The sequence below is a fragment of the Myotis myotis genome, unplaced genomic scaffold (assembly GCF_014108235.1).
Source record: "Myotis myotis isolate mMyoMyo1 unplaced genomic scaffold, mMyoMyo1.p scaffold_m19_p_16, whole genome shotgun sequence".
Classification (NCBI taxonomy): Eukaryota; Metazoa; Chordata; class Mammalia; order Chiroptera; family Vespertilionidae; genus Myotis; species Myotis myotis.
The window spans coordinates 46,510,771-46,632,666 of record NW_023416320.1 but is presented as its reverse complement, the minus strand read 5'-3'; the positions used below and the strand labels follow the sequence as shown (position 1 = coordinate 46,632,666).

General features: G+C 42.2%; 2 protein-coding genes and 1 pseudogene across 12 annotated transcripts in view; 2 read left to right on the top strand and 1 right to left on the bottom strand.

Annotated features, from left to right (window-relative positions):
* Positions 1-837: 837 nt before the first annotated feature.
* Positions 838-79,064, bottom strand: PKIA (cAMP-dependent protein kinase inhibitor alpha). The gene is made up of 4 exons (XM_036338745.1): positions 78,918-79,064; positions 26,872-26,999; positions 6,003-6,180; positions 838-4,297 (listed from the first exon to the last, which is right to left on the bottom strand). The coding sequence occupies exons 3-4, from the start codon at positions 6,151-6,153 to the stop codon at positions 4,218-4,220; spliced, it is 231 nt and encodes a 76-aa protein (XP_036194638.1). The 5' UTR covers positions 6,154-6,180; positions 26,872-26,999; positions 78,918-79,064; the 3' UTR covers positions 838-4,217.
* Positions 79,065-86,903: 7,839 nt separating this feature from the next.
* Positions 86,904-88,138, top strand: LOC118670841 (annotated as a pseudogene).
* A 26,104-nt stretch (positions 88,139-114,242) lies between these two features.
* SPIDR (scaffold protein involved in DNA repair) overlaps positions 114,243-121,896 on the top strand; it is a 285,103-nt gene continuing 277,449 nt past the window's right edge. For 10 of the 11 annotated variants that reach the window (XR_004972557.1, XR_004972556.1, XM_036338725.1 and 7 more), the window contains exons 1-2: positions 114,243-114,296; positions 120,756-120,914. Coding sequence is in view for 9 of the 11 variants with exons in the window: in XM_036338725.1 (XP_036194618.1) it covers positions 114,264-114,296; positions 120,756-120,914 (192 nt within the window). In the remaining 2 variants the exon portion in view is untranslated. Of the gene's footprint in view, positions 114,297-120,755; positions 120,915-121,896 lie in introns of those variants that run through there. The other variant, XM_036338728.1, reaches the window with a different exon arrangement.

Genomic DNA, 121,896 nt, shown 5'->3' with positions numbered 1-121,896 from the left:
CTGTTGCAGTTTGCCCCACGGCCCTATGTAGTGTTTTTTCCTGTGCCCTCAGTAAGATGAACTGAAAGACCTACAGTTATACCTGCCTTGTTTGGCTCAAGACTTCCCCTGGACTCAGGCTGGGTGCTGTGCGATGCTGGCTTTCTCCAGAGTCCGTCCCACTTTAGTCTCTGCTCAGCCTTTGCTGGCCGCGTGTGGGGAAAATGATGAAAAGAGAGCAACAGCAAGATAAAAGGAGTTAAATTCTCTTTGCTCCTCTATGCCAAGACTTTACTTCTAATATAGTAAGGCTCTGGGTGTCTGCGAGCACTGTATTTTAAAGCTTTTCGGTGGAGTGAACAGGGCAGGTGCATCTGGGAAACTTGAACTTCTTCTAGATCTCTGGTTCTCAAGTTGCTGGGAGTGAGGGTGGGAGGAGAGATAGCAAAGTTGCATAGGACTGCGTTCAAGGGAAGAGAGTGTTGTGAGTGAATGAATCCACAGGTGAGCTGGTGGAGGAGGGAGTGTTGTAAAAACTTCCAGGAGATTCTGGTAAACACCCGTCTTTCTTCTGATATTAAATTACTGCCTGCAGATGAGCAAGTAAGAATCACAGGAGAGATGTTGGGGCTGAGGATGTAAGAGTTGGCTCTGGTAGATGATAAATCCAGGAAGCAGGCTCCCTTGGTGGAGTGGAGTCAAAACTAATTGCAGTAAAGGCCGGGAAAGAGTGACGCTGGAATGGGGGTGTGCCCACCACAGGATGGCTGAGGCTTGTATTTCTCCTTTATCACCCTCGGCACTTTCTCAAGCACCTGGCGTGTGTGCGTTCAATAAATACTCTTTGCAGGCTGTACGTTTCAGAAAAATGTATTACTTTTAATAGCAATTATGTGAGCATGCAACATTGCTAAATACAAAAGTCATACAAGCTCACAAATGACTTCAGAGGCTGCCACTTGTAATTAAAGTACAATTGAGGGCCTATGGAGACACCATAAATCATAGATCCTTTCCTGTTTTCACTCAATGACTATACATTTTCTCCCTATTACTACAGGTGTCACAAAGCATTGCTATCCGCAGGCAGTTACATTTCTTGACCTTTTATTGCTTCTCTGAGGAGAAACAGCAGTGTCATTCCTGCTCTAAAACGATGCATTTCCACTGGGTCTGAGGAAGACTCGAGGGTAGGGCACTGCCATGTGCAGCTCTTGGGGTATTGCCCCCAAATCGAAGGATACCTGTTATCTATTGGTAAAATATGTCAATGAATTATGATAACTACATGCTGGCATAGGAGGCTCACAATCGATAAAAGTTGAATTTAGTAAGTTCACACTTGTTGCAAATGAATCAAAAAACTGAAATTGTCATATTTCTAGGTAAACCAAATGGGTAGCATGGGACATAAAAAATATGTGACCCATGCTAAATTTATAGACTACATGCCAGAAAAATAACTTTCGGGAAGTATAACACACACAAAAATAAATGCTGATTGAATTTCTTTCTTTAAAAAGTACACTTTCCATGATTTAGACACATCTCTGTCATTACATAGGTCACCTGGAGGAAAACAATTCCCCTTCCTGGAACTCGGTTTTCTTTTCTAACATGTGGAGGTCAACTCGCCCATCTCTAAACGTTCCTGCCTGGCTTTGTTTTATGACTGTGCCGGAGAAAGCTCCTTCTAGATAGACAAAGATAGGTGCAGATCTTAATCTCATCATTTATAGCCTCTTAAGCTTTGAAAAGTTATATCTCATTCCCCCTTATTTTGCTAATCTGTGAAATGGGATAACACTACCTCTTAAACTGAATTGTTTGAGGACTAAATGGGAGAATATGTGCTCGGAAGCATGTTGGTTAGTTAATGGGCATTCACTGTGTATTATCAACCAGTGCCCTTGTTTTCTACCCTTTCCTTCTCTCCTTAAAAATGCAGTTCCTTGTGTATTATTGACTTGCACATCAAAGATATTATAATAAATCTGGAAGACACTGTGAACTTTTGCTGAGTAACATGTGTAAAGGAGATGTATTGGAAAGTGGATTTTTATCTTTCATCTTGGGAATGCCTCTGGGTTTGAATACAGCAGACAAAGTGGCAGTAAGAGGTCAAAATAATTCAAAAGCTCCATATGACTTCACGGTTTAGCACTATTATATATTCAAAGACAGGCAGGACACCACATGCATTAATCATAGTGTATCACATAGGAATATCAACCCTCCATAAATACTCAGCACTAGTCCTACACTTTACAAAATCACACAAAATCAGTGTGGAATCCCACAACTTGAGGGGTGAAGAGAACCTAACCTAGAGTCACAAGAAAACTAGGAGGATAGTAAATGAGGATATTGAAAAGGGGGTTTTATGGGTTGGGTGTTTTAAATGGACTACCAATGACTGTCTAAAATAGCCTCTTTCCCACTTAAGTCCATTCACAGGTAGGTTTGTTTGAATTTTAAGAGGACATTTTGGACCCTAATGGTTTAGATAGAAGAAAGTCCTCTGGAAGCTCATTGTTCTATTTTCTGAGTGATTCACACTATTAACATTTTTTCTAGGAATCTATGATTGAGGACCAAACAATACCGATGCCTTTATCCCCCTCCTTTGAAAAGTACTGTTAGGGGGTGGGGCGGGGGGTAAGGACAGGCTTAACCTTTCATCCTGCTTGCAAATACAAAGGAAGGCCGAGTTCCTGGTATATCCATAGAGTTACCTGTTGAAATGCTGTTTAGCCCTCTTCATAGGGGACTGTACTGAGACCTCGAGGACAGTTAAGTGGGTTCTTTATCATAAAAGGTCTCCCTGTTGTCCAGTAACTCATGAGCCAATGGCATATTACTGGGTCCTTATTTATTACCACTGACAAATGACTTCCTAATACTGACCAGAGGGATTACACTGCTCACAGAAACTTTCTAAGTAAGAACCATGATGTCAAAACATAGCTGAGGCCATCAACAGTATTAATGAGGATTTTGTTAGCTTCTAATGATGATAATGATGATTATATCAGAATGCAATTCACACTAGTTATTAGTAAAAGTTTAGAAACATTAAAAAGTGCATAATAACATCTGGATCTGACAGGGCTGAGAAAAGACAAGAAAAACACAACACGAGGGCTTTACTTTTGTGATTGGTGTCCATGTAATTGCAAGGAGATCATTTTCTCCATCTTTCTCATCTCCCTGGAGATGAGCTGTCTTCAATATTTGAACAGTAGCATACAGCACTGTGAGAAATTTGATTCCATAAGAATAAAACATTTCCAGTTGTTAGTATTATCCTGGCTTCTCTTTCCCACCTTCCTCATTCTCCAAAATCCTCATAATTATAAATAAAAGTATTAGTTGGGGAAAGTTCTGCACTTGGGAATAAAACAAAATTTGCAGATTGAATTCTGGTCTGTGCAGACACCAAACAAATTGAATTCAGGTAATATTCACATTAATGGATATTTCCAAATTCTGGCCTCATAAAAGCAAAGGCGTCCTGATAAAACTGTTAGTCTTTGTCGATTCCTCAGCCGTGAATCAAGGGGAAAGACTAATTTTAAAAAGGAAGTGTGCTCTATCCTGTATACACCACCACACTATGGAGAAGAAAAGAAGGCAGCCCTTATAAAAATGAGTGGTATAAAAATTCACAGTAACATACATTGTTTTTGTTTTTCATGAGCAATCAAAGAAGGGGGCAGTGCCGAGCATCTATATTATACAATACAAAACAGTGTAAGTCACACAGCAGGAACACACGGACACAAGATGCTAAAAACAGTGCTTTCTGGGTAGTTCTCTTACTGGGTGAATACTTGGGCCAGAGACACTTAAACTCTGGGATCAACCAACCCTTTGCAATTAGACACAATTAAATCCTCTGACACTGTGAGGGGCCAGATGCTACGGGGAGAATCATCACGTAGGTTGCTGCTACCGTCTACAAGCATTTCGTCATGTGGTCAAGTGCACGGATCCATACAAGGTGACATCCAGACACAAGCCACGTGACTTCAGCCATTGCTAAGGACAGAGGTGGAGAAAGGTCTGTCTGCGGCCAGAGCCTCTGCCCCCATGTCTAACGGGACAGCGAGCAGATTCCTGCTGGGCGGCACAGCCATTTCCTTTCTCCCCTTGTCCCTCGTGGACACAAATGCATTCCAGCCAGGCCCGGAGACCTGAGACATCGTCAGGCGGAGGAAGATCAACGTGGGGTGTTGTTAGCTTTGGGGTTTGGCTGCTTCCCCCTCAGCTTCCCCACTCTGTTCTGTCGAACTCCGCTGTGCATCCTTTTCACCTTCTGTAAGAGACAACGGAACACAGGATGAGGGCAAAATAAAAGCCACCGCTGATATTTACCCGCTCTCGGCCTCGGCATATCACACTGGGAATTTAAGAAATATTCCCGAAGTCTGAACTCCTCATAGGAAAAGTGTGTTTTCTTGGTAATTAATTATCCATCAAGAAAATAGCTTAAGTGGGCTGGCTAATTCTGGATCTCTGACCTTAGTACAGCCTGGCTCAAAAATAAAACAATAACTGCATTTTCACAGTGGTTAGTGATCTCGTGGGCCTTTGGTAAATAACTAGGAAATCTCACACCCAGGTCCTGGAGCTCATTTTTAGAAGGCTTATGGGGGCCAGAAATCACAAGTTCTTTAGGCCAAAATCAGAAGTGGGGAGCAAGCTTCCCTTTTTATTCCTAACTTTCTTAATTTAAGACTTTTTTATGCATTTTACATCATTTATAGCACTTGATGATAACCCCAGCTGAATTCTCAGAGGTTTCATTACTTTACATTAAAAGCAACCGTGGCAGATGAGAGGACATTATGCCGGCTGGCCAGTCTTTTGTCACACAGCAGTGATGGCTCGACCTGCCCTTGGAGAACACGCACAGAACTCCACTAAAACCACCCTCCTCACTGCACCCTCTGCAGCAACTCCAGCTAGAGATGCTGCAGACTCTGAAATTAAACTATGCTTTCTCTCCATATAGGTCACTTCACCTGAGGGCAAGCTGTAGGCAATCTTTTATTCAAAGATACGTATATTTGCTTGTGGTAGTTCATTACTAAGCAACCAATATGACTTCATGGACAAAATATTTGGGGATGTTGCAATCATGCAAATTATAACAATGTTTGCTAAGAGTTTGCTATCATAATTCAAATGGTTAGAGGTAAGCAGGCTGGTCCATTCTTTAGGTGGAAATGTTGAAAAGTGAATTATCCTGTAGTCTTAATATGTACACACAAAACATCTCACCATATACCATACTTCAGGGAAATTAAAAGTAGTTATTTTACATTAAAAAGTATTTTCATTGTAAAGAGGTCCCAAGAACATTATACATCATTCTCATACATTACTTTCATCATGAAGCAATGACTAAATGCCCAAGATGTGCAGATGTCCTAGAACTAAGACGTGTAGATTAGCGTGCAACAAGAACTTGATAAAAAGGAGAAGTTCTTGGTAACCAAAGGAATGAAGTCAGATTAGGGCAAGTGCAAGGGAGTAAAATATTTAAAGATAAAACTTGTTGCATAAATACAAGATGAAGAATTTGACCCCCCTGGTGTTTGGGACTTCCTAGGTGACTTTTCTAGAGTTTCTGGGGACAATTCTCTGGGTTTAACACAATGCTATAAATGGCTAAATAGGTGATTGTTAACAAGTTAAGGTAAACATGGGATAGCAATATTGTTGAGTATAAACTAAAAGAAGCTGAAATACTCAAGAATTACAATTCTTAGCTAGTATTGTAATTTGTTTGCCAGTATATAGTTGTTATTATTGTAGAGCATTTGAGTGAGAACCCCTGTAAAGAGAAGTCATTGAAAATGGAGTGGGAATAAGAGATCAGTCCCTGACTTTTATCCTGCGTTAGACTGTTTATAACTCTATAGACTACTTTTGAAGATGGACTGTCATGCCTTAATCCGACTTGGTGAAATGCTGACAGTCTATGTTCATAGAGAGATGCGTATCAAACAACTCACCTGCCTTGTTAATATCAAGTCCTGCTAATTTCAAGGCTAATTCATTGCTGTTACCACTTGCAGAGGAAACCAGGATATCATGTATTGCATTTCTTCTACCTGTTCTTCCCGAAGCAATAAAATCTGCATATGTAGTTTCCACATCAGTCATTGCTAACAAATATCCACATAGCAGGAACTAAAAGACAAAAACAAAATCACACACACATAAATTAGCAGGTAATATAATGTTGCAAGACACTTGGTAAATTATGGCCCTATAATATGAATGTGAAATAACTGCTTTGCTTACATGGCCACAAAGCAAGCAATGCTTTGCTTCTGGATCAAGGGTCAGGGAATGTTTTTGCAAAGGGCCTGATAGTAAATACATTAGGCTTTCAGGGACAAATGGTCTCTGTCCCAGCTACTCAACTCTGTGGTTGTGCAAAAGCAGTCGAAGATAAAATGTCAAACAAATATAATAAACAAACTGTATTTACAAAAATAAGCATAGGGCCAGAATTGGTTTGCAAGCCATAGACAGTGGCCACTTGGTTTAGATCATAAAATTCTTCTCTAATGCCATTTTAGTCAGCCTTCAACTCCAGAGAAGAGAACTTGAGGTCAGTTGTATACCAAGGCGAGGGGGCTGGGAAGAGGTGGAAGTATTCCATCCTAGAGGTAGTAAGTAAGCTAGTGCCTCGTCTGCAGAAAGTCTAAGAACAATAATAAAACTGAGCAAAATTCAGTTTTCTTTTTATCATCAGCATGAACCAGCAATTCTAAACAATGTCAGGAATCAAATACTGCTCCCAGTGAGGGAGGACAGTTCCCATGTGGCCCCTTGGGAAGCCATTGCTTGAGAGAAATAATAATCTTCCTTGACTGAATCTTTGAAATAAAATTTCAGCTTTACAAAGATGTCAAAGCGAATTTTCCAGAACAAACTTGGTGATACACATCCTTAATGAAAGACATAATGAAAAGAATGGCAACAAATAAGTATCTATCAATAATAACCTTAAATGTAAGTGGCTTAAATGCGCCAATCAAAAGACATACTGTAGCTGAATGGTCAAGAAAACATGACCCATATATGTACTGTCTACAAGAGACCCACCTCAGAAAAAGGACTCACAGAGAATGAAAGTGAAGAGATGAAAAAAAATTTCCAGGCAAATGAAAATGAAAAAAAAAGTTGGAAAGGCAATACTCATATCTGACAAAATAGACTTCAAAGTCAAAGCCATAATAAGAGATCATGAAGGATACTTCACAATAGTAAAAGGATTGACACAACAAGATAATATAACCCTGGTAAACATATATGTGCCCAATACAGGAGTATCCAAATATATTTAAAAATTTCTGGAGGATTTGAAGGGAGAGGTTGACAGCAATACAATAATAGTAGGGGACTTTAATACTCCACTGAAATCACTGGATACATCTAGACAAAAAATAAACAAGGAACCAGTGATCTTAAATGAAACACTAGATCAGATGGAATTAATCAACATTTTCAGAGCATTTCACCCTAAAGCTACAGAATATACATTCTTCTCAAGTGCACATGGGATATTTTCAAAGATATTCTACATGTTAGGACATAAAACAAGTTTCTACAAGTTCAAGAAAATTGAAATCATATCAAGCATCTTCTCAGATCATAATGGCATGAAATTAGAAACACTCAGGAGCATTCACACATGGAGGATAAAGCATGTTATTAAACAACGAGTGGGTCACCACAGAGATCAAGAAAGAAATAAAAAACATCCTGGAAACAAACAAAAATTAACACACAACAACCCCAAATCTACCAGACACAGTGAAAGCAGTTCTAAGAGGGAAGTTCATAGCATCACAGGCCTACCTCCAAAAAACAAGAAAATCTTTTAATAAGCTACCTAACCCTACAACTTAATGAACTACAAAAAGAACAAAACCCAGGGCTGGTTCATCAAACAAGATTGATGAACCTCTAGGCAGACTCATCAACAAACAAAGACAGAGCACCCAAATAAACAAAATCAGAAATAACACAGGTGAAGTAACAACTGACCTCACAGAAATGCAAAGGATTATAAAAAAATATTATGAACGACTATACTCCAATAAACTGGACAACCTGGATGAAACGGACATATTCCTAGAAAAATACAATCTTCCAAAATTCAATCAGGAAGAAACAGAAACTGAACAGGCCAATAACTACTGATAAAATTGAAGCAGTAATTAAAAATCTCCCAGCAAACAAAAGCCCTGGTCTGGATGGCTTCACAGGGGAGTTTTACAAAACATTCAAAGAAGAACTAACACCTATCCTCCTCAAACTATTACAAAAAAAAAAAAAATTCAAGAAGAAGGAACACTTCCAAATTATTTTTATGAGGCCAGCATTATCCTAATCCAAACCAGATAAAGACATTACTAAGAAAGAGAATTGTAGGCCAATATCCCTGATGAACATAGATGCTAAAATCCTCAACAAAATATTAGCAAATTGGACCCAGCAATACATTAAAAAATCATACACCATGACCAAGTGGGATTTAGCCCAGGGATGCAAGGCTGATACAATATTTGCAAACAAATAAATGCGATACATCACATAAATAGATTAGAAGACAAAAATCATGTGATTATATCAACTGATGCAGAAAAAGCATTAGACAAAATCCAACACCTATTTTTGATAAAAACTCTCAGCGAAGTGGGAATAAAGCAATCATACCTCAACAAAATTAAAGCCATATATGACAAACCTACAGCCAACATCATACAATGGGCAAAAACTAAAAACATTTCCCCTAAGAACAGGAACAAGACAGGGATGTCCGATTTCACCACCCTTACTCCACATAGTTCTGGAAGTCTTAGCCACAATGAAGAATACATAAAAGGCATCCAACTCGGAAAGGAGGAATTAAAACTATCATTATTCACAGATCACATGATACTGTACATAGAAAACCCTAAAGGCTCCATTAAAAAACCACTAGATTTAATAAATGAATTCAGCAACATAGCAGGATACAGAATTAACACCCAGAAATCAGTGGTATCTTTATATACCAATAATGAACTCTCAGAATGAGAAACTAAACAAAAATAATAATACCATTTACCATTGCAACAAAAAATAAGATACTTAGAAATAAACTTAACCAAAGAGGTAAAAAGATTTGTTCTCAGAAAACTACAGGATGTTGAGAAAAGAGATAGAAGAAGATATAAACAAGTGGAAGAATATACCATGTTCATGGATTGGTAGAATCAACATCATTAAAATGTCTGTAATAACCAAAGCACTCTAGAGTCAATGCAATTCCTATTAAAATATCAATGGCGCCCTAGCCAATTTGGCTCAGTGGATAGAGCATTGGCCTGCAGACTGAAGGGTCCCAGGTTCGATCCCGGTTTAGGGCACATGCTCAGGTTGTGGGCTTGCTCCCCAGTGGGGGGCATGCAGGAGGCAGCCAATCAGTGATTCTCTCTCATCATTGATATTTCTATCTATCTCTCTTCCTCTCCCTTCCTCTCTGAAAGCAATAAAAATATTTTTTAAATAATAAATAAACAAATTACCTTTAATAAAAATAAAATGAATAAAATGAAATTTCAACAGCACATTTTACATACCTAGAACAAACTCTCCAAAAATGTATATGGAGATAGTCTCAGCAATCTTTAGAAAGAAGAACAAAGTTGGAGGGATCACAATACCAGATATCAAGTAATACTGCAAAGCCACTGTTCTCAAAACTACCTGGTACTGACACAAGAACAGAACAGAGACCCCAGAAATTGACCCACGCCATTATGCTCAATTAATATTTGACAAAGGAGGCAAGAGCATACAATGGAGTCAAGACAGTCTCTTTAATAAATGGTGTTGGGAAAACTGAACAGATAGATGCAAAAATAAAAATGAAACTAGACCACCAACTTACACCATACACAAGAATAAACTCAACATGATAAAAGATCTAAAAGTGAAACCATAAAAATCTTAGAAGAAACCATAGGCAGCAACCTATCAGACATCTCTTGTAGCAGTCTGCTGGTGGGAGTGCAGACTGGTGCAGCTACTGTGGAAAAAAGGATGGAGTTTCCTCAAAATATTAAAAATGGAACTGCCATTTGGCCCAGCAATCCCACTTCTAGGACTATATCGTAAGAAACCCAAAACACCGATTAGAAAGAACGTATGCACCCCTATGTTCATAGCAGCACAAGTGCTCATCAGTAAATGAGTGGGGGGGAAAGCTTTGGTACATTTACAGAATGGAATACTATGCAGCTATATAAAAGAAGGATCTCTTACCCTTTGAGATAACATGGATGGACCTGGAGAATATTGTGCTAAGCAAAAAAAGCCAGTCAGAGAAAGATAAGTATCACATGATCTCACTCATATGTGGAATGCAATGAACAAAATAAACTGATGAACAAAATAGATCCAGAGACATAGAAGCATGGAACAGACTGGCAAATCTCAGAGGGAAGGGAAAGGAAGGGTGGAGGGTTGGGGGCAGCAAATAACCAGGGAACTTACATGGATATATGCATAGCCCATGAACACAGACAATAAATTGGTGAAGGCTGGGAGAGGAGTATGTGGGGAGAAGGTGGTCAATAGAAAAACAAAAACAAAAAACAAAGGGGCTATCAGTAATACTTTCAACAATAAAGAAAATGAAAGACATAATGAAGAAAAATATTTTCAAGGTAAAATGAGACATGTGTGTTAACAAAAACACCAACTGCAAATCTTTAATTTCTTTTTCTATGTTTAAATTTATACCCTTCCCTGGAGGTCAAAAGAGGCATAGATACTAAGGTGAAATAATGAATTTCTGTTAGGTTAACTTGTTTAAACAGAACTTTAAAATAGCACAATTTTCTTCACTCCTATAGTACCAGTTACATTGTACTATAGTTTAAGATTAAATACTCATAGCACTAATCAAGAGAAAGGAATATTTTCAAAAGATAATAAGTGGGGAGGACACAAACATAGTGAACCCCATGCGTCATGGACATACACCCTGTCGCTCTGAAATGACTTGATGCCATTCAAGTGCAACTGAGGTTGGCAGCCCATTCCTGCAGGCTGAGTTCTTCTCCCAATGCACATGGAGGGAGCTGCTAATTCAACCTGCAGAAAACTTCATATTCTCTCTTCTTTAAGGGGAAGCTGGAACAGGAGAGCAGGAGGAATAGTATAATACAATTTTGAAATAAGAACTATGTGTTTACTACATGCTTTACTGAGACTGTGTTATGGATAACACTGGTTTCCATTCCCTTGACTATATTCACCATTCTTTTTTGTGGGAATATGCTTTAATAGTTGTTATAATTTTATTTAAAATTAGTCCTGGTTCTTCCCCTGGGTCATGGAGTGACTTTTGGAAACTCACTCCACCTCATGGCCTTCCATTTTCTCCTAAGGAGAGGGAGACAGCTGGATGGCATGCTCATTATGGCACCGCACATGAAGTTGTAAAAACAACGATCATTCAATACCTAGTTTTTAAAATCTTGAATTTGGAAGTCCCCTTCTGTGGCCATAACCACCTATTCATTTTCTTTTCCTCTTACGCTTAGTGAATTAGGTCATATCTTTAATTATTTTAACTCTTTTTATTTTAGTTTCCTCTAGCTCCAGGCTGGATCAATTGCCCAACATCTCATGTAGCTTCTAATTAGCACCAAGAAGTCCCTCTGGCCCTGGCCGGGTGGCTCAGTTGGTTGGAACATCATCCCATACACCAAGTTTGCAGGTTCAATTCCTGCTCAGGGCACATACTAGGTTGCGGGTTTGTTCCCTGGTTGTGGCGTGTACGGGAGGCAACCTATTGATATTTTTCTCTCGAATTGTTGCTTTCCTTTCTCCTCCCTTCCCCTCTCTCTAAAAATCAATAAAAATATATCCTTGGGTGAGGATTTAAAAAAAGAAGTCCCTCTGTGACCTCAACCTTCCTAAGTCTCACCTGGGAAAACAGCAAGGTGCCTTTCCTCTGATCTTATTACTGGGTAGCTGGTGTTACCAGAAAAAGTCACAAAATTGTGCCAATTGGCTCAACTAGAAACTTGTGACACTATTATTAGTAAACACTCTGAGTTGTTGGGAAATTCTTTTGTTCACCTCTAGTTGACTCTTCCTTATGCCTGTCTTCGTGGGAAGAATTCCAAACCCTTTCTGTCCACACAACCAGACTATACCTGCCTTAAGAGATGACTTAGATCTTCCTTTTCTGAGAAGATTCAGGACATCTGTTGCAAATTCTCTTAAATCTCTTCCTCTCTCCAACACATTTCTCGATGGTCACTAGTCTCTCTTTCCTAGACAAACTACCTCTTTCTTTCGGAAGCTTGCTGCCAATTCTATTTCCTATCACCTCCATAGTACCTTGCTTCGGCCATTTTTCCCCTCAGAATTTGAGTCTCCCTTCTCTGGATTTCTCCCCAAGTTTATATGCATGTTCAGGTCTTCTTTAACTAAAAAACTTGGACGAACCATTCAAACAAATACCCTTTCCTCAACCTTCACTCGTCTTTGCACTGACTAATCTTTTTCCTTCATTAAAATTCTCTGAAGGATTCAACTATTTTTATTTTCAGTTTCTTTGAATGAACCTTTATGCCCTTTGTATTTTATTGGCCTTTATGTAATATATTTTATGTAGACTACTTTCTTATAGATCACTGCAGTGATCTTTATTAATATTAAGTAACAGCTTAATGTTAACGATTCTTGTGAGGGTTGGTCCTGTTTGAGTTCTCTGCAGTGCATGAGGCTGCCAGCTACATTCTGTTTGGAACTCTCCCCTTGAATATACAGTAAGTAATGAGGCCCATTTACTATTCTAGGAATCAGACCTATCTGTATTTGAACCTTGACTTTCCATTAACTTGCTATGCTATGTCTAATCCCTCTGTATTCAGTTCTTCATCTATAAATAGTGATAACTATACTTAGTCAAGGTGGCTATGAGAATTTATTTGGATTATGTATCTAAAGAGGCTAACACAATGTTTGGCACAAGGTAGGAGGTGCTGTTAAAAATACCAGCTGTCACTTTCTTAGCTTCCACGATATCTTACTATTTTCGCTCCATCCTATTTGTATTCTTCACATTTCTCTAGGGTCACCTGTTGAAATAAGGGCACATTTTATAGGAATTAAGGACCAACCCTGACCTTTGTCATTTCCTGACTTGAATAAGTCATCTAATCCCAAGGCATCTAATTCTTCACTATGGCTAATGCAGAAATGTGCATCTTCTACTGAGACTGTTCTCATAAGCTCTCATACACCAGGGAAATTGCTGAATAGGTATTTCCACTTGGTTTTGCACAAGCATTTCAAATTCAATAAAGCAAAACAAGACAACAACAAAACACACAAATAGAGAAAACTGGCCTCATGGATACATTATGTTGGAGCATCTTTTACTCATTTCTCTCACTTGATATCCATATTTAATCACTTCCCCAGGTTGTGTTGGTTTTTATTTGATGACTCTCATATTTACCTTGTGAAAAATAGGAAAAGCTCATACCAGAATTATTGCTATCTGAAAAGAACCCACTTTTGCTGTTTACCTTCAACCACTCAGTTGAATAGAATGAAAGATAATAATGGCAATTGTGAAAAGAGCTAATTCCTATAGAATTCCTATAGTATTTATGAAATATATTTGCTAAACTGATGTGCACCCAACTTAAACCTTTAAGGGAACATAGAAATTAAGTCCTGGGTATTCAATTATAGTAGTGATTATAATTATTTTAGTTATTATTGTAGGAGTATTTAATTTTTATTACATTTTCTTTCTCCAGGCAATAGACTTAATTTTCAGTAAAAAAAAATAAATAAAATAACTGACAAATAGCACATGTAGAAATATGAGAGTGAAGGAATACAATTATGTTTTATACAAAATATGTAGATGCTGTGAACTCAATATATTTTTTCTTTCTCCATCTTATAATTCTTTTAGTGAATTCTGATTATGTGCTCAAAAGCAGTTATTTTTACGTGCATGGCAGCGATGTTATTTTTTCTTTCAGTTAATAAATATGTAGGCATAGCTCTTCAGTTACACCAAAAGTTTTGCTTAGAAATTCTGGGGAAACTGTTGCCAAGTGATGTTTTCTGACAGATATTCACCAAAAAAATTATAAAAGTCACCAAAATTCTAATAAATGTCAGCAGCTGGCAGAGGCTTAAAGAGAAGTAATTAGCAAACAGTCTGGCTTTATAAAAATAAGCAAGTCGGAATAAAGCCTGGACAATTTACCAAAAGTGGGCTTTGAATCTTCACTAGCGTTTCCCTGTTTATGTTGCTATAATTAGAATTTTCTAGACATGACAAAACGGTAGTATTAGATATAAACAAGATAACATGCTGCTATTTTTTTGTATCCAGTTTTACAAAAGACCCAATTGTACTAATATTTAACGTCTGATTAGAGAGGAGAAAAGACACTTTATTATTTAAGTACTGTATTATTTAAACGTAGATTAAAATTTAAAGCATAAATCTGTAATATTTATATCTGAAAGTTCAGTCAAAATCCACGCCTAAGAAATAAGCTTGCTCTTTCTTCTCCCCCTTAAAAAGGTCCCCCTACCTCACTCTTTAACGAAAGGAGGTACGCTGGTAGTCTAAAGATTCTTCCCTTGTATAAAGGCTTTCTAAACTGAGATTCATGATCCGTGCTGGTCTTTTCCTTGCTTGTAACTTTTCCCTTTTGAAATATCATATACACAAAGTACGTAAGAAAATAAACCAGAAGATTTTACTCTAGAAGAATTTACAGATGTAGATAGAGTGCAAGAGGCTAGGAAAGGTATGTACTTACATGTCCTGTATTACACAAATTGAAGAGTTCCACATAGATGTACCCTAGAAGAAGTTGGGCCTGTGAAGCTGCTAAAATGATTTTTATAGTGACATTGAGTCATGAGCCAAATGGTGACTGGATGTCATGCTAATTTTACTCCTGCAAATGGGGACACATGAAATGAGACTCACTGACTTGGAAGAAAGAATGGAGAGAATGCCATCAGCATGCGCTGGAGACGTCTTTCTTTCTAATGTGAACGACATGACTTAAGTTTAAAAGAGAAGGAAAAATCTTCCGGTCCCATTATTACAAAAGCAATTCTTTAACGTCCCAACTGTTACTTTATGAAATCACGGGGAATATTAAAAGCCCTTGAGTATATTACTATGTTCTTAGGGCGTGGTCTACATTAGTGTTTCGGAAGTATTTTGACTCAGATTTTCATAACTTTCTAAAAAATTATTGAGAATTCCAGTGAGCTTTTGTTTCTGTGGTTATATCTGCCGATATTTACCACATGACAAATTGAATTAAATATCTATTAATTACTTAAAATATAGATAATAAACCATTAAATGTTTCCATAAATATTTCTAATAAAATAAAATATATTTTCCAAAGCAAAAAAAAAAAAGTGACAAGAATGGCATTGCTTTAAATTTTGTAATTCTCTGGCTTAAATTTGCAAATGTCTGGCTTAATGAAAGACATCTGGTCTCTCAGATCTGCTTCTGCAATCAATCTGTCTCAATCTGTTGTTTTAGTTGAAGTATGTGAAGAAAATCTGGCCTCACACAGATTTTTTCTTTTTTTGGGAGGGGGGGGGTAGTTGGAAAAGTGCGGCAACTTGCAATAGCCTTTTGGGATAATTGCAGATTTTTAAAATTTTTGCAATGTGTAATCTAAAGCCATATTAATATGCTTTCCAGATCCTGTTTTATTAAAACCTGTTGTATACCTAGTGCTTTAAATGGCTCTTTTGCCTACGCATATTTTTAAAAATATCAGGCATTCGTCATTTGGTAAATACTGGTTTCTTGGGTTATATAAAATTTCCAAATTCTATCATATTTCACTATATAGTATTAAATTTATTATTATAGCCAGCTCTCTCATCAAAAAAGTCTTTTAGAAGTGAAAAACTGACAAGTCCCCAGGAACAGATAAGTTCTCCAAAATGGTAATTTTTGTCTCAACGCTCAGATTTTTTCACTGGCAACAGATTCAGTTGGATTTTGGATCCCTTAAAGTGACAGGCTCACTTTGTTCATTTTCGAGAAAACTCTGCCAAATACCCAAATTTGAGAAACCACAGTTTGCCTGTCAGTTGTTCTTTCGTATAAAAATGGTGATTCATGGGAAAAGGTGCTCGTTCTGCCGCAGTCAAGCAGTTACTTAGACGGCCATGCCCTTGGTACACGGCAGCAGTGCCTGGGGAGCCCCCAACATCACACAGAATATTAAGAAGACCCACACTTAAAGGGTGAGACTTGACAAAATATTTTTTTACTGTCTCACCAAGTACATTCTTAGGTAAATTTGCATGTAAAATAATATTAACTGTGAGTGTGGGTGGTGAGGGATCCCAGGGCTGCTAGGAGTGTTTGGTGCCACGGACTTGACCAGTGCTGAGATGCAGCATTTCCCCACCACCTCTGCGCCAGTGGTGCAAATGGCAGACAAGCAAACAAGGCAGACAGCATTAGGGTTACTATGGGAATTCTTCTGAACTTGAGAACCTATTGAAGGTGTCTCTGGGAATGACTGAAAGGGCTGGGAGGACGTGCAGGAATTCAGGGGCCAAACTTTGAGAACCATTGATGTACATAGTAAGAGGAAGCTATTGATGAACACTATGGATTAGAGGAGGAAACCCTTTTGTAAAGAATTTAAGTAAATAATTAATTCCTAGAATGCTCTAGTGGTCGGCAAACTGCGGCTCAGCAAACCGCGGCTCGCGAGCCACATGCAGCTCTTTGGCCCTTGGGTGTGGCTCTTTCACAAAATATCGACTTCTGCGCGCGGGCCACAAAGTTTCAATTGCACTGTACGTGCGCGCCCGCACATGGTATTTTGTGGAAGAGCCACACTCAAGGGGCCAGAGAGCCGCAAGTGGCTCGCGAGCCGTGGTTTGCCAACCACGACGAAGTAGCAGCTGATCTATTACCATGCTAAGTATTATCCATCTTTTTCTCTTTTATTTTGCTGTCTTAGGATATTACTTGTCTAATTCCATCTTAAAAACAATCAAGTAGCTTATTTCCAAAACAGCCACTTAATCTCACAAGCCACAGGGTGTCAAACTAAGTCTCAGGAACTCTGGACAGGGTTCCGGGACTTGATGCTACTTCAATTCTCTTTTCCCTTGAATTGGTCTATCATCTAGTTACACTTTGGAGTGAATGACATCAAGGGAAAAAAATCAAGAACCACAACCCTATTAATAGCAACAAGTTGATTTGAAAATGTCCACACAAGCTCCTCTGTGAAGGCATAATTACAATCCCCGCACCAGACCGTGACTTACATGCTCTCGGATTGCCCTTCACAGGAGTTGGATCATGTTCTATCAAAACCACACTTAAAAAAGCGACCTCACATACTGAGTTGTATCACAGATACAGGCCAACATCTATTAACTAGGTCAAGCCCAATCATGTGTGTGTGTTTATTCTAAACCCACAGCACTGACCTTTTATCACAAAACATTGCTAGAATAAAATATGAGAAAAATAGAATGTCTTTTAATGATTTTCACAGTACATTTTGACTAATACTATTAGAGATAGTATTCCAACTCCTTAGTTGGAAGAAGGTCTCCACCTCTTCCCTGATTGCCACCATGTAATAAAAATTCTCATTTAAAAGTTCCAGTATTTGATACTATTGATCATTCCTCTCAATTGTTTTCCTATTCATCAATTTATTTCTGATGTGATCATTGTGACCCTTATGCCTTTAAATCTATCTCTCATCTATCAATACATGAGCACATTTTCATATTTTTTGTAATTTATAACATACCTAGTCAATTATATCATTAATTTCTTCTTCAGAAACTTTCTTTAGCCAAGATTCAAATCCCGTTTTTTCTTTACACAATGCTTAACAAATCAAAACTTTACAATGAGAAATCTAAGCCTGTAAATTTTATGAAGCCAGAGGCACAGCTGTCTTCCTTAAGGAAATAAACAACAGGTGACCTTACAGCTACTCATAAATCCCTTTGCTCATTTCTAGCTATCTCTTTCACCACATAACAAGAGCAATTTTTTATTTTTCTGTGCTTCCTCAGTCTTTTTTCAATTACAATTCACTTTCACTATTATTCTGTGTAAGTTCAGATGTACAGCATAGTGGTGAGACAATCATGTACTTTTCAGAATGGTCTCCCAATATTTCCAGTACCCACCTGGCCCCATACATAGCTACCACGATATTATTGACTATACTCCCAATGCTGCACTTTGCATCCACACGATTATTCTGTAACAACCAACCTGTACTTCTCAATCCCTTCACCTTTTTCGGTTTTATTTATATTTCATTTTCCTACTCTTCACAGAACATCTTGCCTATTGACTTTATGGCAAGACTTGGCTTACATGAATTTCATCAATTCCCCTCTATTATCACATCAAAAGGTGTCCTTCTCTCCTCATTCAAGAATCCTTTTGCCCAATATTAACACCTGACTGGCGCTGATTCCATCTTCCCTTCCATTACAGGTCTTCAAGTCTGTCTTGTACTTTTGCAGTCTCATTTTTCCTACTTCCCCAATGCCTATAAAATTGCTTGCATTTTCCTTGTTGTAAAATAATTCCTTCTTTTAACATGGTATGTGTGGCATGTTCTTTAATATACTCACCTGTTTTATTTTCATTTACTGTCAGACTTACAGGAATAGAGGTGGGTGCTGATTGTTCCTATTGCCTCTATATGATTTTACTTTTTAAAAATATATTTTATTGATTTTTTTAAAGAGAGGAAGGGAGAGGCATAGAGAGTTAGAAACATCGATGAGAGAGAAACATCAGATCAGCTGCCTCCTGCACACTCCCTACTGGGTATATGCCCACAACCAAGGTACATGCCCTTGATCAGAATCGAACCTGGGATCCTTGAGTCCGCAGGCCAACACCCTATCCACTGAGCCAAACTGGTCAGGGTTATTTTACTTTTAATTCCTTTGCCATTTGACTTTCACAGCTATCAATTTACCATTGTTTTCTCAAAGAAAGACTGTTACAGATTAATCACAAAATTCAATAGGTTTTTCACAATAATCATCTATAACAACTGTACACAGCAGTTCATATTGTTACTCCTCTCTTTTTTTAAAAAAAATATATTTTATTGATTTTTTACAGAGAGGAAGGGAGAGAGATAGAGAGTTAGAAACATCGATGAGAGAGAAACATCGATCAGCTGCCTCCTGCACATCTCCTACTGGGGATGTGCCCGCAACCCAGGTACATGCCCTTGACCGGAATCGAACCTGGGACCCCTCAGTCCGCAAGCCGACGCTCTATCCACTGAGCCAAACCGGTTTCGGCACTCCTCTCTTTTTTTAATTTAAATTCTTTATTGTTTAAAGTATTACATATGTCTCCCTTTTCCCCCATTGACCTCTCCCTGCCCACTCCCACCCCCCAGCACAGGCCCTCACCCTCCTACTGTCTGTGTCCATTGGTTATGCCTAGATGCATGCATACAAGTCCTTTTTTTCTCCCTAATCTACCACAGATACTATACTTTCAGTTCCCCTATAATCTTCTCATATTTCTTCTTCCTCTTTCTTCCGCTTACCTCTTAAAGAATCTTTATTCTCCTCTTTGTTCTTTAAGTTCTGTTTGGTAATTCTTTTTTTTTTATTTTGTTTTGTTTTTTTGTTTTTTTTAAAATATATTTTATTGATTTTTTACAGAGAGGAAGGGAGAGAGATAGAGAGTTAGAAACATCGATGAGAGAGAAACATCGATCAGCTGCCTCCTGCACATTCCCCACTGGGGATATGCCCGCAACCCAGGTACATGCCCTTGACCGGAATCGAACCCGGGACCCTTCAGTCCGCAGGCTGACGCTCTATCCACTGAGCCAAACCGGTTTCGGCCTGTTTGGTAATTCTTAAGTGCCAGCTGTATGTATGTGACTATCAAATCTATAAATTTGTGGCCTGGTAGTTTGAGAGCTTTTACTGCCTAGTGGGTATTCCACCATTAATGTCCTTGAAAACTCACATTTAGTAAGTTCAAAATGGAATTTTTTGCTTTATCTTCACCTTCACCCTCAAAACTATTCATTCCCCTCATACAATATGGTATAGTAACACTATTTTCTCAGGTGTCTATGATAGATAAATTAGAATTGTCTTCAATTACTCCATCTCACTAATTCCTCACATCCAATCATTTCATAAAACTCATGTTTTAACTCTACCCATTCAATGTGACTTTAGTATTCTTCATTTCCATTCTTTTTCTGGTCATTACCTTCGTCATCTCTTTCTTGACTATTGCAACTGTGGGCCAACTACTTACTTACCTAAACCTATTCTTCTTCAATTTACCATCGTAATAATAATAATGTTTATTATGGTGTTTATTTAATTCACCACTATGCAATAATTATTTTCCTGTTACTTTAATAGGGATGTATTATGTTTTCTTTGAGATCTGGCTCTTTGATTTTGGAGTCCCCTACAATGCTTGGCACAGGATTTTATATGTTGATGTTACATCTACAAAAATTGTTTCATAGATCTGTTTTTAATTATCTTACTCAATATCCTTCTTTTATATATATATATATATATTATTGATTTTTTACAGAGAGGAAGGGCGAGGGATAGAGAGTTAGAAACATCGATGAGAGAGAAACATCGATCAGCTGCCTCCTGCACATCTCCTACTGGGGATGTGCCCGCAACCAAGGCACATGCCCTTGACCGGAATCGAACCTGGGACCCTTCAGTCCGCAGGCCGACTCTCTATCCATTGAGCCAAACCGGTTTCGGCTCAATATCCTTCTTAGTTAAGTACATTTGTCAAGGTTATACCATTGTCAATAGTGAAAGTAAGCCTTCCTTACTTCTACTTAGTTCTTTTTCCTGTCTCGTATGACTTGTTGTTGTTAATCCTTGCCCAAGGATATTTTTTTCATTGATTTTAAGGAGAGTAGTAGAGAGGGGGAAAGACAGAGAGAAACATCAATGTGAGAGAAACACATGGATTGGTTGCCTCTTGCACAAGCCCAGACTAGGGCCCAGGCCAGGGAGGAGCCTGCAACTAAGGTACTTGCCCTTGCCCAGATGAACCGGGACCCTTTGGTCTGCAGGTCGATGCTCTATCCACTGAGCCAAACTGACTAGGGCTCATAAGAGTTTTAATACAAGGAGATAAAGTGTAATTATTCCCAATAATACACATTTTCGTCTGTATATTCTTAATTGTAAAAACAGATTTTAAAAGAAAACAGCAATCAAAAGCAGTCTAGAATTCCTAGTAATCTATCCTATTTTCACTTTATTGAGGGCTACCTCTTTATAAGTTTTGTTTTTTTACAAAATATATACGACTAAAGTAGCAAATCACTGCATGGAATGATTTGTTCTGTCCTTTGTTAGGGCTTTTGACATCATTTATTTAATATTGCAGATGATTTATAAATCATTTATAAACCCTTTGTAGCATCCCTGCTGAGACAGTCAATTAGCTGGAGAAGCACCCAGGGTTGTCAAGTGACAAGTAATATTATTTGTACATTACAGATGAAGCACTAAAGCAGAGAGGGGTTAATCAACTGGACTGTGTCTCACTCAGTCAGTGGTAGTACTGATGTCAGACTGAGAACCTGGGGTTATTCACATCAAAATCACAGAAGCATGAAGAGCCTGGGGCTGGTGCTGTTCTTGGTTATATAACGCAGTACTTTCTAAATCGCTGTCTTATATTCTCCTTTTCTGGCTCTGGAGGAGTCCAAGGAGGAAAGATACTGTTAAAATATATACCTTTTCATTAAACTAAGACTGTTTTTTTTCTACCTCAAATAAATATTTAGCTTTTAAAAGGATGTTTGAACAATGACACATTTCTTCTCAAAATCACTCATTATTAACATTTCCATCTTTAAAATTATAATGAAAAGTCACATCAAGCTGAGTAGTATTTTTTTCTTCTCTTCCAAGTTGTAACAATGACCACAAGAATCCTGAAACGGCTTTTGTTTACTAGTGCATTATCCTATGCTAGTGACCCAGCGCACGAAATTGCACAAGACCCGGGATCCTGCCCGCACCGCGGGGCTGCCCAAGTCCCAGAGTCCCGCCCTGCAGGGCCGGTGTGCTGCACAATGGCCCCGAGTCCCGGAGTCCCACCCTGCGGCCAGCACCGCAGGACTCCCATGATGCACCTCCTAGTCAAGTCCCCACTGGTGCTCGCGGGGACACAGCGTCAAGACCCTGCCTACCCTCGTGCACCTGCCGCGCACACAGCCTCCTGCTGATCGGTTGTTACGGTGTAAGGGAATCATGACAACAGGCTTTTTATATAGAGAGATAATAAAAGGCTAAATCAACTGAATGGCAGAACGAACTGTCACTATGAGATGCACTGACCACTCAGCCAAAGATGGGCTCACTGCTGGTGAGCGCAGAGGCGGTAGCATGGTGGCAGGAGCCTCTCCTGCCTCCATAGCAGTTCTTTGGATGTCTGACTGCCAGCTTAGGTGGGAAGGAGGCCTAAGTCATCAGTTGGACGTGCCCTGAGAGCTCCAGGACTGTGAGAGGGTACAGGCAAGGCTGAGGGATGTGCTCCACCACCCCCAAGTGCAGGAATTTCGGTGCACCGGGCCTCTAGTCAATAATAATAACAAAAATACCACATATTTGCCAGATATAACATTAAGAAGTTTATGTGAGTTATATAAGTTCAGTATCGCAGCAATTCTATCAAATAGGTACTCTCATTATCTCCATTTTAAAGATGAAATAACAAAGGTTTAGAAGCATTAAGTCTTGAAACCGAGAGATGATTTGACCACTTACTAAACCAGTTGCCATTTTCAATATTTGTTTTTACAGTATACTAAACTTTATTTTATGTTTTTGAGGCATTACTCTATAAGGTGATATTTTATTGACATCCCTACAAATTCTGCTTTTTAAAACCACCATCTGATACACATAATATTAACTGACACTACAGGCTCTTCCTTGATTTTTATACTTGTTCTATAAACACTTTACATTCCAACTCCCGGGTATCTGGTCTTCTTGTCCATGTGACGGCCCTCATCTCAGACACCTCACTGATAGGAAAAGCACACTTCCACGGACCTTGAATTTGAGAGGGAGTTACAAAATTATTTAACACCAGAAAAAATAATTCTATAGTATGAAAAACCTGCAAAACTGAGATAGAGAACTACTTAATTAATATTTTATCACTATATTAGTACATCTCATCAACCGCAGGGTCACTCAGCTCTCCTATAGTTAGTTATCTATAAATTATATTGAATCTTTAATTTGGGCACATTTTAATACATTTAATATGTTGTGTGTGGAGCTTCCAAAAGTGCCATCGCCTAGGACAGTGGTCGGCAAACCGCGGCTCGCGAGCCACATGCGGCTCTTTGGCCCCTTGAGTGTGGCTCTTCCACAAAATACCACGTGCGGGTGCGCACATACAGTGCGAAGTTGACTTAAAACTTTAAGTAAAGTTTATTAAGTTAATTTTAGGGAACGTTGTGGAGTGAAAGAAGATGTACTGTCGAGGATTGAGAAAGGTATGTGGAGATGGTTTGGACATACAGAGAGGATGAACGAAAGGAGATAGACAAAACAAGTATACAAGACAAGTGTGGATGGGAGAGTTGGAAGAGGTCGACCTCAGTGAACGTACCTCAATCAGATTGAGGACGTTTTTAGCAAAGGCCAGCTTAGGAGTACCCTAATTAAGTTAATAACAATGTACCTACCTATATAGTTTAAGTTTAAAAAATTTGGCTCTCAAAAGAAATTGCAATCGTTGTACTGTTGATATTTGGCTCTGTTGACTAATGAGTTTGCCGACCACTGGCCTAGGATGAGGGACATTGGAAGGTGGCCTGTTCACAAGGAGTAGAAGTGGGTCAGTGGGAAGCTGTGGCCTGGAGAGTGACTGAACAACATACACAAGTGAGAGCTATCTGCTATCGGAGAGCCGGGAATCCGTGGCTTACTGGATGGAAAGCAGGAAGGTAGGGGACCTACAATGAGGATCCTGGGATTGCTTCCAAGTTTCTGGCTTGGGTGAATGAAGGATGGTACCCTTTGGGGAATGCCAGAGGAACAGTAACAGAGGCAAAACTCTAAGAATGGCACTTTAACATATCCCAATGCCACGTTTAAAGTAAAAATGGCCTTCTTTTCCTTCCTGAATGAGTAAAAATGTATTCATTAAGCACACACATTCCCACATATGCTAACATCTGCTCTTCTGCAATCAAGTATTTTCTGTGTAGTGTCTAACTAGCTATTCCAATTGCAATAGTGCTTAAACACTCCAATATGCCTCTTTGCAGCCAGAAAGAAAAACAGTTGCTATGACTATGTTTGAACACATTTTAAATAATGTATAATCTTTGTCACTTTATCTGCTTTGCAATACTAGTTTCCTAAATAGTATTTCATATCTCCCTTTACTAAAAATGTCATTGTTCAGTATTATCATTAACGGTTTTCATCCTTATTATATGTCTGAGTGTTAGAATTATTATTAATCTCTTTATTAAAGTGATGATCTTCAGCACAAAGTTTAATAGCCTTCTTTGAAACTATCACTATATGTTATTTAAAGCATTGTCCATCCATTCACTTTAAATGGGGCTTTCTGACTTTGCAAGCTTTTGAAGTCAGTAGGATAGACTCCAGAGAGAAAGCGAATGCTAAAGAACAGCAGTAGGAATTAAACAAATCTGAGTAATTAAGTATTAATCTAGTCATTAAGAACTATATGTTAATATTTACCTAATATATAATATATAGTAATCTCATTTTAAAATGAGATAATGCACTGAACAAAGTATCTTAAAGTATGAATTACAAGATGTGGTAAAATCATTATATTAGTGAAATTTAAAAATTTTTGTAAAGTGAGGGATTAATAATAAGTACATTTTGATCCAGGAGACAGATCATCTGGAAACATTATGACATTTTTTACATCATAACAATCACTTTACTATCAATATAGATCGTCTCTATTACCAACTCTATTGTCAGTACTGGAAATTACCATTATGACTATATTTTATTATCAGAAACATTCAACAAACTAAGTACTGAATACTGGTTTTAACAAACAAAAAACTACTTATCTGATGAAGAATTACAATGGATTCAGAAATTAAATATCTCCAAGTGGAAACTTTTCACTGACTGCAGGAAAAACTACTTGAGTATGAAGATTTTCTATTTTTCTAGTTTGTGCTCAAAATTTCAGGGAAAAGGGTTCTATGCACATTGCAGGGAGTGAGGTAAATATTTAACACATAAGAACCCTTGAATTCATCTTTTCCAAACAGACAGGTCATGTTCACCCATCAACAGTAAAAGGTCATAAACTCAGGCGGAGATATTTCGAGAAGGAAAAAGCATGCTACTACATATTTTTAACAGAAACAGCATTTCACAATTAGTTACAAAAAGCAAATATTTAAACATTTAATTATGGCTAAAGTTTGCAAATAATGTTATCATCCTTCATGAAGAAGCACAAGGGATGAGGCATAGTGGGAATGTGGTGTTGTGGACAATGAAAATAAGCAGCTACTGCGATGTAGTATATGCCATGCTAAAGGGATTTAGAAGCCAGATTTGAGTGCCACCATTGCTACTTTCCATTCGATGTTTGCCATTCGATGCTGGGCAAAATATTGAACTTCCTTGAGTTTCAGTTTTCATGCCTCCAAAATGTGGATTCCCAGACTAAGGAAAATATTTCAAATCTTTTCAAGGTCTAAGAATCACTGGCCTGCGTGTTTTTATGCCCTTTATAAAGGCCAAGTTTTCACATAAGACAGCATTTCTCTACAAGCCTTTAGAGAGAGGAAAAGCTATACATAGGAAGTCCATTCAGGTCCGGGGGTTCCCAAGTCTGACAGCTATTTATAGCCAGGGGTAGGTCCATCGGGCAGCACATTTGCTGTAACTAATAACTGCCCAGGTTTCTCGCAGTTAAAGGCAAGGTTTTCCTTTCTCTAAGTGCTGATTTAAGAAACTGTTGAAGACAATAATTATTTTAATTTACTTATTGGATTGCAAGGAACGTGATTTTAAAGGTTGCTCAATGAGCACTAACTAGGAGTCAGGAGCTAACGCCTGAGGATATAATAATGAATGAGATGAATAGGCCCTGATTTTGATGTCACTAGAATCTTTCTTCTTGGGATATCTTCGTTATTCCCTTTATCTCAAATTGCTAATGAAGATAAAATTGTTGGTGTGGTTTTGACATACATAGGTACGTTAAAACAGACCTCCCCCTTCCCCAGTCCCCTTCTGCTCCCTTCCATGCTGAGAGTAAGACTAGATGTACCCCACACGAAACAAGCCAGTTTCCTCACACCGTTAACTGGGCTGCTCCCCACTCAGGAGACTTGAGGCCATCATGGCACTTAATTTTGATAAGCAGCTAGATCACGGAGATACTTATGAAAATGACTTGTCTCAGGAAAAAAATACCAAAAGAGTTAATCTGTTCTCCACATACCTAAACTCTAGGGATTAGACCACAGGCACTGAGATCACTAAGTGTACTGGCAACAATGAGCTAAAAATGGAAAAAAAACATCACACTGTTATTGTAGCCCTTTTCCTCCAAGGTATTCTCTGGTAAACACCGCAGTCTCCAAGGGACTTGCACACCGTTTCCTCGTAGGGCAGGTTGCATACCCATCTTCTCCCAAGCAGACGCATCAGGCCCGGCCATCAGCACACTTTATTTAAGGTGGTTGAATGTGTGATATGAAGTGTTCCTACCTGAATGGAAACCTTCTTGTCCTTAATTCATTGGCTACGCTGGATTTTTTTTTTCTTGGATCAGACCTTCCGTCTTCTACCAGAAATCACTCCTTTGGGAAACCAGGCCTTCCCAGAAATTCAGGAAACTGAAATGGAGACAGCAGGAGAAAGGGAAGTTAATTATACGCATAGATCTCAATTTTTGAAGTTTTAAGTTAATGTTCAAGCACACATCTTCTAAATAGCTTACTAATAACTTAAGGGCAAATCACGGTTTGTAAGTCTGAATACTCACAAAGTGAACACATGACCAGAGTCCAGGAGGCCTTGAGGTCTTCCAGCCAAGCAAAGACGTCCCAGCATCCTTTGTTCATTAAGCACAAAGCCAGGACAAAAAGGCAAGTTTTCCAAGTCTTTTTTTTATTATTTACTTCCTTTCTCTAGTTTTCACCCAGATTTTTCAGGAAATTATTAATTTGACTAAACTTAATTATTCATTAAAATAAACAAGGCGAACTTGCAAAGAATATTTCACAGAGATCTTTAATGAACAATATCCATCGCATACATGCACTGTGAGCTTGTCTGTTCAAGCGCTGTCACACACAAAAGTGTGCGTGTGCATGTGTGTGCGTGTGCACAGGAGCGCCTGTGGGTCTCTTTTTGTGATGGTGTGGCGGAGAGAGAATAAATCTGTTAACTGCCAATCAGTGATTTAGAAAGCCAGGTATTAAGGTAAAGGAAAAGGCTACAACAGGTGAAGCAATGAAGTCCTATGGTTGTGCTTCCAAAGTAATAATCACAGTTTTCTGAGCAACTAAGGGAGCAAGCAGCCTCCTCAAATGTAGTCACACCTGTTCCAGACCATCTGCCCATCATTCACGGAAAACAAGTGGCAGTGTCTCTCCTTCCCGTTACCCACTGGCCAGTCTCAAATACATGATTTTTCTCTCCAAGGTCATGCTCTTTCCTACCCATTTAGACACATTAGGATCTAGGAGAGACACATCCGTGCTCTGTCTTGGTGCTTGTCTCAGTGATGACCCTGACAGGAACACTGGACTGGGAAGGGGCCATAAATTGTTTGGGATTATGTGCCTGCATTTCTTACTGAATATGTGACTGTTCTTTACCTTCATTGATATTGATGTTGGGGGAAAAACTCAATAACTCTGAAAGGATTTGTAACTTCAATTCAAAAAGCAATAATTCCTGGTACCACCTTTTTGGAAGAACCCACTGAATAAATCAGAGCAAATCGTCTTTAGATGCTGAATTTCCTTTCAGTGATTAATTCCTTATAGGACTAATGTGTACTACAGGCACGGTTCCACTTCCGAGGGAGGAGATGATCATAAACATTGATTGTTGGCAATGTCTGAAGTACAAGGAAATACTAATGCAAGATGCCAAGACAACTTTAGTTAATGCTTTTATGTTATCAAAGTGATGTATTGTTATTCCGGCCTATAGAGGCATCACTTTGACACATTTCCTACCCACCTCTTCCCAAAACCTCACAATTAAATAATAGCATCATTTCATTATGTTCATCAATTTAAATTGGAGTTTGTTGACACTTGTGATTGCCAATGATACCAGATGCACTTCTACAAATACCTCCCATGGCAAAATCTGATCTTCCCAGGGGAAACCTGACACAGCAGGGCCTGACAGCCATTACGACAGACAGCTGGGTAGCCAGATTACCACACATTTCACTTCGAGGCACGACAGAAAGCTGAAAAGGCCGTGCTCTCCCTGTCTCTGCTATTCAGAAGTCACTCATTACTTTTCATCAGCCAACTCAGAAGTGTTCCATAGATTTAGACTACATAGTATTATTATTTAATGTCTGTAATACGGCTCTGATCCTATCTTATTTTTTATTGGTGCCAAACAAGGAAGTCATCAGGGGATGTTTGTGCTTAACTCTTAAAAAATAATTAAAATAAGTTATTCAACACGTTTTCCTTTGTGTTTTTATAAACAGAGCAGTTCTTCCTAGGCTGACTCTGGGCACACACAGTTGGCTATTTTTTTTTTGGATTCTTTACTCATCTGTTCCACCAACTCATGTTTGTTCTACCTTCTCAAAAAGTAGCATTAAGTCATTCATCCATGCACTTATTTATTCATTGTTTATTAAATGATTCTTTATTGAGCAACTACATAAGGCAAAGGGAAAAGGCAGAAAACTAATCTGGGTTGCCTCAGAAGTCATGAACTCAGTTAAAATCTTTCCTGATAACAGGTGTTACTCAATTTATTGGAAATTGCATTTCATGATGGAGACTCACCAATTCAGGGAAAACGAAGGCCTAAATCATAATAAACTAGTAAAAATACTAGCCATATATTGAGTGTCTGCTTTATACCTCACTCTTTAAAAAAGTCTCTAAAATCATTAGTAATGCTTTGAGGATTGTCTGACGTCATTGGAATCTCCCCTTTGCAGATGAAAATAAGAAGGCTGAGTTATTACGTGACTTGCCTAAAGTGAAATGGCCCAGAAATGGCAGGACCAGAATCAGCACCTGGGACTTCATAATGCCAGACTCTGTGCTCTTACAGTGTGTGTGTGTGTGTGTGTGTGTGTGTGTGTGTGTGTGTGTGAGAGAGAGAGAGAGAGAGAGAGAGAATGAGAATTAGTTTGATAGAGAACTTCTGAGAAATCCCATCAACCAATAACTTAGGAGCTCCAAACTATGCAAATAACTGTTAACCACATGGCAGAACGAAAGATCTCTCACTTCGGAACTGAGAAAGCAAAAGGCTTCCAGAAGTTGAATCCAAATTTTACTTTTACATAAGATATTTATTAGAGAAGACCAAAGATGAACTCAATAACGGGAGTGCTCTGAAGAGACAGGAAGCATTCATACCAACACGGTTCATGCTGCGGGTAACAGGGGACATAGAAATTGGCAGTGCACCTGCAGATTCATTTGTTCTCATTTCTGTGAGGGAACATTAAATCATAATAAACATGAGAAAAGTGGAAGAGAATGGCTAGCAATTTGGGTAGTTTGCTTAATCTCTATACTAAGAAAGATTAAGCAAAAGAAAAAAATCTTTAAATGATATTTTTAAAGCACCTACAAATGCATGTGGTCTCTTTATACCAAATAACTTGGAAGTATGAACTTTCAAATCTTCTAATCTTCTTGATGATGGAATCATTGACTTTATTTTAAAGTATGAAGTATAACAATGTAATAATAACAAAATCTTAAGAAAAGGGTTAGAAAAGAACTCCTTCACTAATCCTCCTAAAAACAAAATTATAAAATGAAATACTGCATGTTAAAGAGTATTTTGAAACAAATAAAAAATTCCCATTACTGTTACAGAGCTTTTTAATTTTTGTTTTGGTTTAATTTTAATAAATATTCACATGTTTGCATAATTGTCAAAAGGTAAACAGTATTTTAAAATCAGCTTTCTTCATTCTTCATTAAGAATAATTCCATTTTGCTGTACAGTCTTGTAATTATAATAGGATAATGAATTTTCTAGTAAGTGGATATACTTTACTAAAACATTTTTGTATTGTTGACTATTAAAGGTGATTCCAATTTTTTGTTATTAGAATTGACATGCCAATGAACACCTTTATTTATATAACAATTTTATAAATAAAAATTATTTATTGGAGTAAGTTTCTAGAGTTAGAATTAATGTGTAATAACCTATGAACATTTTTTTAAAAGGGAGAATGATGATTTTTATTTTTTAAAATATATTTTATTGATTTTTTACAGAGAGGAAGGGAGAGGGACAGAGAGTTAGAAACATCGATGAGAGAGAAACATTGATCAGCTGCCTCCTGCACATTCCCTACTGGGGATGTGCCTGCAACTAAGGTACATGCCCTTGACCGGAATCGAACCTTGGACCCTTGAGTCTGCAGGCTGATGCTCTCTCCACTGAGCCAAACTGGTTAGGGCAACCTATGAACATTTTTATCTTGCTGGAGATTTCCAAATTACTTTTCAAAAGATCAAACCAAATTATATTGCAAAAAATTTTTCCAACATAAAATATATATAATTGTTTATTTTGCTAAGTTAAACTGAAACCTCATGTTCCATTTCTTTGAGTTTTTGTAACTATTGAAGTTGAACTGCACACATATTATATGTATAGTACTAATTGTATTTTTTCTCGTTCATCATCTATCACTCTTTTCTGCTTTTTTGTAACTTATATCCAGATAGCTGGAGAAAAATCATGAGTCAGGGCAAATTGAAATTCTAATAAATTAATAATTACCAACTTCAAATGAGTTTTCTAGGCTGGAAATATTGTTCTGACTTACCAGTAAGTACCTTCTAATTCTCCTTAATGACTATTTTTTTAAAAGCCTTCCCCACTCTCCTCAAATTTCCCTCTACCCTCTCTACTTCCCTTGCTCTCAGCTGATGAGTTGCCTCATATCTTATTAAGAATATAGAAGCCTGTAAATAGCCCACTGTCCGGTTCATTAATTCATTCGCATTCACACTAATCTTTGTATTCCCTTTTATTGTAAGAGTTCGAGTTAAAAGACCATTTGCACTACATATGGTAGGTATTCCATTTTCTCTCATCTCCTCAAGTCAGTGGTTCTCAACTTTCTGGCCCTTTAAATATAGTTCCTCATGTTGTGACCCAACCATGAAATTATTTGCGTTGCTACTTCATAACTGTCATGTTGCTCCTGTTATGAATCGTCATGTAAATATCTGATATGCAGGATGGTCTTAGGCGACCCCTGTGAAAGGGTCGTTCGACCGCCAAAGGGGTCGCGACCCACAGGTTGAGAACCGCTGCCTCAAGTACTTCACAGCACTGCATTTTCTACAATCCATCTATTCCATATGAATTATTCCCCTCAAAATTCAAACTTATTCTAGACTAGCAACTCCTATTTTAAAAGTATACATATAACATGAAACCCTCCCTTGATTCCTGCCTATCTTCTTTATCCACTTCATAACTGAGCTTTTCAAAATGGTCTTCATCCATCCTTTCCATTTCAAGTCCCATTCACTGTAAGCTGCTCCCATTGGGCTTCTTTTATCTCAACTCCTTTCCCACTGCCCTGAACTATTCCTGGTGAAGGTTGCTGGCGATCTCCTCGTCAGCACAGCCTATCAATAGTTTTTGTCTCCATATTTCTAGGCCCTTTCCTTCTTTAAAAAAGCAAACAAAAAAACTATTTGATTTTATGCATCTATGCTGCTACAGTCTCATAATCTTCTACCAGAGTCTATTTAACTGGCTCCCCTTCTTTATTCTGATTTCTAAATATTCTATTAGTTTCATGGATCATTGGTGGTGTATGCAACATGAAGGATTAGTCTCAAATTTTTGGTCTCATAATAGCAATATTAGTCGCAGCAGTCAGTACCTCTGTGAGGCTTACCGTGTGCCAGACACTATTATAGGACACTGTTTTACATATATGAGTTCATGCTCCTCATGAATCTGTGAGATAAGCCTTATTATTATTCCCAGAGTGCGAGAGAGGAAACTGAGGCACTGGGAGGTTAGGTATCATTTCCCCAAAGTCACTTGATCAGTAATTTGTGATGCCCCCGGCTGAGTTAATGTTGGAACTTTAGAGTAGGCAAGTTAAATAATGTCTTACCAACTGACCTTAAGTGAGCAAAATTTAATTAACACCTTGTAAAGTAGCAGGAAGCAATGGAGCATTTTGTAAGTCAAGCATCAATGACTAGGTATAATTGATTCTGATTGAATGAAATTTCTTATTACTCTGTCCTTTTGAAAGAGAAATAGTCTTGCTTTAGTGTTTTACATTTTTTCCCTCATTCACATATTTACTCGTTTATTCCATACACATTTCCTGAGCACCTTCTATTACCTGTCTCTGTTGAAAGTCAGTGATGAACAAGAAAACACAAAGTCCTCATTCTTAGGCAAATACCCCAGAGAAGGGGGGAGATGAGTAAACGTGTAAACAGATTTCACAGAGTGACTGAAATGCAACTAGATAATGGGGGAGAGAGGCACTGAGGAGGCAGGTGTCTGTGGTCAGGATAGTAGTGACGGCATTTTAATGGAGACCCGACTGATCAGAGGGAAATTGGATGAGGTAGAAGAATCAGCAGATGCAAAGCTGTGAGACAACAACAATCCAAGCCTGTTGCATTTGAAGGCTGGAGAAAGGCTCATGTACCCAGAACCAGATGAAGGTCAGGGAAAGACATAGGAAGTGGCCAGTGCACTTGGTGCCTGTAAGCCTTGTTAGCTGGTGTATAGTTGAGTATCTTCATGCTAGATTGATTGCCTTTAAAGGTTAGAAGCAGGCCAACGATATGATCTGATTTTTAAAGATTATCTTGACTGTTGAATCTCCCATAAAAACAAAATAGCTGTGCCTCTATGAAGTGTGGATAATAAATTTTAAGAAGCCCAGCGAGCTCTTAAATAGCTGGTTCACTAATTATTATCATTAGTCTCAACTAGACTGAATTAATATATGCTTGGTGACCCTGAGGTCCTGGGGCATATTAGATTAGGGAAACCCAACTGTTTTCAAATTATTGCTTTGAAAATTTCTCAAACCTGTTAGGTGCAGGAATATTATTTTATTCCTGGGGGCTAAACGAAAGGGTTACAGTAAGAAAAGAGGATATGATAGGTGGCTTCCTCTCTCTAGTCTGCCTTTCTGTGGGAGAAGTAATGGGTGACACATTGCTTACATTTCAGAATTAGTTCAATCCTGTAAGTATTTGCTACAAAACTGTGTTAGGAACTGAGCTGAAACTGGGAATGCACAGTGAATAATTAATACTGAGCAGCTATCTATAATAAAAGCCGTAATATGCTTATTAGACCAGACAGCCGAATGATCTTCCAGTCAACCTTCCGGACACAGCTGGGGCTGCAAGGCCCAAGCCCCTTGCACAAATTTCGTGCATCGGGCCTCTAGTTACTAATAAGAGACAAGCATGGAGCTCCAGTGGCGCAATCGGTTAGCGCGCGGTACTTATAAGAGACAAGCACTATGACATTATTTACCCACTAACCCTATGGGCTGGGTACATTTATTATCCCATTTTCCAGATGAGAAATCTGATGCTTTTCACAGGCTCAAGTGATTTCTCCAAGGTTGCACAGCTAGTCAGGGGCGTAGACAGTATTTGGACTCAGGAGAGCTGATATCAGTGCCAACTCTCTTAAATACCATTCTCCACTGTCTGCCAGGACCCCTGAAGTTCAAGTGTGGAGATATAGGTATGTAAAACTGACCCTGAGACTGCCTGGCACCAACGATCTGCTTGAGAAGGCCTGAGTGTGTGTAAGATGCACCTGGGGTAGAGAAGACTGTGAGTGAGGTCAAAAAAACATGCTGTCTGTACAAGGGGCAGCAGGAGTGGGGAGGAACTAGCCCAGGGCAGAGGGGAGGCTGCCAGCATGATGGGGAGGGCCAAGAGCGATCTCTCTCTATTTCTTCATAACTATTAAGTTACGTCTACTCCACAATATCCAAAAGAGGTCGTGGTGCAATGGACAGTCTGTGGACACATCTTAGCTTGAACCATGGCAGATGTCAAAGAGGACAACAGTGGCATCCAAGCATTCCATTTTTCTTTAGACTTAAAGCAAAGCAGCTTTATGAGCTGTATAATTTAGGGAAGTCTTCAGAGAACATATTGAAAGCACACTATCTCAGGGGAAAGCAGTTTCACAAAGATCTCCCAGCAGAAGCTAGTCCAATCACAGCAATCGGTTAGGGAGATTTGCACTGAAATAGCATCACTCATGCTGTGTGTGTTTTTAAAGCATTCTTCTAGATCTAGAAGAAGGCTCGTAGAGTCCATCAATTCGCAAAGCGATGAGGACCCGCACTGATGTGGCAGAAAGAGCTTTGCTCTAGAATTGGATCCGTTTAGGTTTTGCTGCTTACTCTCTTTCTGAGCATGTTTCCTATCTGCAAACAGGGATAACACTGTTACAGAGGATGTGGTTAAACTGAATGACACATGTAAGTGCTATAGCCTTCCAGACCGTAAGAACACGCCCAGTAAATGTCACGTGACCTGCAAACAATTCTGCTTCCTTGAATTGGTGAAACCTGTTCTCACGTCCTTCTTGCTATTTCTTAGCCAATGGTCTAAATATCAAGGCAATATTTAGTTAAAAAGTATTCTTGTCCTTTCACTGTCCACTTGTATTTGCAACACATTCTCCTTGATGAACCAGGTGTCGATGTTATATTTATCACTTAAGCCATTACTGTTTGGATGTTTAAGATAGTTCAATGTGAGCCCTGGCCGGTGTGGCTCAGGTGGTTGGTCACTGTCCTGTGCACTGAGAGGTTGCTGGTTTGATTTCCAGTCAGGGCACATGCCCGGTTGTAGGCTCGATCCCCAGTAGGGCGTATGCAGGGGCAGCCGATCGATGGTTCTCTTCTCTCGTTGATATTTCTCTCTCCCTCTCCCTTCTTTCCTCTCCCTCAAATCAATAAAAACATATTTTTTAAAAGGGTATTTCAATGTGAGGTCAATCATTACACACAGGGACAACTCTGCTGGCTCTGTAAGATTTCAATGAGATATAAAATACATCCTAACAGAATTAACTTTCAAATAAGAGGGCAGCAATGGCTTAAGATGTTGATAGGAACACCTTTCCTTTTTGTACAAAATGTTATTTTACTTTGCTGGGGGGCGAGGCTCTGAGGAGGAGATAAGTGTGTCTTCTTTAATTAGTAATGCACATTTCCAAATACCCTCTTCTGAAAGTGCCAAAGGGAAGCACTGTTTTGCCCGCAGGCCCCCAGACTCTAATGATCTAAAAGGCAGATAAAGTCAACACTGCCCTGGTGGCCATCAGGAAGTGAGCTGTGTACCAGCTATTTATTTAAACAATGGGTTTGCAAGCACCGCAGGTAAGTGGTGCAAGTCAAAATGATTCCAAACGTGAATGAACACGGCATTATTGGACATAATAGATATTACAGGGACATTGTAAGGGTGAGAAATAATTATAATAGTGTTTGGATGCAGAAGAGGCATTCACTTCCTCATTTAATGCAAACTATTAGATAATATAATTGAGTTTTGGGGATTTGATGACAGACGACTAAAAAGCAAATACAATGGGGGCTTGACTTACGAGTTTAATTCGATCCGAGACCGAGCTCGTTAACTCAAATTACTCTGTCAACTCAATGCAAAAAATCGGCTGAGAGACAGCTGGTATCTCAAAAAACTCGTTAGTCGGGACACTCTAAGTCAAGGCCCCACTGTAAATGGTTCACAGCATTTGCATGTAATTCCAGACTTTGTTAATATAAAGTCCAATAAAAAAGTTATTAGTTGGCACTCAGAAAAATTGTTACAGAGGAAAGAATTATAGTTCTTCTTGAAACTAGCCCCCTAAAGAGGAGAAAGAACATTTCAATGCGGTCAAAATTTGGATCAAAACTGTGTTTCTATGATGGTGTCTCCACCAAGTCTTGATTTGACTGGGATTGAAATTCCAGACACTACTGTCCCCCTCACAGGCTTGAAACCCTGGCAGGCAATGAAGTATAACCTATAGTTGAAGAGCCTCAGATACCATCTGACAAGAACATTGTGAAGCTTGTGTAAGAGCACAAATTAAACTCTTGGCACCAACAGCCAAGTACTCATCTTTCCCCTTTCATTTCTCTTTTCCCTTTTTCTTCCCACATTTCCTTCCCTGCCCCGAGTTCTCATTGTTTCATGTTCCACAATGCAGAAGTCACTGAAATGCTACCACTCAGTCTCATATAAATTCTAGCAAAATACACAGAGAAGGCCTAAGAAATTATTGGGGTAAACAGTGCATTATTAGTTCATTCCAATAACCTGGTTAGTCCAGAAATGTAACTATTTATTCTTCTTTACTGCTAGCTGCTTGTCACCCATGGGCACACACTGGGTGTGTATCAAACATATTAAATCCTGGAAAATTATCTCTGGTGCTCATCTGGGTTCTATTTATATACTACAGCCATTCTAAAACTATATGATTATTATGTCTATCCCTCTTCTGTTTTAATACCCTCAAAACCTCTAATTAATTGCCACTGCATTCTTCTTTGCTTCCTCTCTGATCGTAACAAGTATCATCTGACTCCTAAGTTAAGGAAATGGGCTTTCTGAGTATGAGGAAGGTCGAGGTGGTGGTGGTGGGGGGGGGCCGGGGCGTAATAGGATCCATATGGTAAGACAGAAGTAGTGGAAGCTTTACCAATAATAAAACGAGTGACATTTGAGTTCATTAGTTAGTAGTTAGGAAAACTTTGTCATGTGTTGCCATTAATTGGCCAACTAGAGTAATTAGGCTCACACACCATAAAAAAGCAAAGGGTAGAAAATCTATTGTTCCTATAAGCTTCTTCTGCTTGTCATCAGAGCAATTTGCTCCCAGTTTATGCAACAATAACAATTTTAATGGTCGAATTTAAATATCACCAGTGTAAGTTATGTGAACCTACTATACTTTCTTCACAAATTTGGTATTACAGCAATATAAGTTCCACAGGAAAAATATGAATTAGATGAAGGCAAATTTATGCAAAGTACAATACGGTTTTAAGCTCCAGAAAATTAAAAGAGCTTGCTCACTAGGTCTTGGCACACCCCTCTTTATGTTCAGTCAGCTTTCCTTATCAAGGGCTACTGTGCTATAGAGAAAGCCTCTATCAACGTCAGAATCATCAGGCAAAGCAAGAAGCTCACTTGCTTAGAATTAGTGGGGTTTTTTTTCCCTTCTTAGCAAAGAACAGAACATCTGATAAGAAAGAATAAAATCCAACTTTTGTTTTTTTAAAGGAAATAGTAAATTAGCCCAGCCAGTGTGGCTCAATGGTTGAGTATCAAACTATGGACCAGGAGGTCACAGTTGGATTCCTGGTCAGGGCAAATGCCTGGGCTCAATCCCCAGTGGGGGTTGTGCAGGAGGCAGCTGATCAGTGATTCTCTCTCATCATTGATGTTTCTATTTCTCCCTGTCCTTTCTTCTCTGAAATCAATAAAAAATAATGTTTTTAAAACAGTAAATTAAAGGTTGTGGGTTCAAATCCTGGTCAGAGCATGTGCTTGGATTGCAAGTTGGATCCCTGGTCTGGTCATGATAGATGTTTTCTCTCTCACACTGAAGTTTCTCTCTCCCTTCCTCTCTCTGTAAAATCAGTAAATATATCCACGGGTGTGGACAAAAAAAAAATAGTAACTAAAGGAATGTTAGAAAATTAATTGTTTACTAGCTGTGGATAATGGTCAATAGCTACTGAATACTGGCCCATGTAAACAAAATGGAGTTTCTAATGGGAAATGCATTCATGCTCAGGAATCGTTTCAAAGCAAATTTGAAATAACTTTAAGGAGTAGCAATATCAGTTTGTTTTAGTTTACATAACTGCTAAATATAAAATAATACAATTCAGACTTTTTTACTTTCTCATATTAACTTTATATGAGACCAAGAAAATAGTGCTTTCTGTCATATTTTAGCTTTTGCTCAACTACTACTGTCCAAATCCTTGACAGCCAGTATTTCCTGTTTGTGTCTCTTTGGAACAAATCCCTTGCCTATCATGCCACACAAAGAATCAACAGCCGTAGGAGGCTTTTCAAGGAAGTCGTTGCTATTAATTCATTCCTCAAATGTGACCCAATTTAGCAATGAAATGATGTTGAAGTTCATAGTTTCTTCTTAGTGCATTAATAACTTGGGTAGGTTTGTCTTTTTTTGAGATGACACGGTGGCATCTACACAAACACACACAAACACACGCATTCTCTTGACATCCACTCTGCATCTGCAGCGCCCACTGAAGTTCCCCTGCCACTCGCCAACACCAACACCACGGCTGCTTTATCCACCTCCTTTTCTCTGTTAGCTGGTTTTGGTTCAGGAAACAGGGGGCAACTTTCGTGTCCTCTTTAGTAAACCTACATCCAATTGATGAACTAAGAAGGAAGGATTTTTTATTTCTGCTTCCTGGAATCTTGAGCCATTCATACAATTGCTTCTCTCCAACTCTATGGCTCGCAGGACTAGTCGTATGGGTGGAGATGCAGAACAGTTCTGATGTCTAAAGATGTCTCCCCATCCTACTCACTGATGCTTGACAGCCAACGCTAATCCCTTTATCTCTGAACCTCATCCCCCGTAGCTTCCTTAAATCTTTTTTCCCACTGAAATCCAAATACCATCACACTTTAAGATCTTAGTCATTTTTCCTCAGCCTGAATGATCCCAAAGCAAGTGCTGATGACGTATAGGAAGGAAGAGAACTGGGGCCTAAGCTTTCTGGAGAGGGCGGTAGGCCACACAGAGGACAGAGGGATAACTAGGCTCACAGGGAAAGAAGCTCAGAAAGTGGAGCTCGATGAAGCAAGCAAACAGCACCGTTTTGCCCAAGGTCTATTCTAATTAGTTAGAAAGCAAGGTTCTGAGGATGACTGCTATCCTTGTGTAAAAGTTTGCCTGAGAAGCGTAACATGAATGCCCTGTGCCTCCTGCATATTACAGAATGTGTAATGGGATTCGAGGGGAAGGCCCACACAGATTCCCACGTGGCCTCAGCCATGCACCATTTTAAAGCCTGCCCGCTTTGAGCTTCAGAAACTGGAGTGTAGAAATCTGGTTCATCTGATTTTAAACTTCTTGTTCCCCAAATCTGAAACAATCTTTATTTTAAAGCTGGATCTTTGAAAAGACCACACAAAGGCTGTAAAATTGCACGGCCAGTGTTGCTCAATGGTTGAGCATGGACCCATGAACCAGGAGGATGTGGTTCAATTCCCAGTCAGGGCACATGCCCCAGTAGGGGGCGTGCAGGAGGCAGCCCATCAGTGATTCTCTCTCATCATTGATATTTCTCTCTCTCTCTCTCTCTCCCTCTCCTTTCCTCTCTCTGAAATCAATAAAACCATATTTTTTAAAAAAACTGTAAAATTATTCATTGCAAAGAACCTAACACTTACTACTGTGCAATTTATTGACTGTTTCTCATAAGTATTTATCTATTCCATAATCTAAAATTTATATATGATTTTGGTGTCAACTATAAAATCCTCTTATACAAATTCAGTGAAATTCTTTGCTACAAAAATAGGTTTCTGCTTTAAGTCATTATTTCCATATTGGTGGCATCCACATTCCCCAACAGGTTAATTTTAACTCTGGGGAGCTTCCAGTAAGCTACTTCCTTAAGCCCTGGATAAAATACACAAACTGCAGAGAATTCTCCACTTCTATTCATAATTTTAAAATGTTTGACTAAAAGTGCAAAGTCTCCATCAGTGATTTCTGTAGCTCGCTCTCTTCCTAAACCAACTTCCTTCTTCTGTCAATATTACGCTTCTGGATTTAAATATCCGTGATTCTCCTCCAAGGTGTTTTCTGGTAAAGAATTCTTCCATTAGCATTCTTAGTAGGAGAAGTGCTATTTCTGTGGGAAGAGGAGCGTTTTCCCTGCTACTTAGCTGCCAGTACTTGAGTATGCATCCTCGGATGCATAATCAAAACCCTGGCCTGATATCAATAGTGGGATTAAAACCCACTTTTCACTTCACTGCGATTAAAATATTTACATCACTTTCTCTTGGTTTTAGAGATGGCATATACTAGTAGAACCCAGTGCAGATGAGGCCCACAATTCTGCCTCTGACTCATGATCTTAGACTCCTTGCTTCCGGCTTCTTTGTAAATGCACCCTCGCCAGTTACTAACACCAGGTTTGTTTACTGCCATTAGTTCCCAACAACTCAATATTATGAAGCATGAAGTTATTTCTTTGCTAAGTCTATAAGCTATTTCTCTCCCCTCCCCTCAACCCACTCAGGTTCTGCACCTATTTAATTAATATCTGTAACTGGCCCATTGGGTTTGTTTTGTCGGTGGACTGGCTGTTGCCCAAGATTTTGTTGTTGATCTTGTGTGTTTGAGGATGACCTTTTGGTGATGTTATAAAACTTCTCAAGAAAAGGAAAACTGATGTGCTCACATAACCCTCTTCTAAGGACTGTACAGACAGGCAAGCTGTTTTAAAACAGAACGGCTTGATAGAAAGCACATTACATCTGCACCTGCCTGTTTCCCGCTTCCAGAACTAACCATCAGCTCTGCAGCACATCAAACAAAATCAAAAAGAAACCAGGAATGAAATTTTTCTGCTGGATACTTGAGCAGTATTAGTATACAGACCTGCCACTTCTAATATTCTCCTAAAGATAGTGGCCAAGTAACCAACTCAATAAAACAACCAACTCTTCTGTGTGAGAAAAAAAGAATGATGCCAGTGCGAGTGCTGACATGGACATGGAGTATCAGGCCTGGGGAGAAAGTTGGAAGTCTGCATTTAAAAGGAGGAATACGTGGTCTACAATGGGTATTGACTTGTTAAGCCAGAAACAGGACTAGGACCAGAGCAGGGGCTGCCTGCCTCCCATCCAGTTCCTGAACTTAGTCTTTGAATTTGTTGAGTGTTTATGTATTACACCAAGAGACCACATGGACTGGAATTGTTTCCATTGTCACTAATAGAAGCAAGCCAGTGCTCTTACAGGTATTGTAGTGTAAAATCAGCCCATGTAGTCAAACTCATCAAAAATCAGTTAATCTAGTATTCCCAAAGACAAAGAGCTTTGAAGGCTTTTTAAAAAAACAAAAACAAAACAAAACACTGGAAATAGCAATTAGATAGATAATGCATATATATTTCAAATTCAAAAGATAAGAATACAGTTAAGTTTTGAGTTTTTATTTCCCAATTACATATGATGACATAAAAGTAGAACATTTGTAGTTAATCATATATCCTATATAATAAAGAGGTAATATGCAAATTAACCCTCACACCCTCACAAAATGGCTGTCTACAACCAGGCTGGCAGGGGGGTTAGTGAGGGATGACCAAATGACTGAACAAGCAGGCTGCATGGAGCAACCAGGCCGGCATGGGGGTTAGTGAGGGATGACAATGACTGAACAGCAGGCTTGTGGGGTGACCAGGCCAGCAAAGGGGCCGTGAGGGGCAACCAGGCTGGGGGGGGGGGCAGTTGGGGGCAACCAGGACAGAGACAGAGGGGGGGGGCAGTTGGGGGCAACCAGGCCCACAGAAGGGGCAGTTAGAGGTGACCAGGCCAGCAGAAGGGGGCAGTTGGGGGCAACCAGGCCAGCAAGGGGGCAGTTAGGGGTGATCAGGCCAGCACGCAGAGGCAGTGAGGGGCGATCAGGCCAGCGGGGAGGGGGGGCAGTTAGGAGCAACCAGGCAGGCAGGGGGGCAGTTAGGGGCGACCAGGCAGGCAGGCAGGTGAGTATTAGGAGCCAGCAGTCCAGGATTGTGAGAGAAATGTCTGAGGGGTCCTGGATTGGAGAGGGTGCAGGCTGGGCTAAGGGGACCCCCACCTCCATGCATGAATTTCATGCATTGGGCCTCTAGTATTTGTAATATTTACTTATTTTTGTAAGTATCTTCCTGTATATGTCTCTAGAGTTTTAAAGATAATAAATGGGCAAGAACTATTATGCATTTTCAAGCCAACCCTGATAAATACTCCTCTTTAAGTGCCCTAAATTATGTAAAAACGAAAAGCCCCATTATTCTATCTATTCTATGGAAAGTGGTTCAGGTTCAGCCATGAAGTAAGGGTCCACCCTTCTCAGACACTATTCTTAGTGAAAAACTCATTTTCCCAGGATGTGTTGTCTTTTCACAAAGATTTATCTCAAAGAATTGGCTTTTTTAAGGTTTTGATTACTTTTCACCATTGTTCCCATGCATGTTCGTGTTAAGGGTGCCGGCTTCCGTTGCCAAGCAACCCTGTAGTCTCCATGGGGCACGATGATGAACTAATAATTATTGTAAATATGCCTGTTTGTATGTGGTTCCTTTAAGAATATTCTTGTGCTTTTGTCTAAGAGGCTTTTGTGTAAGAGGCTGAGTGAGCGGGTTCTCCCTTTCAATTCACAGCTCTCTAGGATGTAAGTGGTAGAATGGGTTTTCCAGGAGAGCTGGAGGAATGCCAGCAGTGCCCTGGGAAGCACAGGCCTCACTTCCTCCCAGTAGGTGTTTTGTTCTGGAAAAGGGTAAAGTCAATCAGATGACGAATCAAAGAATTCACCAAAGGATTTCATAGGAATGTAAGGAACAAAAATACTCCTTTAGTTGGCTAGATTCAATTTTATTTCTTCTCACCACAAATTCTTAAGAAAAATTGTCATCCTGTTATTTTGAAAAATAAGTTTCATATAAGCCTAATAGGGGTCTTTGAATTTTATCAGGCTTTCAAATAAACTAAATTGTTCATTCAATTCTTCCCACCCTGCTTGCTCTTGTCCCAGACATGCCTCCCCCATTCAGAAATATCCTCCTCCTTTAAACAGTTTCTTTAACCAGAAGGGCTGGCACCAGGGACTTAAGGGGATTACCGGCACATCTCTAGCACGTAGAATTAATAAATAACATTCCCAAACTGTATCTGAAAAAAACAAAAAGATTGATCTTTGAAGCAATCCTTTTCAGTGATGCTGGGATCAAACATATAATGATAATTCATTACAAGACTCGCAGAGAATGTCCTAAGTTCTGGAGAAGAGCCCTACTAGTGTCACTCAGAGTCCATCCGATGCACAGCTGATGGTGCCGGCAAGAGACAGTGTCTTTGTGGTGATACCACAGTCAAAAGTTTTGGAAGGCACCCCAAAACATCACCCGCCTGCTTATAACATCCTTGTTTCTAGCATTGTATCGAGTTATATATCTTTTGAGAATGATCTCTTCTAAGGGGTATCATCTAATATGCAAAGTTAATATTTTTCCCTTTTTCTAAAACTATTACAATTTAAGTTTAAGGCAGCCCATTTAATGGCTTCATAACTTGTGACCAGAAAGGTGAGGGCTGAAATCTTGGCTCGCAGTTTATAGCTAGATGGCCACAGTAGGGGTCAGCTTCCTTACTTACAAAGTGTGGTTTGCCATGCTTTCGTCCCAGATAAAGGACTAAATCTCACATGTTAACATGGTGTCTACCGTCCAGCATACATTAAATGTGAGCCCCTTCCCTATCTTCACTGGTGCATGCCACTTCTCATGTTCTAGGATTTACTAGAAAAGTGAGTGCCTTCTAGGAATACCTGGCCTCAGATCAATTCCTTGGCAACCTTCATTTTACCAAACTAGAGGCTCAAAATTCTTTTGTGTTTCTCACATTCTTATTTCCCATGTCAGCTACCCATCTCTGAGTTTTTTAGAATTCAGTTGACCTTAGCCTCATTGATTGAGGTACTATGAGGGGAGGGGCATTGCAGTAGGTGCTGAGGTTAAAATGTAAGCAGGATGGCTGTCCTTGTGAAGCTTGTAGACTAGTGTCCAAAAATTGCAATTTGGCCTAATAAGTTCTGTGATGTTGGCAAGCCTGGGCCACCCTGAGGATACATAAGTGAAACATCTAAATCAGATTCAGGAGGAGGGGAGATTCAGGGGCTTCCTGTTCTCCTGGGCTGTTCTCTAGCGCTGGCAAGCAGATCTGCACCTGTGTTCCAGGGTGGGTTGACCAGGATGGCCTTAAACTTCATTCTCCCTGCCAATAAGCCCTGGAACTCCCCTCACTTACAGCATTTACTTTAGAAACCTTGCAGTTGTAAATTCTTTCTCTGCCCCTTTGACATGTCAATCCTCTTCCAGCCTTTAGCCAGTAAGGGATGTCTTTCTAAGAGCCTGGGAGCCATCTTTTTGAAATGCAATCATCAGGGAAGATAGAACTCCCATTCTCTGTGGGAAGGGAAGAGGCCAACTTCAATAAGTGCCAGTAATTATCAAACTCGGAGAGCAGCATCACACTGACCGTTCCCCACCCCAAGACTTATTTCACTAGCTCACCCCAGGGCTGAAACACTCCTCCAGCTTTTGTTTCAGCAGAATTGAGTCCAGTCTCTCTCCCCTCTTGTAATCGTCTTACATAAATCTTCCCTGGCCTGCTCAATCCTCCTTTTGAACAGGATGCACCCAGGTTTCCTACAAAGGGGAAACTGACTTTTGCCCAGTATTGCTGCCTAGCACTTGGCCAACCTTTGGCATTGCTGGTTAAAATAGACCTATCAAGTCAATGTCTAGAGGGAAATGTTTTCAATGACTCTGAACTCTTTCACCAGCAATAAATGAAACCTCAGACTTCATTCAGTATCTTGTAACTAGAATTATTCTTTCAAAAATATTTCTCTACACTTACACACTCAATGTGCCTTTCCCTCAAAGAGACTGTGAGCAGGCCAAAGTAGTCACTCTTCCTGGTAAGTGCAGGCTCATTTTTTTTGTTGTTTTTGGCATTTCAATGATGTCAAGGGTTCAGAATCCTGAACAAACTTGGAGCTGCTCCTCATATTCACCATCTTTAAGTTACTCAACCAGAACTCTCCCCGCTGTGCTCCCCATGAAGTTCCGTACAGGATGAGCTCAGGCCCCCTGGGTGGTAACAATTAAGAGAAGATTTTGCCTAATTGATGGTTTTAGCCAAAATTTTGAATTCTAAAAATGGATGGAAATTTCTAAAACATTATAATGAATTATAAATTATCTTCAAGAAAGGCCCGACCGGCCCTACCTGGTGTGGCTCCGTGGATAGAGCGTCAGCCTGCAAACTGAAGGGTCCGGGGTCCCATTCTGGCCAAGGGCACATGCCCGGGGGTGTGGGCTCAATCCCCAGTATGGAGGCATGCAGGAGGCAGCCAATCAATGATTCTCTCTCATCATTGATGTTTTCTATCTCTCTCTCCTTCTTCCTTCCTCTCTGAAATCAATGAAAATATTTTCTAAAGCCCTAAAGGTAACATTTAGTTTTTTAAAAAAATTATCTTTAAGAAAGATGGCATAATAAAACTTTCTAAAGATTGCTGTAGGAATTAAGCTTACATTCAAATTTAATTCTAAGCTAAATAAAAATACTTATTTCATTTTGATACCTTATTTTCATTATAAAATTTATAAACCATAATTTTTCTTCTAACATGCACATCTGCGGTACCAGCTTTTTTCCATTCCAAAAAAAGTTTTAATAACATACGGACATATCGTACAACATATGGCACCTTATTTTAAAGAAACATGGGAGAGTGATTTTAATTACCTCCTCATGCAACATGGAAATTCATTACTTCAAACTTTCTTGGACAGTTTTTTAAATGGTTCCAGTCATCTAACTCACACAAACAGCCATATACATGCATCTTTCTTTCTGGAGAACAGATTTATATTGATGAAAATAAGTGGTAATCAAGGTTAGTGTGTTAATTTTATGTAGTTGTAATTTAAGATATAGTAGAAATGTGGTTTTAATATAAAATATGTACTTTTTTCAAACATACTGGACACTCAGACAACCACCTCACAGTGCCTACATTTGTCCATTATATGAGGCTTAGAATATACTTTACTACTTCAATGAGTTGAATATGATATTTTATAATTACACCTTTGCTTTTATCATATGTTGTGGATGCAGAGTCTTTGATCAGAAACATATCCCCTGCATTATAATAGTATCATTATTGGAAAATGCAGCCCGGCCAGTGTAGCTCAGTGGTTGAGCATCAACCCATGAATCAAGAGGTCACCAATTTGATTCCCGGTCAGGGCACATGCCAGGGTTGTGAGCTCGACCCCAGTAGGGGCATGCAGAAGGCAGCCAATTGATGTTTCTATCTCTCTCTCCCTCTCCCTTCCTCTCTCTGATATCAATAAAAACATTTTTTAAAAGAAGAAGATGCAATATTCTTTTAATATAAAATTTAACATGACTCTAGGACAGGTTTTTGGCAAAAGAAGGGAATCGCATGTATTTGGCTTCTGCTGGCCGGAGTGTTTCTCTTTGTTAATTATACCGTCTTTACATGCACATAACAATTTACTGCTCTTAAGGAAATCCAGCTTCCTTTGCTCTTAATGTTTTTCCCCACAAAATACTTGGCAAACACATAGCTATTAGTTCCATATGAACTGCATGTCTGTATCAAAATATCTTCACAAGCCCACTTAACCCAGGTACTGAGTCATTTGCCCAGGCTCCAAACTAATCAGTTGAAGAGCTAAGTGTGCAAAAAACCCCTAAACACACTAGATTCCAATGAGCTGCATTTTTCATTAACTTCATATCACCTAGAAAGTCCAGACTGGGTCTTTATGTTCAGTTTCTTTAAATAACAATGGTGAAGAGTGTACTTTAAATGCAGTTATATTATGAAAGTGTAATAAGAAATGCAATAGGAATATTGGCAAAGAAAGGACAGTCGCCGAAACCGGTTTGGCTCAGTGGATAGAGCGTCGGCCTGCGGACTGAGAGGTCCCAGGTTCGATTCCGGTCAAGGGCATGTACCTGGGTTGCAGGCATATCCCCAGTAGGAGATGTGCAGGAGGCGGCTGATCGATGATTCTCTCTCATCGATGTTTCTAACTCTCTATCTCTCTCCCTTCCTCTCTGTAAAAAATCAATAAAAAAAATATATTAAAAAAAAAAAAAAAAAAGAAAGGACAGTTAGTCACATGTGCCCCGATTGTTTTCTGATGAAGAGAGCATCTCAACTCTATAATGAGGTTATTAATATATTACATGTTTCTAATAGTAAGTTCTTACCTTTTGCGAGAGAGCATTAAACATTATGTCTGTGCTGTTTAATCCTTTTTAACTTGAGATATACCTTTAGAAGTAATACTTTTTTTTGCTATAATAGTTTGAGAAATTTCAGCTTTTTCATAGCTATTTATCTCAGTATTCTTGTGAGATAATTATGAAGGCATTTATGAATAATTTTATGAAAACACTTTAATAACAATTTAGTCTTCAAATTTTAGAAAAGAAATAGACCAATTAAGGTACTTCTCCTGGTTCAAATTATACAAATGAAAATTCTGAAGTTAAATACTAGTAAATTGAACAAAATATGTTGTTGTTTAGTAAGTTAAAAAAAAATTATTTCTGCCCTAGCCAGCGTGGCTCAGTGGCTAGAGCGTCGGCCTGCAGACTTAAGGGTCCCAGGTTCAATTCCAGTCAAGGGCATGTACCTTGGTTGCGGGCACATCCCCAGTGGGGGGTGTGCAGGAGGCAGCTGATCGATGTTTCTCTCTCATCGATGTTTCTAACTCTCTATTCCTCTCCCTTCCTCTCTGAAGTCAATAAAAATATATTGGGGGGAAAAATTCTTTCCTTACATTTTAAATCTATTCAGATTAATCTGGAAAATTTCATCAGGAGATTTACTAATATTTAAAGGTAGAGAATGTTTTAAATTCTCACCTAAGAATATGTTTTACTTATCTAACAGAGAGAGAGAGAGAGAGAGAGAGAGAGAGAGAGAGAGAGAGAGAGAGAGAAGGGCTATATAAATATGTAAATCAAGTTAGTGTCAACAACATCCTGGCTAGTTCACCTTAGTCACTTTCCTAAATTTCAAGGTTATTAATTACTCACCTTATCTTTCATCTTCAATTTAGAAAGCCTCAAATTAACAAGAGCTTTCAAAGCAGTAGGGGTTTTACAAAATGATTTTGCTAGGTTAATTTTTTCCTCAACTGAAACATAGATGATTAAGATAGATATTAATTTATCATAGAGAAGTCATATACAGGGTGGTTCAAAAGTAGGTTTACACTTGTGGGTACATGAAACATTGTTTACTTTTTATTATTATTTATTAATTTTGTATTATTTTCAATACAAACAACTGTAATCCTACTTTTGCCCCACCTGTATTTTTCAATGTAAGTCTACTCTTCTGTGCTCCCTTGGCTATTTGAGTGAAAAATGTAACAAATACTAGTTCAACTATTTTTTTTTCTGATTCTAATATTTCAGTAGGAGTGATGATTAGATGATGACTAAGTAGACAGAAGTTCCTCAAACATTTTTTAACCCACGAGCACAGTCTTGTATATGAAGCACCAGCTCAGTAAGTGTTGAATGAATGGACAGATCCAAGTCCCACATTATCATGATGACTGCATTCTTCTTTAAGAATCTGAGGATGAATGTTGTAGTTAAATGTAACTACTGGGTCAAGCTCACAACCCTGGCATGTGCCCTGACCGGGAATCAACTACATTGGAAATAGTTGATTTCCAATGGAATTCCAATGGAATTCAATACTTCCATTTTATTGATAACATGACCACTGTCTGCAGAAGAGGGCTTCAGAAAACATACAGGTTAGAAAACTACACAGGTTAGAAATACCAAGATGTTTAGGGTAAATATATTTCATTGGTTTGAGAGCTGAGTGAAATAGGTATTATTTGTAAGGACAATCAGGTTCCAGTCCCAGTGATATAGCCTGAACTGCACAGGCTTCCAACATGGTCCATGCCTTGTTAAGTCTGGCTTTTTGCATAATGCTTCTCGATGCTGCCACACCACTCCTTATTGTGAGGTAATAGATGATGTGACTGCGCGCGCGCGCGCGCGCGTGTGTGTGTGTGTGTGTGTGTGTGTGTGTGTGTGTGTGTGTGTGTATTGATGTTGAATAGGAGACTAGACACACCAAGGGACCAGAGTCAAAGGTTAGTATGAGGTATGAGAAATGTGATACTTTGGGTATATTGCTATTTATGATAAACTCAGATTTACATAAATTAACCTCAACTAAAAAATTATGCTACTTAGAATTTTCTCCTTAAATGGAATTACTGACAATCTCTTCCTCCTTAGCCACATGGTCCTCTATCTAAGCTGCTTATTGGTGCAAGATAACGAAGTTGTGACCACCAGACTACGCCATCGTCTTGGCGGATTTTCCAAGTGAAGTCATGAAACCACTCATGTTTTAGCATGGCCATAAAATTAGCAGTTTTAGTGTATTAGTTGCTAATTAGACAACATGGATTTTAGTCGCTATTCAGGAAAACTTCATTGTATAAAGAGAATCACAGCATGGCCAGTGGGGTGGAGCAGCTTTTGCAAACTATAGTAAGCCTGGCTCATAAAATAATACCAGAGGCATTCTTAATCTAAACTAGAACAGAATGGGGTTAGACACATAAATCCTTGCAGTAAGGTCAGACACTGAACTGATTTGTCACTTAGGCTGGAAATTCAGCTTAACAAATGAGGCACTGAAACTGCTGGAATATGTCCTTTCTGAGGAAGAAGTTATAATGATTTCTATTGACACTACTGGTATTTCCACAGGCCTACAGTTGCAAAGGCTATATATTGTACCACAGAAGAACACTGAAAACACATAATTGAATCTTTATGAAGAATCAGAAAAAATATATTAAATCTCTCTTGACAAGGCAAACTGAGCTCTTTTATTAAGAATAATCATTATCATTATAGAATTATACTACTATTAACATTTTATTAAGTAATCATCAAACACAGTGAAGACGGGTTGGCATCACATCAGTGTTATGTCATTAAAAGCTAATCAGTGCACAGAGTGTGCTGAGCCTAGACGAGGGATTCTCAACCCTGATCTCAAGATTATGCTAGTTTGTCCCAATTTAACAGTTTATCAAACATATTGTATCTTATCCCTCACTATATCAGAACTATTTCAAAAGGGGTGTTGTTAGTCATCTCCATGAAAAAATCCAAGCCATGCCTTTTCTATGAAATCTTTGGAGGTTGCTATGACAATGGTATTTCTAGCTCGGCCCACAAGTCATATTCTTCAGCTCTTACCCAAAGTAACCTGGGTCTGCTTGCTAGATTTCATCTTCTAAAATTACGAAAGATATTCCCAAAGTTTTCTCCAGAGACTGGGATTGGAAACAGTAGCATTATTAAATGCTGAATTTTAAAAATCAGATTTCTCCTATTTAAAAGTCCTCATGGATTGCTCAGCGAGGCAAAAGTCCATCCCGGACTGCTTAGTGAGGCAAAAGCCAGTGGGACCCCAAGCGCCTGCAGCTGACACCTGCAGGACCAGCTCCCTGGGGAAGGGAGTACAGCTCAGAATAGGGACAATCAAGATGTGGGACTCAAGGCAGACCCAGCCTCTGTGCTAAGGAGTCCCAAACCACTGGAATACTAGGGAATTCAACCTCTGGGACTGCAATCAGGTTGCCCAGGGCCAGAAAGGGAAAGTGACTCACATTCACCTAACTAGAGAAGCTCCTAGGAGGCCCAGGATAGACTCACCAATGCACCAGATTCAACAACACCAGAGAAAAATCCAGTAAGCCCCACAAATAGCAGACCCAAAGCACCTGTACAACAGCTGACATGGCAACATTGGGATTGAATCTCACTGGCAGCAAGTCGGAGGGGAGATTCCTCCCATGAACAGGACATCAACAATCAAGTCACAGTTATAATAGGAGAACCCCAAAAACACACATAAGGAGCATTCCTAGAGCATCCAGCTCAAGTGAACAAAGACTACAACAATGGACCCCTCAAGAAACTTTCTAAATAAGGCCAGCCCACAAAGACTGGGAGGCACAGCAGTTCCATCTAATACATAGGAGCAAATCCAAAGAGACAGCTAAAATGGGGAGACAAAGAAACAACCCCCAAATGAGAGAAAAGAGGGAATCTCTAGAAAAAGAACTAAATGAGATAGAGGCAAGCAACCTATCAGACATAGAGTTCAAAGCAATGGTTATGAAAATGCTTAAGGAATTTAGTGCAAATTACAACAGCATGAAAAGAGAAATAGAGGCCAAGAACCAGACAGAAACGAAAAATGATATATCTGACATCAAGAACACACTGGAAGGTATTAAAAGTAAATTGGATGAAGTAGAGGATCGAATCAGCGATTTGGAAAACAAGCTAGAAATAAATACCCAATTAGAGCAACCAATAGAAAAAATAATTAAAAAGCAGGAAGATAGCTTAAGGGAGCTCTGGGACAACATGAAATGTACCAACATCTGCATTATAGGAATACCAGAAGGGAAAGAGAGTGGGCAAGTAACAGAGAACCTGTTTAAAGAAATAATCACAGCCCTGACCGGTTTGGCTCAGTGGATAGAGCATTGATCCGCGGACTGAAAGGTCCTGGGTTCGATTCCAGTCAAGGGCATGTACCTTGGTTGCAGGAACATCCCCAGTAGGGGGTATGCAGGTGGAAGCTGATCGATGTTTCTAACTCTCTATTTCTCTCTCTTCCTCTCTGTAAAAAATCAATAAAATACATTAAAAAAAAAAAAGAAAGAAAGAATGACAGAAAATGTCCCCAACCTGGTGAAGAAAAATGTCACATGAGTTCAAGAAGCACAGAAAGTCCCAATCAAGATGAACCCAAAGAGACCCACACCAACACACATCATAATTAAAATGGCAAATGTTAAAGACAAAGAAAGAATCTTAAAGGCAGCAAGAGAGAGATAGAAAATTACCTACAAAGGAGTATCCATTAGACTGTCAGCTGACTTCTCAATAGAAACACTTCAGGTCAGAAGGGAGTGGCATGAAGTACTCTAAGTAATGAAGAGCAAGGGCCTCAATCCAAGACTACTGTATCCAGTGAGGTTATCATTTATAATTGAAGGTGAAATAAAAAGCTTTCCAGACCAAAAATAAAGGTTAAAGGAGTACATTACCACCAAACCAGAAATACAAAAAATGTTAAAGGTACTGCCTTAAGAAGAAGAAAAGGAGAGAGAGGGAGAGGATCATAGGCATAAATAAAATAAAAATGGAAATAAATAAATGCCTATCAATAAGAACCTTAAATGTAAATGGATTAAATGCTCCAGTCAAAAGACATAGGATGACTGAATAGAAAAGAAAACATCACCCATATATATGCTGTCTATGAGACCCACCTCAAAACAAAAGATACACACAGACTAAGAGTGAAAGGATAGAAAAATATATTCCATGCAAATGGAAAGGAAAAAAAGATGGAATAGCAATACTCATATTAGACAAAATAAACTTCAAAACAAAGTCCATAACAACAGATAAAGGCCACTTCATAATACTAAATGGAATGATTCAACTAAGAAAATATAACACTTGTAAAATATATGCACCCAATATAGGAGCACCCAAGTACATTAAAAAAAAAAAAAAAAACTCTTGATGGACTTCAAGGGAGAGATGGACAGCAATACAGTCATAATAGAGGACTTTAACACCCCACTGACATCACTGGATAGATCTTCCAGACAAAAACAAAAACAAAAACAAGGAAACAGAGGCCTTAAATGATACACTAGATCAGATGGATCTAATCGATATTTACAGAACAACTTCACCACGAAGTAACAGAATATACTTTCTCCTCTAGTGCACATGGGACATTCTCTAAGATAGACCACATGTTAGGGCACAAAACAAGTCTATACAAATTTAAGAAGATTGAGATAATACCAAGCATCTTCTCGGATCACAATGGCATGAAGTTAGAAATCAACAGCAATAAAAAAAAAACAAAAACAAAACTCAAAAACACTCAAATACATGGAGACTAAATAACATGTTATTAAACATTGAATGGTTACCAATGAAATCAAGCAAGAAATTAAAAACTTCCTGGAAACAAATTAAAATGAACACCCAACCACCCAAAACCTATGGGACACAGCGAAAGCAGTCCTGAGAGGGAAATTCATAGCACTACAGGCCTACCTCAAGAAATAAGAAAAAGAACTAATAAGCTATCTAACCCTACAACTCAATAAATTAGAAAGAGAACAGGGGAAAAAAGGCCCAGAGGAAGTAGAAAAAAGAAAATAATAAAGATCAGAGCGGAAATAAATGACATAGAGACTAAAAACAAGTACAAAAGATCAATAAATCCAAGAGCTGGTACTATGAAAAGATAAACAAGGGTGATGAACCCCTAGTTAGACTCATCAAGAAACAAAGAGAGAGGATCCAAATAAATAAAATCCAAAACGAAAGAGGCAATATAGCAATGAACACCACAGAAATACAAGGATTGTAAGCAAATACTATGAACAACAAACTGGACAACCTAGGTGAAATGGACAAATTTCTAGAAACATACAATCTTCCAAAGCTCAATCAGGAAGAATCAGAAAACCCTAGTAGGCAAATTGAAGCAGTAATTTTAAAGCTTCCAGCAAACAAAAGTCCTGGACTGGATGAATTTACAGGTGAATTTTACCAAACATTCAAAGATCTAACACCTATGCTCCTCAAACTATTCCAGAAAATTCAAGAGGAAGGAACACTTCCAAGCTCTTTTTATGAGGCTAGCATTATCCTAATTCCAAAACCAGATGAAGACCATACAAAGAAAAAAAGTTACAGGCTGAATATAGATGCTAAAATCCTCAACAAAATATTAGCAAATCGGATCCAGCAATACATTAAAAAGATGGTACACCATAATCAAGTGGGACTTATTCTGGGAATGCAAGGCTGGTACAATATTTGCAAATCAATAAACATGATACATCACATAAACAAATTGAAAGATAAAAACCACATGATTATTTCAATAGATGCCAAAAAAGCATTCAACAAAATCCAGCACCCTTTTTTGATAAAAACTGTCAGAAAAGTGGGAATAGAGGGATCATACCTCAACATAATAAAGGCCACATATAAAAATCCTACAGCCAACAGCATACTCAATGGGCAAAAACTGAAAGTGTTCCTTAAGAACAGAAACAAGACAAGAATATCTGCTTTTACCACTCTTATCAACATAGTACTGGAAGTCCTAGCCACAGCAATCAGATAAGAAGAGATCAAAGGAATCCAAATTGAAAAGGAGGGAGTAAAACTGTCATTATTTGAAGATGACATGATATTGTACAGAAAACCCTAAACACTCCACCATGAAACTACTAGACTTAATAAATGAATTTGGCAAGGTAGCAGGATACAAAATCAAGATCCAGAAATCAATGGCATTTTTATACACCAATAATGAACTCTCAGGAATAAAAACTAAAAAAGCAATCCCATTTACCATTGTAACAACAAAATAAGATACCTAGGAATAAACTTAACCAAGAAAGTATAAGACCTGTACTTGGAAAAGATAGGAGATTGAAAAAAGAAATAGAGGAAGATACAAACAAATGGAAGTGTATATCATGTTCATGGACTGGAAGAATTAACATTATTAAAATGTCTAGAGAAACCAAGATGGCGGCATAGGTAAACACCGGAGTTTGCTGCCTTGAACAACCACTTCAAAAATACAACCAAAAGACAGAACGGACATCATCCAGAACCACAGGAAGGCTGGCTGAGTGGAAATTCTACAATAGTAGGAAAGAGAAAAGCTTACCGAGACTCAGAGGAGGTGCGGTGCGGAAGTAAAATACTAAGGTACAGAGGCACACATGGAGCAGGCTGGCAGCTGAGGGCGCGGTCGTCATTTTCAATCTGGAGGGAGTCTCAGGCTCTGAGCTCCAGTTCTGGGCGAGTCTTTGGGGACTCAGACTCATACGGGAGAGCGGTCAGAACTCGAGGGCAGCTTTCTCTCAGAGGGGCTTGCAGCAATTGCCGGGACACTGAGAAGTGGGGCCTCTGAGAGCAGCCATAACTGCTAGCCCCGCCCTGTTGATCCCATGGGACCTGCCCCACCCAAGCCCTGCAGGGAGGCTTTTGCTGGATAGCCTAAGGCAGAGGCTAGATTAGCACCTCCCTAGAGATCCAGGAGCCAGTGTACCCAGAGGTCAGAGTGGGACCATCCAGTTTGCAGCTCCGTGGAACCATAAGGGACACACCCAGGGGGCAGATTCAGTGAGCACCAAAGCCCCATTGAAGCAAGTCTTGCCCCGGAGAGGTGTCTCCAGCACAGAAGTTCTCCCACTGCAGACACAGCTGATTCTCACAGCCAATTAGCCTGGAGGTCAATTCCTCCCAGTGATACCTACAACAATCAAGGCTTAACTACAACAAGACTGTGCACAAAGACCACAAGGGGGTGCACCAAAAGTGTCCTCCTCAGGTAATTGGGAAGGCTGAACCACTGGGCCCTAGAGGACACTTAGCACAGAAAACCACGTTATCAACACAGAGAAGCATCAAAAATGCATACACAAAGAAAAAGGACACAAATGACAGAAACGGAGGAAAGCAAACTACTGGATATAGAGTTCACTTTTAAGGTTTTTCAAGAATTTTCTAGAAACTGCCGATAAACTTAATGAGACCTACAAGAAATCTAATGAGACCCTCGATGTTGTGATAAAGGACCAACTAGAAATTAATCACACACTGACTGAAATAAAGAATATTATACTTCTGCCTAGAATGTATAATAGGCAGACTAGAGGATCGCCCAACAGCAGACTAGAGGATCGCAAGAATCAAGTCAATGATTTGAAATACGGAAAAAGCAAAAAGCACCCGACCGGAAAAGCAAAATGAAAAAAGAATCCAAAAATACGAAGATAGTATAAGGAGCCTCTGGGACAGCTTCAAGTGTACCAACATTCGAATTATAGGGGTGCCAGAAGAAGAGAGAGAGCAAGATACTGAAAACCTATTTGAAGAAATAATGACAGAAAACTTCCCCTACCTGGTGAAAGAAATAGACTTACAAGTCCAGGAAGCGCAGAGAATCCCAAACAAAAGGAATCCAAAGAGGACCACACCAAGACACATCATAATTAAAATGCCAAGAGCAAAAGACAAAGAGAGAATCTTAAAAGCAGCAAGAGAAAGACAGTCAGTTACCTACAAGGGAGTACCCATACGACTGTCAGCTGATTTCTCAACAGAAACTTTGCAGGCCAGAAGGGAGTGGCAAGAAATATTCAAAGTGATGAATGCCAAGAACCTGCAACCAAGATTACTTTATCCAGCAAAGCTATCATTCAGAATTGAAGGTCAGATAAAGAGCTTCACAGATAAGAAAAAGCTAAAGGAGTTCATCACCACCAAACCAGTATTATATGAAATGCTGAAAGGTATCCTTTAAGAAGAGGAAGAAGAAGAAAAAGGTAAAGATACAAATTATGAACAACAAATACACATCTATCAACAAGTGAATCTGAAAATCAAGTGAATAATCTGATGAACAGAATGAACTGGTGATTATAATAGAATCAGGGGCATAGAAAGGGAGCGGACTGACTATTCTTGGGAGGGAAAGGAGTGATGGAGATGTGGGAAGAGACTGGACAAAAATCATGCACCTATGGATGAGGACAGTGGATGGGGAGTGAGGGAGGAGGGTGGGGTGGGAACTGGGTGGAGGGGAGTTTTGGGGGGTAAAAAGAGGAACAAATGTAATAATCTGAACAATAAAGATTTAATTAATCAAAAAAATAATAATAAAATAAAATGTCTATACTACCCAAAGCAATGTATAGATTCAACGCAATCCCTATTAAAATACCAAAGGCATACCTCACAGAACTAGAACAAATACTCCAAAAATTTAATATAGAACCAAAAAAGATCCCAAATAGCTGCAGCAATATTGAGAAAGAAGAATGAAGTAGGGGGGATCACAATACTGGATATCAAACTATACTACAAAGCCATTATAACCAAAACAGCCTGGCACAAGAACAGACATATAGACCAATGGATCAGAATAGAGACTCCAGAAATTGGCCCACACCGATGTCAATGAATATTTGACAAAGGAGGCAAGAACATACAATGGAGTTAAGACAGTCTGCAACAAATGGTGCTGGGAAAACTAGACAGACACATGCAAAAAGATGAAACTAGACCATCAACTTACACCATACCCAGGAATAAACTGAAGATGGATGAAAGACTTAAATGTAAGGCATGAAACCTTAGAAATCTTAGAGGAGAACATAGACAGTAAAATCTCAGACATCTCACGTATCAATATGTTTATGGATACATCACCTAGGACAAAGGAAACTAAGGAGAAAATAAGCAAATGGGACCACATCAAAATAAAAACTTCTGCGCAGCAAAAAAAAACCACCATCAAAATGAAAACAGAACTCACTGTATGAGAGAACATATTTGCCAATGATAACATTTGATAAGGGGTTAATATTCAAAATATATAAAGTACTTATACAACTCAACAAAAGGAAGACAAACAAACCCTCTCTTGTTCTTTGAGAATTAATCTCGTTAGTTTTGTGACTGTGGCTTGCTTGATCTTCAAACTGGTTATTGTCATAAGTGTCTATTCTCTTGACTTTTAGAATCAATCCTTATTATGCTTATATCCTCCAGGGCAATTTTCAAAGTGTAGAGCAATGAAGAGTAGCTTATCATGATGAGAAAAAGAATAAGTGAATTGGTGTTCACTTATTCAACATTTACGAGTAGTTGCCATGTGCCAGGCACTCCGTCTTTGTGCTTTTGATGCTAGAAACAGTGAACAATGGACAGAATGGTGTAAAGAATGGGTTAGCCCTGGCTGGTTTGGCTCAGTAGGTACAGTGTCGGCCTGTGGACTGAGAGGTCCCGGGTTCAATTCTTGTCAAGGGCACATGCCCGGGTTGTGGGCTCGATCCCCACTAGGGGGCGTGCAGGAGGCAGCCGATCAATGATTCTCTTTCATCACTGATGTTTCTCTCTCTCTCCTCTCACTTTCTCTCTGAAATCAATAAAAAAAATTTTTAAAACAAGAATGGGTTAACTGAAATCTATCATGAACTACTTTGCAGAACAGGACACCTGATTTGTGTTTTGACAAAAGCACAGGAGTGTGAAAGACAGCAAAACATTTTTAGGAAAGAACATTCTAGGCAGAAGCATAATGAGCAATGGGGGTTCTCAAGAACTGCCGATAGTCAGGAATGACTGGAGTGCAAGGTGCCAAGGGTAGAAGTGTGCATCTGCATGTGCCACAGTTCTTCTCATAGGATGACATGGCCTCACTGATGAGGTGACATTTGACCACAGACTTGAGGGCACTCTAATCCCCTCAATTATCATGCCCACTATTTTAATATTCTGTTGGTATGAATATGGATTACTTTTCTAGAACATTTCCAGCAGATGAAATTGTAAATGCAAGGGCCCTGGGATGGGGTAGTGCTGTGTACTGAAAGCATAGTAGGGAGACGCTGTTGCTGGTTGTGGAAGGAGTAGGGAGAACTGTGGATAAAGGAGAGCTGGTGGTGGTGGATGGGATGCAGATAGATAGTGCATTTTAGAGTCTCATTAAGTACTTGTTTGCACCAGGCTCCCACCTCTAAGGGCCAGGAAGTGGCAGACCCCAGGCAGTAGAGGACAATTACTGGGTATTTTTTAGCTACATTGTTAAGCTTAACATTCATGGAGAGAGTGAGTTTGCTGAGTTTTTGTAGCTCTTCTTTGCTATATCAGAGTAAATCCAAAGAAATTTTTATGTAGGATTTGTGTGTGTGTGTGTTTAATAACAGAGAAGAGAAATTACCATTACTATTTTGAATCTGAGAAAGACTGAAGCAGAGAGGTTAAATGATTCATTACTGGGAACCAGGGCTTAAGAGTGGGAAGAGTGGGAGTGTTCTGCTGATGCCTGCCTAGGCAAGTCACTCCCTCAGAGGACCGGGTACTTTCAATGGGCCCTCAGGGGCAGCAGTGATTACCTTTCCAATAGCTTGGGCAGCTCTGGGAGCAAGATCAGAGAGGGCCTGGCTCCAGCTTTCCATAGCTCTTTCGTTCCAGTTTCCAAATCCCCCAAACCTTTCACTTGAGCAGTGGCTCATCAAATGTGTACCAGCAGCAAAAATATTTCCTAGTAACTTGTTAGAAATGCAGATGTCCAGGTGCCCATCATTATTGTTTTGACCAGCCTTCTGATCCACACTAAAGCTTGAGACCCATTGCTCTCCTGATGAAAGAGAGAGAGAGAAAGAAAGAAATGGATAGAGTGTTGGCCTGTGGACTGAAGGTTCGATTCTGGTCAAGGGCACATGTCCAGGTTGGGGGCTCGATAACCAATGTGTCTCTCTGTCCCTCTCTCTCCCTCTCTGAAATCAATAAAAAACAAATTTTAAAAAATCAAGGAGAGAGAATGCCCAGGAAATTATGCTGGAAAGTAAATTCAAATAGCTTTTTTTATTGGGTTTTTAACATGGGGTTTTACAAATGATTGGAAACAACCACAAATTGAAACACGTAGTTACTTTAAGGTCTCTTTAGCAGGAAGCAATCAGATGTCATGGCAGTGCTCCCATGTGCTGTTCTGTGGCTTGTTAAATGGGTCATTTCCTCATGGGGATGACTAAAGAGAATCAACAGAAATGCACTTTATATTTAAACAACACTTTCTGCTCCAAGATGTCAAAATGCTTGACAGGTAGTCAAAATGCAGCTTACTCATTTTTTCCCAACCCTGTGGCAGTAAGTAGCCCACATCTACCATCTCTGCTGTTTTCTGGTGATTTCTTGGCAGGGAAGGTTGAACTGCCTTGGCTATGTTTGTTGAAAGTCAATGACGGAAGGAAAAAAATACTCATTTTGATTCCCATGGGGTTGTAGTTGATGAATTACTCACTGACTTCTATTATTGCATCTCAAGAATAGGTAACGATGTTCATCAAGGAAAAGCCCAAAGAACATTCTTGCGCTTTTTCTGATAATACTTGATTTCTGAAAAATCGTCTGGGCCCATGTACATTTAATTATGGGCTGTAAACACTTGAAGACAGAAATAAATTCTGACTGCGTAAGAACGTGTGAATAATCCAGAGTAGACGTTAACTATAAGAACAAATTTCTTGTGAAGATACAGAACACATCTGAGATTTGGAATGACTTCCTGATAACCCTGAGTTCAGAGCTGGGGTAAAGGCTACTTTGGGCATGTTACCATTTTCTGAGAATGTACTGAAGGAAGAAGCTGGCCAGGGAGCATGCAAGATTCTCCAGGCTCCAACTGGAGTTTGACTCATCTTCATGGAAGGGGTCAGTGAAAGATGGAAGGCCCATTGCTCTGGTGGTTAAAGCCCACCCGGGTGCATAGAGTGGAGGAGAGAGGAGTCAGTTCTAGGCTTCTGTGACCTGCACTCCCTTAGCTGCTCTGACAGAATCAGGTAATGGGCAAGAAAGAATGTGGGCACCACTGCTGTGTACCTTTAAATACACAGTGGCCCTGGGTAATCCTAAAATGTGGCTGTGTGACTATTCAATTAAATCTAACCAATCAGCATAATTCCTCCCTTCTTGCTGAAGTAGCTCTGGTGGAAATGGATGGAGGTGGGCCTGGCGGGGAGGAGTACCTCCCTTCTGCTACAGACTCTAAATTTTCTTCCAGTTTTCCAATGGTTTAAATCCAATGGTTTAACTGAAAACCTTACTAACATGTATGGGTTTGTTTTGTTTTGTTTTTAAGAGTTGGTACTAACATTAAATAAGTAGAGAGAGTCAAGGGTGGGGAAAAAAATCTGATAATGATTTTAAATGGTAGAATTATCGCTGTGAAAATAACCAGAATTGTTTTTGTTCCAAACACAAGATTGCTATAGCATTTCAATTATGAGAATAATTCAATAGAAATTCACTTGCTGTCTCCAGCCAGTAATATTTCCAGGGACTTTACTTGGGGAAATTTAAAAGTATTTATTCTGTTGTAATCTCTAGAAGTCCTTAAATTGAACTTCATTGCAAGTTACAATGCACAGTAGTGTCAATAGCTGGCAGAATTCCGACATCTCTCCTGCCTCCCCTTCTTCCTCCTTTTCTCTCCCTCTCCCTCTCTCTCCTTCTCTCTCTCTCTTCTCCTTTTCTTTCCACAAGGCAAGTAAATGGGCATAAAACAAACAGGAATCCAGACCCTTATGTTCATTATAGGGGTGAGGAATGTAGACTCTTACAATAACAAATGACCTGGTTTTAAATACTATTATCTGAGCCTTACCAGCTGTGTAGCCAGGGGTAATTCACTCAGTCATTCTATGTCTCAGTTTGCCCATCTGTAAAATAGGAAACAGTGGTGCCTGCCTCTTACGATTGTTGGGGGGAGGTGTGGGGAGAACCATTTGGCTTTAAGACAGTATTTAGCACAGAATGAGCACAGTTCATATTATTTTTCATTCCTCTGAATATGCAAAATGTTTAGCATTTGGATCCATAGTCTCAAAATCTAACATTCATTGATGTGAATAGCTGATTGGCTAAATGGAAAAGAAAATGCTATAGTAATTATTGCCTTGGTTTCTCATTTTATTTTTTTAACTGAAAACCTGAATCACCATTTCCTGGCATTATCTGTCATCAAAAAGTCCAAAGCCATAGCACTATTTTTTGAGAAGGCACTGAATATTTGAAATGAAAATGGAACTAAGAAATAGTAGAAAATCAACTTTTTGATTTTACTAATCAAAAGTGAAGGGTAATATATGTGAAAATTACAGAAAAATCATACAAAAAGAACCTCAAATACTTGCATACTTGAAATTCAAATGGCAGACAATGACTAATTCTTAAATCAAGAACCTTCCACTAAAATTAAAAACAGAAATGCTTTCTTTTTCTTGCTTTCTTGTAGGAGGTGAAAGAGTGCTCAGTGGGTGTCAGACTATTTTAAAAAGTAGGTAATAGTGGTGATATTTCAGAAGCACAAATATTCTAAGGCAGGTCTCAAAAGTAACCTTTTAAATAATTTTATACATAACAAAATTCATAGAAGTGCCTTACAATTGTCCAATGTAGCTAAAGGAGAGAGTTTTCTGTGAATTTTAGCTATAACCTTTTAAATTGATTAATGTGCCGAGACTGGTTTGGCTCAGTGGATAGAGCGTCAGCCTGCGGACTGAAGGGTCTCGGGTTCGGTTCCGGTCAGGGGCATGTACCTGGGTTGCGGGCATATCCCCAGTGGGAGATGTGCAGGAGGCAGCTGATCGATGTTTCTCTCTCATCGATGTTTCTAACCCTCTGTCTCTCTCCCTTCCTCTCTGTAAAAAATCAATATATTTTTTTAAAAAATTGATTAATGGTCAGATGTTCTAATCAGGTTGCAAATTATACTAGCAATATTCTATTTTGGAGCAAACTTACTACTTAAGTTAGACTTTGTAAATGTGTGTGTGTGTCTAAATAAAATGATATAATCTCATGAGTGTCAGCATTATGTCAATGTAATCTAGATTGGTATATTATTTAACTCGGGTAAGCCATAAGCATTGTCAATTTTTTTTATTATTATTATTAAGCAATGCAATCCTTTAGGTAGGAGGCATGTTTCTCTGGAGAAGTTGATAGACACCAGATACACAAACTGGAATATGGTAAAAAAAAAAAAAAAAAAAAAAGGACAATCTAGATTTTATTTTTAAACCTAAGAACTTGTTTAATGTGTCCATCTCTTTTGTGTTGAGGCAAGTAATTAGCATAGATTGTCCTGGTTCAGGCTCCAGTGAAGACTAAAAGCAAATTTGTAACTAGAGGCAGAGCCAGGCCTATTTCCATTCTTGCGCTTACCTCTTAGACCTGTCCAGTTCCCACAAAATAGTCCAAGATTTTGAGCTGGTGTGCTGAAAGAATTTTTAAAACACGCAATACTTAGCTATTTAGTCAGGGGTACTGACCTCTTTTTCCCTATCAGTGGTTCTCAACCTTCCTAATGCCACGACCCTTTAATACAGTTCCTCATGTTGTGGTGACCCCCAACCATAAAATTATTTTCGTTGCTACTTCATAACTGTGTGAAAGAAAACTCCTATTCTGTAAAACCATTGTTTGGAATTCTCTGCTATTCTTTGGATGGCCTCTCATTCTGAAAAAGTAACTTTGCTTTCTAGCCTGCTTGAATAGTGGGGGAGATAAACTTAGCTATCTGACCTTGTAGGCCAAAGACTAGATACACCCAATGCCATGCCAGGTGCATTTTTAATTGGATAGAACTGTATAATTTTCAAGGCCGCCACCAGCAAGCACACAAAGGGCTGGCTCTTCTATAAAAAGGGAAGTTCTGCTTGTAGCTTTACTTAGATTTGGATTAATTTCCCTGAGCCCGCCGCGGTGAATAAAGTGTAACTCCAAACTCTCAGAGCACTGTTTGGTTCTGGTCCGGTTTTTTCTGTAACAACTGTAATTTTGCTCCTGTTATGAATCGTAATGTAAATATCTGATATGCAGGGTGTATTTTCATTATTACAAATTGAACATAATTAAAGCATAGTGATTAATCACAAAAACAATATGTAATTATATATGTGTTTTCCAATGGTCTTAGGCAACCCTGTGAAAGGGTCGTTTGACCCCCAAAGGGGTCGCGACCCACAGGTTGAGAACCGCTGCCTTAGATTGTCTAATAAAAGAAAAAAAATGACAACGGCCAACACTACATTAGCCGTCTGGTATGAATAAATCAAAATTATACCTAAGTTTTTGTCAGATGGGCACAATTTTATAACTGGTTTGTGTGTGCCATGAGCTGAAGAAGGCCAAAAATCGCTGGCACGAGGAAAGATTGGCCAGGGCGGGAACCACAGGCCTGGATTCTGCCACTGCTGATAACTGCATGCATGCGGACGGGGCAAACTGGGAACCTCACTTTCCCCTCTGCAAAGTGAGGGTGACCTTGCTCCACCGGCTTCAGAGTTAGCACGGTCCAGTGAGGCGATGGATATAAAATCGCTTTGAAAAGTATATAGTGTTTTAAAAATAATATTTATTTAAAAATAAATAAATAAAAGTATTTATCATTGTGATTTCAGGATAAAGGAAAACTCCCTTTCTTCTAATATATTCAGTATTTTTAAGGCCAGCCTTGGTCTTCCAGAAATCTACAAAAAAACTGAGCATTTTAACAACACTCAGCACTGTTTACATGTTAAAACACACATCCAAGCGAGCACATTTCTTCTTCATCAGTAACACATACACATCGCGATGGATCTGGAGATACAGAATGAGATCAAAGGACATAAAGGTCACCCTGGCTCTCTACATCTTTTTGTTGTTGTTGTTAATCCTCACCAGAGGATATTTTTTTCCTATTGCTTTTTTCAAAGAGAATGGAGGTGGGGGAAGGAAGAAGGGAGGGAGGGAGGGAGGGAGGGAGGGAGGGAGGGAGGGAGGGAGGGAGGGAGGGAGAAATATCAATGTGAACGGGACACATCGACTGGTTGCCTCCAGCACATGCCCCAACCAGGGGAGCGAACCCACAATGGAGGTACAGTTACCCTTGACGGGGAATCGAACCTGAGACTCTTCCATGCACAGGCTGACACTGTAATCACTGAGCCACACCAGCCAGGGCTATGCTACTTGAGTACATGGAGAATTGATTTTTACACATTCTTTGGGTCTTTTTCCTCTATGTATGTGATATTCAAAACCAAGTTGCAAATATGCTTTATTAATTATTTAACATTCTTCTCTTTTCACTTAACATTTCACAAAAAGGAAATTTTAGTTATTAGTTTCTATTTTGTTTCCTACTCTAAGCATCTTAACATACTTAATCGCAAAGATTACCTGTGAGTTATTATGTAAATGAATGAAGTTAAGCATAGATAACCTTAAAATATTAGAAATTCATAGGCTATAAAGGATATCCCTGCTCCCTCTCTCTAAAAAATCAACAAACTATTTTTAAAAAAGAAATATAAATTACACTTGAGTTTACATAAAAATCTGAACAAATACTATAGAACTATTGGCTAGTCAATATTCTGTTAACAATTTGTAATAGCATATCATGGAGAATGACTGAATATTGATAGTCATCTGTCAGTTACTAAGATCACATTTGTGTATAATGAATTTGCAAAAGTGGAGTATCGGGAATGTCTTATAGTTAAAGGTTGCCTGTCAACTGGCAAGTCATTTCATAGGCTGTGCTCTAAATTATATCATTGTGCTGATATCCAAGAGAAATCTTAGTAACAGGGCAGAAACTCTAAGGCAGGGAGTTTTATCTTTATAATGCATTTATTTAGGATAGCAATTATTAGAAACAAGAATAATAACACCAACTAGTAACCATTAAATTAATTTTGAAACTAAAGTTGTAGTAATTTCAACAGAAGTTAGCATATTTATATACCAAATTAAAATTCCTAAACTGGTATTGCAGTTGATGCAGTTTGTATGAAATATTACATGATACTTCAATAACTTACTAAAATGAAAACAATAAAGACATAGTATGAATATGCTTGTCTTAGAAAGGATTTAGAGGGACTTTCTGGTAGTGTAAGGTAATACATGCTTGTGTCAGCTGGTTTCGTTCAGTAGCTAGAAGACTGTGTACACTGAAGGGTCTCAGGTTCTATTCGGGCCAACAACACATATCTCAAGTGATTGCAAGCTCAATCCACGGCCCTGGTTGGAACGTGTACAGGAGGCAACTAACTGATGTGTCTCTCTCACACTGATGTTTCTCTCTCCCTGTCTCTCCCCCTTCCTTCCACTCTCTCTAAAAATCAATGGGAAAATGTCATCAGGTGAGGATTAACATATATATATATATATATATATAGTGCACTGGGGGGGGGGGGGGGGCGTGTCCCTCAGCCCGGCCTGTGCCCTCTCACAGTCTGGGACCCCTCAGGGGATGACCACCAGCTGGCTTAGGCCTGCTCCCCGGGAGAGTGGGCCTAAAAGTGTATTGGGCTGAAAGTGTATTCTAGAATTAATTTTCAAAACACTGCTTGTATTGTGCTTATATTCCTAATTTTTAAAAAAGAGAGCGAGGTCTGGCCGTTAAGCATTTATGATCATAGCGCTACTGCTGATCAGTTATGAAGCAGGAACCCGACAATCCCACTCATGACGTTTGTTACTATCCGCCTCTGAAACTAAGTTAAAATGAAGCAGAACCAAAAATAGACGTCATTAACAAACCAACGGCTGCTTTACAAATCGAGTTAATAGAACACTACCTGTGCTAGGGTGGTGAGGAAGCCTGAAATAAATGCCAGGCCACCTTTGGTTCTCTCTCTTGAAAAAAATTATCGTACATTGGGTCTATGTCCTAACTAGGGACTGTGTAACCACCACACTCACATTTCTAGTGTTACTATGAAAGCACATTTTTTAAAAGTACAAACGTAGAAAAGGAACTGGAATATTCCTTAATACAAACAGTTTCCTTCCCCTTTTCTCTGCTCATTCTGCAACAGAAAAAGTGAGAAATGCCTAGGGAACAGATGTGATGATTCACACAGGGACCAGCCTATGCTGAAACACTATTCAAATGAGAGCAGTTCACATCAGGATGCTGTGGGACACTGGGAAATATTAACATGGCCTGCAGATATAGAAGAATATTTCTTAGGCATTGCCAAATGTATTCCTCAGAGCAGAAAAGCTATGAGAGGCCAGGACCTGAATGGATAAAGTGTAATCACATAAACAAGGGCATGTTCCAAGCTGAAAGGCAACTATCCCATTCTTCTCCCAGAACTGGATAGCAGATATAGCCCAGTAAGATCAAGTTAAAAAATACACATATATTAGTATACATATATATACATATATGCACACATATAACATACATAACATATATAGCAATCTGAAATAGATACATATTCATGTATCTAAAAATCACTTTGAAATTTAAAATATTTTTTAACTTTTGCAAAAGAAACAGGCAGTGAAAAAAATGTTTTCTTTGCAAAAACCTGACTCTGAAAACAAGGATTCTTTATTGATAATATAATCAAATATTTAAAATAGAAGGAAAATTTTCATGAAATAGACATATATACATACATATATATGTACATATAGTCACACAGATAGCTGTTTAAGTATAATCAATATATAAAACACATAAAATATGTGAATATATTTATATGTGTATACATGTATGTACATGTATATTTAAAACAGGTATTTTCATTGTTTATCGCATCTTATCTCAGAATCAGACTATGCCCAAAATCTATGCCTCAAGCCTTCAGTGAATAGATAATGAATTCAGGGTTGAACAAGAATTAACATTATAGGCTTGGAAATTTAGGATAATTTACTCCTATTAATGATTTGTACTTTTTACTTAAAATAGTTATGTGCACATGAAAGACTTTACCAATCGAAATAAATTATTGCAAATCTGGCTGAAGATTGATCACAAAATTCTCAGCTTTTGACAACTGCGGCTTATGTATTAGGTGTGAGGCAGCTTTTATACTTGTTTCCTTAAACCAAAACAGCCCATATCAATAATAAAAATCCATCTAAAGAAAAATGTACACGTATGTGCTTTTCAAGACCAACAGAAATTGTCATCATACTAAAGCATGTGTGCATGCTAACAATGCAGGTTTTATGGGCAGCTGTTTCTGCTACTAAAGTTTCACATTAATTCAGGCTCTATTTTTTATTTCAGTTTAAAGGTGAAGTCAATTCAGTAGCACCTAGTAATGAACAAGGGCCTGAATATTATAATGCTTACATGTTCTTTCTAAAATTTTTGAGCTTCAGTAAAAGAGAAAGATAACATCTACCAAAGAGTCCTTTGTATATGATATATTGTGGAGTAACAGATTAATTTTCCTGTTGGACAATTTAATGATATTAACAGTAAGAAACTTCTTCAATAGTTACACAATCAAACATCTATTTGGGTATAAGGCAGATAATCAGCAGGATATTCAAAGTTTTTGTTAGAGGAAGTGTCCACAACTCTTTATAAATCAGTGCTGCCTCTCCAAGAACTTCAACATTGTATTATGAAAAAAAGTCACCTGCTGCTTTTAAGTAAGGGAGCATTCCCATTTTATGTGACTCTCGCTTCTGGAATGAGCACCCTTATTCAGCAACCTTAATATCATTTCTGATCATGTCAGTGAGAAGAGTGATTAGACATATGACACAATTCGGAAAGAAAATCAGTTGCAGAATTAAGAGCCAACTGACTTTTCCAGGGTCATCCAATCAACCACTTGCAGAGTTAAAAATAGAAGCGAAGTCCCATTCCCACAGCCGTGGCCAGATCAGAGCCTGACAACTGTGGTAGCCCCAGCCTCTCCCCTCCCTGCCATCGCCTGCATTTAGACATCTTCCCATGAGGTTCAGAGTCATTTCAAGGCTTCGCTTAACTAGTGTGGAGAGAGATGTAGGAAAACGTGTTCATAAACATTTGGTGATGAGATCTGGCTGCAAATTGCCCAGGTGGATGTGAGGCCCAGATTCACCTCCTGAAAGACGTGATTTGGTTATAAGTGGTAGCCAACACTTCAAAAATAAAGAAAAATTAGAGAAAAGGAAAGGGAGCTCTAGTGATCAGCATAGTTTGACCTTAATGTTTAGAGCTCTTTGATTGATCTTGAAAATGACCAAAAGTTGTCTAGAGCTCTAAGAAGAAAATTATCACACTGAACCAAAAACATTGACTTTATGGTTAGACATTTCCAGATCAACCCAATCGCTTTGCTTTCATAACATTGTACTGCCATTCCGTGTCCTTTTCCATTTCATTTTTTAAGTAGGAATTTAACCACTTAAGTATTGTGCCTGAACAGGATGGTGATTTTTTCCCCTAAATGATGATGACCAAGATGCCGATCCTCCTCCCCTTGCTCAAGACACTGTTCGGTGTGAGATCATTTTAGTGTCTGATTTAATTTTTGTGGTGAAACAGTGACTTCACGAAGCCCTATGATAATGTTACCGGTCCACTATCTCAAACCTACAGGCAGGTAGAAAACGTTTTCAATCGACCATGATTTTGCTTATTCTCTGATGGTATTCTTCACAATAAATGAGGGTGAAAAGACACAGAGATAAGATAACTGCTAATTAATATATTATTAAAATCTATATCTTGATTTTAAATTATCTAAGCGTCCAAATAGTTGAAGAAAGAAGGGTCAGCTATGTTTGCCTGACCTGGGTCCTTGGCCTGTGATTGGTTGAGTAGCTTGAGCTGCTGACAAGCTATATCTCCAACTTTAATATGCATCGCCTCTAATTCCCACTTTACCAAAACCTCAGTGGGAAGAGAGTGTGGTTTGGCAAGAAACAGGAGAAAGGATAGTCCCATCTTTAATTCATCCCCACCACACCTATGAAAACAATCACAATGAACTTGCGTAGAATACCAATTATTTTGTATTGGAAGGCAGCTTTTAATACTAAATGGTATTGATTCATTTTGTTCTTAAACAAATATTTTGTAAAAGCCTATGAATAAAAGCAAGTACAGAACTGACCATTTGTGGTGAGGAAATATTTATGGTCTTGATACATTACTCTTTTACATTAAAGTTTACATTTATTGAGGGCTTACCATAGTATATGATACCAACCAGCTCCCTAGACATCTAAACTTTTATAAAACATAGCTAGTGCATTCTTTGCAATACTGGGTTATTCTCTAATATGGAGATAATATAGGAAATGTGATTTAGATTTCTCTTCTAGAAGATCACCCTATGTTGCAACTAACTTTTATCAGTGGAAAGTCTCAGTAGGTACATATTTATCTATATAAATAAAGCCCTAATATGCAAATAGACCAAACTGCGGAACAACTGAACAACCAGTCGCTATGACGTGCACAGACCACCAGGGGGTGCACATGGAACATGGCAGGCATTGGCAGCAGGCAGCAGAGCGCGGAACACAGTGGGCATCAGCCACAGCAGGATGGTGGAGCAGATGAGTGGGGACACCAGACAAAGGCAGGGAGCCGGTCGCTGTCATTGGCAAGGCTCTGGTGGTTACTGAAAATTCTTTGCTCCCGCATGCCACTGTCCCGCCAGGCACTTGCACTTGCTGCTGGCGCTGGCCCCATTCACACCTGCTGCCAGCGCCAGAGCTGTCGCTCGCACCAGCTGCCAGCGCCAGCCCCGATCATTCGGCGCTGTCAGTGGGTGCAAGCCGCAGCTGCCAACCCCAATCACCCCTCAGGGCTTCTCCACCTCCCTCTGCTCCTGAGGGGCAATTGGGGTCCACAGCCACCTCTCGCACCTGCTGCCGGCGATGGCCCCGCTTGCACCCACAGTTGGTGCCAGAGCCACCACTTGCACTCACTGCTGGCGCCAGCCCCACTCGCACCCACAGCCAGCGCTGGAGCCGCGACTCATACCCGCTGCCTGCCAACACGGAGCAATTGGGGCCAGCGCCAGCAGTGGGTGCGAGCAGGGCCGGTGCATCAGCAGGTGTGAGTGGTGGCTGCTGGCCCCCATCACCTCTGAGGGCTTCTCAACCTCACCCTGCTCCTGAGGGGCGATCGGGGCAGCAGCCACCGCTCTCACCTGCTGACAGTGCCAACCCTACTCGCACCTGCTGCTGGCTCTGGCACAGGTCGCTCCACACCATCAGCGGTGTGGGAGCAGCAGCGGCAGGAACGGGGCTGCTGGCAGACAGGGGACAGGGGTTGGGGGTGGGGCACCCCACAGAGGGAGGGGCCAGGCAGGGGCATGGAGGATGGGCCGAGACCCACCCCTGTGCCCACCACAGCCTCGCGGCCCACAGTTCCTTTCAAGTTGCACGAATTCATGCACCAGGCTCCGTTTCTTATAAAACCATTCTGTGCTGACCACTGGGTAATTCTAGTAAGTGTGGGTGGGCTGCCAGAGGTCAGAATGCCAGCCCACTTCACTTCAGCTTCTTCCACACATTCGATGACAGCAGTTTCCCCAAAAACAGCTCACTTCCTGGAGAGGAGAGATGAGCTTGGGTGAACAATGATTTGTCACAATTTATTTTTAAGAGCAGTGGTTTTTTTTTAAAAAAAAAAAAATGTGCTAATGCAGCCCTTTCAGAATGAATCTTTCTAAAAGTATACCCTTCTCCTGCGTAAATACCTTATCATTAAAAAACCCATATATATAACTTTAATTTCCTAAAATGTTTACATATTACCATACATAGAAAATATCAAAATCCTTAAATCTTTACAATCTTTAACATTTGATAGCCTTTAAGTCTGAATTTGGATTTGGTGAGTCTGACCGACTATTGTTAGTGAACCCATTACCCAATGGGATCAACCACCAATTTGATATCTGCGAATCCTGGCAAGATTACGTTTGTGAGTGGACAGAGGTGCTAACAGCCTGGTTGTTTCTCACCACATTTCCATGAGCAGAGGACCTGAGCAGGAAAGAGCACGGAGGAGAGTAAGAAATGGCAGGACTGGCCCCCCCAGGTTGATGCAGTGCGATTCTGAGCACATATACTGCAGAAGCACAGAGCAGGTTACGTGGTTGCTACTATTGCAAGGACCAAAACACCAGCACTTCTACCCTCAGGCTCAGCCACAGCAGTGCCCTGTTGAAAATGTGGGCTTCTTGTTGCTTATTCAGGCAAAAATCGGAATGCTTATTGGTTTAACGTCTGCTTTTTAATGATGGTTTGATGAAACAGCAATAAAGACAAAAGTAAATAATAGGAGAAATGTTTATTAATCGGTCCCTCCAACCCCATCAAACGAAGAAAAGCCATACCTTACAGTACTGTTGTGAGTGTCTGGGGTGTGTTTATGTTCTTGCCACCTTTCAGTTTTAGGGAGCTTTGCCGTTTTAGCTTGTTAATGTCTGATTCGTGTAAAACATGATGCAATCCCAGCAAGCTCCCTGTTTCTCTTCTGTGGGACAATGCAAATCCTGGCAGTCTCCATCTGAGGGTAGTTAAAACTCTTGCCAATTCTGTTTATACCTCAGATCTTCCACTATTGTGCAGTTTACCTATAGAAGACACTTCCATCAGTGGGCTTTAATTATTCTGTTCCAGGATAAGTTAAAAAGAATGCACCAAAGAGAAAGTAAGGGAAATCCAGCAAAGTAAAAGATTTACCATAATGCAGGTTCATATATTTGAACCAAAAAATAGATCAAATCTAAGGTTAGGCTGGATACAAATGACCCATTGCTGGAGCTTAAAAACAAAACAAGCCCTGACCCGTTTGGCTCACTGGCTAGAGCATCAGCCTGCGGACTAAAGGGTCCCGGGTTTGATTCCAGTCAAGGGCATGTACCTTGGTTGCTGGCACATCCCCAGTGGGGGGGCGGGGGGCGGGGAATGCAGGAGGCAGCTAATCGATGTTTCTCTCTCATCGATGTTTCCAACTCTCTATCCCTCTCCCTTCCTCCCTGTAAAAAATCAGTAAAATTAAAAAAAAAACTAACTATAGCCCTGACCGGTTTGGCTCAGTGGATAGAGCGTTGGCCTGCAGACTGAAAGGTCCCAGGTTCAATTCCAGTCAAGGGCATGTACCTTGGTTGCGGGCACATCCCCAGTGGTGGTGGTGGTGGTGGGGGGGGGGGTGCGGGGGGAGTGAGGGAGGCAGCTGATCGATGTTTCTCTCTTGTCGATGTTTCTAACTCTCTATTCCTCTCCTGTCCTCTCTGTAAAAAAATCAATAAAATATATTTTTTAAAAATTAACTATAGATGTGTCTAGTTTCCCACATTGTTTCTAGAAGTCTCTACTGACATCTGCAATGCATGTGTAATATTTCTGAAATGATGCAATGGATGATTGAGAAACTTGAAATCTGTCAATACTTGTGAGTAGTCTATTTTCTCCATGAACTAAAAGTGAGAATATTTCCTTGTTCAAATCATGTCAAATAGATCCCCTTATATTACACTCATTCATTTTAAAGATAGAAATGATTACAGATAATACAGAAATACTATCTGTTGAAGAAGCTTAAGATTTTTACTAGAGGCCTCACAGCCCCGGCTTTGTCTGGAACAGTGGTCGGCAAACTCATTAGTCAACAGAGCCAAATATCAACAGTACAACGATTGAAATTTCTTTTGAGAGCCAAATTTTTTAAACTTAAACTATATAGGTAGGTACATTGTTATTAACTTAATTAGGGTACTCCTAAGCTGACCTTTGTTAAAAACGTCCTCAATCTGATTGAGGTACGTTCGCTGAGGTCGACCCCTTCCAACTCTCCCATCCACACTCGTCTATCTGAAACAAGCATACAAGACGAGTGTGGATGGGAGAGTTGGAAGGGGTCGACCTCAGCGAACGTACCTCAAAACAATGTACCTCCCCCGCACTGCGTATCCTGTCGCCCGCCGGCCGACCAACACCCCCCACTTCTTCTAACGCCACTTCTTCAAAATAGACTCGCCCAGGCGGAAAACCGACTTCTGCGCATGGGCCATGAAGTTTCAATCACACTGTACGTGCGCCCGCACATGGTATTTTGTGAAAGAGCCACACTCAAGGGGCCAAAGAGTCGCATGTGGCTCGCGAGCCGCGGTTTGCCGACCTCTGGTCTGAAGGGACGTCCAGTTTAATTAGCATATTATGCTTTTATTATTATAGATTGTCACTATACATGTTCAAATTACAAATGTGCATAATCTCTGACCCAATCATACCCCTCCAAGAATCCAAGAATTTTTCCATCAGAACTAAAAGCACCAATATATAAAGGCATGTACCTCTATGTCCATTACCATTTGAAATCATAAAATAATTTGGAAATTAGTAAATGCTTATCATTTGTTTTTGGTTGAATAAAATTATGGTGCACCCATAATACACATTATTAGGCATCTGCTAAGGTAATATGGTAGTGTTATATATTAGGTAACATTAATATAATATAAAGACAATATGCTGAAAGTGTTTTGTAACTAGAAATTATTATATACAGTATATATATAATTAAATCTCGTTCAGCCTTAAAAAAATAATGAAATTCTAATACATGCTACAATATGGATGAACCTTGAGGACATTATGCTAAGTGAAAGAAGTCAGACATAAATGGACAAATATTGTATGATTCCACTTATATGAGGAACCTAGAATAGGCAAATTCATAGACATAGAAAATAGAATAGAATTTACCGGAGGCTGAGGGGACAGGAGAATGAGAGGTTATTGTTCATTGGGTACAAAGTGTCTATTTGGGATGAAGTGAAAGTTCTGGAAATGGAGAGTGGAGATGGTTACTCACCTTTGTGAATTACCAGTAAAGACCAGTGAATTACATACTTAACAATGGTAAAATGTTGTTATTTATATTTTATCACAATAAAAGTCTACTATCAAAGTACAGATGTGCCTCATATTAGGCATGTTGTGATGAAGTTTCCATAAAATTGCGCTCATTTTAGGAACTTCTATGTGCAGTTATCTCATAGTTTGGGAACATAAAGAAAGCCGCAGCTTACATTGTCCTCGAGTTTTCACTCTCCATCTTTGCTTTTTCTAGATCGATGTGGTTCTTGTCACGCCTCTCTGAACACCAGCATCAGCAGGCACCACGCGAGCTAGTACTCCTCACGTATAAGCCCAGAATGTTAATGCATTTTTATGCTGGCAATCGTTTAGAAACTAGGAGGACTGGACATACCTTATCATTCTTTCCTTAACTTGGCAAAAGCAAATCTATTACTGCAGACAGCGCTACCTGAAAGAAACAGTAACTCTGAGGCAGACACACGTCCATCCTAAGACACTGAATATATTTCCCTGGCTCAGCTGCCAGGGAAGCTCTTCTGCGTATTTGGTGGTGTGGTCACTCTAAGTGTGGGAACTATTTCCCTTTTGTGAAGACGGTTTGGGTAGGAAAAACCTAAGTCAGCCACGTGGAATGTGTAACATTCAGAGCTCCTTCTGGGATTCTGTTTTCCTGACTTGAGGTGCTTTGGCTGTTCTCACAGGCACCGGCTTCTTGGTATGTCGGCTGCCTGGGAGCCAGTGCTAGTACAGAGCTCCCTTTGGTCCTAAAGTGGGGAGGACAATAGAACGAGGAGCAGAAATGTCTGGGCTAAGCAAGGACATGGGTGTTGTCAAAGTGAGCCCAGAGCGGATGTCCCCAAACAGTTCTCTAAGGAGGGCTTTGTTGGGGCCTCACACACCCACAATGTATGCAAAATTGTGCTTGATACACCTGCAATGTATGCAGAACTGTGTATGTGTGTGTTTCAAACACCCACAACATATGCAGAATTGTGTTTCACACACCCACGAGGTATGCAGAATTCTGTGTGTGTTTCACATCCCCGCAAGGTATGCAGAATTGTGTGTGTTTCAAACACCCACAACGTATGCAGAATTCTATGAGTGTGTGTTTCACACACCTGCAAGGTATGTAGAATTCTACGTGTGTGTTGGAAGCATATTATTTAAATGTGCATCCCGAGGTGGCAACAGGAACGGGCATTTGGGCTCAGCGGCAGGGCTTTGCAGGAAACCCCCAGGACAAGTGGTCAGCACCCCTCACGAAGAGGCTAACTTTAAGGGAATTAGTGGGAAACTAGACAATGAGGTATCACAGTGTCCGATACGTATAACTTAGTCATAACTTTTAAACACAAGTATTTTAAAAATAACAAAACAAAAAAAATATACACCGTGACCTGGGTGAAGTTACAGGAAACTGGCAATCAACAGGCTATGAGAACTTTCAAGATAGTACTTTTCTACCCATTCTCAGTAGGGGCCTGGTTAAATAGGAAGGACCTTTCTTCTTCAGCCTCATTATTCCTACTTTTTTTTCTTTCCCATTTCTCAAAATCTCAAGATAAGCTTCTGGTACTCATGCAGCACCAGAAATGTCTTTGTTCTGAGAGGGAACTGGGACTCCGACGTTTGTACTAAGTTCCTTATAGCGCCCGCCGCCCCCAGACTGAATGCTTGGTAGGTGGTTGGAAAGCCTCAGATTGACTCCAGTTCCATCCTGACAAACCTACAGAAGCGCCTCAGTTCACTTAGCATCCACTAGTGCACATCATCCTATTTTCATTTCTCCATTTCTGAACACCAGGCAATTAACTTCTCCTTTCCCTTGGAGACGGCGAAAGAAAAGAAAATAAAGTCATAAAGCCAGTTTTAGTCATGAAATCATTTAGAGATTTCTTTTCAGGGCTCTGAATTTAGACACTCTCCTCCGAGAGTAACCCCTTAAATGCAAGTATCTTTCTCAGTTGCACAGAATTGAAAAATCACATCTTCTAACTTTGTCTCTTTCGTCCTGAAAGGCTCCCCCAATCCCTGACTTCTCCAGTCCAAAACATAGGGCTTCTTCTCACTTGTAAGATCACTAGCAGGGATGATGCCAGCTTAGGCAGCAAGAGTCCACTAATCTTGACCATTTCTTGCCAAAGATTTCAGTTTCTTCCAAAACCAAACAATAGACATTTTTCTTCTCTGTCAGTAGGATGTTCTCATGATTCTTCACCAGAAAGATGCCTCTTAAAATTACAGAAATCTGGGTTGCACTTAAGATCAGTCACACTCCTCTGTAGCTCACAGGCCTTGGGCTAACTTCTTCAAAATGAATTGTTGTATTAATATTTGTGACCACTTAATGTTCTAAATAATTATTTATATAGTTAAATATTTCAAGATTAGGAAAGAAAGATGATAAAATAAAGGGTTTTGTTGTTCTTGTTCTTTGTTCCCTCTGCTAGTTGGTGTGCGTGAGTTAAAATTCTAGGATCTTGAAAATGTTATAGTTCAAACCCAGCCCACATTCAACATACACCAAGAACAACAACAATAAGCCCAAAATGAAATGGGCCCTGAGGTGTTGATGATCCCAGGGAACAGTTTTGGGGGGGCCACTCGGTGTGGGATTTGCCTACCCTCTCCACTCCCTCTGCCTCATGTACTGAAGGTGGAGGAGACAAAGAAACCAACTCAAATCTTTCTAAAGGGTATTTTTTTAAAAAAAGAGAATGTGTCATCAGAAAAGCAACAATAGTATATAATGGAATTAACATAAATTTTTAGAACCAGTGTATCTTTGTCTAAAAGCAACATTCAAAAAATGAAGGTAAGCAGGGGTAAATGTCTAGCTATAAACCCTGCCCCTCTTTTTCATTGATCTGTTTTAATTTGCTAAAATGAAATTACATGGCTGTTGAGTCAGAATGTCTCTCTCATGTCAAGTTTAAGGATAACAGATCTCCTTTTGAATAGAATATTGGTACACACACTCCGCACAGTCTGGCTCGTTGCAACTGTTCTCCGTTGGTGGAGTGGCACATGGGGATCCCCGTCACAGCCATCTTCACCATTTCACGGCATATTATTTAAATGTGCGTCCCTAGGTGGCCACAGGGACAGGCATTTGGGCTCAGCGGCAGGGCTCTGCGGGGAACCCCTGGGACAAGTGGTCAGCACCCCTCGTGGGGAGGCTAAGTTGAAGCCCAGATAACCCGAGGCTCAGACCAGCCAGCTCCACTGGCTTCCTGTGTGCCATGGGGAAGCCTCTCTGGAAACCCCTTTGAGGTTACTGGGGAGCCTGAGGACAAGGAGCTGCTTGTTTTGGGGGGAGGACTTGCCCAAACCCCACAGCTAGATGGCTCTCAACCCACCCGGGCGAAAAAGGCTCCAGGAGTAACAGGAGAGACTGACATTCACATCTCTCACCCCTCCCACCCCCCACCCCATGCCTCTGCACAGGGGCCAGCTGTGTAGATATGGCCTCCTCTCTCCCCCGCAGATTCTGCTTTCCTGGAAACCCTCCTGGTAGCGCAGGGGCGACGGTGAAGGGAGTTGCCGCAAACCATGCTGGTATTGGGCTAAAAACAGAATTTCTGATGTCATGTATTTGAGGGAGGGGCACAGGTAGCGAGAGAGCGAATACCCAGACTAGGGTAGGGCACCGTCCTTTCTGGGACCTTGACAACATCAGTCCTGGAACAGAGGTGGTGGGTACGAGCTGGCAAGGCTGGCCTGTGAATGAGCACAGCACCCCCCTCTTCCCCTCCCTCCCCAATCCATGGAATGACTGACAGAGAAGGTTGTAAATGAAGGGAGAAGCGCAGACAGGTACCGCTGAACGGCGCTGAACTGCAAATGAGAGAAGTTTCCCCTCTGATGGGAGACTTCCCCAGGGCTCTGTACTGGAGTGGGCGCTGGGCATTGGCATCTATCTGCACAGACCCATCTCCCAGCCGGGAAGGGAGAGGCCGGAGCCAGGGAGGAGAGGACGGGTTCTGATGGCTTCCCCAGGCTGCTGCCAAGGACCTGCTGCTCCCCAAGCCAGAAAAGACCCAAGCGAAGGCTGCAGGTGCAAAGGTGGAAGTACAACTCCAATTATCGTGCATTTGGAACCCCCTTCCCTGTGTAAGGAGTCTGGTCCCGACGTGGGCGACGGTGGTTAAGCACACGGCGGCCGTGGACCCCTTTGTCTGCCCCCCAATCTCCTCCCATCTCGGGCTCGGGCTGATTCCCACTGCGACCCCCGCGGCTGCTCCCGTGCCCCAGCAGAGTGCCGCAGAGGCAGTCCCCTCCTCGGGGTTGCAAACCCCAGGATCCGCCGAGCGGAAAGCACTGCTCCGCGCGGCCAAGGCTCCTCACAGCCCGGCTGCTTACCTTCTCGGGATCCCGTCCGCGCACGTCCCGGCGCCCGCAGCCCGGCCACAGAGCCTCCGCCCGCCCGCGCGCGGTCACCGGTGCCCGCGGCCCGCACCCCACCTGCCGGCTGCAGCAGCTGCTCGGCGGCCCGCGCGCATGAAGTCATCCCGCCCGGGCGGATCGCCGCATTCCGCGCCCGCCGCGGGGGGAGAGGGACCGCCCCCGCCGCGGGGAAGGGCGCCCGGGACGCGCGGCCCACCGCCGCTCCCCCTCCGGGGGGTCGGGTTATTTCCTATGAAAATGCTTTTACGGGGGGAGCGTGGCGGGATGGTGGCCCGAGAGAGGAGAGCCGGGGTGACTGTCCCTGCGAAGCGCCTTCCTCCGCGCGCGCCCCTGTCACTCGGGCTGCATGGACAGCTCCATGCCGCCGTGCGGGTTTCCCCACCCTGTTCGTCCTCCCGGTCGGTATTGTTCATTTCGCTGAATTCGAGACCGACTTGTCTTCTAAGATGAACATTCAAAGGATCCGGGATGTTTTAAACCGGCCACTCATTTCTCGAAGCCCCTGGGGCGCGCCCACCCTCCCCCGACGCGTACGCACTGCCGGGTCGCTCACAATTGTGGAAGCTGGGACCTCTGGCCCCCCCCCCTACGTCGTGGAAGGGAAACTCCCGCCGCAGCCGAGAGCGAGCGACCCGAGGAAGCAGAGCGGGGTCGCCCCAGGATAGGTGGCTGCTCAGGGGGGCACTTAGTGGACAGATGTTCCCTGTGACTACCCCGTCTCCCCTTCCCCCCTCCCGCCGCTCGGCTGGCTGCTCTGCTGACAGCTGTAACATTTGGGAAGGAAGGAGCAGAGCCCACATGAACAGATGGCTTTATTCTTTCGTTCCCGACGGATTTAACAGACTGGGCCTTAGGAACAAGAAGAGCGTGCAAGCATATAAGCACCCTCTAAGCACCCTCCTTCCCTCGCCCCGCCCCCATCTTTCTCCCCACCTCCTCTGCTGACCAGATCAGCAGTTGGGGGTTTAAGGTGGGGGGTGGGGGTGGGGAGCCAAGGATTGCTGTCTTATAGCCTAGCCACGGTTCCTTATCATTGCTGGGACATTCCCTCCGGGGCAGGGAGGCTCCTTGACTCTAGAGTTCACTCGTTGAACTTGCTTTGCTTTTGAACCCGCCACCAGGTCCAGGCCAGCCTTCAAATGCGGATTTGACCTGGGACCTGACCCGTGCATTGCACACGCCAGGAAGCACCTTTGCCCTATAAAGTGTTCCCATCCTCGTTTACCAGCACCCAAATTGGGAGGTAGAGTAGCCAACGGGGTTCCAACAAAACTCAGTAAGAATTCTTGGCCCTAGAATGTATGTTTTATGAAAGTTAGAGCAAGCTAATTCATGTCTCTGAGCCCCACACTCATAAAATTAGGCCATTACTATCAACATAGCTCAGGGGATTCCTAATTTGTATCTAAGGGGTAGGTGAGATCTGGGTGGAAATATGACATCTTTTGTTTCACTAACCTCAAACTGAAATTTGGCATTTCCTGTAAATATACATGCAGAGAACAAACCATAATAATATTAAGAACACAATGGAAGTCACAGATAATTTTTTATTGCACTTTTTATAAATGGTACAAATTATCATTACTCTGATGTTCAAATCAAACCATCACTACCTTTTTTGTTTTATTTAGTAAACTATTTTTAGAATATTTTTAGAATTTAATACAGAAAAATTAAGGAGATAGTGTAAAGCTCCCATTCCCACTTTCCTCCATTATTAACACATTGTACTTTTGTTACAACTCATGAACTAGTATTCCTACATTAATGTTAACCAAAGTCAGAGCTTTCTTCAGATTTTCTTGGGGTTTACCTAATGTCCTTAATTCTGTTCCAGGCTTCCCTCCAGGACACCCCATCCCATTTAATTGTCATGACCCTTTAGGCTTCTCTGGGCTGTGATAATTCCTCAGCCTTTTCTTGTGTTTGATGACCTTAACAGTTTTGAGGAGTCCTGGTCAAGTCTCTTGTAGCATACCTCATTACTGTAATCTCTGTCTGATGTTTTTCTCATGATAACTCTGGGTTATGGTTTATTGGGAGAACAACCACAGAGCTAAAGCACCATTTTCATAACAGCCTATTAAAGGGCTATACTGTCGGCGGGCGTGGTTTATGCCTGTTGTTGACCTGGGTCGCCTGGCTGAGGTAGTGTCCCAGATTCTCCCCTGGGACGTTACTCCTCTGCCCCTTCGGTCTGTACTTGTTGGAAGGAAGTCACTCTGTGGAGCCCACACCGAAGGAGTAGGGTTAGACCCACCTCCTTGCGGGCAGAGTATGTGCATAAAGTGTTTGGAATTCTACTGCAGTAGTATTTGTCTATTCTCCTCCCAAATATTAATTTATTCATTACTTATGTCAGTATAAACACATGGATATTTATTTTATAGTTTGGGTTTTAATGCACTACTGCTTTGTTTCATTGTTTCAAATATTCCAACCTTGGCCATTGGAGCTCTTTCTATTGGCTCCTTTGGCATACTCCCTTTGGGGTGTGTGTGTGTGTGTGTGTGTGTGTGTGTGCGCTTGTGTGTGAACACTTTTTTACTTTCTGGCACTACAAGATGCTCCAAGCTTTTCTTATATTATTTCCTGCCCCAGACCTAAAGTCAGCCATTTCTTCAAGGAGCCCTAATTCTTTTTGTTGAATAGAAACCAAGATTTGGGCTCTATTGCTAATGAGACATCATTTGTTTAGGCTCTCTTAACTGAGCAAAGAAATATTATGTTTACTAACCCATGTATGTGCACACATCTAAAAATGTTTTGATATTTATCTAAATGCGTGCATAATGATTTCTCCAACTCTAATCCATTAACACATGGATCATTTTAGCTTCTATCCTTTGCTTATCTGTAAATTCCTTCTCTAATGGTGAGAAATGTTGCTCCCACCATTCGTCATCCATTTACTTAATTTTCAATTCTAGTCCACATGTATAGAGTTAACCCATTCCCCCAATATCACTATTTTTAAATATAGTAGTTAATAGAGCCACTATTACACCTTGTTATTTAATGAGTTTAAATATTTCATTTCATTCATTTATTTGTAAGTCACAAATTTGCATTTTTAAATTGGTCATTAGTTTCCTTTGAAATTCTCTTACTATAGTTTATGAATTTAAAAGTGTTATTTCAAGAAGAGTTACATAGGCTACCCCAGATTGTCAAAATGATCAGAGGCAAGTAAAAAGGTTAAGATCCCAATCATTGTGAGTTTATAGTGAGATGGTGTGAAATTGCCTGGTGCCAACAATAGGGGGCTCATGCTTGATAAACGTTATCCTTGCCTATGTGGGCAGGCTTCCATCTCCTTTTAAAATTCTAAGTACCTTGGAAGAGAGAATATGCTAAACCTTCTGGTTAATAATTTATCATTTAGCTGGAGGATTAAGTAGATATCAGGTGTTGGAGGTATAAGGTTCTATGAAGTGGAGGGGAGGGAGGATGAGAAGGTGAAGGGAACGGGAAGACTGAGATGTCTGAGTTCAGGGCTTTTGTAATTGAACACATCTGGGCTTGGATTCTTCCATCCCCAGACGGACTTTGTCTCATTTTTGAAATAAGGACAACACAGACTATTGCAAAGGTTTGTCCTTAAGAGTGACAGTAGATGTTTAGCTTTTTCTTCAATTGGGCTGAGGCCCTGGGGATTATGTGTGGTGACTTGGGACAGCCCCAGACATACCTTAGTGTCCCTCCTGGTGTGGTTTCCATTCGGTAAAGCCAGACTCGCTGGAGGCATAGACAGTTTCTCAGGATAACTGAGGCTCCTTCACCCACCAAATGACTCTTGCCGGAGGCGTTTTACTCATGGGAGAGAATTAGTGTTGATGGTGCTGAGAAAAAGACAAAAATGAAGTATGTTAAATGTCAGGAGCTAATTATCTTAGAATCTCTGGGCAGCTATAGTATCATGACTAAAGACATGAGGGAGCTAGAAAGGAAAAAATAGAGACACAAAAGATGTCTTATATCAACCCACAGAGTTGGAGAGTATCTTCTTGGGCCTGGACACACACCAGGATGCCAGATGACTTAATCAGCAGAGGCCGGCATGAGGTGAAAGAAATCAGTGTCTTACTCTATGGCTTTCCACTGCACGCTCCTTTATAAGAACCAGTCTTTGGGTTATGACTCTGAGGTCTGTCATGCTTCCTTCCTGATAGTCTGGAGTTAGGGATCAATGGCCTAATGAGATCGTGAGTTTCAGCAAGGGACCATGTGAAACCCAAGCCAGAGGCCCTGTGTTGTGTGCCTGGAGCTGCCAGCCAGCAGTGGAACCACCCTTTGGGTTAGGGAGTCCTTCCAGAAGAGGCTCATTTAAATGCAAATACACTATCAGGAGGGGTAACCAAGTATTGAGCATCTCATTAGAAAGCTATTAACCCATCTAGCAGAGATTAGCCTCTCAGATTTATCCTGGACAGGAGCTGTCTGGGTGATTTGGCCCAAGCATATGTCACCAGTGACTGCCAGGCCTCCTCTTCTCATCACTCCATAGGGGTCTGCCAGAAGCTGGGCACTTGTTCCACTAGGAAAGAGCTGGGCACTTAGTACACGACAGTAAATATTGTTTTATATAATTTTGACTTATGAGAAAAGGGTAGGAGGAGAATTTCTATAATAATAGTGTGTGGGAGGTGGGGAGGGAGGGGTGGCAGGTTGACTGGGGTTGATTCATTATGCTCTATAGAAATCTTACAATTTTATGACAAATGTCTACTCTTTCACTGAGCTCAGAAAATATATCATGTAAAATACATACAAATTTAATTCAGGGGCAGCAAGTCTATGGTAATAGAAGTAGAGTTGCATTCAAGTAACTATAGATAGGCTAAGACTTTTCTGCATTAATATGAAAGCACTGATACAAGAAGATACACACTTAAATAGAGATTGGTATTAGGCATTGAATAGTATCAGCAGATATAACAGAAATTGGATAGTGAAAGAAGGGGAAGTGACTAAAAGCAGAATAGAAACTGTTTCTGTGGGCACTGCTGAGAATTCCCCTTGTTTTGGTAGGGAGTTGACGTATATATAACAGATCTATATAACAGAGGTAATATTCTGTAATTGGAACTCCATATTTATAGTGAAATGCTTGGTAAATGGCATATGATACAGTCAATAGTATGGTGTAGGTGATTCTCAGATAAACTTTTTAATCATTATGAAGTCATGAGATAAAACAATCTATTTAGGTGATACTCAATATTGTTTTAACCTCAAGTGTTTTAAAGAATCTGACAAGACCAATAAATCTTTTCTGCAGAAAAGCACCCTTTAATGAAAACTTTTCTTTTGAAATGAATAGATTATTAAATAGTATTTATAGAGAATTGTGTCTTTATAAGTCTTCATTTTTAATGAAAAAAAGAGTACTCAATTGCCCAAATCTAATTTAGGCTAATAAAACAAGGACATTTAAATTTGATTAAAAAATAAGTCGCAATTTGGTTGGTATCATTCATTCAGTAGATATTGATGGAGTATTCTAGGCACTGGAGATAGGAGTGAACAAAGAAATCTCTTCCTCATGACTCGTATTGAAACAGGAATTTTCGGGGTAAAATAGGACAGGTTTAGGAAATTCTAGAAATTTTGGGAATTAAGGGGACCAGGGAGGAAGCACAGGGCTGCAGAGCAACAGAAGGTATATTTCCATAGAATAGGGGAAGCTGAAAAGCTGCAACAGGTACATTTCCATAGAATGAGGGAGCTGGGAACAGCTAAAGGTCTATATTTACAAAATAAAGGGAAGGACGCCCTTCATCTAGAACAGCGGTTTTCAACCTGTGGGTCGCGACCCTTTTGGGGGTCGAACGACCCTTTCACAGGGGTCGCCTAAGACCATCGGAAAACACATATTGAATATATAATTACATATTGTTTTTGTGATTAATCACTATGCTTTAATTATGTTCAATTTGTAACAATGAAAATACATCCTGCATATCAGATATTTATATTACGATTCATAACAGTAGCAAAATTACAGTTATGAAGTAGCAACAAAAATAATTTTATGGTTGGGGATCATCACGACATGAGGAACTGTATTAAAGGGTTGCGGCATTAGGAAGGTTGAGAACCACTGATCTATAAGGAGAAGAAAGCCCAAAGGGAATAGGAAACAATAAGGAAGGGGGGCAGAGAACCTCCCCTGTTCAACCTTTGAGCCCAGGAGTTACTATAGTAACCAATCCAAGCAAATAGTGACCAATCAGAGGGGATATCAAGGCACAAGGATCTGTAGTCTTTATAAGCCATAGGGAAAAGGCACTCAGTGGGACTCTCCCCCCTCCCCATGTGGGAGCCTGTACTTGTTCTTTAATAAATGTCCACCTTTGCTATACCACCTTCCGTCCCTGGATTCATTCTTCGACTCCTGCGGACAAAGAATCCGGGACATCCTGACCAGTCCAAAACTTCTGCTTCAGTATGTTCCAGTGGAAGGAGATGACCATATGCAGAAATATGGCATGGTAGCCAGTGGAAAGGGCTGTGAAGGAGAGTGTCACAGTGCAGGGTGGGGGCAATTACATAGGACAGTCAAGGGACAACTGAGCAGAAGTGTGGAAGGAGTATGGGGGCAAACCATATGAGTACAGTGAGAAAGAGGTTTGGCATATTCAGGTAGGCGGGCTTATACTTTATGTGTTCCAGAGGCTGGAAGGTTTGTTTGTAGGGAAATGATCAAAGGGGGAAAGTGTTAGAAGAGGAGGTTAGAAAGGTAGGTGCATTGGTCAAGAGACAGCTTTAGGCGTTTGCATTTGGACATGCTAAGCTTGTAATGCTTGTCAGTCTTAGTAGAGATGTGAACAGACAACTGATACACCAGTCTGAAATTCAGGAGAGAGAGATGGCATGGCTGTAGATGAAATGTGTGAGTCATCGTCATGGTATTTATAATCTCTAAACCAGACCAAGTCACTTTGGAAGTAAGTGGAGGCAGAGAATAGATGATGTTGGAGCACTGAGTCGGGGGCTCCAGTGTCCAGAGGATGTGACCACGGGTGTATGAAGAAGTGAGTGGGGAGATGAGAAGAACTGTGTCAGAAGCCAAGTGGAAAGGTGTTAGGAGAAAAGGGAGGGAGTCATTGTTAGTCCTATGCTGCCAGCAGATTAAGATGAAAACTGATAATTTAGTGTAGGATTTGGCACCATAGAGATAATCTTGAAAAGAGTAGTGTCTGTGCAGTGGAGAGGACCAAAATAGGTAAATGAGAGGAAAGGAAGTGAAAACATCAGGTAGAGCTACCCTTTTTGAATAGTTTTACTCAGGTAAAGAGCAGCCGAGCAATGGGACAGGAATGAGAATGGGAATGGGAACAAAGAAAGGAGTTTTTCCACTGAAATGGGGGGTATAACGTCTTTGCATGCTGATGGGAACGGCTAGTAAGAGAGCAAATAACTGATGGTGCAGGAAGTCAGAGACACAAGAGAAGAGAGATCCTTGGTTAGCCAAGAGGGGAGGGACCTGTGCAAGGTAGAGGGTTTACCCTCAGGTCAGAGGGGGAGGGAAGGCAGAGCGTACACCCAGGTAGACCTGACGTTTGGCGCTAGCGGAGATTCTATTCTGATCCCACCTGTATTCCCAGTGAAATAAGAAGCAGCTGAGAACGTAGAGAGAGGAAGAGGTGCTGGCGGTGTAAGGAAGAAGTCATGAAACTGTTGCCTAGGACGGAGAGAACGAAAATTGACTTAGTTTTCTAGCAAGCACTAAGAGGTGGCATGGGGTTAATGATCATGAGGCCAACGAGCAGGTTGCTCATTTCCCCTCCGTTAGTTTGGCTGCTTGGCACGGGTGCTGACCTGGCATGAAGTTCTAGTTCACTAGGGTTGGCATTTCGCACGGCCAATACAACTGAGAGTGAGGCCAAGGGACCTCACAGAATCGATACAAAGGAGTGACTCTAATCATGGACCATGGATTTGGATCAGGGTAAGCAGGGAACTGAGGAGTCAGACCTTGAGCACTGAGTTTGGTTTTAACTGTATGTTGGATCCCATTTATGAGAAAGCCTGACTCACTATGGTATGTTAGGAGCAAGCACACTAAGAACCCCCGTAGCTCACTCTGTTACACGGGAATCCTGCATGTGTCTTTCAGCTGAATTCCTACCTGCAGTTCTTGACTCTCAAGTCAATAACATCATCTGAAGTGAGGGAGGCATTTCTGATAGCCTTTCAGAAATGTATTTTACAAAACTACCTTTTAATTTTAAAGTTGTTAGAATAATAAGTGTAACAGAGCTTGCAGTATGTTTTCTAGTGCTTTGCTTATCTCTAGAGACATTGCCTGACTGTTCCAGCTGTCTTGTCTTTCAGGTGTACTTCCCCGGCATTGAAAATAGGAAAAGCTTCCAGACGAAGCCGGGGCTGAGAGGGATGCCCGGGTCCGGTGCCTGCCAGCGGCCGGAGGGAAGCCCAGGTCCCGGTGCCAGAGGGAAGCCGGTGCCGGCAGCCGGGATGGGAAAGCTGACAGTCATGCCTGCAGGGCTGATGTTTGCATCTATAGAGTGCATGCAGCCAAAGCAGAGGAATCCAAAAAGCAGCTAATGAAATCAGAGCAGCTCCCCATATAGACTTCACCACTGCTTCAATCCAAATATGTTGAAGAGCAGCCTGGTCATTTACAAAATGGACACAGTTCAATTTGGAAAGATGCATATGTTTATCTGAAGAATCCACCACGAGATTTTCTTCTGAAAATTGGAGTGATTAGCAGGCTTGGTTTCAGCAAGAAAAGGTTCTAGATTTAAGAAAATTGCTTATCCATCGGGACTGGCCACTTTAGGAGCAACTGTTTGTTACCCAGTTCAGTTCCTAATAGTTGCAAAGGTCACCAGGAAAAAGGCATATGCTACAAGTCATAAAATTTATGAAGCAGTTATATCATTGTAGACAAAAAAACAATGAAAAAGAGTCACTTCTTGGACCTAAAGAAAAAATTAAGCTAGAAAGCTCTGCTGAAATAGAAATACCTGCAAAAACAGCTCACGACCCAAAGCACTCAGTGGGTTTGCCAACAGAACTCAGATCTGAAATGAAGACAAAATCAGAATTCACCTCAGGTGCTACAGTTTATGCCTGACCCCAAGCTCATGGATCCTGGGAAGTCCCATCCAGAAGATGTGGATATGCACAGCACTAGAAGCTGAAATAGTCTACGTAGAGAATTACAAGATGTGTGAAGTTCCAAATGATAATAAAACAAATCATGTAATGGGTAATTATGACACATAGAGCATAATTTAAAGCAAATTTATGCCACACATCTTCGAATGTATAGTTTGACCAATCAAGTAAGTGATTAGAACACAAACAGCAAATACAATCCAAACAATTCTATATAATAAAGAGGTAATATGCAAATTAACCCTCACACCCTCACAAGATGGCTGCCTACGACCAGGCCAGCAGGGCGGTTAGTGAGGGACGACCAAACGACTGAACAGCAGGCTAGGTGAGGCGACCAGGCCGGTTGGGGGGAGGGGGGGGGCGTGAGGGCGTTCAGGCCAGCAGAGGGGGACAGTTGGGGCGACCAGGCCAGCAGGGGGAGGCAGTTAGGGATGACCAGGCCGGCAGGGGGGGTGCAGTTGGGGGTGACAAGGCCAGCGATTAGGCTGTCGGGGGGCAGTGAGGGGTGACTAAGCTGGTGGGGGGGCAGTTAGGAGTGACCAGGCAGGCAGGGAGGGGGCAGTTGGGGTGACCTGGCTGGCAGGGGGGCACAATTAGGGGCAGGCAGGCAGGCAGGTGAGCATTTAGGAGCCAGAGGTCCAGGATTGTGAGAGGGATGTCCGACTGCCGGCCCAGGAATCAGGCCTAAACCAACAGTCAGACGTCCCCCAAAGGGTCCTGGATTGGAAAGGGTGCAGGCTGGGCTGAGAGGACCCCCGCACAAATTTCGTGCACCAGGCCTCTAGTATAACATGATTGGTGAAGAGGCAGAGGTAGTAATATTAAGATGCATTTGATGACTTAAGGGTGTTTATAAACAAAAAATAGAGTAAATATGTGAACAATTATGAGACTAAGATCTGAAAAAAAATATGTATGTACTTATGCAAACATATATTTGCTTTAGCTTTTTCTCACTATCAATTCCCAATTTGTGACATTAATGTCAGCTAAATTAGAATGGTTTATGGAAGGATATATTCTCTATCCTTCTCTTTTTTCATTTCCCAGAGCAGGAATAAAATATCTATATTTTATGACACTTAAAAAAAAGAAAATGGGAATAAAAAGCAAAGACTAAACATCTTATCTTCAAAGAGCTATGGAACACAGTTCTGCTTTTTTCTAATATGGGCCAAATTGTGCTACTGACTCCACTATCATTTTTTTCCTCCAGGGTAAGTAGTTTATTGCTTCTAATTTTCCCTTCATTGTGTATGTGAGCCATGGTTGCCCCCTTGTGGATAATTCTGGAACTGTTCGCATGAATTCTTTTTGTTTTAAGTAGGAAAAAAAGACTGAAAATTAAGGTATTGTGGTCAATGGGCATTCTTTTTAAAGAAATGTTGAGACTGACCAAAAAAGGTTGTAATTTCCAGACATTTCACCCTCTTCTATATTAGTTTCAAAACTTGGAATTATGGTAGGGACCACACTTTAAATCTGAAGGAGATGATAGTCAAAGAAGTAAAAAAAAAAAAAATGGCATTCTTTTTAAATATGAGGATACAGAATTATAAAAGAAAGCGAGTCTCACCATTATTTAAATAGTAAAACCCTTAATGTTTACTGAGAGTGGGGCCAAGGGGCGATATGGCTTTCCTTAAGTTAGTTTAAGTTTACATAAATACAAATAAAGGAAAGCCAGCCATTTGATTAATCTTCACTTGCTACCTATGGAATTACACCAGTTCTGAGAAAACCCAATCTTAACACTGTGTACACACCCATGAGGCTGACCTTCCTTTAAGGGTTTTCTGTAACATACTAGCAAAAATAACTTCAGTGTGCTTAACTAAGCATTTGTGACTGGTTCCTAGGGAGCAGAGCATCTTATAACAATCATTCCTCCTTCTACTTGTGACTTCGTTTATTAAACAAAAACAGCTTCCGAGCACTCACTGTGGGGGGGGGGTCACTGTTTGAGGCTGTGGGAATAAGACCCTTCTTTCCTCAGAAGAGTTGCAATCTGATATAGAGACAAAAACTGCAATAACGTATTATACATTTCACTGCGGAAGTTTGCTCATGGTACAAATGCAAGCAACATATTTTCAGTTCATTTCAGAGGAGCAGCGCAGAAAAGCTCCATGAAAGAGAGGACCTGAGATGTCTTGGGAGTCTTTAAACAGAAGAGAAATGGGAGCAAAGCCGTCTGGTCTTAGAAAGCTCATGTGCACAGACATGGTCTTGTTCTCATTCACCCATTCTGGGAGGCCTCAAAGGACACCAACTGATAACTTCCTCCTCCTCCTCTTCCTCCTCCTCCTCCTCCTCCTCATCATCATCATGTTAACAAGGAAAGAACAAATTTTTTTTTCTTTTTTAAATATATTCCACTGCTCTTTTTACAGAGAGGAGGGGAGAGGGATAGAGAGTCAGAAACATCAATGAGAGAGAAACATCGATCAGCTGCCTCCTGCACGCCCCCCACTGGGGATGTGCCCGCAACCAAGGCACATGCCCTTGACCGGAATCGAACCTGGGACCCTTGAGTCCGCAGGCCGATGCTCCATCCGCTGAGCCAAACCGGTTAGGGCAACAAGGAAAGAACAAATTTTTATTGCCAGGTAGTAAAATAAATGTTTTCTTCCATATACCTTAGGAGTTCAATATTGTAATCATTCTCATTTTACACATACAAAAACGAAGACTCAGCCTTGGCCAATTTTCTCAGTGGTTAGAGTGTCGGCCCCTACACCTAAGGGTTGAGGGTTCAATTCCCAGTCAAGGGCACCTACCTGGGTTGTGGGTTTACTCCACTGGTTGGGAGGCAGCCAGTTGATATGTCTCTCTCACAGGTCTGTTTCTCTCTCCCCCCCACCCTTATCCTTTCTCCCTTCCACTCTCTCTGAAAAAGCAATGGAAAAAATATCCTCAGGTGGGGATAACAAAACAAAAGAGATGGCTCAGACAGAGTAAATAACCAGCTAAAATCTGCGTGTGTGCACTTCCACCTCCATCCCCTGAACCTCTGCGCTTTACTGGTTGGCACGTTTTGCCCATACTAAGAGCTCAAATATTGGTTGTTAAGTACAATAACTTCATAAAAGATAAAGTGAAGTGGTTGACTTTGATGTTTATGATGCTGTTCAATGAATGCACATTAAGTGCCCATAGATGAATAATAAAAGTGAGAAATACTCCAGGAGTAGAGAATAAAAATTTGTGTTATGTATGTCTATTGGGAACAAAGAATCCTTTTGAATGTCTGACTTCTGACTACATAGCAGGAAGTCACACGCATATGTCATTGTTAGGCAGCATCAGGGGAGCCCCCCACCACCACCCCCAGGCAATGCACAGTAGAGAGGAGTACATGCTGTGATCGCTCTTTAAGGTTGAAACAGTTGGGGACTTTTATTTTACAAATCATCTGGTGTATGTGAATTATATTAGTCAAATAAGGAATTATTGGTTGGTTGAAAATTTTATGTTTGAATTTTTTGCAAATAACAGTAAACAACTCCTTTCAGGTTTAAAATACCACATTCAACAAATGAGTTACTATGCTGAAGAAAGTAATCAATATAGGAAAGCATTTGGAATCTAAAATATAAGTATCTGAAGGAACTGGGACTAGATGAGACCAGATAAGACTAGGAGGGAATGAGAAGGTGGCTCTATGAAAATACAGTAGATTTTAAATCTACTCGGCTGATTTAGAACAAAAGGAAAGTGCTAATTGTCGTGGAGACTTGGCCTCCATGTGCTTACAGTTTGCAAGAATACACACTTCGTCCTTGACTTTTTGTATGTTGTATTTTTATATTCATAAACACACACGCATTCATACACAGATATAGTTAGTATTGTTCCTTTAGTCTTTGTTTTCCTTCCCATCATAGCATGAGAAAATTGGGAAACAAAATCAAACCAAAAAAATGAAGTTTTAAAAATAAATGGGAATAGCATCGTTTCCCTCCAGAACATTCCTCTGCAGTAGTGTTATTATTCGTGGCAGCACAGGCCAGTTTTTTCCTTGGACATGAAGGCATGGTGAAGGAGTCTCACTGGCGGTGGAATAAGCTTCAAAGACAAGTTCCCCCTTGGCCTTCTGCAGTGTGTGGTAGTGGTCAAGGCACGGAGACAGAATCAGAGATCTGGGTTGAGTCTAAACTTGTTGCCCTCAAGATTTGTGTCTTCAGCAACTCACTTATCTCTCTAGGTCTCACTTTTTCATTTATAAATGGAGATGTTAAAAGTATTGATATTCAGGTCGATGAAAAAATGCATGTAAATACTTCATCAGGCACTTTAAAAAGTGATCAGTTAACATTGTCTCTGTGTATAAGCACATTTTGTTGATTTTCTAATTGTAAAGTATGAAAGTACATACTTTTATCTTAAAGGTGAGTTTTAAGATTAATTGTCTAATATTAATTAGGCAATTTAAAATATGTCTGAACATTATTTGACTTTAATTGCCTATCACAGATATATGCCTTATATTCACTATCATGAATAAAAACCTCTTAGTAAAGAGGTTGACTGAGTCACCAAAACATTTTTGTTTGCTGCCTTTCATGGAACCCTAAGTCCTAAGAAGGCTTTTTGACATAGTGAGGGGTCAAAGTTTTATACTGTTTAGGAAGAAGGCTGTTCCATTTTTATACTATTTTCTTCCTAATGTACAATTTTTGAATGGTCTGGAATCAGACAAATTACCCTCTGGGCTGAAAAGGGCCTCCATGCTGATGAAAGGAAAAGACAAAGAAAAGGGAACACTGGATTCGTTGCTCTTTCAAAAGAGGGGCAAGATACTAGAGCTTTCCATAGGGAACCTGAAACACACCTTCCTTTCTGAGATCTGAAAGCAAGAGGTGCCCTACATTTAGATTTCCAGAGTGTAACTTCCATTAACAGTGACCCCAGCTAATCATCCGAGGAGGAAGAAAAGGGTAAAACAGCTGTGAACAAATCCTTCTGTGGTGTTAAATGAAACTGATTCAAATGACTGTCACGTACCTGTCTGTGACTTTAAGAACACGCCTTGGAAAAAGTGGCCTGTTTTTTACAAAAAAAAAAGAGTAGAGTCCACGTGAGTTATTTTCACAGAGGAGAGCAGCTCTACTAACTGCCTAAATTATACTCATTTAAAGGTCCCGATCAAAGTCTGTCATAATTTTTATAATCTATGCAATTATATAAATGTAGTACATAGTTATATATGTATATAACGTCAGCAAGAAATCCTATCTACAGTCCTTTGCTAGGCTCCCCGTAGTAAAATGCTGGTCCTTCTTTTCCCAGCTGCTGACTGGTGATAGTTATTTTTAATTGAAGGGGGAAATTGATTGTGAATATCACAATACTCTTGAGGTACTTAGGTGAATATGAGAAAATCAAATTTAGGATTATGATTGCTCATTGACTTTCTTCATAAAGTCATTAGCATTACTTACTACTAAAACTCATATTGTCTACTGGATTCCTATGACTGACAACTAGATTATATTAACAATTTTATAACTTTAAGAATTAGAGGTTGATGCTCTTTCCCCTTATTGGTAACTGTTTATTTTTTTTAAATGCTCTAATAAAAATAGTTTTATTTAAATATATGGAAGTTTTGAAATTACATTTTGAGTAAATGCCATCAGGTCTGAGGATTGACCTATTTTTTTGTCCATTTTGTTAATGCTGTTTGTTCCAGGCCATCCCCATTGTGTTAAAAAGCATGGACCCTCTCTTCTATTCTTGAGTGTGGCCATTTCCGTGGGATTGATGGGCGTTCTCTGGAAAACAAGGAGCCTAGGGACCTATTTTTATGAGGCGCATTTCTCACCCCTGTCACTCAGGGTCGGTTGCTCCTCCTTGAAGCACTTCCTATCTATGGCTTCTGTGCCACCACCCTCTTCTGGGTTTTCCCCGAACCATTAATCAATGTACCTGGGCCCTTGTGTTGGACGTTCCTCCTCTTCTGGACATAGACCCCTTCTCTCCACCCAGGGGCCCTGCCCTATGTAACCAATGTAGTTTCCTAGGCATAGGAAGTTAAAAAGTGGAACTAGGCTGTGTCTCATGCAAAGCCAGAACCACCGTACTAGTCTTGAAATGTCTATATTGAAATGCTTGTTAGAGAATTTTTTAAAGTGTCTTTAGAGACAAGATTATTTGAGTCTGTTCCCTGCAGCCTGGCTTGCTTGCTAACACCGCTGAAGACTCAGGACTGCCCAGCGTGCCTGAAGAACTACCTGGTGTGGGCTTTCTCGGGAAGAGATCCTCTCTGCTGAGAGCACTGTAGGGAGAGCCATCTTTCCCCCCCCCCCCCCCCCCCGTGAGCATTGTCACGTCTGGATGATGCCTGGAACTGATCTTGTCATCTTTCTGCAGCCTAAGGACAAAGTCACCATTGAAGTGGACTATATCAGACAGTGTCAGTCAGGAAAATGGACGCATTCAGACAGAGGAGGAATTAAAGCAGGAAAGTGGTTACAAAGGCACTGGTAGGGATGAAGGAAAGAAAGGGGCAAGGTTGGGGAGTAAGGGGGAGAAGAGAATGGGAGCACATGTCAGAAGGCTGCGCCCATGCTTGGGCTGAAGCCCTTGACCCTGAACTGGCCAGCCAGCACTCTGCTGAAGGCAGTGCAGGTGCCACAGAGCAAACTCAAGAGCCTGCACCACTGACCTTGTGGCTGAAAACCCCACAAATGCCAACAGAGCCTGAAATTCTCTACATGGGCTGCTGTCTTCCCATGATCCCCACCGATGTTGCCACTGCAGAAAGCATCACCAGAAAATAAAAAGCCTTTCTTCTCTTCCCATCTTCCAGTTTCCCACCCGGGTCTCCATTGACATGGGAACCTTGTCTATGCAGTTTGAAGTTTTGAGACCTTCTGACATGGAAGTCAATGCAGAAGTGAAAGTGGAGCTTCGAGTCAACAGACCAATGTCAGCGTGAACGAATGGGAAGAACCACATTCTCTGCGGGGCACAATCACTCATTACTTTCATCATTCATTCATATACTTAGTTATTAAATCACAGGTGTTTGGCCTGGCCAGAGTGGCTCAGGTTGAGCATTGACCTATGAACCAGGAGGTCATGGTTCAATTCTGGGTCAGGGCACATGCCTGGGTTGCAGGCTCAATCCCCAGGGTGGGGTGTGCAGGAGGCAACCGAACAGTGATTCTCTCTCATCATTGATGCTTCTATCTCTCACTCCCTCTTCTTTCCTCTCTGAACTCAATAAAAAAATAAAAAATTTAAAAAAGAATGGGTGACTGTGAATTCATGTTTCATTAATGGAATGGAACATGAACTCCCATCAGTTGACTACATTAGTCATCTACTTTATGCACATCGCATATTTTAACCACCTATCTTTTAAGGTTGGAATGATTATAACCATTGTATGGATGATGAAAATGAGGTTAAACAAGTTTATGCCCCCCCCCCAACAAATGCTTAACAACATGAACATGATGGATTAAAATTAACATTTATTCAATTCTCAATAATCTTTCTTTTTTTCTTTATCAAAAAAACTCTACATGATTACATTTGTACAATGGTAAATTTATATGATTTGTATATAATATTTTGTTTATATTATGATATATATAATTTATATTATCACACTGGGGTTTTGTATTAGGATTGTCTCCTTATATTGACTTGCTTTTTAACTATTACTAAAACACATTTCTATTCAATATGAAACTACTAAAGGAAAATAAATCTCAGTATTATTGTAGACAAATAATCTTTACCACCCTTCATCTATCTTTCCTTTATTATACTACTAGAGGCCCGGTGCACGAAATGGGTGCAGGGGGGTGGAGGGTCCCCTCAGTCCAGCCTGCACCCTCTCCAATCCGGGACCCCTCGGGGGATGTCCAACGGCCAGTTTAAGCCCGACCCCCAGAACGTCGGACATCCCTCTCACAATCCGGGACCACTGGCTCCTAACTGCTCACCTGCCTGCCTGCCTGATCGCCCCTAACTGACCCCCTGCTGGCCTGGTCACCCCTAACTGGCACCCCTGCCGGCCTAGTTGTCCCTAACTGCCCCCCACCTTGCCGGCCTGGTTGCCCCTTACTGCCCACCCCCTGCTGGCCTGGTCTCCCTAACTGCCCCCACTGCTGGACTGGTCACCCCCAAATGCCCCCCCTCTGCTGGCCTGGTTGCCCCTAACTGCCTCCCTGCTGGCCTGGCCACTCCTTACTGCCCCCCCACCCCGGTCGCTTGGTTGCCTCCAACTACCCCCCCCCCCACCAGCCTCGTCACCCCTCACTGCCACCCTCTGCCAGCCTGGTTGCCCCCAACTGCCCCCCTTCCCCGCAAACATGGTCGCCCCATGCAGCCTGCTGCTCAGTCATTTGGTCACCCCTCATTAACCGCCCCTGCTGGCCTGGTCGCCCCACGCAGCCTGTTCGGTCGTCCATTAGGTTGCAATGGTCACTTAGGCTTTTGTATATATAGATTTCCTTTATTATACTATCTCTATACATAATTATTTATATAAATATAATATATTTGATTTAATTGTGAATATCTGAATTTAATGTTATATTTTCTTTCTACTTATTCAATGGGCAACCACAATATTGTTCTGATGGATATGTGCTCATATCTTAAACAAGTTGAAAATGAATTTAACCTGATGCAGCTTAGTTGTCTTTGTCAAATCAAAATATAAATTTTACCAGTAGAGACCAATTCTTACTATGTTTAAAAGACATCAACAGAGCAGAAAAGCATACACTTAGTTGTCAATGAATCCTTCACAGAACACATGCTTTACACCCTATAGCAATAAGGGAACTCATTATTGTCTTGAAAAATAGATGAATAAAGTCTCTTATTTATTGTTTCTCTGCCAAATTCATTGGACCAGCAAAGTAAAAAACTACAAAGAAGCAGTTGCACAAATCTTGGTTGATTCAAAAAAAAAAAAAATAGAGTTTACATTTTTTATTAAACTTCTTATGAAGCCCTTTGATTATCAATAGTTTTATTAAACTTCTTATTATCCTTTTGATTATCATAATGTAAATACTTCTTGATGACCTTGTGAAATAGATTTGCAAAAGTATATTGTCTCTATTATAAATGAGAGTCTTTTAAAGACACATAGAAGAAAGTATGGTAATATATCTACAAAGATTAAGATATTCAGTAATAGTATGATTTTGCTGATAATTGATTTTCTTCAAGTATGTTATAGTTAAAAGATACAATGTATTTAATGTTTAGCTACAACTTTTTTCAAGGCTAATATTTAAAATGTATATATTTCACAAATACTAAATACATTTCTAGCTGCGTAGCTCAGCCAGTTGTGGCGTCGTCCCCAGTCGGGGCACATTCAAGAATCAACCCACGAATGCATAAGTAAGTGGAACAACAAATTAATGTTTCCCTCTCTCTTTCTCTTTCTCTCTCTCCCTCTCTCTCCCTCCCTTTCTCTCTTTCTCTCTTTAAAATCAATAAAGAAGAAAAAGAGGAAAACAATGGGAAAAATTAAGGAGATATAGGCACTGAAAAAAATTTTTTTTAATTATATTAGAAATTTTAGTATATAGAAACCTATTGTTATCTGTATTTATTTATAGTTTATTGTAAAAGGTAACCTACATTTGTGAATTTCTTTTAAGTTCCATTTTTGGAAGTGTTTGAGAGATTAATCTGATTATAGTTTTTATAATATTATTTCAAAATGAACATCTGCATATTAATGCATGTTAAAAGGAAGAACAGCCCTAACCAGTTTGGCTCAGTGGATAGAGCATCAGCCTGCCGACTGAAGGGTCCCAGGTTTGATTCCGGCCAAGAGCATATGCCCAGGATGCGGGCTCGACCCCCAGTCGGGGGCGTGCAGGAGGCAGCCAATCAATGATTCTCTCTCATCATTGATGTTTCTATCTCTCTCTCCCTCTCCCTTCCTCTCTGAGGTCAATAAAGATATATTTTTTAAAAAAGAAAGAAAGAACAATACTGAGCCTTGGAATAATTGTTTTAGTGTCTTGGCACCTTTAAGGCTTTATTATTGTTAAAGTTCTCAGAAACCTAGATGCCTTCCAGCTGTTAGGCTGTCAGGCCCCACTGGGTAGGCAGCTCTGTTCGTTGTGCTGTTGGCATCTTTCGAGTATTTCTATGTGATGGTTAATTTGATTGGCCTAAGGATGCGCAGGTAGCTGGTAAAATATTATTTCTGGGTATGTCTGTGAGGCTGTTTCCATCCTTTAAACTGGTAGACAGAGTAGAGAAGATTGCCCTCACCGTTACAAGTGGGCATAGTCCAATCCACCGAGGGCCTGGACAGAACCAAAGGGCAGGGAAAGCACAAATTTGCTCTATTTCTTGAGCTGGGACATTCATTTTCTCCAGCCCTCAGATGTTAATGTTCTTGGTTCTCAGGCCTTTGGACTCAGACTGGGACTCACAACCTTGATTTTCTGGTTCTAGGGCCTTCGGTTGGACTGGAGCTAGCCTCTTCCCCACTTTTACCCCCCACTCCATGCCCCTTATTCCCGCCTCCCCCCCCCCCCCCCCCCCCGGCTTTCCTGGGCCTCTACTTGCAGACTGCAGTTCCTGGGATCCTTCAGCCTCCACAGTCATGTGAGCCAATCCCTTACAAGTCTCTTTATATATCTCTCAACCAATGTTTTATTGGTTCTATTCCCTAGAGAACCCTGACTAATACTGATTTTGGTGCCAAGAGTGTTTCTAGAGGAACACAATTTTAAGGATAAATTTTTTTCATTGGTTCTAGATTTTCTGGAATTGGCCCTCTAATCTAATTAGACTTAAAGATGCTAATGATTCTATCTCCAGCCATAAAGAGGGCCCGATAGCCTATGGCTTGAACTGTTTATAGAGATATGCAAAATATCTGCCTTGGTTACTCCTCATCAACACTTAGCAAGGAGCTGCGTAACTCCGTACGTGACACTGTTGAACATTTTGGAGCACTAAGAAATATGACATTGGCCCCTCCGGCCTCTGGACAAAGTGGTAAAATTACAGGATGAGCTCAGGTATTTGAATTCCCATCTTGAGCTAGGAGCTGCCCTCCTGGAACCACAGGGCTGACTCTTGGGAAAACCCAGTGCAGGATCTCATCCTGTGATTGGCTGAATTACAATGCAAGATGAGCTCCCAACCCCCTAGGGCAGAGGTCAGCAAACCGCAGCTCGTGAGCCACATGCGGCTCTTTGGCGCCTTGAGCCACATGTGGCTCTTCCACAAAATACCATGTGCGGGAGCGCATGTACAGTGCGATTGAAACTTCATGGCCCATGCGCAGAAGTCAGTTTTCGGAAAGGAGATAGATGAAACAAGTATACAAAACGAGTGTGGATGGGAGAGTTGGAAGGGGTCGACCTCAGCGAACATACCTCAATCAGATTGAGGACTAAAAACAATCAGTTTTTAGCAAAGGCCAGGTTAGGAGTTCCCTAATTAAGTTAATAACAATGTACCTACCTATATAGTTTAAGTTTAAAAAATTTGGCTCTCAAAAGAAATTTCAATCATTGTTCTGTTGATATTTGGCTCTGTTGACTAATGAGTTTGCTGACCACTGCCCTAGGGTGTCTATGTTAAAGTGAGGGCATTGATTGGGGCGGGGGTGGGGGGTTGGGGGGTGGGGAATGGGGTTCTTTAAGTTGCACTGGGGATGTGTGGGAGGATCCTGCTGAACCCGGGGCTATCGAATCCTAAATTATGCATCTTCTTTGCAAGGAGGTCTCCTCACCCTTAGGGGTAGGGGTCCTTCCATTTCTGTCTGAGAGGCTCATTCTGCTTTGCCAGGGGAAACAGTCATGGCCTCTCCTGAGACAGTTGCTATGAACACAATGGGGTGATCCTCAGAACCCACCGCCATCACCCCTCTGTGCTTCCAGACCTTTACTACACTTAAGTCCCACAGGACCCTAAAGGTGAGGTAGAAAGTTGGCTCACGAAGTGAGCTACACCCCAAAAGAACGACTTGAGTTTTCTACTTTATACAAACAGAAATCAGTGGAACACCTGTGGGAATGTGGGTAAAGGTAGGGGCCACCTCTGTCTTGCTTCCTGCTTAGTTGTGATACTGTCTCCAGTACATAGAAGGTACTCAATTTCTGGAATAATTGAGTGATTGCTAAAAATAAAATCATTTTATCTTGCTGACATTTTAATATATGTATTATATGCCATATATATGGCTTTCTTACCTGCTTGCCCAGAAGTGGGGTCTAAAGAAAAGAGGAAGTGGTAAGTCTTGAAAGCTGTCAGCAATCAACATCAAAACTGGAATCAGACTCTTTATTACATCTATTTATTTTTATTATAATTATTTTAGAATCCATGTGTTTTCCTCACTTGACCTACACACTACAGTTTCTCTGCTTCTGCCTGAATACTAGCACCAATTGTGATAGGTAGCATGGAATAGGTTCTCAACAATCCTATCTAATAAAAGAGAAACATGGTAATTGGTGTATGACCGCTACCCTTCCCATTGGCTAATCAGGGCAATATACAAATTAACTGCCAGCCAAGATGGTGGCCGGCAGCCAGGCAGCTTGAAACTAACATGAGGCTTGCTTGCTTCAGTGATGGAGAACTCCAACATTCCCCGCCTGCCACTGCAGGCCTCTGAGCTGGCAGTTTGAAACATAGCTACAAAAATAGAAGCTAAACAAAACCCCAGAAACCAGCTTTCACCTAGCCGGGATCTCAGACCTGGAGTTGATACAGAGTTTCGATTGTAGAACCTAAACAAACCTGCTTTCAGGAGGGGAGGCCTAAGAGCTGGAGCCTCAGAGCTAAAGCTGGACCAGAATAAAAAATTTAAAAAAAGGAAAAAAGGAGCAGTTGGGAGCTTCAGTCCCAGCCTGAAAACAGCCCTCAGCCCCTCACCCAGACTGGCCAGGCACCCCAGTAGGGACCCCCACCCTGAAGGGTGTGTGACCAGCTGCAAACAGCCATCATCCCCTCATCCAGGCTGTCCAGGCACCCCAGTGGGGACCCCCACCCTGATCCAAGACACCTTCAGGGCAAACCAGCCGGCCCCCACCCATGCACCAGGCCTCTATCCTATATAGTAAAAGGGTAATATGCCTCCCGGCACCGGGATCAGCATGACAGGGGGCAGCGCCCAAACTCCCTGATCGCCCTGTGGCTCTGTGTGTGACAGGGGGCGGGGCCACAACCTCCCTATCCGCCCTGCTCTGTTCCTGACAGGGGCAGGCGCCCCAACCCCCTGATCAGCCCTGCTCTGTGCCTGATGGGGGGAGCTCCCCAACCTCCTGATCGCCCTGCGGCTCTGTGTGTGACAGGGTGTAGCGCCCCAACCCCCCCCCCCCCACCCCACAGGCCCTGCTCTGTGTGTGATGGGGTAGAGCCATAACCTCCCTATTGGCCCTGCCCTGAGTGTGACAGTGGCGGTGCCCCAACCCCCAGATCGGCCCTGCTCTGTGGGTGATAGAGGGCAGCGCCCCAACCCCCTGATCGGCCCTGCTCTGTGCGTGACAGGGGGGAGCTCCCCAACCCCCGATTGACCCTGCTCTGTGCGTGACAGGGGGGAGCTCCCCAACCTCCTGATCACCCTGCAGCTCTGTGTGTGACAGGGTGTAGCGCCCCAACCCCGCCCCACCCCATGGGCCCTGCTCTGTGTGTGATGGGGTAGAGCCATAACCTCCCCATTGGCCCTGCCCTGAGTGTGACAGTGGCAGCGCCCCAACCCCCAGATCGGCCCTGCTCTGTGGGTGATAGAGGGCGGCGCCCCAACCCCCTGATCGGCCCTGCTCTGTGCGTGACAGGGGGGAGCTCCCCAACCCCCTGATTGGCCCTGCTCTGTGTGTGACAGGGGGCGGTGCCCCAACCCCCCAATCGGCCCCACCCTGAGCGTGACTGAGGGTGGCATTGCAACCTCCCAATCCACCCTGCTCTGTGCATGACAGGGGGTGGTGCCCCAATTCCCCAATTGGCCCTGCTCTGAGCCTGACCAGGGGCTGCACCTAGGGATTAGGCCTGCCCTCTGCCACCCGGGAGCAGGCCTAAGCCAGCAGGTCGTTATCTCTCGAGGGGTCCCAGACTGCAAGAGGGCACAGGCTGGGCTGAGGGACCCCCCTGCCCCGAGTGCACAAATTTTTGTGCACCGGGCCTCTAGTCCTATACAATAAAAGAGAAACATGTAAATTGACTGTCCCTTTGCTATGCTCACCAGCCAATCAGGAGTGAATATGCAAATTAACCCAACAAAGATGGTGGGCTAATTTGCATACACTGGTGCCAGACAGAGAGCAGAAGCGGAAGAGCCGGCAGCTTGGGGGGACGTGACTCCCTCGGCTGCTCCCTCGGTTGTTCCCTTGGGGAGCCCTGGCTCCCTTGAGCACCAGGAATTCTGGGAATAGCAGTTCTGATGGCAGCCCCAGGACTGGAAGCGGAAGCCCAGAGCACAGGGAGCACCAGGAATGCTGGAAATCGTAGTTCTGGTGGCAGACGGATCTCCTAGACACTAGAGCAAAGTGAGCCTGGATCAAGTTACTGTTGCAGTGGGGATGGAGGGAAAGCAAAGGTGAGAGACATAAGTAAAATCAGAGTGTCTAGGAAAAATTAAAGGGAAGATATCCTAAAACTTCAAGGAAATCTCCACCAATGAAGCAAAGAAAAAAAAATGCCTCTATTATTCTGTGAGCAACAAACCAAACTGGGTTGGGGTCTCAGACAATTCGCTCATATAATTGCAAAGACAGACAGAAACTCCCAGATTGGAGAGGCTCCCCTGAGGGCTCCCAGATTGGAGAGGGTGCAGATCGGGCTGAGGGACCCCCAATCTTTGTGCACCGGGCCCCTATTGTCAAATAAATGAGCAAAACAACTATTTAATAGCCAGAGGCGTATACATTCTAATAGCAGAAATGGCTTTGAAGCAGTTTTAGGGAAGTTATTTCAAGGGTGGGAAATAAAGTAATTCCATGGCAAGTGAAGCTTTTTATCATAGAAGAGGAATCTGTTGTGAATACATGAAAAATGTAACCACAGGCAAGAAACACACACACACACACACACACACACACACACACACACATCGATAGGTTGTTAAAGAGGTTTTTGTGGAGAGGAATCCCAGAGAAGTAAAACGTGGGGGCTTGGAAACTGAAAGACGGAAGATCTGATTCCATTTCTGTCACCAATTGTTTAGCAGCGGTTCTCAACCTGTGGGTCACAACCCCTTAGGCGGTCGAACGACCCTTTCACAGGGGTCGCCTAAGACCATCCTGCATATCAGATATTTACATTATGATTCATAACAGTAGCAACATTACAGTTATGAAGTAGCAACGAAAATAATTTTATGGTTGGGTCACAAATGAGGAACTGTATTTAAAGGGCCAGAAGGTTGAGAACCACTGGTTTAGCAGAACTAAGTCAGTCACTCAATTTCTTGGTTACTGTTTACTTATTTATGAAAGAAAAGGGCTGAAATGAATGAGTTCTAAAATGTGTTGGAATTCTCATTTCCTATGAAGTCGTCTGACTCCTGGGTTTCCCCCTCACTTATATTGGAAGAAGTAGAAAGACCGTGCAACATTTAGGGCCAGTAGAAAGTTCTTATCACTGACCCACACTGAGGCTGCCTCCTGGGGCAGAGAGGCTATGATAGCTGATAAACTTGTCCTGTCTGGAAAGATTTATTACTGGGTATTTTATTGATTTTTCAATTCAGTAAACTCGCTAACCCATGTTATTGCCCACTCAGAATTGAATGAACTAAAAAGAAAAATCACAGATTGAGGAGAGATTGGAAGTAAAAAAGTAAAAAAGGAAATTGAATAAATATATGTACATATGTATAAACACACCCACACATACATATGTATACACACAAATTATAAAGTACAGCTCAAAAAAATTTCACAGAATATTATCGCGACCCCAGAAACTTCTGTTGTGTTTCCTTAAAGTCACTTTGCTCTAAAACATAACTAACGTCTTTGCCAATGGGTCTCTATTGAAGATCAATTTACCCTCATTAACATAGTTTTAAATTGTTCACTTTTCTAAAAATAATGGCATACTTAGCAGGCCCCAACATTGTCATTTCCTGAAGTGTGAATCTACTTCCCAGAATTACCTTATTGTGTTTGTGTTTTATTAGTTTCTCATCCTCTCAATCATTTAACGTGATTTGTACAAATTTTACTACCCGGTTCCCCACTCACACCTCCAACATAGTCACAGTGGAAGTTATAAATTTTGGAATCAATAAAATTAAGGCAAATTTCTAGCCTCTGTTTCTGGATCCCAGTACCAAAGACTATCCTCTCTTCCCTGTCTGATATAATCCTTAGTGATTGCAATAGGGCACTTTACATTTCCAGATAGGTGACCGGTTATTTTTTAAGGACCTACTCTTAAAATTAAAACTTAATCTGGGAAGACAACACAATAACCTGTAGGCAAGCTTCATTTACTTGGTCTAATTTATTTGACTTGTTTTATTCAGAGGCACAAGCAGTAATTTTTTGATAAGTCACGTGCACATTGCCTTGGCTGCTGTGGCTCAGTTGGTTGGGCGTTGTCCTTTGCATGGAAAGGTTGCCGGTTTGATTCCCAATTGGGGCACATGCCCAGGCTGAGGGCTCAATCCCTGGTAGAAAAAACAAACAAACAAAAAACAATAACAAAATCATTAAAGAAAAAAAGGCACGTGCATATTGCCAAATCTTATATACAGTCCTGCCACTGGCCACAGGTGAAGGCTCAGAGGTGTGCTATGGTGAGGTCCCTCTGAAGCAGTGAGATACAGGAGGGAGGACAATGCTTAGTTGGCAGTGGTTCTGAAAAATATAATGCAGGTAAAGAAAATAGATTAAAAAGGCAAAAAAAGCAAAGTTCACATCTGGTTCAATTTATCTATAATCAATCACAGGGTGTAGTGACCTTAAAACTCAATAGTATACAGCAGTGGTCAGCAAACCATGGCTCATGAGCCACATGCGGTTCTTTGGCCCCTTGAGTGTGGGTCTTCCACAAAATACCATGTGCGGGCGTGTACGTACAGTGCGAAGTTGATTTAAACTTTAAGTAAAGTTGATTGAGTTAATTTTAGGGAACGTTGTGGAGTGAAAGAAGATGTAGTGTCAAGGATTGAGAAAGGTATGTGGAGATGGTTTGGACATATAGAGAGGATGAACGAAAGGCGATAGATGAAACAAGTATGCAAGACGAGTGTGGATGGGAGAGTTGGAAGGGGTCGACCTCAGCAAACATACCTCAATCAGATTGAGGACGTTTTTAGCAAAGGCCAGCTTAGGGGTATCCTAATCGACACTAATAAAAGACAAACATGCAAATTGACTGTACCTTCACTATGCCTTAAGCCACACCCACCAGCCGATCAGAGCGACTATATGCAAATTAACCCAACAAAGATGGTGGCTGGCAGCCATGGAGCTAGAGCAAGCAGGAGGCTTGGTTGCCCCAATCATGGAGGAAGCCAAGCTTCCCGCTTGCAGCGGCGGCTCTGAGCTCCACTCAAAGCAACAGTTTCAATTATAGAAGGTAAATAAACCCCAGATACCTGCTTTCAGCCAGCCGTAGCCACAGAGCTGGAACAAGCAGGGGCTGGCTCTGAGCTCCACTGAAGGCAACAAGGTTTCAATTACAGAAGGTAAATAAATCCCAGAATAAAAAAAAGAAAAAGAAAAAAAGGAGAGGCAGGGAGCGTCTGTCACTGGGGGGCTTGGCTAGCCTGAAAACAGCCATCAGCCCCTCACCCAGGCTGGTCAAACCTCCATGGGGTGAGGGTCCCCACTTGGGGGGGGGGCTTGAGCAGCCTGAAAACAGCCATCAGCCCCTCAGTCAGGCTAGCTGGGCACCCCAGCGGGACCCCCACCCTGATCCGGGACACCCTTCAGGGCAAACCAGCCGGCCCCCACCCATGCACCAGGCCTCTATCCTATATAATAAAAGGGTAATATGCAAACTGACCCTAACAGCAGAAATACTGGGAATGACTGGTCACTATGACACACACTGACCACCAGGGGGCAGATGCTCAATGCAGGAGTCGCCCCCTGGTGGTCAGTGCTCTCCCACAGGGGGAGCTCTGCTCAGCCACAAGCCAGGCTGATGGCTGCCAGTACAGCAGTGGTGGTGGGAGCCTCTCCTCAGCAGCGCTAAGGATATCCGCCTGCAGCTTAGGCCTGCTCCCCGCTGGCAAGTGGACATCCCCCAAGGGCTCCCGGGCTGCCAGAGGGATGTCTGACTGCCAGCTTCGGCCCAATTCCCCAGGGAGCAGGCCTAAACCAGCAGGTGGTCATCCCTCAAGGGGTCCCAGACTGCTAGAGGGCACAGGCCAGGCTGAGGGACCCCCACCCCAAGTGCACAAATTTTTGTGCACCAGGCCTCTAGTTAAGTTAATAAAAATGTACCTACCTATATAGTTCAAGTTTAAAAAATTTGGCTCTCAAAAGAAATTTCAATCATTGTACTGTTGATATTTGGCTCTGTTGACTAATGAGTTTGCCGACCACTGGTATATACCATAGATCTATAGAGGCCCTTCCTTGAGCTCCAAACAGTGGCTCAGAAAACAAGATACAATGGCGGGAAACTTCTCTTTGTTCATCGAAGGTTTGCTATTGTCTTGGTGTCTGGAATTCAAGCCATTACTGCCTATCCTGAGAACACAGAAAATTTGTATCTGGAATATACTAAAGGAACAGGAGAAACAATGAGGAACAAACAGAAATGGGAGAAATGAGATTTGGAGGTTACAGTAATGGGTCAGTAGGGAAACAAGGAAATAAGCAAGGACAGCCAAATGACTGTTGCTGTCTTATGAGAAAATGTGTGCACGCTGAAGATCTTGTGGAGCTTTTGCAATTCCAGGAGAAGGAAGCGCTAGAGTCGGGTAGGCCGTGGGAAGTAGCTTGTGTCCTCGCTGCCACCTTAATTCTCAGCTTGCAGGATGAGGACTCTTTAGCAGTGTGGGCTGAAAACTGGTGGCACTGGAATTTCTATTCCCCACCCCCAACCTTCCACTGGGAAGATCTATGTGAATAACCATCTGCTCGGGAAAAGGTCTTCGCACGCACCACCATTGCAGGTGCGGGATTATAGCACCCGGTGAATCACAGAAATGAGAAAGGACGCCTTGAAAAGGAAGGGTCCATTCACACCACACACCCATTACCCCTCCCCCAAGCCCCAGCAGCCTAGGAGGAGAGAGACACCCTCCCCTTGGGGGGCCAGTGAAGGGAGTGTCAACCTCATTGGGGACCCCAGAGCCAGCCTTTCTAGCACCAGACTGACTCCCCCCGGGATCCATCAATTTCACTTCTGGATATTTCTCTGAAGAAGACGAAAACACTATTTTGAAGATACATTTGCAGCCCAGTGTTCACTGCAGCATTTTTCACCATAGCTAACACATGTAAGCTACCTAAGTGCCACCCATGGTGAATGGATGAAGAAAGTGTAATATATTTGGATACACACTGGAATATTTTTCAGCCATAAAAAGAAGGAAATCCTGCCCTTTACACCAGCATGGATGATCTTGAGAGTATATGAGGGTAAATAACTCAGACAGAGAAAGACAAATACTACTGTATGATCTCACTTATATGCAGAATCTAAAAAAGCCAAAGTCAGAAAGAAATAGAGAGTATAAAATAGTGGTTGCCAGGGGCTGTGGGTGTGTGGGGGAAATGGGGAGAGGCTGATCAAAGGGTACAAACTTTCAGCTATTAGATAAATAATTTCTGGGGGTTCTAATTACAGCATGGTGACTATAATTAACAGTGCTGTATTACTATATACTTGAAAGTTGTTGACAGAGTAGATTATAAATGTTATGCTAACACACAGTGGTAATAATGTGAGGGGATAAAGGTGAACTAACCCTGTGGTAATCATTTTGCAGTACATATGTGTATCACGTCATCTGCTATTTAAGCTAAGATTTAGGGGTACACATTAGCCAACAAGTACTCTGTCGGGATATCAATGCTGGTGTGCACTGCTTAACATTACACATACAGACCAACTAAAAAGTTTTTACAAAGTGTTTATGTCTAGACTCTCCTTCCAGATATTTAATTTTAAAAATTTTAATTTTTTAACACTTAGTTTAGTTTCCCACCAGATATTTTAAATCAGTTGACCAAGAGTAGGCCCAGGCAGTTTCCAGCAAGCCACAGACTGTCTGCATGTCAGGAGTGGGTCAGCAAGACAACTCTGCAGCCACGGGGGAACCTGGATTGACCTGGAATACAAACCAGACTTTTCTGGGGAAGCTCCAAAGAAATATGATGCCCCAGACTTTAGCCAGGAAGAGAGAACTCATTTATCCAAGACCAAGTGGAGATGTCGTGAAAGGTCAGAACTTCCTAGGAGGCTGACCAAGTGCATGTTCAAGAGATAACTCCCATCCTGACAGTATGGTCAGGCACAGGCAGCAGGAGACCTGGGAGAAGCCCCAGCAGATCTGTGCCTGCAGGAGACTCGGGGTCTCCAGGCCTGCAGCCGCGAGGGAGAACTTTTAAGTACTTCTGATGTCACAGGTACCATGAAGAGAATTGCACCGGAAGTGTGGGTGAATCCATAGGCCCCACTGGTCCTGGGTCTCTACACACCAGTCCCGAGCCCACCACTGCACAGTTTTTAAACTGGGCAGAGATGATCCCAGGAGCAGGTCTCTGTGGCCCACAGCTTCTCTGCAGGCAGCCAGTTCCCCGTGGAGATACCCAGAGACAGACTCTGAAAGTGAAAAAAGCAAGAGAGATGGGCTGTGGCTTTGTGGCCAGACAGGCTGACCAGGGAGGCGGAGAGAGCCAGGAGCCGAGAAGAATGTTATAAAAACCGAAGGAAAACTAGGAGAGAGTTGTGCTGAAAAAGCCCAGCGGTGCGGCTTTGGGGAGTTCACTGAGAGCCCCTCGGCGTACTTGTTTCCTTTCATGTCAATGCTGTTTTTGGCTCTGGACTCTGATGCTCCGTTGTATCAAAATTGCGTGTTATCAAACTTTTGAAGGATAAAAATAATAAAAAAAGTGAGGCCCAGATTTGAGCATTTTTGAAAGGTCCTTAGAGATTATGTACGCAACCAGGATCAAGATGTTTTAATTCAGTTTATGAAACTTATATCTTACCGATCATGCTGAAGACGTTGTCTGAATATACAAGGACCCATCCTGAATTTGAAGGAAAGAAATTGAGGTAGACAATCACTTAGACGTAAAATGATGGAGATATATATATATATTTTTTAGAAAGGAAGGGAGAGGGAAAGAGAGATAGAAACATCAATGATGAGAGAGAATCATTGATTGGCTGTCTCCTGCACACCCTTTACTAGGAATTGAGCCCAAGACCTGGGCATGTGCCCTTGACCAGAATCGAACCCAGGACCCTTCAGTCCACAGGCTGATGCTCTATCTACTCAGCAAACCGGCTAGGGCCAGAAACATTTCTAATATTAAGTAAACGCAGCATATTCATGGTGGCCAAGACATGGAAAGAACCATGCCCTTCAGGAGAGCATTGGATAAAGAAGATGTGGTACACGTATACTATGGAATATTACTCAACATAAGAACAGATGAAATACTGATATTTGTGACAACATGGATGGACTTTGAGAATATTCTGCTAAGTGAAATAAGCCAGAAAAAGCTAGGGCCACATGATTTAACTCATATGTGGGATATAAAACTGAGACTTATCGATACAGACAACTGTATGGTGGTTACCAGAAGGAATGGGGTGGGCAGTAGTAAAAGGTAAAGAGAGCCAACTATATGGCGATAGAAGATTATTTAATTTGGGGTGGTGGACACACAATGCAAGATACAGCTCATGTATCATGGAAATGTACACTCAAAACCTATATGATCCTATTAACCAATGTCATCCTAATGAATGTAATAAAAATGTCTCTTCCTATCTCTTCTTTTAATGTTGGCCATCATGAGGGTCCTTTGCTTTTGAATCAGTATGGAAGCATTTATGCTTCAAACGAGGCAGAGATATTCTCATGTACCTAATCAGTTGTTTCTGAAGGCAATTACTATTAGAAAGAACTATACTAGATATTACCCTTAAACTGATAACGATTGACACGGTTCAGCTTTAAGGTGGGAAAATGGGATAAAAACTCAAATCTCTCTTACTGCTATTTTATCAGTTTGCATAAAATGAATAATATGAGCCTGGCCAGCGAGCTCAGTGGTTAGCGTCTGCCTATGGGCCTGGACGTCATGGTTCAATTCCTGGTCAGGGTACATGCCCAGGTTGCAGGCCTAATTCCTGGCAGTGGGCAGCCAATCAGTGTTGCACTCTCACATGGATGTTTCTGTCTCTCTAAAAATCAGTAAAAAATCTTTTAAAAAATAAAATTGATCACCATCATATTTACAATCATTTACTCTCTTAACATATAGTAATGTGCCTTGCTAAACAGGCACAGTTTTTCTCAGGTATCTTATGTGCTGTTTATAATTTGAAAGAGAATATGTGAATTTTGGCCTAGAAAGCCATGTTGAGTATTTTGCTGTTTCATTTTTTTGTTTCCTCAATTTTCAGATTTTGAATAGGATTGATGAAAGTTCTATTCAAAAAAAATATGTAAGCATGAGAAAGAGAGAGGGAGACAGATTGAGAGAGAATAAAGTTTCCAAAGCTCCTAGCTGCCAGCTAAGTGTCCCCACCTCGTCGGTGGTCCCGATGCGATCCAGCCAGCTCACAATGGTGCCCTGTAGTAGGGCACTACTTGCTAGTGGCCACTTGTATAACCTCCAAAGAAAAGAGGTGGACCAGTTGGCCGGGTTGGTTCAGTGTGGGCAAAACCATGGATTGGGGGCTGTGGGGTGGAGGTAAGTGGGGACCAGGCAAAGGGAATGACCACAGACACAAGCGTGCAGTGGGGAGTGGAAGGCAGTCTAGAGTCGCAGGGAGGGTAGTCATACTAGCACTTGTCTTTTTTTTTCACACATCATCTACAATAACAAAAGCATAATATGCTAATTAGACCAGACTACCTTGCAGATGACCTTCTAGATGCCCTCCTGGACTAAGTCGCTGCACTGTGGGGGCTGAGGCAGAAGCAGCCATGGCAGTGGCGGGGGCTGAGCCCCTTGCAAGAATTTTGTGCATCAGGCCTCTAGTCTATATATATAAAGCCTAAGTGACCTGTTGACCTGACAACTGAATGACCGGTCGACCGGTTGCTATGACGCGCACTGACCACTAAGGGGCAGACACTCAGTGCCTCCTGGTGGTCAGTGGGCTCTCACAGCAGGAGTGCAGCTCAGCTAACCGACAGGTGCCAAACACTGGGCTCACGGCTGGTGCCTCTCCCCATCTGGACTGACTAGGCGTGAGCCTGCGGCAGGAGCAATGGGGCAGGATGTACGGGAGCAGGGTGACGCCAGGCCCAGGCTCGGGCTCCTCCCCGGCCTCCTGCCACTTAGAGCACTACTACATCCCCTGAGGGGTCCTGGATTGCGATAGGGCACAGGCCAGGCTGAGGGACCCGTGCACCAGGCCTCTAGTTTATAAATAACACATAGCAGTACCTGAAACAGAAACGTCCTTCAACAGACATGAAAAATGTAGGTTGCATCACTTTTAGAATATTGACTCCTGTGTCCTGTGGAAATGGAGACACACAAATAAGCCATTCCGACCTCTGTGGTCCTTGGGTGGTCCTGGTTAAACACATACACTTTTCCCATCCAGGGAGGGTATTAGGTGGACTGAAGTGAAGGAAGGAGGGGTTCCTGGCTGGAGCCACAAACACACTTCTGGTGGCCACTAACCCCGCGGGCGGGCCCGAAAGCCCTCATCAGGATGGACCCGAAGGCCTCCCTCTTATTTTTGCGGCCCCCCACCCCGAACACCCCACCCAGACAATCCCCAAACTTGGATCCAATAGGAGAAAAGACAATATGCTCCCCCTCATTGGATATGTCAGAGGCCCCTCCTCTTCTCAGCTGCCAGCCCCACTTCCCCAGCCACAGTGCGACCACCATAAAACTTCCTTCCACTCCTCCCCTGGCCTCTGGTTTGAGTCCCTGCCAATTGCAAATGCAGGGCGCCCGGCGGCCTAGTACCGAGGCTTACAGTCAAGCAGTAGTTCTCCTTCTCCTGTGGTGACCTTCCTTTCACTCCACACAGGTTGTGTGTGTGTGTGTGTGTGTGTGTGTGTGTGTGTGTGTGTGTGTGTGTAGTGTTGGAGGGAAAAGAAATTAAAAACATTCTGAATAATACCCATGCCCAGTGTCATTCACTAACTAGGTTCTTTGGCATTCTCTCTTCCCCTGCTTCCCTCCCTCCCTCACACCCCCACCTCACCCCACCCACCCCACACCACCCCATCCCACCACACCTCACCCCACTCCACTCCTCACCACTCCACACCACCCCACACCACCCACCTCACCCCACCCCATCCCACCCCACCCCACCCCACCCCACCCCACCCCATACCACCACACCTCACCCCACTCCACTCCTCACCACTCCACACCACCCCACACCACCCACCTCACCCCACCCCATCCCATCCCACCCCACCCCACCCCACCCCATCCCACCACACCTCACCCCATCCCACCCCACCCCACCCCATCCCACCACACCTCACCCCACTCCACTCCTCACCACTCCACACCACCCCACACCACCCACCTCACCCCACCCCACCCCATCCCATCCCACCCCACCCCACCCCATCCCACCCCACCCCACCCCACCCCATCCCACCCCACCTCACCCCACCCCATCCCATCCCACCACACCTCACCCCACTCCACTCCTCACCACTCCACACCACCCCACACCACCCACCTCACCCCACCCCACCCCACCCCACCCCATCCCACCCCACCCCACCCCACCCCATCCCACCACACCTCACCCCATCCCACCCCACCCCACCCCACCCCACCCCATCCCACCACACCTCACCCCACTCCACTCCTCACCACTCCACACCACCCCACACCACCCACCTCACCCCACCCCACCCCATCCCATCCCACCCCACCCCACCCATCCCACCCCATCCACCCACCCCACCCCACCCCACCCACCCCATCCCACCCCACCTCACCCCACCTCACCCTACTGCCATTCCACAAGAGTGGACATTTGTTTTGTGGATTCTGTGCCTCTACCAGAGCTAGCCTGGCTGTACTTTCCCAACACTTTGCCTAAAGCCAATGTAAACTCTTGCAGACAGCTTGCATCTTTCTTTCACCTGCTTGGTGTATAAAAATGCTTGCAAACTCCTACACAATCGACATATTGTCTTTCATGTCCTTTTATATTCTTTCTTTTTGGCTAGCGTTTTTGGCTCAATAAGAAGTTTTCCCCCCTATATTTATGTTTATTAATTTAAGGGAGGAAGGGAGAAGGAGAGAGAAATAGAAATATCAACGACGAGAGAGAATCATGCTCACTGGGGATCGAGCCCATAAACCGGGCGTGTGCTCTGACCAGAAATAGAACCGTGACCTCCTGGTTCTTAGGTGGATGCTCAACCCCTGAGACCCGCAGGCCAGGCTCAGTAAAAGCTTTCTTAAAGACTTGCAGCCTAGGGGGTTCCATGTTTGTTTAACCATTCCTTAAGTATTCATTTTGAATTCATACCCTACTTCGGGTGTTCATGTTATTTTAATTTAATGTCAACTGACGCCTGACAAAATAGACCACAAATGAGCTTTCTTGGAAAACAACCCTTGGAGGCGGACCCCCGACCCACCCTCCCTCCGGTAAGGCACCGGCCCAGCAATTCCCCCACCGGGAGCCTGATGGTCAGCGGTGTGGCCCGCTCAGAGTGCGCTCAGAACCCCGAGCCCAGCGAGGAGGCTGGACTGGCCGCACAGCACGCCTTAGACTGGCGGGTACGCACCCTCCCGCCCAGGCTCACAGCCCCGCCGGGAGCCCATTCATGCCCAGAAAACGCGGGTGGCAGAGAAACCCGCCCCACGCCCGACTGCTCTCCAATCACAGCGCGCGCTACGACGCACAGGCTGGTTGGGCGGTGCGTCTAGAGAGTCCCCGCCCCTCGCCCTCTCGCCAGCCAATTGCGGCGCGCGGTGCGGCGGCTGTAGCGGGGCGCCGCGCGGGGAGGCTGGGCGCGGGGCGGCGGGCGCGGAGATGCCTGGCCGCGGGGGCTCGCGCGGCCCGAAGGTAAGCCGAGGTCCGGAGCAGACGCCGCGCGTTCTTCAGCGCTCGCCCGGGAACTCCGTGCGCATCCGCTCGGGTTCCACCCCGGGACTGGCCCGGCCTGGTAGCGGCGAGGCGCGGGTGCGGTGCTGGTGGGGTCCGGGCAAAGCTGCGGCTCCCGAGGTCGCCCCTCCCGAGCGCGGGCTGAGGGAGCCGCACCTCCCGGCCGCGGGGGGAGGTCCGGGGAGGGGTTGCGCGGGGCGAGGCAGGGGTCCAGCCAGGGCGGACGGAAGCGAGGCGCTGCTCGGACTTGGGATTGGAACCAGCGTGTGCGCTACAGTTGCCCTCGCCGGTGTTTGGTGGCTCTTTATTTGTCTTTTCTGACTCGTGTAACTCACCAAGACAGCGGCGTGTGCACTGGAGTGGCTCTGCTGTCATTTCCACCCACCCCCTCGACCCCCAAATCTCTGTTGCCGCACTCTCCATGCTGCCCCTAACTTTTCCCGATTCTTTCCCTTCCTACTTCTGTGGGACGGGAGTCTGAGGTTCAGTGCGGCCAGGCCATTATATCGGGTCTGCCCGGGGTCTGGCCACGGAGCACGTGCACAGACAGTACTGCATGGGTGACATTAACATACTGCGCTGGGTGGCACACCGGCTACTGCATGGGTGACATTAACATTCTGCGCTGGGTGGCACACCAGCTACTGCATGGGTGACATTAACATACTGCGCTGGGTGGCACACCGGCTACTGCATGGGTGACATTAACATTCTGCGCTGGGTGGCACACCAGCTACTGCATGGGTGACATTAGCATACTGCGCTGGGTGGCACACCAGCTACTGCATGGGTGACATTAACATACTGCGCTGGGTGGCACACCAGCTACTGCATGGGTGACATTAACATTCTGCGCTGGGTGGCACACCGGCTACTGCATGGGTGACATTAACATACTGCGCAGGGTGGCACACCGGCTACTGCATGGGTGACATTAACATACTGCGCTGGGTGGCACACCAGCTAATGCATGGGTGACATTAACATTCTGCGCTGGGTGGCACACCAGCTACTGCATGGGTGACATTAACATACTGCGCTGGGTGGCACACCGGCTACTGCATGGGTGACATTAGCATTCTGCGCTGGGTGGCACACCAGCTACTGCATGGGTGACATTAGCATACTGCGCTGGGTGGCACACCGGCTACTGCATGGGTGACATTAACATACTGCGCTGGGTGGCACACCAGCTACTGCATGGGTGACATTAACCTACTGCGCTGGGTGGCACACCAGCTACTGCATGGGTGACATTAACATACTGCGCTGGGTGGCACACCGGCTACTGCATGGGTGACATTAACATACTGCGCTGGGTGGCACACCAGCTACTGCATGGGTGACATTAACATACTGCGCTGGGTGGCACACCAGCTACTGCGATGGGTGACATTAGCATACTGCGCTGGGTGGCACACCGGCTACTGCATGGGTGACATTAACATACTGCGCTGGGTGGCACACCGGCTACTGCATGGGTGACATTAACATACTGCGCTGGGTGGCACACCAGCTACTGCATGGGTGACATTAGCATACTGCGCTGGGTGGCACACCAGCTACTGCATGGGTGACATTAACATACTGCGCTGGGTGGCACACCGGCTACTGCATGGGTGACATTAGCATACTGCGCTGGGTGGCACACCGGCTACTGCATGGGTGACATTAGCATACTGCGCTGGGTGGCACACCGGCTACTGCATGGGTGACATTAACATTCTGCGCTGGGTGGCACACCAGCTACTGCATGGGTGACATTAGCATACTGCGCTGGGTGGCACACCGGCTACTGCATGGGTGACATTAACATACTGCGCTGGGTGGCACACCGGCTACTGCATGGGTGACATTAACATTCTGCGCTGGGTGGCACACCAGCTACTGCATGGGTGACATTAGCATACTGCGCTGGGTGGCACACCGGCTACTGCATGGGTGACATTAACATACTGCGCTGGGTGGCACACCAGCTACTGCAGGGGTGACATTAACATACTGCGCTGGGTGGCACACCAGCTATTGCATAGGTGACATTAGCATACTGCGCTGGGTGGCACACCAGCTACTGCATGGGTGACATTAACATACTGCGCTGGGTGGCACACCAGCTATTGCATGGGTGACATTAGCATACTGCGCTGGGTGGCACACCAGCTATTGCAGGGGTGGCATTAACATACTGCGCTGGGTGGCACACCAGCTATTGCATGGGTGACATTAACATACTGCGCTGGGTGGCACACCAGCTATTGCATGGGTGACATTAACATACTGCGCTGGGTGGCACACCAGCTATTGCAGGGGTGACATTAACATACTGCGCTGGGTGGCACACCAGCTATTGCATGGGTGACATTAACATACTGCGCTGGGTGGCACACCAGCTACTGCGATGGGTGACATTAACATACTGCGCTGGGTGGCACACCAGCTATTGCATGGGTGACATTAACATACTGCGCTGGGTGGCACACCAGCTATTGCATGGGTGACATTAACATACTGCGCTGGGTGGCACACCAGCTATTGCATGGGTGACATTAACATACTGCGCTGGGTGGCACACCAGCTATTGCAGGGGTGACATTAACATACTGCGCTGGGTGGCACACCAGCTATTGCATGGGTGACATTAACATACTGCGCTGGGTGGCACACCAGCTACTGCGATGGGTGACATTAACATACTGCGCTGGGTGGCACACCAGCTATTGCATGGGTGACATTAGCATACTGCGCTGGGTGGCACACCAGCTATTGCAGGGGTGACATTAACATACTGCGCTGGGTGGCACACCAGCTATTGCATGGGTGACATTAACATACTGCGCTGGGTGGCACACCAGCTACTGCATGGGTGACATTAACATACTGCGCTGGGTGGCACACCAGCTATTGCATGGGTGACATTAACATACTGCGCTGGGTGGCACACCAGCTACTGCATGGGTGACATTTAACGTACTGCGCTGGGTGGCACACCAGCTATTGCATGGGTGACATTTAACGTACTGCGCTGGGTGGCACACCAGCTACTGCGATGGGTGACATTAACATACTGCGCTGGGTGGCACACCAGCTATTGCAGGGGTGGCATTAACATACTGCGCTGGGTGGCACACCAGCTATTGCATGGGTGACATTTAACGTACTGCGCTGGGTGGCACACCGGCTACTGCATGGGTGACATTAACATACTGCGCTGGGTGGCACACCAGCTACTGCATGGGTGGCATTAACATACTGCGCTGGGTGGCACACCAGCTACTGCATGGGTGACATTAACATACTGCGCTGGGTGGCACACCAGCATGTGCGGCGCAGCTGAAAAATCGCTGCTCTAGGGCAGCTGTTGTTTGGAAAGCGGAGGATTTGTGTTTCCCGGGCGGGATCTCTGAAAAAGATATTAATCTCAAGACACCCATGAAACCAGCTTTAGCGGGTTTCCTATCATGTTATGTAGCTTTCGCAGTCAAGGGGGGAGCTGAGGAATGCAAAGCCACTGGGTAATGCCTGGTGGGCGTTGGGCTAAGCTGCAGCTGGTGTAGCACATGTTGTAGGGACAAGTCACCCTTGCTCTGCAAGGGAACAAAGCCAAGAGCTAGAACAGTGCAGAGAAAGGGTGACTATTCAGGCACATATGTGAATGCCACTGTGACTTAGATGATGATATATTTTTTTAAATTTTGTTTTATTAAAGTATTACAAAGAGTATTACATATGTCTCCTTCCGCCCCCCTCCCCCCCAGACCTTCCCCTGGTCTCCCCTACCCCCCAGTGGATATTATTTATTTATTTATCTATCTATCTATCTATCTATCTATCTATTTATTTATTTATTTATTATTTCTAGTGCCGTGGCTGGGATATTTTTATTTTTAAGGAGAGGTTTTGTTTTCTCGAGTTTGCTGTTCCATTACTAATTGCAGTGTATGTAGGTGCTAGCTTGCATTTCAACACTGCAATAATTGCCCTTAAGGTTTAAAAATTATCATTTGCTTTTATTTACTATCCTTCTTAATAGGTGTTACTCACACACGAAGGAAAACTCCACATATTCTCACCAGTCTTTGATGGGAGAGGTTATTGAGGCAGTTTGGAGAGAGATCTTAAAAGATGTCAACTAGCCCAGCCACGAGGGCTCAGTGATTGCATGTCGACCTGTGAACCAGGAGGTCATGGTTGGATTCCTGGTCAGGGCGCTGTTAGGGTTGCCAAAGGAGGAACGCACGAGGCCAGAATGGTGAGGGATTGCGAATTTATTCCATCATCCACACACCAGGTGGCTGAGCCCCAGATGGCTCCAGCACCCCAGTGACGAGAGTCAGTGGTTTTTAAAGGACTTTTGGTGGGCTTTTTCTGGGCGGAGAATTCTCTGTGCAGGTCGGGATTCTGGGACGTGTGTGTGTGTGTGTGTGGGGGGGGGGGGGTTGCGGGGGGGCGGCAGATAATGGTCTTAGCAAGTGGGATGTGGTGGTCTAAGCAAGTGGAATGTCCATTGTGAAGTGGCCTGAAGGTCAGTTCCCAGGGGAGGGGGTATCGATTCAATTCTTTGACCAGACCTAACAGGCACTTGCTGGGGTTGTGGGCTGGATCCCCAGTAGGGGACTTGCAGTAGGCAACCGATCAATGATTCTCTGTCATCATTGATGTTTCTGTCTCTCCTCCTCTCCCTTCCTTTCTGAAATCAATAAAAATATATTTTAAAACAAAAGATGTCAAGCAAATACAGGTGAATTTTAATACCTGTTGTGCATTGACATTTTTAATACAGCAACAGAGTAACTCTTGTATAACAGGAGGAATTATCAGATTTTGGCTATGGCAACAGGATTTCTTGCTTCTTATTGGCTGAAAAAATAAATGAAAGTCATTAAAACAATATTAACATTATTAACTATGCCTTCCATAATTAAACACCCCATTTAAAAATAGAAGTTACACAGTCTGCCTCTTACTTCAATTTTGACTTTTATCTCAACACTAGTGGCCCGGTGCACGAAATTTGTGCACATTAAAAGGGAATTAGAGGAATTAGAGGAAATATTTTAATATTGCTATTTGCCCTTTTTCAATAATAGAAGTGTCAGAGATGAAAGAAAATTAGTAAAATGCATATGAAAATCTCCCTCCTGTCAAAGTCTGGGGTGTGCTGTGGGACCCAGAGTCAAGTCCCCGCCCACCACCCACATGCACTTTGAAAATGCAGGAGACCCAGAACTGGCCGGCCCCACCCCCATTGGGTAAGACCCAGACCCGGCCGGCCCCACCACCGTCAAGCCCCTCCAGGTGGGGTGGGGGCGCAGCCTCAGGTCCCCCAGCCTGGTGCCGGGTCGGGGGGTGCAGTCTCAGGTCCCCTGTCAAGCCCCACTGGGTGGGGGTGCAGCCTCAGGTCCCCTGGCCCGGCGATGGGGCCAGGGTCATGGCCTGAGGTTCCCTGGCCCGACACTGGGGTAGGGGGGGCATGGCCTGAGGTCCCCTGTCAAGCCCTGCTGGGCAGGGGGCCGTGGCCTGAGGTTCCCCCGGCTGGGTGCTAGGGTGGAGGGCGTGGCCTGAGGTCCCCCGTCAAGCCCTGCTGGGCAGGGGGCCGTGGCCTGAGGTTTCCCCCGGCTGGGTGCTAGGGCGGAGGGCGCGGCCTGAGGTCTCTGTCAAGCCCCGCCAGGTGGGGTTGTGGCCTGAGGTCCCCTGGCCCGGGCTCGGGTGGGGGCTTGCTTTGAGGTTCCCCATCAAACCCCGTGGGCAGGGTGTGTGGCCTGAGGTCCCCCGTCAAGCCCTGCCTGGTGGGGGGCACGGCCGAGGTCTCCCAGCCTGGCACTGGGGCAGGGGGCGTGGCCTGAGGTCCCCTGTTAAGCCCCACCAGGCAGGGGGGCGCAGCCACACAGCCTCAGGTCCCTGCTGATTGCTCGTTAAGGCTCATTACGGGAACTTGGCTTCCACTGTGGACTACCAGCAGTTCTCTCCTCAGTATTGGGCCCTTTTGGGGGAGGTGGTCCCAGTTACTGGTTGTTTGAGTACCCAGACTGCCCCACCCCTTCGGATCTTGGTTGGGACCTTGTTCCCACCCCTTTGCAGATACTGTTCTCAGGTCGCCTGCTCCACTTTGTAGTGAACACCGGTTGTCTTTGTGCACAGGCCCTTCGTTGCTTCTCTCAGCTTCTTGCCTTTCGGATATGATACCATGCATGAGTTTGGAGGCTGGATTGTTTATTCTGACCCATTTGTGTTTTGGACTTTGTCGACAAGTTGTAATTGTTGTCTCAGTACTTTTGGTTTTGCTGTCACATTACTCCTTCACATGGGGATTCAGAGACATTTAAAAAATATGCCTTCACCATCGCCATTCTGGGTTTCCATATTGTTAATTGTCAACTTAGTGAAGTTGATTTTTTTTTTCTTTAAAAATTATCACTACAGAGAAAAAGAAACCGGGATCTTGTGGAATACCCCTCCTTTCCGGGAGAGTGTCCACCGCAGTCCAGAAGAGCAGGCCTCAGGGCAGTGGGGGCCACTGCCTCCCTCGCAGAAGCATGGCTCAGGTGTGAAGAAGGATTTCAGGATTCTCCTGGGACTCGGGTAAAGTACTAATTCGGGCAAGGGGTGTCCTTTAAGCTGAAAGTTCGTTATAATAATAAAGTAGGGTTTTCGAATGTACATGTTAAAAAATTGACAAATTAGTTTATCTGTTTTTGCTTTTGTAGACATGTTTGTTTAATTAAAGCTTGTATGAAAAGTTTAATTTCACAGAAAAGTTTTTTGTACGTATTACTATAATTTTTAAATTTATACTGAATAGGTCTAGTAAATGCATGCATTTACCAATCATCACCAGCAAACAAATGCACACGGCTGGGGCATGGCTTAGCACGCCTCAGGACATTGGCTGGCACACGTTAAAGAAAGTCACACCACGCAACAACAAGCAATGTGCAATGCGGCATGATCCCGTGCTAATCACTCGCCAAACACTGTGAGTGGTGACTCTTGGATTTAAATATCCTGTATAATAAAACCCTAATATGCAAATTGACCAAACTGTGGAACAACTGGTCGCTATGATGCACACTGACCATCAGAGGGCAGATGCTCAATGTAGGAGCTGCCCCCTGGTGGTCAGTGCGCTCCCACAGGGGGAGCGCCACTCAGCCAGCAGCCGGGCTCTCAGTTGGCGAGCTCAGCTATTGCAGGGATGACAGTAACATACTGCGCTGGGTGGCGCAGTGCACAAAATTTTGAGCACCGGGCCTCTAGTGTAGACTATATTTGTAGATAATGTAATCCTTATTTGTGTTGGCAAAATTACTATAGTGTTTTTTCCCCAAATACAGTCTATTCACTAAAATTTGTTAAAAATAATAGTGAATTAAAAAAACAACAACTGTTAATTTAATTACAAGCAAATGTTGGTTAAAAGCAGTTTGAAATTAACAGGGTGTTTTAAAACAACATCCAGACCGGAAGTTTTGTTCATTAAATCCAAATTCTGTTAAATTGAAGACTGCAACCTTGAGGGTTTACTATAGTAAAATTGTTTAGATCTACGTGTTCAGGCCACTGT

Coding starts and splice junctions, on each gene's coding strand:
- PKIA (XM_036338745.1), bottom strand. CDS start 6,153: ATGACTGATGTGGAAACTACATATGCAGATTTTATTGCTTCGGGAAGA. Junction 4,298..6,002: donor ACTTGATATTAACAAGGCAG/GTGAGTTGTTTG, acceptor TGTCTCTTACAG/AAGGTGAAAAGGATGCACAG.